Raw genomic sequence first — 109,059 nt, 5'->3', positions numbered from 1 at the left:
GTGTCTTTCATTGATTGATACGGACTGATGATCCCCCAGAGTGAAGTTGCTTGTACTAACAAAATGTGCAAGTATTGGCGCATGGTTGTTTCTCGACTCGCTCCTCTCTGAGCCTGCATAGCTCAGTTGGTAGAGCGACGGTCCCGGCTTTGACCGGAGGTCGATTCGGCGAGTCTGCGATGGCTTTTCGGTGTACTATTGATACGGAAGCCGTAATCGTTGGTCATAAAGCAACTTCCGAGGGGCTAGATCACAGATGTTATATTAAACACATATGTTTGTGTGTGTCTTTCATTGTGGAACAAGTTTGAATCATCATTTCGTGGTACACAAGTTTCAGGGCACTTATGTTTTTGCGACAAACAAAGTGCGATAAGTAAAAAAAAAACTTTTATTTTATAATTTTGGCAAAGTTTCCACAAAAACCCTAGGCCGCCTTCATATCTGAAGATTCCATCTTATCGGTTAATTACGTTTGTTTGGGTTTTTGAATTTAATTGCCGTTAGGTGGCGACAAAGGTACTGCTAAGCGACAAAATATATTTGTAAAAAACTCAAGGCGGTGTTAGGCTATTTTTACAGATAAAACCACAATACTTTTAAAAAAATCAGACTTCTTATTTGATTTTGAAACACTTACTGTCTGTTTAATTATCTGACAGTCCCTCAAAATAAACTTAAAATTTTCTAAATGTAGGGAATTAAGGCGTTAGTGAGATATTGCAAGTAAGTTAGCCCGCATTAATGTTTAAGAAGCGCAGTAAAATGGAAAAATCGATAGATATCAATATGGGAAATATCTAATCTAACCTGTTATTCAGGTTTGTTAGTGATATTGCAAGTCAATTGCCGTTAGGTGGCGACAAAGGTACTGGTAAGCGACAAAAAATATTTGTATAAATTTAACGTGGTGCTAGGCTATTTCAGAAAATTATTGTAATTTAAATTCTCGCCTGGTCGGCCTTTGCAGATTCAGACTTCATATTTTAACAGCTATTATGTGTATTATAAATATTACACGGCGCCTTTATGCCCAAAACACTCCCATATAGTAATGTAAAACATGCTATAAAACGAAGAATCTACGCGCGAAACGTGAAAAAACTTTTCGATAACATACAGTTTAAGTTGGCAAAAAATATAGTTCGACGGGCTCCCAGGACCACACTTTGCACGTGGGCCTTTCCGAGCTGAGCCAATTTAAAAATTCTATGCCACGCCAACTTTTAAAATAAAGTGCAATGAATGCATGACTATCACGCGGCACACAACTACGCGATAACACGAAACTATTCAAACGCGGCCCACTAAGAATGGCTCTGCGGCCCACAGTTTGCCGACCACTGCCTTTAAGTAAACTTAAAATTTCATAAATGTATAGAGTAAGTAGAAGTGTCGTTGAGGTTCTGCAAGTAAGATAGCCCGCACTAATGTTTTAGAAGGGCACCAAACTCGTAAAACCAATGAGAAAATTGGGTTGGACAGCCGCAAACAAACGCTCAAACAACGAGTGTGTACAGAAAATGACCCTAGTCAGCCAATATGACTAAGACAGAGCTAGTAAACAACAAGGTGTGAGCCTCATCGCTGCATAATTGCAACGCAAATAGATAAGGTGGCGAGTAGCTCAGGTGCGGACAAACATGTTTGTTGCAGATAACGTGACTTGACGAAAAAACAGCCATAAAGGAAAATGTTCATATATATTATCAAAATTTTGGAGCATAATGGTTGAAGGTTGTAGTAAGATGTAATAAGAATATCAAAGCCCATTCAGAAGTAGGTTGCATTTTGAACGTTTCGAATAATTCTCAACTTTATTCAAATAACTCTTTATTCAAAACGTTCAAAAGGGTGCCTAACTGCTGTATAGGCTTTGATACTCCTATTGCGTATAATCAAAATTGATTTTTCACAGCAATTCTTAACGCTTTCCTATGCTTTGTATTAAAATTAAGCATGTTGTGTAGTAGGGTAACTTAAGAAAAGTTTTGATGCTATTTGCGAGTTGTTGGGCTACTAATTTTGTATTGTTTTTTTTTTACCTTATTTGCTACTTTTTTACGATCGATTTTGGGTTATGTTTAGTCAGAACAATTTGAGTTGTGGACAGGGGTTGGGCATCCTGCCACCCCTGCACAAACTTGGTATATTGTTAACTTTCACAATGACAAAGCAATTGCTTTTTATGGTTTTGTTTTCACTAATTAGCAGAATGTCTCTGTGAATACAATTGAATGTTTTAGCAAGTAAACTGCAAGTACTATGAAAAACTATTCATAACTATTAAAATTGAACTTTTAAAATTGGTAAACTATTTCGATTGTATGGGCGATACCTCGTCTTTAGCAAACAAGAATAACGAAACATATAGCACGCAAATTGTTTTATATGCGGAATTACATAACCGAATATTGTAAAAAAAATGCTAGATGAAAAAAACTTTATTTCAACCCCCGAAAACACTTAAGTCAGGTCATTACTCGAAAGATTCAAGTCCGGTGAATCCATTTGAAACCAGTGACTTAAGTGCACTTACTTAAGTCATTACCACACTGTCCAGTTTGAATTAAATTTTTCCGGATCTTAATCGTGTAGCTGCGCAATGCACGTTTGAAAAGAAAACGCTGGAAACGTCTTCTACAACACATGGAAGTTATTCACTCACTGAAATGTTCCTAAATCATATTTCGCTTGCCATTCAGTTTCAATTGGAAACTGTACTAAGGGACCAGCAACCCGAAAAGCGAGACAATTAAATGTTATAACATAAGTTTATAAAGAACATTGTAGTTATTGACTCACTGTTTTCTGTTTTTTCAGTCAGTTTCTAATCATTGTGCGCTTGTTAATCAGTTTTAATTAGCAGCTGCATTAAGGGAAGAGGCCCCCGAAAAGCGATTTAATAGGGCGTTTAATTAAAAGGGCGTTTAATTCCAACAAACGACTCGATTGGTCCGAACTAAACCCAATCCTGCCGGGCCGGATTAACTGAAAAAGGCGCGAACATACAGATGACAAACTGACAAACATACAAATTCTGTTTTAGTGTTCATTATGACTTCAATTTTCAGTATGCTTTGTGTTTAAGTGTGTGCAAATCTTGAATAATGTTGGCGGTGTCATATCCGATAATGGTTTCAAAATGTCATGAGAGATGTTGGGACTATTTTGTTAAATATTTTAAATGTTACTATAGAAAGGCCTTCTACAAAACATTGAAGCTATTGAATCACTAAAGTTTTCAGTTTTTCAGTTTTTTTTAGTTTCTAATCATATTGTGCTTGTTAGTCAGTTTTAATTAGCGACTGTACTAAGGGAAGAGCCCCCCAAAAACACAATTAAATGTTATAACAGAAACTTCTTCAACAAAATATTGAAGTTATTGACTTACTAAAGTTTTCTGTTTTTTCTTGCAGTTTCCAATTATTATGCACATGTTAATCAGTTGTAATTAGCAGCTTTATTAGGGACCAGCCCCCCCCAAAAAGCGACACAATTAAAAGGGCGTTTAAATCCAGCAGCGACCCGGATTAGTCCGAAATTAAACCCGACCCCGTCGGACCGGATTAACTGAAAAAGATGCGAAACAAAACACACACACAGAGACAAACAGACAGACAAATAAATTCTGTTTTGGTGTTCATTACGACTTAAATGTTCAGTTTGCTTTGTTTTTAGGTTTGTATTTTCCACCACCTTTTGGTTTATTAGAAATTCATGTGATGTGAAACAAATCCAAGCTGAACTTTATTTTTGGCGGTGCAACGTATATTTGCTGTCATAATCCCGAAAGGGTGCGTTGCAAATGTGAGATAAAAAAAATTTGACACTATTTGATAAAAATATGGTAAATGTTATAATCGAAACATCTTCTATACAAAACATTAAAGTTGTTGAACCACTAAAGTTTTCACTTTTTCTTTTTCTTTAGTTCTTAATCATAGTGTGCTTGTTATTCAGTTTCAATTAGCAGCTGTATTAAGGGTTGAGGCCTCCGAAAAGCGACACAATTAAACTAGACCCAACCCTGCCGGGCCGGATTAACTGAAAAAGGCGCGAAAAAAAACACACAGACAGAGACAAGCAGACAGACAAACAGAACCAAATAAATTGTGTTTTGGTGTTCATTATGACTTAAATTTTCAGTCTGTTTTGTGTTTAAATTTGTATTGTACGTTATCTTCTGCTTCATTACAAATTCATGGGGTGAAAGTTCCTAATCATATTGTGCTTGTTAATCAGTTTTTTTTTGGCGACTGTACTAAGGGAAGAGTCTCCGAAAAGTGACATAATTATATGTTATAAGAACAGAAACTTCTTGCAAAAACATTGTAGTTATTAACTCACTGAAGTTTTCTGTTTTTTCTTTCAGTTTCTAATCAATATGTGCTTGGCACTCGGTTTTAATTAGCAGCTGTATTAAGGACCAGCCCCCCGAAAAGCGACACAATTAAAAGGTCGTTTTAATCCAGCAACGACCCGGATTAATCCAAACTAGATCTGATCCCGACGGACCGGATTAATCGAAATCGGCTCAAAAGCAAACAAAAGCACACACAGACAGAGACAAACAGACACAGACAAACAGACGCAGGCAGTTTTGTTTGCCGAACACCCGAAATGCCTTGCTACCGTGCAACCGCGAGGCCAGACATGGGCCTGGGCAAATAAAGCTGCGCCGATAAGTGGCGGCCTTGAGGTAAATCGACTTGGGCTCTGGAGGCTACGAGGTGCTAATTGCTTCGGCTAGCAAACACGGGCAAGTGTTTGAGTTTTACTCGCATCTAGTGTTTGCCTGATTTTAATTGCGCTACCGGATTGCTGACTGACTGACGGATTGAATGAGGCTTAAAGAGGGACTGACATGCATCAGAATGCCTAGTGTTGCGTTATATTCTCGCCAAGGGCGTTTCGGGAGGTTTTTAAGGCGAGTCCGTCCGCTTTAATTTAGTTGTATGTTGCCAGCAGCTATAGTTATGCTATAAGTATAATCGACTGTTGTTTAGTTGGGAATGGCTACATGTTTTCAAAGACGAACACAAGTTTTGCTGGATAATTTAGCTGTTTATAATTCTACGTTTTCCATCTACATTAGGATCAATGTACACCAGAAGCCATCGCAAACTAACTGAACAAATTTGTGTGTATCTTTCATAATTAGAAAATGGTTGGAATTAAGTCGTTAGTACCAAATGTAGGTTTAATTGTTTATCACGCTACATAACAGCTGCATTATTGAAAGATGTAGAGTTTGTACTTTGTAGGGTACAGCAGCTATAGTTATACTTGGTTTGATCAGCTAGTGTTCAAGAGTATGAGTAGCTATATTTTTAAAAAGGCCGACACAGGTTTTCCTCGGTAATTTAGTATAATACTAAGTTTATCAGCAATACCGGGATCATTAGTTAGAAAATAGTACACCGAAGCCAACACAAACTAATCGAACACATATCTTTCATATTTAGAAAATAGGTTGCAAATAACTTTTCCTTATCAAGCTACAAGACAGTTGTGTTATCGAAAAAAAATTGTAAGGTAGATACGTTCCCACGCGCTATACGTTTGCTATATCATTTTTTCACATAACTGCTTTAAATGCTGAAAAAACGTAGTACAGATAGGCGAAATTTGTAGATGCATGTTAGAAATACAAGGAATGAGAATCCAACGTTTGGCTCATTGTGTATACGTTCATTGGCATTTGTACTTCTGCCTAACAAGATTGACAGTTTGTGACAGTCTTGCAATGACTTAAGTCATTGACTTGAGTTAAGTGCATTTAAGTCACTGTTTTCAAATAACTTAACTTGAGTCCTTTGACAAAAATGACATGACTTGACTTAAGTCTTTTGGACAAATGACTTGATTTGGATTCAAGTAATTTTTTAAATAATTGGGATTAAACTAAGTGTTTTTCATTAAAATTGATCTCCAGTTATGCACATTAAACACTTTTATTGCTGTATATCGCGTTTGTGTTATTGTTTTAGTTAAATTGTCACTTATATTGGACGAGTTTATCAATATTAATAGCTTAACAGTTTACTTTTATGTCAATGACATAACTTGAAATTGACTTGCTTTCATAATGACTTGACTCGGACTTGACTTGTTATTTTCACAAAAGACTGGACTTGGACTTATGTTATTTTTAAAATTACTTGACTGGAACTTGAAGTCAATTCAAAATGACTTGTTTGCAACACTGGTTTGTGAAATTGTATTTTACCCGTTGTTGTCGTAAACCCAACGAGATTGACAATTTAAATCCAATGGAAAGCAAATGGAAACGACCACAAATTGAAGAACCTAAGCACTAGTTTAATTATTGCATTTACTAACTGTTTGAAGAACCTGCTTTGCTATACACTTACACCAAAAAGCATTACTTCTTAATTAAGAATTAGCACCGAATTTTCGATGCATTAAGTCTTTGCATCGTTACCATCAAACTTTTTAACACTAGAGTATTTGGGGTTGATTTTGACTCCAGTCATGTTTTTAGAAATTTTTATTATTTCAAAGAAAGTACTTCACAATGCAGATTCTGCATTACATTATTCTGTTTTTGCTGTATATTTTGTTCTGTCGTTGTATCAAGATTTCAGCAGTAGCCAAATTCGTTTCTTCACTAACGATTTCTAATTCACTTTGTTTCAACGATTTTATCGGCCATCGTAAAAAAACAACGAGAGTCGATAAACCTAAACCTAATAAAGCTTTGGTTTGTGTAGTGGGGTACAAAAAGGGTCACTACCCCCAATACACTCACCCCAGGCAGACAAATAAATACAACCTTTAGTTTAAATCAGTGAAACTAACAGACCTTTGAATATTTGAATCAAAGAAATTACTTTAATCGTATCAACACCAACTTTTTATTGGCAAATAAACGTTATACAAAACTGTTGTTGAGCGTATTTGGCCTGAATTGTTTCTACCACTTGTATGAATTGGGTAGGCCTGTATGTCTTCACAACCACGATGACATATTTTTTCTGGGATCAAAAAATACTCAAAAATTCAACTTAAAACTTTTATATGATATAGAATACTAATAGAATGGCGATCATTCAATCAACCACTATACATAATACTTTTTATAACTATACCATTTCGCTTTGGAAAGACTCAAAATGGGATGGGACAACTTTAATGTAAAGCGCTCAATATATATACAACATAATTCCAAAGAGGTTACAAGCAGGGCCGGATAAACCATTAAGCTACTAAGGCTATGGCCTTAGGCCCTGGAAAAATGCGGGCACCCAATTATTGTAGTGAAATTGTTGTAGGGCTGATGGTAATATAGATCCAGTACCAGTATAGTATAGGGTTTTTGCTTAAAAACGAATTACTAAGTCGAGTTTTCATTTATGTATTTTTATTACTTTTTGTAGGTTGATTTGCAAAATTAAGCCCTTCTATAGTAAACAGCTTTAGGCCTACAGTACCCTTAACCGGCCCTGGTTACAAGTCAAGTGCACCCGTTCCCACCCACACAATGGCCATGGCGGAAGCAACAGGCTCGTAAAAACGTAACGGCCGGGCTATACTTAGCCGAGATGCGTCGTTAAACCCGGCAGTGTTTTGTTTGTGATCGTTAAGTTTTCAAGCACACAGAACATTGGACTCCGGCCATTCAGGCTTGGACTTCTTGGCAGCTTAAAGGTTCATTTCGTGACTGTATAGGACAGGTAGCAGACTTGGACAACTAGATAATTCTAGTTTTCTAAGTTAATGAATTAGAGCAAAATGCGGCTAATTCTAATTCTAATTTAGTTTGTAAATTGCTTGTGCTCTAATTCTAATTCTAACCTAATTCGGATTTTATTCAAAATGCTAATTTGTCCAACAGCATTTAGTCTCTAAGCCAAACCAAAAAAATTGAAATAAAAACCTTGGCCGGAATGACTTGTTGTTGATTTGTACATTCTGAAAAGCACATGCTATGCTGTAAGGCATAAAAATTGTAATGTGGATCTAGTTCAAATTCCAGTTGAAATTCGTTGTTTTAAGAATTCGGTTATTCTAATTTTAATCTAATTTGAGAAAACAAGAATGATCTAAGTCTAATTTTAATGTAATTTGGAATAACTCAAATGCTCTAATTTTAGTTTTAATCTAATTTTCAAAAGCTAATAAAACTTTAGTTGTCCAAGTCTGATAGGTAGAGGAGGAATTACTGACGTAAGTTGTAGTCATCTTGGTTAATAACAAGTGTAAGTTGTTCTTCCAAAAGTCGTGTTTTTGTTTAAGAATGTAAGCCTTTTATTTGGCTATCTTTTTTCGTTAGAAGTATTGGCACTACACTTTTACGGCGAGGATATCTAACAAATTAACTATTGTTGACAATAAACTTTCCGCTTGTCCTTTATGCCATTATCAGTGTTATTGAATATCTTGAATTTATCTGGCTAGTTTTCCATGATAAACCATCACTGTCTTTATTAGCGGGAATTTTAAATGATTTGTCCGAGTCATAATGTGAAATAATTATATTGAATATTATTTTTATGCTGAATAATAGTATTATCTTATAGAAGTTATACATATTATCTAATATAATTATTTAATATAAGTTATACGAAACCTTTTAATTTAAATATGAATAGCAAAGCCAACTATTTCCTGTAAATCGAAGGAAGAAGATGTTTCGATATGTATAGTCGTTTCATCATCAGTCGATTTCTTACTGATGACGTCGATTTTCTCGCCTAATTTGAGTTTTTGCTCCAATATTACAAAACACTTAATATACTGTTAGAATATAAGATAGGTTGTAAACAAACTTATTTAAACATGTAATTTGCTATTCACACAGTATAGGTCAGAAATTGTAGTATCTATAGCTTTTGGTCGTAAGTACAGGTCAATGGCCCTTGCTATCTTGTGCTTATATCTTAAATTTAACAACCTTTGGGTGCCAGAGGTTATTTGTAAACATTGCTCGGTCAAATCGAAGGAGAAACTCGCGTTTAAACGCAATTATCGATCAAATATATCGCTTTATTACCAATTTCGGAAGCAGGCCTGTTGGGCCAGAAGATAACCATCCAAAATTTCAATGCGAAGGCTTTAGGGGATTTTGTGCAGGAAGCTCACAAGGTGTGTTAGGAAAGGTTTGTTTATAAAGGATTATAAATTTTGGCAGTTTATCGAACGTGCAGTTAAACGATCACGATGCGTTTCTATAGTGGTGTTTTAATGAAGTATTTTCTTAAAAGTGTGTGACTTTAGGTTGGCAGTTCGGTAGTCGCGCTGGTCAACAACAACGACTCCGTTTTACCAAACACAGGAGTTAAAGTAGAATATTTTTTTATCGGGGCGCATAAATATTTTTAGAGATGACTTTCATCGTTCCAGGAAGAAAATTATTCTATGGAGCATAATGGTCGGAGGTTGTAGTAAGACGTAGTAAGAATAGCAAAGCCCATACAGAAGTAGGTAACATTTTGAACATTTCGAAGAATTCTTTAGACTATGTTAAATGAATAAAAATATATATTCGAACGTTCAAAATGCTACCTATTCTTGTGTGTTGGATTTGGCATTTATTCTACTTCTAACTAAAGCCTCAAGTCAGTATCTTACGGTTTATTCGAAACGTTAAAATTGATACCTACTTCTGTATGGGCTTTAAATGCCTTCAATATTCCAATATTATTCTACTTCCCCCCTGCCCTAAGCCCAGAGGAGGAAATATGAACCCAGGTATTTGAGTCATAATACATCATCGCATTAACATTCTACAGGGGGGAATCATGGACGCCGTAAGGTAATCCAACTTGAACCAAATATGTAACTTAACTACAAGTGCTAGTCTACCTGTCTTACCTTGCGTATTTTTAACAGTCGCTCATATACTTCTAATACTCTCTCTCTTGCTTTTAGGTAAACTTTCGTGTTTAACGGATATACTTTTACTCGCCACCTTGAAATTTTAGTACTTGTGGTTATTTTGCCTTTAGACCATTTTCACCGCAGTAATAAAGTTTGTGTATCTTATTTACGGTGATAGCGCTAAATCGTTATGAAATAAATGTTAGCTTTACTTGGTAAGGATTTGACGTTCATTACTGTTGCTAAGTTGCTTCATATTTTTTTTCTTTAGAGATGAAGATGAAAGTCTTTAGCAATGCCAATTTAACTTGCAATGTAACAGATTTGATCGGTATATACCGCAGACCTTATTGGGGTATACAACTTATAAAGTATACAATAGAGTTTGCCACTTATTTTGGATCCTTCTTTACTTGTAATGAAAACAAATGTATTTTTTTTTTTGCGTTTTAGTCTTTTGGAAATTCGCTCAAACTTATCTTATTATGATGAAATGTATAATAAATCTACTCGATTCAAACCAAGCAAATTCCTGCAGATCAAACGAGATGCAATCCTCTAAAACAAAATGTTCCTGAGTTGTGGGCAAAACCAGGAATTGTTCTGTTGTAAACTTGTTTCGTAAAAGTCTACAAGAAAACGCAAATTTTGTGATGATTTGATTTAATAAATTTAGTACAAACCGCTTTAACTTCATGCGTTCAAAAAATACATTTTAGTTCACTCCAATGAAGATATGCTTAATTTTAAACTAATGTAACCATCGCTTCAAAATACATTCAAATGATTCGTAAAAAAGACAAACAGTTGCTAGTTTGATTTAAAGTTGCGAAAATCTTGAAGGAAATAGCCGAAATTTCTTGCTAATCAGAGGCAAGGCGTGCTTGAAATAAAGGGCGCAGGAGACAATCAATTTACACCCAATATATCCGTCCACAGTTAATGTAAACTATGCTACGATCAGCTGTCGAAAAGCATCTTTCACCAGAGCGCCCTGCTGTTGTTTCTTGAGGTGATTAGCCTGACTAAAACTGCCGGCAAATCACCCAAGGCAAGACGTTATTCATCAGGCAAGCTTCTAGACTGGTTAAGCCAGCGAGGATTAACTTTGAGACGGCAAGGCAAAAATGCAGCTTTTCTGAAGCTTGGTTACTGCGAAGGCGCATGTGCTAGCAGCAGTTTGACTGTTTGCGGGGAAAAAACTAAACAAAGCTTATTGAAATGGCTGTTGTTAATAAGACTGAGTAGAAGAACGTTAAGCCACAGTTTGAAATGTTGATTTCAGTCAGCAACTGCGATGTGAAACCGAGCAGTGTTGTAAGTTTAACCCTAGAACTACCGAATTAATTTTCTACGTTAATTACCAAGAGGGTCAATTGAACCTTCTGTTTAATATGACTGGGATTTTTGATTACAGCACTATTATTTTTGCATTTTTTTTTGTGAAGTGTAATCTTTATCTGTAATGGTGTTACAGTGTTTTAATTGTTTCGCCAATGTGTTACGATGGGCATAGTCAGCAAGTATTTAAAACTTTATAGAAGAGCGTTAAATTTTGAACATAGCTTTTTGTTTCACAGATATCCTGGAGCTGTTTATCTAGAATAGAAATGTTTGTGTTTTATTTCATTTTAGTTATATGAATGTTTTACTGGAATAAGATTAGTGGATTTTAGAAAAAGCTGATACAACAATTTTTAGAGTGCACAATAAGTGCTGGGAATTTTTCAACGTACAACTAAGCAGTGGTTTCTGATTTGTTTGCACAGAAATGTGTTTGCGCTTCATTGTCACGATTTTGCGATTTTTTATTTGATGTCGCAGATATTTCAGAGCTCACGTTTGCAGCAGTTTTAAGCTCGGAATTGGAAATGTGTATTTATGTGTCTGAGACTCTGTAAGCCTAGTTTTCTATGTGTAAGTAAAAAAATACAGTTTTAGAAGGCTTTGTTACGAAATAATGCGCTTAATTGAGTTGTTTGTGGTAAGTGACCTTGAATTTTGGCTTGTCTTAATCATATTAGTAATATATGTCTGGCCTGTTTTGTCCCAGACAACTATTACAAATTGGTTGACAGTTCTGACAAACATTCAATCCGCCTTGGGGAGTTGTCTATAAAACTGAACAGCAGGGCTCGAATATTGTTGTTTGGCGTTGTTTATTTTCTGTTTTGTTGTATAGCACTAATGTTCACCTATGTCCTATAGTGAGTAGAAAATGGACAATGCTGTTTTAGTGTCATTCACCGAAAATTGACAATGACTTTTTAGTGTCAGTGGTAGAATATGAAGAATACCTTTTAGTGTTTGTGATAGAAAATATGCAAAACATTTTTTGGTGTCAGTGATTAGAAATGGACAACACCTTTTCTGAGCTAAATGGTTTTACAAGGTTATTGTAACGACATGTTTTTACTGTTATAAGGCAAAGGCTTGAAAATCTGTTATTTTGATTTTTTTTAAGAAACTTTTATCAACTTGAATATATTTGAAATTTAAAAAGTTTTGCATGAGGAAATTCCTAAAGTTACGTGGCTTACCTACTTCCTTGTTGTGCTGTGGTTCGAGCAGACCTTTTTCGAAATTTTAAAACCGCAGCGTACTTCCCATACGCTACATTTTCTGAAGCAGTACTACTGTAGGACTGTTCTGATGCGTAGTAGGTACGTGGTCATTTCGGCAAAAAGATTGATATGCTATACATTAAAAAGTGTTTTTACAATTGCCTAACTAACATAAAAGCCAGAATATTTGATTTAATCAAAATGTTGTTCTGTTTTCTATAGTTTCGCCATTACCCTGACAAAGTTTGAAAACCAAAACATATGTCTATTTAGGTATCAAACTAAAATATGTCTATCTATTCTTTATTGGTTTAAAATATGTCTACGTAGTTTATCAAATCTTCTGTTTTTTCGAAAATCAAAATCTTCTGTTTTTTTTTTTAATGTCCTGATCAATGTGTTCTATTCGTGAGATGCGATTTTTCAATTGGCCGCATACTGCTATCAAATATATACGTCGCACTTTAAGAGTATATTGCTTTACGAAACGTGGTGTGTGCGAAATTTCGAGTCCTGCAGTGTGAGGCACCGTGATATGGATATTATGCGGTCAACACGTCTGTCTGGAATGTCTCCTGTGTATTCATAATAGGCTGCTTTTATTTCGGAAATCACATCTCAGTAATAATCGACCAGATTTACTTAAAACAACTCCCAAATACGTTGTTCTAGCAGAAAATAGCGGGGTTAAAATAAGTCTCCCTTTTTTTGCAGCTGTTTAAAGTGGAAATGTCAACTTAAAATAATTAGACACTGTATAATGTAAATTTCCGGCTTTAACAGCGCCTAGTCAAAACTCTTCAAAATGTCTCTTTTAATTTACCGTTGTCGCTTCCACGTTTGAGATACGTTGACAGCCAAATTATAGACGTGTGTAGTGCGAAAGGTGACTTGGCGCAAAATAACGTATCACATTGACACATACAACTTAAGTCTTAACTTTTCGGTAACATTGACGAAAATAGGTGGAAATATTGTAAATTGTGCTAGTGATTTTAGTAAAAGTTTAAATTAGATTTTCAAAAGAAGTAGGCCACTTGCTGAACAAAAACCTTAAGCAAAATAAAATGATTTATTAAAATTGGTAGGCCAGAAATTACATATCAATGAGCAATGCCTAAAATATATTTCTTTCTTTTTTGTCCAAAAGATAAGTCAACTGTAAAAATAGTTTTCGAGCAAATACTGCAAGTCTACGTATCGGCCATTATGTTGGTGATACTCATTGGCCTAAATGTGTTGAGAAAATACTCGCTACAGCAAGCCTATAAGGACGGCCACAGTGTGAAGTTGGCGCTAGAGAGCATTGTCCAGGTTTAGCATCATTTTGTCCAAAACGCCCAATTTTTAGCTATTGTAACAACTACCCTTAGACTAAAGTATGTTGCACTTGAATTCAGAAAGAAGCTCCCCAATGTCTCGTAAGGATACCATTTGAGAAAATTCATTGATGTACGGATAACAAAACTGGAATTATTTTCATTAGTTGGGCTACTTGTGACAAAAGCGCGTTTCTGCTATTGGTAGTATATTCTGTCAAGGAATTCCATCAATTGATATTGTACACGTCCGCTTGTATTTTCGAATGACCGAGCGAGTGACCGCTCGGCACCAGTACGATAGAATAGGCGTGTCGCGTGTAGCATGTCGCGTAACACACATAATAAAAGGATACGCTACCATACCATTAACATAGAAACCAAATTAGACGAATTTAGCTCAAAAACGCTGAAATTGTACAAATTTGTATGTTTAAAACTAAGCGTTGTTAAATTTGGAAGTCGTTAAATCATTAAAACTGCCAAGAAATTTCGTAGTTGCTGTTTCAATAGATAAAAGCCATATTTCTATTGTTTTACTACTTTAAAAAAATTAAAATATTTTGCAATTCGACGAATTTTGTATTAGAAAATTTGAAACGTAGCGTTTTGTAAGAATTTTGTAAAAATTTGGACGTCCGGTAGCAATTTAAATCAATAAAATGCCAGGAAAGTAGTTTTCAACATTAGGTATTGATACAGAATATAGGATTTTCGTATACAAACGGTATGTAACTAAGGTTTCACTAAATCATTATAGCACTTGAATCGTTAAAACTGCCATGAATTAGCACCACTGCCACATTAAGGCAAAACCACTGTGAAATTCGAAGAATTCCGTTCAACAACGAATTCCGTGTAAAATGCTTGTATACTTGAGTTTTGGACGCAACTTAACTCTACACTCAGTCATTACGAAAACTTCAGCGCCCGTCTCGATAATGACCTTTTAATTGGCACTTGTCCAAACCGCGTCGCGACAATTGCCGCTTGTGACGTAACAAAGAAGCTCGCGGGGGGATTACGTTTAAGGGGGTGCTTGAGTGGTTGAATTGCGCCACTTGAGACAATAGTTGAGTAGCAGCAATCGGGAAGTTTCACCAATTAATTCGGTAACTGCGAGGCTAAATTATATTGCCAGCTTGATAAACAGTAAATCGAAAAAGAATGTTTGGGCGGGAAAATATTACATTTTAGTTTCAAAAATCATTGGACCAGCAATTCAACAGGGATTTTGATGTTAAACATGATTAACATATTACGCTATTTTTGACTTTTTCTAAACATATGGTTTAGGGAAAAAGTCTATTTGAGAACAATGTGGCGAAATTATATTTCCAGCTTTTGAATAGAAACCGAAAAAGAATGTTTGGGCGGGAAAATATTACCCTATTTTTCGTTCTTCATTGGCACAGCAATTAAACAGTTTTTTATGTTAAACAAGTATAACAAACATATGAACGTTGTTTTACACTTTTTTCTAAAAATATGATTTAGGCCAAAACGTTTATTTGAGAAAAACCTGGCAAATAATTATGAAGGTAAAAGCCAAGGTCTAAAACAACATGACCTTAAAAATATGTTTCGATACGCACTTCGAGTGTTTGACCTATTTGGCTTTGGCATTTATTTTTAAGCTGTGTTACAGATCCGTGCACAGTGCATCTAAGTATGTATTATACAGCTGTACGAATAGTTACCAAAAAAATGAATAGGTGGAAAAATTTCCCCGTTATTTTGGTCTACATTCTTAATTAAATACGATTTTCAATCTTATACATAATCCGCTTTAATAAAAACAAGCTGAAAACTGGTTGTGCTAGACTTTTTTGGAAAAACATGTTGAAAAAAGGAAAGGCGTAAAAAGTCACTTTCTTTTTTTTATTTGAATGCTTTTTGTAAAAAATCAAATGAACAGTTACTTGAATTTCTGATTAACGGACTCAATCATGCACATTTCGTGCAAACACAGCACTGCCAATTTTTAGTCCAAAGGTTTTTCTAAAAATATTTATCTAGCTGCCGTATTTCCACAAAACATTGCATTTCGTGCAAGAACCTTACTTTTTCACGCTATATATTACTACGAGGTTAAAAAAGAAGACAGGCACAACAAATACCTCATCAGCATGCAAATTTTGCAAATCCCTAATTAGCTTCGTTCCGACACCACAGTCGTTGTTTTTATCCACACAACAACAGGAAATACTGTGTTTCGCTCGACCCAAACGTACCCTGTGGCTCCTTTTGTCTGTGTGTGCTCCATCTCTGGATAAACCTTCGTGTGTTCGCAGCCGTCATCATTAGGCCTTGTTTTGCCAACATTTCCACTTTTTACTGCAAACAAAAGACCCCGGTGTTGAGTTTCGGCCCCCCAGGATGAGAACCCCCACTTTCAGAACCCCTTCAGCTCTAGCTACTGTTGCCCCAACTGTAGGCTCGTGCGCAGAACAGGGGGTGCACAAATATGTTGGCTTCGGAGGCTTTTTCGACTGCAGTGTAGGTGTATGTGTTCTTTAGTGTATTTCAAAGTCTGTTTTTGTAATGTAATAAAATTTAAAACTTGGCGAAAACATGTTCACTTACGTGTTCAAAAGTATATTCTGTCAAAAGGGCCCTCACTTTGATGATCGCAGCTTCTTACCAGTTAACCTCCAATATTTTCGGCATACTATTTTGTAAAGGGCACTGTACTTAAATTGAAAGGTTTGAGAAAGACTCTACTCATTTGGATACCTATGACACCAGAAAGAATAAAACCGGAACTAAAACGTTTTTTGGCATTATATAACAGAGGTGTTTTTGCATTTCATAATAGCATAAGTAAATTTGTATTTCACCTTAACATAGGTGTTTTTGCATTTCGTAACACCTTAAGTATTTTTACATTTTATAAAATAGTGAGTATTTTTTCGCTTTATATGTCAGCTTTAAACAAAAGCTGTACCACCCTTAAACCAATCCTTGGCACGAGCAATAACATATTCCACGTAGTCAAAAGGAGCTTAGTTACACAAGCCGCAGGCAATTATGGCACGCAGGGCCGCGGAAAAACGCAAGTTTTCGGTTCGATATTCTGTGCCCTTTCGCTGTGTAGCCAACAGTGGAGCACACAGAAGCAGCAGCAACAACAACTGAATTCCGTCGCTTAATTTGATTGCCTACGTTTTTCCGGACGGTTTAACACGGGCTCGACCCTTGTGCTTGCTAAACTACTGTACGAGCTACACGCAAATGGAAAGTGGGTCTCCAGATGAACTTGCATAGGTTCACGGCTTTTTGATTTTCTTCTTTAGCAGAGCTGTTCTTGTGAAATGCCACCCATTCATTTTTTGCAAAATAAGTAAAGTACAAGTGTTCAAGCCCAACCATTTTTGAGTTTGAAGGTTATCGCGAAACTCTGCTTATTTCATTTCTACATATTAGAGAGGTTTAAGACTATAATTTGGTAAAAAAAAATAAGCAAAAACTTAAAAATCCTGTTTGCCCTCTTTCCTTGGTGCCCTAATCACGTGCTTAGTTTGCTTAATGGTTAATCCAGCCCCGGCTGTCTATACTATTCTTTGCAAGATACTTTCTACCTTTTTATTCTTTACAATCGAGCTGGATTTAAATAAAAGTGACTTACCCTAGCCTCATAAAAGTATGTTCAACAATTTTTGTGTTTGAAGGTTCTCGACGAATCCTTTTTCATTGCATTTCTACATAATATATAGAGGATTAGGAAATAAGATTTTACTTTTCAGAAAGATTTAATAAGATTTTACTTCAGAATAGAAAATAAGGAAAAATGTGTGGGTGCCCCCTTTTCTAGGTGCACTATTCACGTGCTTATTTTGCCTAATGGTTAATCCAGCCCTGGCTGTCTACCCTTGTTTTGGCTGGCCCACGCTTGAACGGAACCATGCATATCTAGCTTGAGCCTTTAAATAGGCGAATCCAATCGCGCTTTCAAGGTCGATTTAAACGGATTGTGAGATTATCGTGGAAATCTTGCGAAATCTAAACAACGGGGTTTGGAGAAAAGGTTAGCTACCGCTGTATATATTTTGAACGCTAGAAATACTTCAGGATTGTCTCGTGGCTTTTTTGATCTGTGTACCGTAACCGTTCAGTCCAAAGGCTGTGTGTTTCGGTAAAAAGGGCAATTGGATTTAGGGCTGAACAGTTAATGAATAGTTTGTAGCAGGGTATTTGTTGCGTGGTGAATTAGCGGTAAGATTGTTATTTACACTTCCAAATCGGTTTGATTTATTTAAATGCTGTTTTAAAATTACTTTTAAGATATAGTTCATTTTGAGCTCTAACAATTTGTCTAGTTTGATTTCTGCAAATTTTGCTGTTTTTGCCTTTCTTTGCCTGAATTTGCCTCTTTTTGTAATAAGATTTATATTCTAGATTGCCTTTTCAGAAGGTTTGATTTGGCGAAAAATATCTTGAACTATGTAGGTTCGTTATTGAAAAAATTTCATCTTCGAAATGATTAAATCAATCACTTACCAAATTTGCTTACAATTTTGACTCGCATAAACATTCTAAATTGGTAGACCTCGGGGAAGTGGGTAATTAAAATTAATCACACTGTTTACAGGATGTAATTTTGACAAACATATTAGGTCTTGTTATCAACAATCTGGCGTAAGTCATAACTTGTTAGTAAAAGTGGTTAATTGAAACCCTTTGTGTTGACGATTTTGTAACGTGACGTCACTGTCTCCTTCGCGGCGTCCTTCAAACACGTGTCGTTATGACGTCACAAACGATGAGCACGCGCGACACGAGGTTCAATTACCGGTCTATTACAAGTTCGATCGTTAAACAGCAGCAGCCATGATCGTGGCCCGTTGGGGCGATATATAGGGTCTTCCAAAGTCAAAGGGGTTTTCCTGTACTTAACTGCTCCTAATAACATATAGGGTTTCATTAAACTTTCAAGAAATTTTTATTATCTATGTTTTACAATTCCTTAAGGATTTTACCACTTGTTGTGCAAAAGTACTTTTCAGTCAGTTGAAAAGGTATTTCCAAAGTTAAATGGGTTTTCCTGTAGTTAAGGGTCCTAATAAACATATATGGTTTCATGGAGCGTTTCCATGAAGGCTATTTCTGTAATTTATGTTTTATAATCCAGGAATTTGCCACTTGTTTCGCAACAGTACCTTTTCACCAGTTGATCTCGTATATATATATATATATATCACCGTGACTTTTTTTGGTTATTATATGCTTGTTAATTTTAAACTGTTTAACAGGTAAAACATAAAATCATTTTATATATTGGCATTTTTACATGTTTGCTTTTCTACAGAAGCTGATGATGGCTTATAGGCGAAATATATATTTCTACTACCTAAAGTGTTTCAGCTTATATTCTTGTTATTTTAAATATTTTCTGCACTTCCTAAAACACTATAAGCTGCACAAAATTGAACTTGGCTGTTACATAAAACAGAACTTCAATAAACATATCAGTGCCTTCTTGCTCTACTCCTGTTCATAAGTACCTTAAAACTGTCTAAATTTTACGCGCTGTTTTAAATTCAAGACAGACGTTCTGGTGCAGTGGCCCGAACCTGTGCGAATCCTGGGAAATGTTTCGGAAATGTTTCATTATTTCTGCTAATTACGGCCAATTGCCGTATGCCCTGTGAGCCATAGCTGGTCGTTAATCGGCTGATGCGACCTGCGAATTTACGGTGAGGCGCCATGAATTTACCAATGGACGCTTAATTTATAGGTGACGCAATACTATGGTATGCTGAAAAGATGGCTTTTGCCATTAATTTGGCCTGACAATTACGGCGAGACCATTACTAAGCAACTGTTCTTCAAGTTTTTTAGAATCACTTGTAGTTATCTATTACTCTTTTCAGTAACAAAGTAAAACCTTTAATTAAACGTTGATCCAACCCGTGTATGGTAAAATAATTTGGAATAATATTTTTTATATATAAATTGTTTGATGTCTAACACTTATTAATTGCTTGATGTCTAACACTTATTAATTGTATTTTACAATATGTTATAAAACTAAACTTGCCAAACTTTGTTTTACCTCTTCACAGAAGGTTTTGTCACAGAATCACGTTATAAAACATCGTCGCATAAAAACTATTCTAAATATGTACTTCTTTTAAATTCTTTAAACCGACAATTTTATCTGTTTTTAATTTCTTAAACATATAAATACCTGTATTTAGTGACATTTTTACACATTGTTTCATTCTAGCGATCCGCACTATTGTGACCTCATAGCCCCACGTTTGCTGCTTTGCGATCCAGACATATAAACATGCGTTCGCGCACTCAGAAAAACACCCCGCAAAAAGGTGGGACGCCGCTAATTTGCGTGATTTTAAACGACCGCGACATTGTAAGGTCAAGTTGCTTATCGGTTCTCCCTCTTAACCCTATTCCGGACCGTTTTCCGTTTACAAACATCTAACTTAACGTAATTACGGCTGGTAAACGGGATTAGACTAGGCGGGGCCGAAGACAAAGCGGCGTCCCATTAAATCTCAAAAGTTGTCCGATTATGCTCATTCAGATCGTGATGTTATTCAGTCAAAGGCACTTGGTTGGACTCAATGGGGGGCGTCGAAAACTAAGCTTGTGTATTCGAGCATTTTTAAATCAAAACAAAATAAAAACACTTGCTCCTATTTTTTCACTCTTTCTCTCTCTCTCTCTCTCTCTCTGATTCTCTTTTCCATTGTCGCTCTCATTTTTACTTACTTTTCTTGTGTTTTCTGTCGTTCTCTTTTTTTGGTTTTTATCGCCTTTTTTCTCTTCGTATTTTTCTCGTTTTTTTCCTAATTTTTCTCTCATCTGCTTAAACCCATCACTTGGCGGCGCCTCGGATAAGAAAACAATTAAAAAGGGGGTGAAAGTCCTGCTTTGAAGGCCAAGTACGTTTCGTCGCGTATTTTCTCCAAGGACCAGCAGCGAACCGCTAATTACTCAATGACGTCATTCGGGCACGCTGGGGAACTCGAATGTGGTGTTTCGCGAGTTTTACTGCTGAGTGCAGCGTGTCGGAATCCCGTGTAGGCTAAACTGTACGTATATACAGGAGCCAGTAGTTTACTTGAAAGCAATTTGCGGTATTTTGCGAATGATGAGATCGCTCTCAAAAGCAAAACGGGTAAAAACCATGAAAACGTGCTAAAGTTTGTAGTTAAGTTGTTCTCTCGACAAATTTTAGCCGTTTTCTTTGTTAATTAGAAAATCGTTGATTTCGCCAACAGCATTGGGTTTATGTTTTGTTTCATTCTTTTAATCAGCTTTTTGGCAAGATTCCCTTTTGTTTGAATCGCGTTTTTAATCTCACTCATTCACTTTTGATGATTGTTGCTAAGCTTGCTTAATTGCAAAAATAACTATAGTTTCTGTGTTTTTTTGGGCTTTTGGGATTCAGTAAACTGTTTCGTTTTAAATTTTTCAAAAAGCGTAGAAAAAAAATTTTCTTGTCAGAAATATGTTGCAGTTTAAAAATTGCCATTTAGAATTTTTTTTTGGTTGAGTAAACAATTAACGTTAGGCAAAACTGAAATGCCGAAATAGATTTGTTGCCGATTTTGGTGTTAGTTCGTCAAGCAGTTTTAAGCCCTAGAAATGCAAATTTCTTGTTATTGAAAGCACAGTCATTAGCCACTTCTTAATAAGTTTGAAATTCGTTTTTAGTAGTCAAATCAAGCAATTTAAAGTCTTAGAAATGCAGGTATGTTGTCTTTTTAAATCGCAGACGCATTAGTCACTTCTTAACAAGCAACAATCTTCAAAGTTTGGTTGTAAATCTAAAATCGAACCGTGGCAACTTGCTCAAGAAAAAAGAACGATTCTTGCGCTGTGCAAACAAGACAGCACAGTCAGGGGTAATTGCCCTGGCTCGAACAAATTAGGCCCACCATTCAGCGGCTACGGGGCTGTGTTTGCACTCCGATGCCTTGTCCCGAGATTTGTCGGCTGGCGCGAAGAAAAAAGTAAAGTGGGCAGACGATTAGGGAGGAAATGACACCTCTGTCAGACTCTGGCGAATCGACTTCTGGCGACGGAATTTCAAACGCGCACGCGAGAGAGAAATCTCGTCCAAGTTTTTCGGGAAAAAGGCAATTAGAAGCCAACGGCGCCCGGCGATTTCTGATATAAATACGACCGCGCGTCTGATGTTGGCCTCATTACTCAGTTGGTCGCGCCGCGTTCTAAATTTTAATATACGTAAATTACGTGACCCTAATACATTAAGCTGGTTTAAAAGAGCGAAAATTCCGTTGGCGAGTGTTGAAGTGTTAAGCTTGATTCATCACGAATCGCTTTGAACGAAGTTTAGTTTGCGTTCAGAAAAAAACGCCTCATTGCATCTTATTGGATAAGGTTTATCGGTACTGATAGTTAACTTTATGTTTTTATGTCGAATTTGTATTACATTTTTTCGGCTATTCTGTCGCAGGAAAATATTCATATTTATGATGCAGCCTGGAGAGTTAATCATATGCCGTGATCTGAGAATACAAATTGTATTTAGAATTTGTAATAAAACTATATTAGAATGAATACGTTGATCGTTCCGACATATGCCATATAGTTATGATTATGCCAAGGTTGTGATATATGCCTTAGTTGTGAAATATGCCTTAGTTATATTCCATAGTTATTCACAAACTGCGCAATTGTTTTTTCCTAACTGAAAGCTCCAGTCGAGTTGTTACAGAGAAAAGAAAATTGTATCGTGGCATATTCGACAGTTTGTGATAAAATTAACAATAAATACCAAAGACCACATAAGAACGATATGTTCAGATAATGTTGTTAACTTTCAAACAGACCGCTACTACGTTTTTAACGTCAAAATGATATAAATATGCGTTATATATAAATATAAAAAAAAATTGACTAAAAGTAGGTGTCATTGTTAACATATTCCAACAAAACAATGAGCTTGGTGACGTCATTATGGCTATAGGTACCGTAAATGAAGAATGACCCTAAAAGACGGCACACAAAAGCATGTGTAATTGTTTAAACATTCCACAGAACAATACGCATTTTGCACGTCATAATGCCAACAGTTTGGTGAAAAATGTAAGGGTTCATTCAAAAGTGTAAAACGCAGTTTCAACGTTTCAACGTTTCAACAGAAGAATACGCAAGCATTAACACCGCAATGCTAAATGTGTGGAGAAAGCAAAGAATTAAATACAAAAGCATGTAGAAAAGTTACCTTTAAAATGTATATAACGAAAATACTACTTACCGGCCGCGGTTAGGTGTAAACAAAAATAAGTGTTTACATGTTTTATGGATGTTTGAATCACTTTTTAACCTCGACGATTTCTACTTTTTTCAGCTTAGCTTCTGTGTAAACTTAAAAGGCTTGTACTTAGTGAACAACAAGTTTCTGGACTCGAAATACCACCAAAAATTTCATCCTAAAGTCGGAATTAGACCGCGGCGCACATCAGGACTTTTCCACATCGTTCGACGGCAAAATGACGCCTTATTTCCCGCCGATGAAGCGGCGGCGATACCTTAGCGAACCAGCGCTGCTAGTGCTATTCTTTGTTGGACTACTGGGCGCTCGAGCGCTAGGCATGGCTGTGGACAACGGACAGTCATATATCCGCCAGCCATCGCAGTGTGTTGTCATTCCCAGTACTAACAAACTGTGCTACAATGTTGGATACAGCCGAATGATTCTCCCTAATCTTCTCCTGCACGAATCACTGGACGAAGTTCACCAACAGGCTGTGAGCTTTGTTCCTCTTAAGAAGAGCAGATGCCATCCTCATCTACAGATCTTCCTTTGCTCCCTATTCACTCCCGTGTGTCTATCGGAGGAAGAATCGATGGTTGGAGGCCCGATCCCTCCATGCAGATCCCTTTGTCTTGCTGTGAAGAAGTCCTGTCTGCCAGTAATGGAAGAATACTACTTTAGCTGGCCCGAGATGCTAAACTGCAGCAAGTTCACAGATGCAAACCCGTGTGTCATGATCAACGACTCCAACACCCCAATGACCACGTTGGCGCCGACCCCCTCAAGTAAGTGCTACCTCCTTGTACCCCTTACCCGAAAAATGCACGGTTTGACCCCCCAGTTTGATCCGCTGTTGACCCCCCAGTTTGATCCGCTGTTCGGACGGACTGTTTGTTTTTTGTTTTTTTTTAGCCTGCATTTTTTATTCTGACTTGGTTTATAGTCTGATTTGTTGAACGGAGTGCATTGTGGATTAATCTTAGTAAACTAAATGTGATTTCAATCTGTTTATGTCAACTGATTAAGTAAGGATTAAGAATTGTTTATAAATGGTCAAGTTAGCCTTGTTTGTGAATTAAATGAGTTCAAAACTTGTCTTTTTACTGATTTGAGTTGATAGACAGGCTGCATGAAGGTCCTTGTTGGGAAATTACCCACCTCAGTACCTCCTAACAAAACCACCGCATATTACATATTTGCGACCAGACCTGTGTGTTGATTGATAGATTCTATATAAGTTTTAAAGAGAGTGTACTTAATGCAGTACTTTTAAACTTGGCTTATATCCGTATATTTTATTCCTGTCATAGAAACAACATAGTTGTACGGTAACTTATAAAAAGTCTTGACTTATGTAGGTTACTACTTACAGGCTACTTGTTTGGTTTAAGCTCGGCCTGAATTGCTTCAGGGTTTTGTGTTGTTGGATTGCAGTAACGTTTTACGTTATTCATCATCCGATATGTGTGTTTATGCAAGCGCTTTGCTCGACTAGAATATTTCCGAAAAACGGAAGAAATATCCTTCGATACAAGGTTTTTTTATTTCGAAGTATATATATTTGTAATATTTTGAGCGTCTTGAACATAGCTTTTCGTACCTTCAAACTTCTATGTTGTTTAGAACATCAAATTTAGGATTAATCGTAAGTAGTAAAATTTAAGTTTTGCTAGCACCGTTTTAACAGAGCAGGTTAATTCACTTAAGGAGACATAACGAACAAAATGAGCCACTTATTTCGAGCGTTTATAAGGTCATGATTGCCTTTGCTGTTTGATGCCGCTGGCAGGTGCAACTAAAATGCCCGTATTGTTGAATAATTATATCTGCATTCGTTTGATAAGGTTGGTATATTCTCCTTTAAAATGGCGCCAGTATGTGTCATTCGGTTTTAAAAAACTGTCTAATTCTGACTTTACAGGGAACAAAAACGCCTAAATGTTTGCAATTCGTCCTTTTAATTCGGCTATTAAACCCCCGTGATATTTACAAGACGCCAAATTCGGATGTATATAATAGAAATACGTAATGTTATAGGTTAGTGCCTTAATAATAAAAAATGTCGCCAGTTTTTTACTGTTATGGGCATTAATCCGCAACCCTAAAACACCAGACGCAAATAGCGTTTATAGGAAATGAAAACCTCGTATGTGGATAAATATTTTAATTGAAAATGAACAAAGATCTATTCAAAACGTTCAAAATAATACCTACTTATGTATGGGCATTGATACTCTTACAACGCCTAACTACAACCTTCAACCAAAATACTGCATATTTTAATTAGTCTGCTGCTACTTTTAATAACCACAGACGGCGGGGTAAACATTGGAATGACAAAGCTGTCATAAACTTTTGCCCTGTAAATGTCTCGGCAAGTTTAGTGTAGATAAAAATCATGTCTGACATTTTCAAAGGGCGTAAACTATAAGTCGTATTCAGTTATGTTTTTTATTGTTTTTATATCTGCCATTCGTCACGAAATTAAATGTCAATGTCCTCTTACAGTTTTGTAATTGTTGCAGTTAAAATATTACGTGTCCATATGAATAACCTTACGATATCGGTGAAACTGAATCGGAACGGTTCAGGACGGCGCTACAGTTAAAGACGTTTTACAGGTACGCCGTGCCACAAAATGTATTTAAACTACGATTTCAGTTGAATATTTGCTTGGTTTGAATCATAACCTCAGGTTTCGGTTAAAGATGTGTGCGTTAATTTTTTTAATGTTCGTTTTTTACCAGGTCAGCGCGCTGTTTGCTAAATGTATTTAAACTAAGATTTTGACCTTGGTTTTTCCAAAGGCTTCCTTTTGGGCGTTCTGTTATGACGTCATCCATGAAAAATGACGTTATCCATGAAAATGTTCATGCGTTCAGTATGATTTTTTTTCACACCTAATTTCCAACGCCAGTGTCTGCTAAGCTACTTGAAAAACTTGGTTAAGATTCACTTGATCCCAAATGGCTGTATGTGCCTTAAAATACGATCACGATTTGCAGTTAAATATGGGGTATCACTGTTTTGTCAAGCTACTTGACTAACCTGGGTAAATTATGGTGAAATTACTACTCGTTGTTATAATGTTGTTAGGTTCACAAACTGAAGCGCATGTACTTTACGGTTTACAAACGAACTCTTGGTACTTAGTGTAACTCATCATAAACTAAACCTTTTCTCATTTTACCCTAAAAGAATATTATTTGTCAAAGATTGGGTCGTTATTCATGCTAAGAAAACTAAATGGAAGGTTGGTATTTTCTACCAAACTATATTTTACTTATATTGGCAGTAACAAGAGAATGTATAGGAGTATTGTAATGGCCTTGGCGTTGCGCCACTTGAAAGGTAGTAAAACTTACTGTGTACCTCGTAAACAGGACAAACTGCGCTAGGATAAACCTCGTTTGGAATTACCGCCCTTAGACCCCCCGAGCAATAAATCATCCATTTTGATCCTCAATAGGTTCTATGAATGTTGTTTTGGGTAGAAACGCGCCAAAATATGTAGTTCAGCCAAAACTGATTGATTTTTTTACGTTATAGTTAGGGTTCACTTCGTGTCCCGTATTGTTGGTCGCGGTCTGGTAAAACTGTAAACCGTGTGATTTATCAGTGCATCTTGAAAACAGTGGAAACTGTTGTTGGCTTCTATTTAGGGTGGAATTTGATTAACGTCAAATTGTCGATAGCAAGTCTAGAATAATGCTTGTTAAAATATAGACCACAAGATTTACAATTTTTATACCAGAGATAAAGTAAAAAGCAATTACATCGACCAGAATTGCTTTTAAACGCCTTTTCCAGGCCAATTTTTCACTAAGAGTAAAACATTGCAGCAAATATTATTTTGAGCTTTACTAAGCTTAAATTTAGCGTGACTTATGATCACTTTCATGTTTTTAATCACTTATTTTACGACCACAATTCCACATTTTACGATCCACGTGTTGTTTGCAAACTTTAATCTTTGCGGCTTTGATTTTGGCAACTCAGGCTTAACTTTAGCGCTTATTTGTTAAAACGCTTTACCCTTTTGCTCTTGGTCGTTAAACAGCTTTCTACGCTCGTAAAACGACATTCATTTACATGGGTTTAAATTCGTGTTTCGCTACCTGCGGAAGCGGAACCAAAAGAGTTTTGCCATACTCATAATGCAGTTACAAATAATGTGTATATACTGCATCATTAACAAACCTTAGGGGTCAATTGTGACTTTTAGAGGTCAATAAAAAGAATTTATCACCTTGCTAGTTGCCGGCGTTGAAGAGGTTAATAAGTTGCGCATCGTTTCAAGTAACTTTAAACTATGGTTCCTGTTAACTCTACTTTATCGCCGAGGTTTCTGCTAATCCTTATGTAGGGTGCAATATCCTTAGTAAGCGAGTATAGAGATCAAGCGTTTCTTGCGGCAAAACGTTTCCCTTTTCTCAGTAAAATTTTGCGACCACAAAGCAGCCACGTCTGGGTTTTTCGGCTGTTTAAACAAGGCGGTTTATAAGTATGATATTTGAGTTTGCACAACAACACATCGATGACTTTTCGACAGTGCCGCCAAAATACAGTATTAGATTCAAATAACTCATAATAAAAAGTGTGGTTTGTAACTCTATTGCGTTTTGATAAAACAAACACTGTTAACTATATTTAGCTAAGATTACATTTTTACTTTTTTTTACAGTATCCAAAATATTTAGGAAAAGTAATGAAAACTCGTGTTTCAATCCGCCTTACAAACATATACGTAGTCAAAAAAAATTAAAATGAAATATCACCATGCGTTATCCAGAAAAGGGTTGTTTATTGACCTAAATAAAAAAGGTGTATAAAAGATAAAAAGCCTGTTTTTAAGTGATGGTTCTTGTTGATCTTTAAACCGCCTTGTTAGTGAGTGTTCAATTGGTTTACATGTTCTACCCATTTTACCGCCACTAGACAAGCGTTATTAATCAAAACACCTCACGGTGCCCTAAAAACCAACCCAGCCCCATTCTGGGTGTGTTAGGGTCCTGGCCCTCGACAATAATCATGATTGACTGGCTAATTTATGGGCTACCCTTGTCTCCAGTTACCAGTTTTTTTCTGACGGCGTCTAGCGTTTAGCAATCCATCATAACTTGCTTCTGCATGCTTTTTGTCAAACTGGGTGGTATTCTTCTTTTTTTAGTTTGTAAGAAAATCTTTTTCTGTGAAGTGTTGCATACGGGATCGATTCTATATATAAGTTCCTAAAATTTTCCACATTTGGACTTTTTTGTTTTGATCTGCTGGGTCAGAATTTGTTAGTTTGGGGGTTAATTCTTGCTAAAGGCAATGCGCCTTAGACTAATTATAACGTGAGAAAGTACTTATCGCAATTAATTTAGGAATCTAAACTTTAGATTCCTTATTTAATGCACGTTGGCTTTCTATAGCCCATTAATTTGGGAATCTAAACTTTAGAACCGGATTCGATTCTCTATTTAACGCACCTTGGCTTCATATAGATTAAATCCAATATAACGCAGTTTAACACAAAATACAGTCGCAAAAAATCGCCTAGACAACTTTCACACAGTTTTGCAAATTGTTTCTCATTTTTGCTAATTGAATTTCTATACAGTTGTAGCACACACGAAAATCGTAGTTTCCACAGCCTAAAACGAAATTTGCTTAACCCCCTAACCCTCCTGTCGCAGTTTAAGGTATTGAAAACCATTTCATCCGTCTTACACATTCATTTGGTTTTATTTGGTTTTCTATGTGAAACTCGAAATGCTTAAATGTGTTTTTGACAATGGAGTATAATGGTTGAAGGTTGTAGTAAGACGTAGTAAGAATATCAAAGCCCATACACAAATAGGTATAGCATTTTCAACATGGTGAATATAGTAATGTTGAAAATAAATAACGAGATATTCTAAACGTTCAAAATGATACCTACTTCTATAAAAATGGACTTTGATATTTTTATTATTATTTTGAAAAATTCCCATTTTTGTCGTTTTTAACATGTTCCTCTAACCATCTCACCTCTAAGTGGCCCATTGGCATTTGAAGTGTCTTAAGTCTAATCCCACTTGTCTAGGGTGGATTTACAAGACGGATCGAGCGGTTTCGTTTCAAAAGCAGTTTCTTGTTGACTTAACATGATACGAGTCGCTTCACGCATTTCGACTCCATTTTATAACTCTTTAAACAGTTTTCAAAACAGAATGTTTCCAGTTCAAAAGCGAAAGCCATACATATATTCTGTAAAGAGCCGTTTCAATTTCAGCATAAAATGTATTTATTGTGGAAAAGCCGTCCATCTATAACCCATATAGTCCTAACTGCGAAAACCCTCGTAAATCGTCGAAATCGATTTCTTACGCAGTTTATTCTCTTTTTATGACGTAACACAGACTCCATGCGTCTTTCAAACAGATCCATTAGCGCTTGATAACTTAATTCAATCTGCACACTTTCGTTTGGCGAACGCAACGCAAACAACGTCAGGCGGCAGGGGCGTTGTCTGGCGGTTGTACGTCAAGTGGCAGGGAAGGCGCCGATGAAACGTCGCATTCTTGCCGATTTTCGTTCACCCGCGAAGAGCTCAGTCACCAGGGGACAATTTGGGGCCGGGAACCGGGGCGTTTTAGTCATGCTCACTCTAACCCGGGCGGGACCAATTAGCCGCAAACCCCGGCCGCAGAATTCCCGAATGGTGCATCACGCAAAACAACGCGATTTTTTAACCCTATCGGTGGCTTTTATTTATTTTTTTGGTCGTATTTTTTGTTTTTATTTTGGAAAAAACCTTCGTAATTTGAAACAATTTAAAAAAAAAACTTTGCAAGGTTTAATAGTCTTGTATAACCAATTGAAATAAAAAAAAAGTTCATTGAAAGTTTTAACAACTTACCAAACGTTTTGTAAGTTGTTAATCAATCTGTCCAATTAATACCTCATTGTTGTAGTATTAAGTTTAATTTCTTGGTAATTTTCAATAGATAAAATCATGAAACCTGGTCTTTGCACTTTGTCTAGTCGTACGATTGGCCATAAACGAAATCAATACTATACGAGGGACCTTGTTATACTTAGTTAGTTCAAAGCAGTGATTGTAGAAAAGCAACTTCAAGATCGTTAATTTAATTTGCCAGGCGTGTTTAAATTACAAAAGTATAAATCTGTTAGTTAAACGCTAAATCATGTAAATATAATAACAATAAAAGTGGAAAAATAACACATGATTTTAAAACAGTACTGATATTGTCACATAATAAATGTTAGGAAAACTTACGTTAAAACCCTACGTAAAAACGAAAAACAGAATTATCCGTTTAAAGCTTAAAGCAGCTTAAGAGAATCGCCCAAGCTCGTGCGACTTTTGGACAAAGCGTTTGCGTTATCTTTATAGAACTAAGGAATTGATACAAACACAGATAGGGCTTACTTGTTTTTGTCCGTTGGCTTAAATGACGCGAAGTTACTTTGCACAGGTGCGACGGTATATGTCAGAGACGTCAATTTGCTCGACTCCCTACTGAGCACTTGACTGTTGTAATTGTAAACAAAGGTCAATAAATTGAACTTTGGTATAGCAGTGGTTCCCAACTGGGGTGACATTTCTAATGCTCAAGGGTGCTGACTGGCATATAAAATGCTTAATTGATCTACCTCTTGACACAATTATATACGATTACAGTAGATTAATTCAAAAGGCATCTTCCTGCATATTGTGATGTTCTTTCAGTTCCATTTATTGTTACATTTACGGTAAATTACTTAGTGCAACATTCTTGTAGGGGTTGCGCAATTTATTAATTTGTAAGTGGTGCATTAAGCCATAAAATGTTAGGAAACACTGGTTTTGCTCACTGTTGCAGTTTGATCCGGTTAGGCGTTTTTTAAAATCAATTCAATGTGCTTTTATCGTGTCTAGTTTGTAACTAAAATTCTATTTTATTATAAAAAAAGTCACTTTTTTGCAATCCCTTTAACAATTTTGATTAAAAACAAGTTTTACCAAATTAAACCGTTTATACCCAAGCATTACGTTTCAAGCATGCATATTGACTTATAACCAACCCCGAGCAATTTTTTTAGGCCGATGTATAACGTTTATAATGGTTATTTCATTTCTGTAAACACCAGTTCTTCAATTATTTAGAGTGGGCCAAAAGTAGCCTTACAGTTATAGAAAGTAGGGTTTGGGTCTAAAAGTAAATTTATTATTTTGGGGTTTTTCTCATACACCTTGTTTTCAACACCCCCCAAAAAGAAATCCATTGGTGTCAGGTCAGGTGAGCGTGGTGGCCATTCAATGCATTCAATGCTACCTCTTCTTCCAAGCCAACGCTGTGGAATAACTGTAAGCCTACTTTTGGGCTACTCTGTATAGTTCAGAGACAGGCGTAGTTGGTTTACCTTGGCTTTATAGCGAGAAAATAAATCGTGACTTGGATGAAGTCCGTAATAACTCACCACGTCTTTATTTTGCAAACAGTCGACTTTGCCCCTTGAAATTACCCTCTCCAGGCCCCGCTAATGCCCTGTAAAGCGTCAGCTGTACGTCTTTACGCCGAATGTGCGTCAAACGAACCACGCACCAAGCTAAAGTTTCACGTTTTGAAAAGAGCAAAGCGATCGAAAACCTTAAATCCCGAAGCGCTTTGCTTATCGTTTTAGTAAATCTTCCCGAACGACTTTTGTCCCCAGATTTAATCGAACTTATTGGTTTTTCGCGTTGGAAGTGCATGACGTACAGGTTTTAATACGTCGTCGTCACAACCTCGAAGTGTTACCCTTCGAAAAATTGCATGAAGTGTAGTGGGTTGCCTTTGTTCTTGCAGCATGCCCTTTCCTGTGGTCTTGGTGTTTTACGTTTTTCCACTTTCAACACCAACTTGACTTTCTCTTTTTTTCGGTGTTTCCCTCAACAGATCCCTCCCAAGACAAAGGCCTCACTCCCAGCCGTTTCAATCACGCAAGTACGTCAAAGCCCGATCAATTTACAAGATTTTTATGATGTTTTTGGGTTTGGGGGGCTGTCCAAAAAGTAGTTGTTCAAAAGAAGTTTTTTAGCTGCTAATTATATATATTAAGCAGTTGTTCAAAACATTAGGTCTTTGTAGCTGCTAATTATATATATCAAGCAGTTGTTCAAAACATTAGGTCTTTGTAGCTGCTAATTTGATATATCAAGCAGTTGTTCAAAACATTTATTCTCTGTAGCTGCTAATTTTATATATTAAGAAGTTGTTCAAAACATTAGGTCTTTGTAGCTGCTAATTTTATATATCAAGCAGTTGTTCAAAACATTTATTCTCTGTAGCTGCTAATTCTATATATTAAGCAGTTGTTTAAAACATTAGGTCTTTGTAGCTGCTAATTTTATATATCAAGCAGTTGTTCAAAACATTTATTCTCTGTAGCTGCTAATTCTATATATTAAGCAGTTGTTTAAAAGATTAGGTCTTTGTAGCTGCTAATTCTATACTCTTTTTGGCCACGAATTCCCGAGGTTATGAATTCGAATTTTCACGTCACCAGGGCCTTTACCTAAAGCGAGATTGTCAATTTTTTTATTAAGAGGAGGCGTATTTGACAGCATATGTGAATTCCTGGGGTTGTGAGTTCAAATCCCAGTCCGTCGCTATTAAATTTGATCGGGCGAATTTTTCACACTTATGTCGTGATATGTACAAACTCTTTTTTTTTACTTTATGCTAGTATTTAACAGCTTTATTTTTGGCAATAAGAGCTTTAGTTTAAACCTATATTTGTTGTTCTGAATTTGACTAAAAAGGGGGATAATTCTATTTTATTTTCTTTAATCAATCTTAACTTTTGTTTCACTATTTAAATGAGCAACTTTATTTCGGGTGTGTACTATTCTGTATTTTCTAAAACTGCCTGTTTGTTTGTGATTTTCGGTGAACCATGTCTGTTACTGCAAATTATACATGTCTCGAAATGCGAAAACCTAATTTCTAGCCCTAAATTTAAGAACAAAGGCGCAAAATTAATAATGAATGTTAGAATTTACAGTCGTTGTAATTAGCAACCGGTGATAATTTTGTAGTGCTAATTAAGCACGTAACAATGTCTATGGTGTGTTAGGGTTCTTCCAGGTTGGAAACATGGCAAAGGCTTTTCTTTTATTAAACAATTCTGTCGTTTTGAAATAGCTAAGAGCAACTTTTTCATTAAAATGAGCTCTTGCAAAATGTTAACCATGACAGCAATTCATTATAAATCGGATTAAGAAAACAGTAAGATGCTGATTTCAGTTTATTGTGAAAACTATATGGAAGAATATTCAGTTAAAACGATAAGCTAAAATCGTTATAACTTGTGAATATGATTTTATGGATACTTAACCTATTATTTGACATGGAATTAAAACTACAATACGATTTTTTTTATTTTTTTACAAATACGAAAATAACATTTTAAAAGTATTTCTGCCATAATTTTTAGTCGCTTCGGTCAAAAAACAATATCCTGAATAAAAAACATTATCTTGTCAAAAAACAATAATATTTTGATGAAAAGATGACGGATATTTGGATTTTGGCCTGCAAAAATTGACTTTAAAAATATTTTTTTAATTCATTAAATTATCGTACAAACTGAAAATCCCTATTAAACATATCAGAATCACTCAAAGTGTTACTCAGTACAGTCAATATCCTCACAAAACGTCATTCCTCCTAACCAAGCTACAGTCGTTCTCAAAGGTTTGCCTTGGAAAAATTGATATTAATTTTTTTTTAATTTAATAATTTCTCGTGCTAATTGAAAATCCCTATTAAATATATCAGAATCACTAAAAATTGTTACTCAGTCCAGTCAATATCCTCACAAAACGTCATTCCTCCTAACCAAGCTACAGTCGTTCTCAAAGGGTTAACCTTAACCCACAAACAGCCCAACTTCTCCACAGACACAGCAGGCCGTGATACGACTTTACCAGGAGAGATGTTATCCGATAATGTACAGATTAGCTGAGCGGCGAGATCTTTATCACTAATGCTCGCCTGGCAAATCGCCTGCATTGTGTGTGGGATCCATGAGACGTTATACGACGATGTTCCTCAGTGATTATCACGAGACTTGATGTTAAGCGACAAGGCAGGATTTTGTGGACAGCCAAAGTCCTAGCTGGCGATATGCAATGAATTTTCTTATACAACTTATTTAATTATCACTTTGTCTTTGATTTGATCAATCTAACACATGTTGCTATACTACGAGAAATAGATTGTTAACACTTAAAAGACAAGTATTTGACAATAACTCCTAGTTGAGATCAATTTTTAATCACTCTGAATTTTGACTATTTCTAGTAATTACGCAACATTTTGCAAACTGTTTGTACCTATAGGAAATTGAACCTTATTGCGTTGATTTTTACAGCAATACGTGATGTGGTATTAAGTTACGCAGCAGTATAGTTGGGAAAAGTGAGCTGCTGTATAGTTTAATCGCTGTATAGCACTCGCCCCCTTGAAATGTGATTTTAAGCAGGGCTGCGGAGTCGGCTAAAAACAACCCGAGTCCGACTCCGGCCAAAAGAAATAAACCCGAGTCCGGCTCCCGAGTCCCGAGTCCGGCTCCGGCCAAATGTAAGATTTTGTCGAGTCCCGGGTCCAGCTCTGACTCTACAGCCTTTATTTTACCCATTTACGCAACTAAATTAAGGTGAATTTTCAGCAATCCACTCATGTTGGTGTCATAATTGATCCACCCGTATTACCTTGTTTAAAAACAGTCCACTATTTGCTATTACACTTTTACAACTTATATTTTGCCGCCTTAACAGTTTTAAAATTAGATACTACACATGCGCATGTCGGACTCGGGAATCTTACTCGAGTCCCAAGTCCCGAGTCCGACTCCGGCAAAACAAACCGACTCCGTCGAGTCCCGAGTCCGACTCCGACTCCGCAGCCCTGATTTACTTAAGGCTATTATAATAACGAAAGAGTGCATTGTCAGGTTTTCTATAGATTCTTGTACAGCCTTAAGTATGGCGTGGATCACGACATAGCATCACATTGACGAAACTGTAAATAAACAAAACAACTCACGGGTTTACTAGAAACCTTTTTTTTTTTTTATGAAATGTGATTTAAGTATAGTTTTTAATCTGATGTCTTTAAGTTTTAAACTCTCCTAAATTAAAAATTTTAACTGACTAACTAAAATAATGCACTTGGAAACTGAATATATTTCACAACAAGCCGACAACACTATATATAGGATTTGTTTAAACGCCTTTTGTTTTAGCAAACAGTTTAGAGAGCTCTGACTGGTTTTCGAAGTATTTCACTGAGGGTATGTGTATGCATCCACAAATACTTAACACTCAGGATTCGTAAGATAAGAATCAAAGACTTGCAAAACGGGTCGCATTTCCTTAAAGGCGATAGCTCACGATAAGGTCTCGACGTCTCGAATTTTTTGTAAGGTTTTGTCAAAGCCATGATAGGCGACGATGTCTTTAAGCTGCTTAGCGCTTTAATCGAAAGTCTGAAATTAACCTAGCGCCTGATCAACGCATTGTTAAAATTTGACTGACTAAAATTAAGTGGTGTTTTTTGTTATTTAGAAATACAGCACAACTACACATTTTTTGGCAATTACAAATTTAGGTTGAATATTTTGAATAACAAATAAATCAAGGAACCGAATCACATAAAAAGCTTTTTAAAAAGTGATTCATTTCAAAACTATTGTTTATTACCCATGGTGTAGGTCATTTGTCTAGATTTGGGTATATTGTTTATGAAAGCCATAAATTTGCACCATTGATATTAAGTCACTTATTGATAAAAGCCATTTTAATTGAAATTGGAAAAATTGTCAAATCTAAGGTTTATGAGTCGGGTGAACCCTACAAGTCATTTCAATATAGTAACTATAGGCTGATGTTCAAAATGAATAAAGAGATATTGGAAACGTTCGAAATGCTACTCCTATATGAACTTTGATATTCTTCTACATTTTTCAAGTTGTGATTTATTGCCTTTATCATAGTTCAAGTTGCAAATCAATGCTAGGCAATTAAAGAACCACTGCAAGAGTGCGTAGTTAATTGCCGAAAAAATCCCAATAAAGTTGCCAAATACGAATTTTGTTTCCCTCGTTGCCTTTCACGTTCAAAGCTACCGCTGGCGATTTACAAGCTTAAGAATAACTAATAAGTCCAGACAGACGTTCCGTCGCCCCCACCCTTGCCCATGTTTGTTGCTACGTGCTTCTAGGATATTCTGCGGTCCCCTTCGCCACTGAGATAAGACTCGTATCGCTCGCGAGCGCTCATTTGACGTCACAATGGGCCGCTTTGTCACGTCGCTGGCGTGGAGGGGTGGGGGAGGTTATCGCGATGCCCGTCTGTGAGGTCATAACCCGCGCGACGCGTTGTGTAACGTGTCTATGATCGGATTGGATATTCTAATGTTGACTTCTCTTGATTAAAGTAGTTTGTTCGACGTTTGGATTTCAGCAAAGACCTTGATAATAACATTGGTCTTAAGTTTCCAACTCAATCATTCTTCAAGACTCTCCAATTGTTTTGTAATGAGAAACCATTGTTCTCTACCGGTTTTATGACATTCCGATTTATGGTAAATATTTCTACGATCAATCTTCTTTTTGCAAGTATTGGACACAGCGTCTCCCTGTGTTTATGTATTGCCGTATTGTAATCCTGCAACCCCTCTTAAAAAACCCAGCCGTTTAAGCGCGTGTTTGTAATTATTGTCTTCCCATTAACGATCCATCAATCCTAAAATCTGTTAAACCTACGCACCGTTTGTTGTTTAGATTTCTATCTTGCCTTCCGGTATCACACTGCAAAGTTGCTAATGCCGATCTTGCGGCTGATACGTGCTTAAAAAAGATGCAACTTTTTCGGCCTAATTGCTCTTTTGCTCGCGACGCTTTAGGCATCGATTTTGAAGGCCTACGGCTGACACCAATTATATGCGCCTTATCGATGGAAAGCTATTTTTGGTTCTTTTCGGGGTTGTGCTGATTGTTGGCTTGGGTATCCCGTATGGATTGTTGTGTGGGATTTTCTCCCTTGTTTCTGTCGTTGGAAATTCGTTTTACCGTGATTTAAAAAATTACTTCAGTTTTTAGATTAATTGAGTGTTGCGAAGGTCATTTCAGTGAATACAAAAACGAACATATTTGTGAAAAGCCGGACTCGTAAGTTTCTTAGAAATCGACTTTATTTCACAACAGCGTTTCATTTATGTTGAAAGTCGTACCATTCAAAAGGATGCCAGACGCTTCTTATATTTGTTACAAGCGATCATTTGATTTACTTGTTTAATGTTCGGGAATATTATTGATATATATTTCCAAAAGAAAACGTAGCACATATTTTGAGTGTGTCCAAATGTTTTGCATCTAAACCGATTTCAGGTTGTAATATCGGCAAACATGCGTCTAATATACGCAACTGAAAGGGCTTTTCATCCTACGTTAGCAATCTACTGCAGCGTTTTACCTAGAATCATTTCCTGATGTTTTTGCCCCGACCATGTATGGGTTATTTGCGAATGTGATATAACATCTAATGTTGCTTTTCAGGCGACATATGTGCTCCCTGTGCTGCGGTCATCGACGATACAGTGCTGGACAATTACTGCGCAAGCGAGTTCGGTAAGTATCTTCATATGTTCCAGTTAACTGTTTCCTCTAGAGCAGGGGTCTTAAACGTTTTTTACCGCGGACCCCTAAAATTTTGTTTTGCTTCGCGTGGACCACTGTAGGCAAGACATTTTCAACAATGACGTCATAAATTGACGTCACAATACAAATAGACTTACAGAAATAAGCTGATGATTTAAGTAAAATGGAGTTTAAATACATTCAGTGGTAAAACGTTTTATTTTTAATTTAACTCTTTTCTTTAAAAACTTGATTACCTCTTAAATATACTCTAATTCTTCCATTTGGCCTTCATGAAACCCCTAAAATTAGTTCACGGACCCCCAAGGGGTCAATGGACCCCAGTTTAAAAACCCGTGGTTTAGGACTAGTTTTATCCTTTGCAATGCCACGATGCGTTCTGAAGTTGCGAATTCCAAATATTTATCACTCGGTCGCCTGTTACTGGCCTTGTGTGGGACAGAACTTTGGAAATTACGGTTCGCAAAACATTTTTAGGCTTTAAGTGGGGTATTTGACAAATTAAAAAATAAAAACAAATCAATATTTTATTTAAATTGTTTTTTTGTCAAATTAAAAAGCACAAAATACGAATTATCACACAATCTCGGATTTGATGCATTTTTTTGAAAGATCGGCCTGAGAGTCTTATATTCTGACTTTGTAAGCAGCTCTCCAAAAATGTTTCCGGTAAATTCAGTTGAAGCAAAGTAAATCCTGCTCCCCAATACGTTTTATGACATTATACCATCTGATAAACCTGTGCCCAATCCCCTTGCAAATTTGCCCCTCCCACACAACGCGGTTTTAAGCAGCTGGCCCCAAACCGCAGCCGGAAATCTTATTAAAACCAAAACAATTTGATGCGACTCTGATGCTTATCTTGTCCTTCTCTATGTTGCTATCCAAACAAGTACAACGGTCGTTATGTCAGTCAAAGCCCCAATCGTCAGCACGAGCGTGTAATTTATTAAGCTGACGATCAACAAACAGCTAGAACCAGCCTCAATATTGCTGCTACCTCTATTGCCAAAACAAGCACTGCTGTACAGTGCTAAACACTATACAGACTGTAGCCATTGTACGTTTCCACTGCCAAAGTGATCTGATCCAAGTGTTGTTTCTAATTATGACGTCATCGAATTCCCGCGGCCTGTGTATGACGTCACGCCGTTTATTGAAGCGGCAACAACGGCGCTATGACGTAGGTGGCGGTTAGAGAGCTCTCGAAAGCGCCATAGCTGAATTCCCGCCAGTGATTTTGCTCCGTAAGAGACTTGGCTCGGTTTGATGCGACCATTTAAAACTGCGTCGCACTTGACGAATGTTATCGTAAAACTTTTTAAGAAAATAATACGTTGGAGAAATAATAAAGGCCATACAGACGTATTAGTTTGGACGCGTTTTGTTCAGTTTTTGTGAGCTTAGTTATATTTCTACATAGTCTAAAAATGATTCGCACAAATAACGTCCGTTAACCTCTTTTTGCCAAAATTACCACCTACATTACAAGGGTTCTAAATGAAAAGTGTTTGTATCACAATATGGTAAATTTGCTGACCAAGTCTTGTTCCTGAAAAGCGTTTTTCAGTCATAAAGCAAGGACTTGCTAGTTTTAAGTTAAAACCACCTAAAACCACCAAGATAACTTCTGAATATTCTTAAGCTTTTCATATTCAGTAATTCACGTTAAACAAGGCCAAATTCAGTTGACTATACAAATTCCAGTCATACCAGTTAAAATTCGCCTTTAAAAAAGTTAAAGTTCGTAACGCTAAACACGGATCTGTTCATAATCTTCAGTGGAAAAAGAGTGGCCCAATTAAATGATAAAAGATTCATTCTTTTATTTGCACACGTTTCGTCATGTGCTTATGCCATCTTCAGTGCGGTAAAGAATGAATCTGTTATCATTTATTTGGGCCACTCTTTTCATACAAAAAAGTTAAATTTTGCTTTGAAAGATGTTAGAATTCCGGTTTAAGCCTTGTTACAAGTATTGCGTGCAAAGCAGCGATAATATCCCAGGTTTAAGCACATACAGACGAACGGATAAGGCAGGATCGGCCACCCCCAATCTGCAAACAACGTCTAACTATCCGGGGGTGTTATTAATCGTTACCGGGTGCTTTAATGTGTGCCAGAGATGACCGAGATAGCTGGCAACAGTGAGTGGAGCGAGTTGTGAGTCAGCTAGTTCCTTTTTTACAGTCTTTTGTGCGCTGCTTTTTGCGTGGGTTCAATCACCGCAGAAACGGTTTTATTGTGGGGGATATGTGCGGGTGAACACCCCTTCTGTGCGGGTGAACACCCCTTAGTACGTTGTGAGTTTATCTGTGGAATGATATATTGCCCCTACTCGTTTTTGTTCGAAGTAACCATTTTTTTAAAGAAAACAGTTTGATTAAAGATAAAACGGTTTTGCACTGAATGTATTTAGACTCCATTTCACATTTTTGTACCGAAATCAGCAGATTAATGAAGTCTATTTGTACTATGACACGTCAATTTATGTCGTCATTTTTAATTTTTTTTTGCCTACCGTGGTCCACACGAGGCAAAAAGAGAATTTAGGGGCCAGCGGTAAAAAAAAGTCTAAGAACCCCTGTGTTAACTCCTACATCCGTCCCTTGTGTTTGTCAAGCGGCTGACTCAAAGCTCGAGTCTGGCCCAAACGCTCTTGACATCTGTACCGCGATTTCCGATAGGCACGCACCTCTGACTAGTTCACACTTGAGACGCGCGAAAACAAGACGATTTGTCAAGCCGAGGTTTCGCACATCGAATTTGAGTTTACACAGTGTAATGACGGGGACTGCTGGCTACAGACTTGCACAACTAGTTAGTAGGGTTTGCCAGCTTTTCTGTTTTAACAATATCTGTATAAAGCCGAATGTACAAAAAAATCAAATTCAACAAAAATTCGATCTGGAATGACAATTAATCCAAGTCTTCAAATTGGAACTTTACAGAGGGCAATGGCGAGTGCGCAGCGTAGTTGCTGCTGACTACAGACTTTTACAACTTGTTAGTTAAGTTTATCAGCTTTCCGTTATTAACAATATCATTTAAACGCCGAATGTACAAAAAAAGCATGACATTAAACTGAAATTCGAACTGGAATTACAATTAATGGATTAAAATCCTTGTCAAGACAAGTCTTAGAATTCAACTTCCTGTTTAATAATATGTGTGCCATTTTGATTGGTTAATACGACTCCAGAAAGGCTGATCACAGAATCCACATTGTGTAAATGAACGTTACTGGTTTTCAGTAGAAAAAGAGTAGCCCAAATAAATGACAAAAGATTCATTATTTTATTAGCATGCGTTCCGGCAAGTGCTTATGCCATCGTCAGTGCGGTAAAATACTCTCTTTCCACTAAAGATTATGAACATATCCGTGTTTAGTGTTCCTACGTTTCAGGTCATTTGAACAAGTCATCTTCACAATATCTAAAAGTTTCGAAAAATTCATTTAATCACAACACAAACTACCACACAATGGGACCAACTTCGGTGTGAGCTTTGAAAATACCGTTTATACTGTCCTTGAAAACAGGTCAAGCGTATCAGTCCAGTAATCCTCTAATTGAATACACACGCAATTCCTAATAACCTGTCATTTACCCGGGTCGCCTGTTCAATAATCACTTCCCTTTTCGGTCGAAAGATTGCAGGCTTATGGGGTAGACGGCACCGACTAATCCTTAAATTGTCGGATTCGTCCGGCGAAAGTCTGCAATTTGAAACCACGACCAGACTAAGTTATATAAACTTTTAACGGATTGTGCATGGCGCGTTTAAACGATATTTTGGGATGTACCGCTGGAATCTTAGTTTTTTGCGCGCGAATTACATGAGTGTTGAACTACAAATGATTTAGTTTCAAATGTACACTCTTTATAAGACTCATTTTTACGATTTTGTTTAATGTCTTTAATTTTTTAAAATGCTTGTTGTATCTCAAAACTCATATTCATGTTTTAAATAAGGGTATAATTCGTGGTTAAAGGTTTATTGTCCAAGTCAGTTGACTATCGCAAAATAGCGGCCGTCAAAAAAGGAATAAATTGTAAAAAAATGCGATCATTAAAACCAGAATAGTGAAACAAAACAACAGTTAATATCCTTCCTTCACCGAACAAACTTAACTAAATATTATGCTTGCCGCAAATGGATATATTCACACATATTCTTAAATACAAAAGAATTACAACTCGCCAATTCAGGGTTTGATTTCGTTAACGCGAAGTTCTCACATGTAAAAACAGAAAAACATTTATATCCTCCCTTCAGAGCACAACGTAAAACATATCTTGCCTCAAAGAGATCTAATTATACCTATTTTTAGCTACACTCAACAGAAATTTAGAACGGTACAATTGTTGTTTTTCAAACTGTACAATTCAATGCACGGCCCGTTTGTGTCCTTTACGCGAAGCAGCGGCAGTCATTAGCATAGCTGTGGTCCCACATGACAAAACGGCAAAAACATTTTGGTGCGTAACGCCATCTGAGCGATTTAAGAGCCACAGTCGCTTGCTCACTTTCCTTTTAAGGCCTTTGGTCGTGCGCTCGAATACACGACATTGCGGCAAAACGTGCAGCAACTCCGCTACTTTGGCGAAAGTCGAAACGCCGATAAACCAACGGCTATGCGCTGTCAGCTGGGTTCGGGATTCGCCGACTTTTTTGCGGGAAAACAGAGCCAAAATCCCGACAATTCGCTACAAAGCTGGTGAGGTCGGGTTGCTTAAAACTTGAGTTTGATTTTTTGAATTCCTTCACGGAATTTGCGGTTTTTGTCTGCCGGCTGTGGAAGCCGCAGTGTAGACCTATCGATGGTGAATACACAGCAAGGAATTAGGCAAACTTCATAATTTATTATTATATTTTATCATGTAAAGTGTGCAAAACATTTCCTTATCACTCGAGCTCTTGCGTCTATTTTTTTTAATTCCGTCACCGCCCTTGTGGCTGGTGTGTGTCGTCTGTGTAAGATGCGCTGTAAATTCACCGGTAATGGTGTAACACAGAGCCAAAACGCGCCTAAATAGGAGACTAGTCGATTTGAACACAGAGAAAGAAACTTTAAGGTTAATAACGCAACAGTGGGAATAAACTAGTTTAGTTTATCTATACAGTAGGTGGCTATTAAAACTCTTCAAGGGCATAAACAGCAACTGTATGAATGTAATGGAGTTTAACATAATATTTCAAAAATTTTATCAGTTTTACGAGCATCCCGTATCTATAGCTGTGATTTTCAAGAGCAGCTGTACATGCCTATAAAGTCCTTGGCGGTTAGCTAATGTCAACAAAGCAACCAGCTGATCCAAATTGGATTCCGACCGTCGTGGAAATTTCGTCGTTTTCCAGCTTGGGAATCCCGTCAGTTTGATTGACAGGCGTTTATAGTTACCAAGGCTAGTCACCACACAGTTATAAAAGCAAAATAAACGTATTTAAGTTGATTTTTGTTTTAAGAAAACTACTACCACACTAAGAATGGTCCATATTTAAGAAATTAAAATCAATATGTTTATTTTGCTGTTACAATTGCCTTCTAACATTGATTGCTTACTAGCTTTTGTTTGTCAAGCGTTTATCGCAACATAGGAGTTTAGTAGAAATGTGTTGCAAATCGCAGAATTTAAAATCATTTAAATTTTTGAAATTAAAACAAATACCTCAATTAATTTACTTTTCGTTTGATATTTCCGCCGAAAAAATGCAACAAGGCAATATATTTTTTAAAGTTCTAAGACAGTTGTATTTTAGTTTTCTGACCAAGGTCCCATATTGTAATAGTTTTGTATGTTACGCTACAATTTCCTTTATTAAAAAGTATTTTACTAAACGCATAGGTGACGCAATACATGTTTATGATGTAAAATTACTTATGTCCTTAAAATCGCGCTGAGGCACAACCGGAACTGACGTTAAAGCGTTGGCTAGTTAATAGACACAGTCTCTTATTCGCTCGCTAGCTTCTACTTGTAAGTTCTTTCTTTCCTCCCGCCAACTTTACTCTTGTCAGGTCGTACACTTCCGCCTTTAGGAAATCGCGTAAACATTCAAGGCGCAAATTGGCGCCGGAGTCTTGCGTCTTAACCAGTTCCGCGGCGTTGGAATGCCGCTTGGACCGCATAAAGCGGTAATTAGACGAGCCGCGGGCGACTGGTAGGCCTGGCACGATTGTTGCCTGTCGTGGCTTGCTAGTTTGTTGCCTATTATAGTATAATTAAAGCAAGCGCTTCCCTTTGAGAGTGATTATTTTGGCGCTTTGGCGCTACCCTGCGGTAGATGGCTTGGCTCTGATTCAAATTTGTCAAGGCTTGTTGAAATTGGGCGTAGTTGGATTTTGCTGTTAAAAGACCAACATTTTAGTTAGTTTTGCGATTTAAAAATAAACTTTGATTGATTTGTCGTTTTTATGTTAGTGAAAAACAACATTTAGTCTATATTGATGCTGTTTGTTTTGGAAAAAAAACATTAGTTCGATTTTCTGCTGTTTTTACACCTAGAACAACTTTCTTTACAAATTAGGAAAAACAAGTTTATATCGGTTAATTACAACTGGATTTAAAATGCAGCGTTAGCTTTACCGAATAAAACGAGTGATGGGTTTAACCATAAAATGCGCCTTTTACAGCGAAACTATTTACACATCGTAGACGACGCCCCAAGACAAGTACCCCTGCTGAAAATAGCCTAACCCCTTAACCCCATCAATGGGTACTCAACGAAAATAGAAACTGAGGTTGAAGTGTTTTTTGGAATTTTATGGACCCACTTCTTTCTTATGGCGCCGCCCTGAGGGATAATAGGCCTTTAAAGAACCGTTTTCACCCAACTCCACACCAAACTCATCATGGGGCACTCCCGGCTAAACTAGAAACTAACGTTTTCGAGTTTTTTTAGAATTAATTTCTCTTTGGAGCCAGTTCTAGGTGTTGGAACCCCCTAAAGGGATTTCTCACCCACCTTAACCCCAAAAGGGGCACTCAGCGAAAATAGAAACTGTTGATTTGGTTTTCAAATTTGTAGACACTCTTCTTCCTGGGATAAGAGCCCCCTAACTGTGATAATTTTATAAGAGCCTTTTTCACCCACCATAGCCCCACACAATGGGCGGTGCCCCAGGATGACGGCACTTGGGGTTTAGCCCTATCAAGGAACACTTATCCTAAATAGAAACTGGGGTTTTAAGGGTTTTTTGGAATTTTATGTTCCCACGTAGTCCCGGGGCCCCTAGGAGTAAGAACCCCCTAAAGAACATTTCTCGCCCACCCTAACCCAACGCAATGGGCACTTATAGAAAATAGAAACTGTTGTTTGAGGTTTTAAGAAATTGTGGACCATTTTCTTCCTAGGTTAAGAGCCCCTAACTGTGATAATTTAATTAAAATCTTGCAAATATAAGAGCCTTTCTCACCCACCTCAACCCCACACAATGGGCGGTGCCCCAGGATACCGGTACTTGGGGTTTAAGGGTGCGAAAAACGCCCCAGTAGCACGTTAGGGTGAGTGAACCAACGGGGGTGAATCGAAACCCCAACATTGGTGCGTATTTTTAGCCCCCTGTTTTCAATGGGGCGCGACCGATCTCTCGTGTACGCCCCACTTTACGCACGTAACCCACGTCCGGTTTGGCCTCTTGGGGTAAATCGCCCCCAATTGGGGTCACACCCACGAGAGGCCTAGCCCCCTAATGTCAATTGCGCGTCGCATTTTGCGTGCCAGTTTACCCACTTTCCGGCACGAGACCGCGAACGCTAACCCCAGGCCCAACGGCGTTGAAGGGTAAGGCGGGGTACTTTACATTTTTTGGGAGCTGTTTTTGTGGAACTACTGTTGCAATTATTAATTCCAATTCGTAACGCTATAGTCACGGTAGTTCATTGTAATTTTACAGCATTTTTATACAAAGATGTAAAAGGAAGTGTCTTTGGAATTAATTAATTAATTAATACAAACAAAATATATATGTTTTTTGTAAAACCAGTGTTGTAATTCCTGTTATCAAGCTCCAATTCGTAACCCTATAGTCTCGGAAGGTTTACTGTGATTTAGAGTCTTTTCATACAAAGATCTAACCTGAAGTTTTTATTGTAGTTAATTAACAGACGCAAATTATACTTGGTAAATAAGACAGCTTCATATACCTCGACTTTTTATGTAATTCTGGTGTTGTTTAAATGACGTAATTGTTCCTACAAAACCTGAAAAAGGGAATTATTTTGGAAAAAAAATAATTTTTTTCTGCTTGTCTGCGTTAGCCTTTGACAAATTGGTTTTGATTTGTTGGATTAATGTATAGGAATTACCAAAATCGCAAAACCACTTACTCAGAATGTCAAATATGCCATTTTGCACGTGTTAAGCTCTAAAGTTGCCCATAATTTCCTGATTTCATGTCTCACGCTTTTGTACTTGCGTATGCTGGCTCAGTAATCGGTCATTACACACTTAAGTCTGCGCTGCTTCATACAAACCGCGAAAAGCAATACTCGGTACAACTTTATAATATGTGGAATTTTCCAGCCTTTGCATAACGCAAGTTGGAAAACACCTGAACATTTCTCGGCCGCAAAATGCTTCATCGTGTCGGTTTGAGTGGCTGTGTGCGATTTCGCAAGCAGTTAATTGCAAATTGCAGCGTCTGTTTACGTAGCAACTGTTGTGAGAATCAAGTGGTTTTTGTGGCACCAATGTAACCATGTTTGGAAATATTAAGATTTATTTGAGACCTACATCAATGCTAGGTGAGACGTGAATGCAGGGGTTCTCAGGCTATGTGCCTCGGCAGATTCGCAAATGTGCTAATTACTATGCTGGCATACAGGCAAGCATGTGAAACTTAAATACATACTATCCTATAGAAAACATAAAAATGATTTTTAGGTTTTAAAATGTTGTTTTATTTAAAGTGTGCCGCTAATATTTTTTATTTTTTTACCGTGCCTTAAGCTAATTTTTATTGGCCTGGTCATCTATGTATGGCTAGTTTTATAGAAGTTTCCTAGAAACTCGGGTCATTAGCATTTGAAGAACCAATGCAAAATGGATAAAAAAATAACGCTGCGTTAAATGTGCTAAAAAACGAACGAAATTTAAATAATTAAAATTTCGTCCATTCAACTTGCGCCGTATATATGTCTAGTTTATTTTCTTTGCTGAACGGAGGAAATTTCTAGTGAATTGTGAAAGGATTAATGGACGCATTTATTGGTTTGCCAATGGCTTAGTTTATTTTTTTCTATTCCTAACTTATTAAAACAAATTCTAAACTGAAAGCAAAGTTACCAATACGCAACAATCTCACAAAAAAGTGCTTTTTTTCACGCAATGACTTGAATAGCCCAAAACAAAAAAAGCCTTTTAAAATTCCAGGCGACTTTGGCGTGCCTGTAAAAAAGGTGGCTGTATATATATGTAATATATACATATGTGTACAGGTCGAAACAGTTAGTCTCCAATCAATCAAGCGCTGTCGAGCGCAAATGTCAAGTCTGTGTCTATTGACAAAGCAATAAGCGTCGTGGTAAAACAGATAGGTTTCAACTTAAAACTACTTCCCGGTGGTCTTGGGCTGTACGACTTGGTTGTGCCTTGAAATGTTGACTCAAAAATTGTTGGCAATTTTCTGTAAAAAATGGTGTCGAACGAACAAAAATCCCATTTAAGTTTACCAATTCTGCGAGTAAGCCTATATTAAAAGTTAAAAGTGTTAAATCGCAGGCCTCCCACAATGAACTGTTTTTGCTTCAAAAGTGTGTTGCGATTTGCTGGCTGAAATGCATTATTTCTGGTATGCGGCCCAAAATAAATATTTTCCCGTATGTTGTGTTTGCCATTTTAAAAACAGAATTATCAAAAGAAATGTGATTAAGTGAATCATATGGTTTTGGTTTGTTAAACATCTGGCCGAAGATGCATCTGTTACATTATAGCATTTGGACAATTTTGTTTTTAACTCTTTATTTTATTACCTCTGGCACATGTCATGTTTGTCGAAAAAGCGATTTTTTAGATGTTTTTAAACAATGTTTGGGGCCACATCAAATAGTTTTCGTTAATTGTTGCACTAATAAAAAAAATTGTTGTTTTTTAACTTGATCTAGGATGCGTGGGTCATAAAGGGTATCTTCAAAAGAAATATAGCGTAAAGCATGATTTCTGTTAAAAACTAAAAATAATATTGTTTTGATTGGAGCAGGGAAAAGTAAGGTTACTTATAAGCAACATTTATCCAAAAAACGAGAGACTAATATCAAAGCTAAATAAACTTTGGCTGATTTTTGCTAAACACAATTAGCGTTAGCCACGAACTGAAATAAATTGTTTCGCTTGCCTACATCTACCTTCAGGTGTTCAGCATCATAATGTTTTTTCATTTCTTTGTCTGTGACACCATCAGCAGATTTGGGAGCCTTTTTAGGGTTCGTCGACAAAAAGTGTTTCCCACAACGTGCACACCAACAGTGTTCTGCTTGTCAGCATAATCATCCCTCCTATTTTTCTTTTGTCCACCTTGTCTACAAAACATACACGGGGTCACAGATTCCTAGTCCGTCTGCTTTTTCTGGATTTATTTGGTTTGCGCAGCAGGTTTAGACAAACAAGTTTGACAGGCGTCAGAAAAGCGACCCAGCTTCGTTTATTGACGTTAAAAACAGTCGTTGGTTTTGAATCCGCTGAATTGTGAAATACAGTACGGTTGACTATTTTGGAAGCGAATTGCTTATGGTTATGTCAATGTAAAAAAATGAATATTCGGCGACGTGACAAATAAGAGGAATGCGACGTTTTTTGGCACTTTTCCATCAGCATATTTTTGTTCTCTTTTTTCAAGAATTTCAAGTGTCCTTGGTCAAAATGATAATACCGTTTTTTTTGTTGTGTTGTTCTGAAAATGAGATTATTGCGCATCTAATGTAATCAAACCGAATACAAATATATTTTCAAGCTTACTATAAAAGTAGGAATAAAATAGGTAAAAAGGATAAAACGTTCATTCCTCAGTAAGCAGTAATTTATACGACTTCAAACGTTAAAGTTTTTTAAGGATTTAAAGCGTTCTCTGTCAAAATGACAATACCGTTTTCTTTTCAATTGTTTTCTTCTGAAAATGAGATTAATTATGTTTCATTTATTGTACTCAAATCTCAAACCCCTCCTATACAAATAAGTTTATTTACAATAAAAGTACCAATATAATTAGTAAACCCTGATTCCCCAGGTAGGAGGATTTTACGGATTCAAACGTGTTGATTTTTTTCCGTTTCTAAACTCCCTTTGCCATTTTCCTCCAGTGATCAAAGCCATCGTGAAGAGGCTCAGCCTTTCATCCAACAAAAAGAAGAGAAAGCTGAAGTTCAAACGGAGAAAGAGTAAAGTTTTCAAGCAAGGTCCGGTGGAAGCAAAAGAGCTCCGTCGTCTCAAAGTTCAGATCCTCAGCAGCCGTGGATGCAACTGCCCGGACCTGGATCCGATCAAGACACGTAAAGGGAGGAAGAAGAATAAGAAGACATACTTCCTGGTGATGGGACGCAAGGTCGAAGGTCAACTCTTCATGACTGTGATCTATAAGTGGCCGAAGAACAGGAAGATGAAAAAGTTGGAGAAGAAATTGAACCAGAAGACTTGTGCCGGAGTGCTGGAGTAGACTTGAAGAGCGAGGGACTCCATCAGGACTCTTTACTCGTCTTATTCTTCTTTTGAATCGCTCCTGCGCCGAGAGAAGAGAGTTGCGCATAAAAACTGAAAAAAGCACGAGGGATTTTTTTTCTCTCTCTCGGTCAGCTTAAAATCCGCTTTAAAAGCGAATTTCTGCTCGTTTAATTGTTATTTTTTCGTAGATTTTTTTGCCACAAAAAATCCACTAGCGCCCACGTGCGGAAATTCAAATCTCCGAAAAAAAATTTCCACTGAAAAAATTCCGTTTATGTCATCTAAACTAGCCACTTTTTTCTAACTTTAAACGTTTTCTTTCTGTATCCTTAAAATCCCTTCTTTTATTTCGTGTGCTGTAACTAAAAATAAATCCACTTTTTTTACTGTTTTATAAGAATCCCTGTGTTCTCAACCTGCAAAACGTGCAGTTACTCCCGTACAAAAAATACTGCATTTTTTTGAATCTCTAAGAAATTCTTATAAACCTTTACAAATTTGTGGCGAATGTCCCTTTTTCGAACCCTATATCTGCGCTTCATTTGATTTCTACGTTAGTTTTTTGATGTTTTTCACCATAAGGGGTTTTCCTGTTTTTTTCGTGAATAACAATCCCAGTTATTTTATGCCTTGTTATTTCGACGGGTCTCCAGTGTAATAAAACGTCTTTGAATGGTGCATTAATTGTTTAGTTGTTCAACTCTTTGCGCGAAATTTACCAAAATAGACGTAGTACTTTGTAAATTAATCATTCAAATAAAGTACAACGTCAGTTTCAAGTTTGGTACTAATCGTACAAACAGTTTCCATTCTATGTTGTTGTTACAGTTCTACTTAGCGCAAAAGCTTTTATAAGTAGTTACTCCACATATAAATGGCCAAAAAGTAAATATTTTCAGCCATTTCAAAGACATACGCCGTATCTTAATAGTATGGGTTATAGGGGTGACTTAACGCTCCTCGCAACATCTTTTGTTTTTTAATAAACAGCACGATATCAAAACTGACACATTAGTGATTAAACAAGCCCGGTTTAAACGAATGTAGATCGTCCTACTGTCTATTTTGTGCCATATCAAATAAACAATACGTGCTGTGTTTTGCGCTTGTTACCGCATTTTGAGCCCAATCTAGTGTTTCTCGTCAACCCTTGATGTTTAAACCCCGAACCTATCAGCTTTTGCAATCCTAACCCTAGATCAAAGCTCTATTAGTCGTATTTTGCTTATAACCCCCCAAAAAACGTTTCAAATAACCCTAACACTGATGATTGAGTTATTGTAAACAGCCTACAATGCAAGCGCTAATAACAAATATTAATTTGTTGCATTACATCCCTGCAGTGCATCTAACAAATTAGACAATTGTTTTGCTTTGCTTTTTGTCAAACTGATGTTGTTGGTTTTGCGGTAGAAAGCTCTTCGCTTTTTCTGCCAGCCATTCTAGATTTCGTTCTCCTTTTGCCAACTGCTTGAAAAGCATAACAGCCGAGCAATTTTTTGTTTGTTTTTGTTATTGTCGTTTTTCTGTTGTTAGTCGTTATTGTTTGTTACTGCTGTCGCCTTTTACAGACATTTTCTATAGTATACATAGAAATTGCCGTAAATAAGCTGATTACCGTTTTTCGACCAAAAACTTGGTGCGACAAGACTAAGTTTAGTTAAATGTACGACCGCCAAAATTTGAATCCTTTTTACTTTTTGGGCAAAAACCTTTATATATATACGACTCTTAGTCGCTCGTTTTCCAGTATTTCTTTTGCGCGCATATTTTTAGTTTTTTCCGCTACTATTGCCTGTATTTTTGCTGCTGTTCGTGCTTTAAGAGAAACAAAGATAATGCTGAAATCGCTGCGCAAGAAAGCAAGGAAATGTCGGGCAGATTATTTTGCACATAAACTGGCCATACAAATGCACAAAGTTATGGGACTGGAAATGGTGGAGGGTTACGATTTGGGTTAGGGTTGAAAATATTAGGGCATTGATGTACTTTGGGGTGGAGTTTTGAGTATGGTATAAAGTTGTATAGGCCTAATTCTGATTGGTTAGGTCGTATTCCGACATTTTAAGGTCCTAGTACACAGAGAGCCATCGCAGACTAACCGAATCTAAATAAAATACAATAAACCTACTATCTGTGAACGGTATTGTTGCAAACAATGAGGAATATATACAAACGTGCATAGGCTGAAGCTGACAGCAATTCTATGGTTGTTTCTCAACTTGCTCCCCTCTGAGCCTGTATAGTGTGCAGCTCTGTTGGTAGAACGACGGTCCCGGTATGGCCGGAAGTCGTGAGTTTTAACCTCACTGTAGGCTAGTTGTTTATCTCGCCTGCCCTGCTTGTATCTTGCTCGTTCAGTCTTAATCTGTCGAAGGCTTTTGGTTGCTACAATGCATGTGAAGCGACTCTTGTGCTCCACCTAACGGATTTTGTTTTAAATGATAAATAGAAAGCTTGAACATGTGCGGACAAAGGTAGCCAAACTGCGGTTCTAAAGTTCGGGTTCTAATATAATTACGGGATCCACCCCTGATCACAACCTTTTCCTGATGAATAGATATTCGCGTAAATGTGTGAATAAAAAATCGCAAGTATAGCCTATACGAAATATGGAGAAATATGCTTAGCGCGCAACATGTATAATAATGAATCTGAGCAAAGGTATGTGCTTATTTAAGTAAGAAACAGATTGGCGTATATTTCTGCCCATGTGAAAGGGTTTATGCTGTTAACCAAGTAAAAATGTGACTCTTGGTCTCTGACTAGTTGACCGTCTTTTTTCTGTAATATTAACATGTGAATGGTGATGGCATTTCAGCAAACGGTTTCTTTAAACTACTATTTTTATTAAATTAACCTTTTCAAGGAAGAATCGCTGCCGCTGTCCGTAAACCATAACTGTAACGATACCACCTTAGTATCGGACGAGTACCCATATCAGCGAGAAAGCTGGACAATTAGTTGCTAATATGGCTGAACTTTAATTTTCATAAACATGAATACTAATATTGTTTTTAATATTTTTTATAAACGTGTTAGGCCAACACAAGGCGTGTGTGAAAATTTTAGATCTCTAACGTGAATATGAGATGCTCTTTGAAGACTTTAAAAGGCCATATGTTGAACTTGTTATGAATTTTTGATCGCATATTAAAGCATGGCACGATTGTTATTGACTAAAAGGGGTGGCTCTTTTTGAAGAGTGTGATTTGCAGTTTATATCGTGAAAAATTTAGCGGGAAAGTTCGTCTATTAGGTTTTAATATGGCTAAATATTAATATTCTTAAAATAAATTTTAGTAGTTTTCGTTGAAAGTGTAAATGCTGGATTGATAAAGCCAATACAAGGACTTTATAAAAATGTTAGCTTATTAGCTGCACAACTTTCGGAGATATTGCCCAAAATCACTCTCGGCGCGCGAAGTTCGCCCAGGTCACTTTGCACTGGGTTTCTGTTCTGGTTCCTATCCGATATTATAGATTAGAACATCCCTAATTATGATCAGCATACACGATCTGGGATAGAAAAGCAATTCGCAAAGCAGTTATCATCTCAATATATTTATATATCAACTTTATTTATTGAAAAATAAAAAGGATTAATAAAAGGATGTCTCTTGTAGACAATGACTAGGCGTTTTTACTCGTGCCTTTTTCACCGTGAAATAGAAAGTTTAGAAAGCAACATTCATTTATTTGCAAAAGCGCGAAACGAAAAACAGTCAATTACAGATTGTAGAAATATTTGCTAACTAAGGTAAAAGAATTGGCTTTGCATCCTTGTAAGAAAATATGTACATCCCTGAAAAAAATAAAACAAATGGTTAAAAGGTAAAAAAAAGTAAACAAATTTAGCCTTGTTAATAATTAATACAGCCACTTTAATTGTGCGAGAAAAATTCTTTACGGTTTTAAGTAGTTTTAATGTTACAAAATGATCCCCAAATCAAATCATATACCAGGAAAAATGCCAATTTTAAAATGTGGGGAAACTCTTAAGTTTATTTCAGCGGTGAAAGTAAGACCTAATTTGTATGCGTTTTGGTACGAAAATTATTCTACTTTCATCCCCTAGTCTATATTCAATTCAGTAATCTGTCAACACAACACGACAACGCTTCTTGAATCTTGAATGTACTGTTAGTCATATTCGCATATATGTATGATCGTTTCAGTTGTATTGTAATAGTCCCGCGCCCAATTAGTCACACTTGTAGGCAGTGATTTTAAAATGAATTCAGCTGCCCCTAGAAGTATGGGCTTTGTAGCATAGTCTATTCACGCTATCAGACTGGTTTTGATGACTTAAAATCAGGAAACAACTTTAATATGTGGCATAAACATTCTATGAGCACAGACTAGTAGAACAGCAACATCTCTTTGGTAAAAAAATATTCTACTTTTAACCCAGCATTAAACTAACTGACAAAAGTTTTGGATTTATTTGTTTTATGCCCTTCTTCTTAAAACAGCATTATATAAAGGTCAATATAGCAACAACAACTACTGTTTAAATTTCAGTCATTACTTACCCTTAAGTGGTTGCCTGAGGTCTAGCTGCAGCACTTTCCCGCCCCGCACTTACACGTCTCTGGGTTGCACTTGCACTTGCTACAATCAGAACAAGTATGGCACTTGCAAACTCCGGTAGCTGAAAGCATCAAATGTATGGGTTAATTGCTACAATTTGGCTTCCACAATTCCAACTAATAAATACGACCTTTTTTTTGTTTTATTTCTCCTAATACATCATATTTCGGTCGAAACAGAACGAATTTTGTTTTTTGGTCGAATATATGGTTTTTGGTCAAATGTAAGTGTTTTTTAGTATTTATGCTTTCAAATAATAGCGGTGGGCAAAACTAAAAGTAAAACGTTGACACGAATTCACATCCCATCGTTCATGTTTTTTTCTGGTTATGATGTGTAAAATCCTGACAGTTTAGGAAATCTACCTTCCACAGTCAAAAATAGACACTTTTTGGGTATTTTTTTAATGAAATAAAACGATAATACTGCGTTTTTTTGGCATAACTTCGAAAAAAAATCATAGTTTCCTTCTGGATTTGTCGTTTAGCTAGACAAAGAAATCGCGTATGCCACGACTATGGTATGACGTTAATTACGTCATAGGTCTCTTTTTAAAAATTCAAATTTTTTAACCTTTTACTGCAATACAGAACAACTTAATACCACAATTATGCAGAGAAAAAAAAGGGTTTAAAGGGTTCTGGTTTGCGAGTACAGTATTTCTTAAACATAACTCGTTAAATCCACTGTTGAATATATATTAAGCCTTATTTTAAACCTAAACAAGTTTAAATAACTTACTTGCGCAGTTACATGGGTCCATTGTAGAGTGTAGAATAGACTTTGTAGTTTGTAGATCAATAAATAATTTTAAACTCGTCCGCGAAATGTCGATTTCCATCAAAGCATTCACATTTATTGTTGTGATTTGCACACGGCACGCGTCAAATTAAAGGAATTGACTAGAAAAAGGCAAACGTACTTCCAACTAAATGTGAAGCACAAACCTAAACGAAACGAATTGTGCAAGAATTCACTTGATAAAATGCATAATTATGCGACAAATTTTACTAGAAAGGGTTAAACATTTTTTTCAAGGCTTTATAATCGCTTAAACCGGAATTTAAATAGTTTAAATTTCGGCTAAGATGTGGGATATTTCATTGTAAAAAAAAATAAAAAATTGTATGTATAGTTAAGTAAAGTGTGGATTTGTATTTTGTATTTCAGGCATTTTAATAGCAGTTTTAAATGATGCTTTTTTCGCGTGGAAATATCCCTTTAACTATTTACCCACGTGACCAAGGAGCGTGTGCAGCGTATTTTTGCACACGGCACTAGCCTCGACTGGGAACTGAATTGACAAACATTATCTGTTGTTACGTCACACAAGACTGGTGAACAGGTCCGGAAACTGCATAGGGCAATTGGAATATGAGTTTGACAAAAGGATTACTATTTCCGGTGACTTCATAAATTTTGCATGGAAGGGTGTTTAGCAAACCCCTGTGTTTTTTACTGCAACATTTTGTTTTTAAGCTAAAAAGCTAACAAACAAATTGGAAAATTTGTTTAAATATTTTTTTGGGGATAATAAATTTATCTCAATAACTGTTTAAAAGTGTTCGGTGGTGTATCACAAAAATATATAGTTCTATTGCATATACCTTTTTGGCGCTGGTCTAGAACCCTACCACTTTTTTCATTTGAACTAACAAAACCAGATATCAAAATTGAAATTGCACTGGAGAAATAAATATAACAATAATATTTGACCAACCTCATTACAAACTCTAACCCGCACCCTAAACCAAATAATTTGCGTTGATTTACGAGTTATTTGAACGTGGTTAGGATTCTAGACCAGCGGCCTTTTTAGGGTTTTGGCTTCGACGAAAGCTAATACATTTTAGGAGTAGAAGTAAAATTTCGTAGCGTTAACCAAATCAGGACCTAAAAAACTACAATAAACCCACTATCTGTGAACGCAATTGCTACTAGCAATTTACCTGGTATTAGTGAAGCAACTCTTGTGCAAACGGATTTATTTATTTAAAAAATCAGAGCTTGAACATGTGCGAACAAAGGTAGCCAAACTGCGGCCCTATAAAGTTCGGGTTCTAACATAACTATATGGTATCCACCCATGCTCACAACTTTTTCCCGGTAATTAGAAATTCGCCCTAATGTGTGAATACCAGAATCGGCAAAGTATAGCCTACAAAAAAAGGCGAACTATGGGTCGTACAATATAACAAATTTAGCTAAGCAAAGATATGTGTGTATGTAAGTGAGAAACAGCTTGATATTAGATGTTGAAACTAAAAAAAGAGAAGTTAAAACGTTCAGAGTGCCACCTATTTGGTATGAGCTTTGATATTCTTAAATCTTACTACATCTAAATTAAACCTCCAACCATTATCTTAAGATTTATTCGAAACGTTCAAATATTACCTATATACTTCTGTATGGGCTTTGATATTCATTCTACGTCCAACTACAACCTCCAGCCATTATTTTAGGATTGATTTGAAACGTTTAAATATTACCTATACTTCTGTTTGAGCTTTGATATGTATTCTACGTCTAAACACAACCTCCAATCATTATGCTCCAAGGTTGACATTTATTTCTGCCCATGTGTGATGTGCGGATCTGTGTGGTTAACCAACTAAAAATGTGGTTCTTGGCCTCTGACTGGTTGGCCTCCCCTCGTCTGCAATATTTCAATGTTTATGCTTTTAGTAAGGGAAAATTACTAACGACCCGCATTCAAGCGTTACGCAAAACCAGTGTTTTAAGGCTGTTTTAAATGGACTAAAATAGTCTATTATGCTTTTCCAGCGGTCTATGAGAATGCCACCTACTTCTGTAACTAACATTTTATGTAGTTGTTACGGGTTATTTTATGTAGTTGTTACGGGTTATTAAAATCACCAAACTCAAGCCGGAAAAAAAACAAACTGTAAAAAAGTCAAATAGTAAACAAAAACACCCGGTAACCACCCTTTTGCGTAAATTTCTGTAACTACGATTTTAAGAAAATATCAGGTTATTGAGCAGAAACCTTTGTGTGAATTGGTTTAGTTAGACGACTGTGAAAAGCAGGGCTGCGGAGTCGGTTAAAAACAACCCGAGTCCGGCTCCGGCCAAAAAAAACACCCGAGTCCGACTCCAGCCAAATGTAAGATTTCGTCGAGTCCCGAGTCCAGCTCTGACTCTACAGCCTGTATTTTACCATTTACGCAACTAAATAAAGGTGGATTTTCTGCAATCCACTCATATTGGTGTCATAACTGATCCACCCGCGTTACATGGTTTGAAAACATTTCACCACTTGCTATTACACTTTTACTACTTATTTTGCCGCCTTAACAGTTTTGAAATTTGATACTGCGCATGCGCACGTCGGACTCGGGACTCGGGTAGTTTTACGTGGTCTTACTCGAGTCCCGAGTCCCGAGTCCGACTCCGGCAAAACAAACCGACTCCGTCGAGTCGCGAGTCCCGAGTCCGACTCCAACTCCGCAGCACTGGTGAAAAGTAATCACAGAAGTTAAACCCGTGTGATTAGTTTTGTGCGATTCGGCTTGACAAAAGTCAACTATTATAGGAAAGCGTTTATTAGCATAATTTTTACCGCGTATCTGGAACCATATTAAGAGAAACAACTTATCCTTAGAGAGATCCGAAAAATATATGCGACTCTTATATTGGCAGCCACAAGAGTTATAATTATGGACGTCAAATACTTTCCAATTCATTTCCATTCCGATATTTTAGGTAAAAAGTTTTGCCATCCGATCGAATATTGAATTACGTCATTGCTATGCTTTACAAAACAAATAATTGATTAGAGCAGTGGTCGGCAACCGCCGGTCCGCGAGGAGTTCGTTACCGGTCCGTAGCAGGGTTGCCAAATTAAAATTTTGATTTAAAGAAAAAACATCAAATAAGCCAAAATTAAAATTAAATTTAGTTTTCTATTCAAAACACATTAACTTTCGTTTAAACATACTCCATGGTTGATGGTATGATAAAAATCTTTATTAGCATTAAGCACTCGTGAGGTTCAAAACAAACCAGTGTGCTGTGGCCATATGAGTTGCATTGCAAAATAATTCATTATTTTGATATTCAAGTAGGAAAGTTTTTGAAACAAACGTATACATTTTAATTGGTTCATTGAAAAAAAAGTTGTAATGCATTAACTTTACTGAACGTTTGTTGTTTTTTTAAGGCCGGTCCGCGGAAAAATTTTAGTTTCAAACCGGTCCGCAGGGCCAAAAAGTTTGCCGACCCCTGGATTAGAGCATTCGAAGTTTTTTTTTTAGGTCAATAGGCCAAAATTAGCTTTAGCGCTGGGAAATTTAGTTACCTCCATTTGTTAACCTACTATTATATCATAAATTTACTTCCAAGAAAAAATCGCTGCTGTTTTTCGTAAATGAAGGCCAAAATTCCTATATTAATTTTATATCGGATCGACACCGATACGATACCATCCTAGTATCGGACGAGTACCGATACTAGGTCCCCCACTTAACATTGGGTTTTGATCCGATATTCCGATATTATCGAACATTTCTAATTATGATTAGCAGCATACATTATTTGGGATAGGAAAGCAATTTGCAAAGCAGTTATCATCGGCATATAGTTATACATAAACTTTATTTATGGAACTTCAATAAAAATATAAAAGCCATAATATTTGATAAAAGCGACATTTCGCAATTTACAGACGTTTCAGCAATAACTGCCATCATCGGTGTAAAAATCAAGTGAGGATAAAAATATTATGGCTTTTATATTTTTATTAAAGTTACTAAAAAAAACCGTGTATTGTCTTCCAAAGTTTATTTATGGAAAAATAAAAGAAGATCTTATGTAGAACTAACTGGGTTTTTTTCCTCTCATATTTTGCAAATAATTTGTAAATCGTCAGGTATTTTTTACCGTGAAATAGAAAGTTTAAAAAGCAGCATTCATTTATTTGCAAAAGCGCGAAACGAAAAACAGTAAATTACAGATTGTAGAAATATTTGCTGGCAAAGGTAAAAGAATTGGATTCACATCCTTGTAAGAAAATATGTACATCCCTGAAAAAATAAAACAAAGCGTTAAAAAACTGCTATTGTATGGGAGTAAACAAATTTCGCTGTGTTTATAATAAATACGGCTATTCAATTGTTCAAGAACATTTTCTACGTTGTAAAATAGTTTTAATGTTATGAAATAATCCCCTGATTAAATCACATATAACAAGAAAAATACCATTTTTTAAATGTAGGGTAACAAGTCTATTGCAGCGGTGAAAGTATGACGTAATGATCTGGAACGTCCTATTATGACGTATCCTTCTGACGCAAACTCTCTAATTTTTATGCGTTTCGGTAAGAAAATCTTTTCAGTTTAAAATCAATTTTGAATTTATTTGTTTGCAATCATTTTTCTTGAAACATTATATAAAGGTCAGTAGAGCAGACCAGTAAAACAGCAACATTTTTTTGTTGAGAAAATTATTCTGCTTTTATCCCAGCAAACTAACTGACATAGGTTTTAAATTTGTTTGTTTTATGCCCCTCGTCTTGAAACAATAGAGGTCAGTATAGCAGCAACCACCTACTGCTTAATTCCTTTTATTACTCACCCCAGGTGTTGGCCAGAGGTCTAGCTGCAGCACTTTCCCGCCCCACACGCACACGTTTGTGGGTTGCACTTGCATTTGCTGCAATCCGAACACGTGTTGCACTTGCACTCTCCGCCAGCTGAAAGCATTAAATGTAAAGGTTAATGGCTACAATTCCAACAAATAAATATGACTTTTTTGTGTTATTTCCCTTAATACGCCAAGTTTCGTCGTAAAAGAAGGAATATTTGCTCTTAGTCGAAATAATAGTATTTATTTTTTTAAATAATTGTACACATACCCGTTTGATTGGCAAAACTGTTTTTTATTTTTTTTAAATATTTCTATTTTACGCTGGGTTTGTAATTTAGCTAGACAAGGTAGATTACGTACTTCACGACCAAGTAATGACGTCATAGGTCTCTTTTGGGAAAATAAAGATTTTTTAAATTTTAAACCGTTTTACAGTAATACAGAACTCCACAGCTATGCATAGGAAACACAAAAGGGTTCGCATTTCCGGTTATCTTAAACTTAACTCGTTAAATTTACTGTTGAATATTTATTACGCCTTTTTTTAGACCTAAATAGTTCAATATAAACAGTAACAAAAAAAACTCACCTGCGCAGTTACAGGGATCCATTGTAGAGTGTAGAGTAGACTTTGTAGAGTTCTTAAAACAATTTTAAATTCGTCCGCGAAATGTCGATTTCCATCAAAACATTCAGTTTTATTCTTGCGTTTTGCACACGGCACGCGTCAAATTAAAGGAATTCGCTGGAAAAAGGCAAAACGTGCTTTCAACAAAATGTGAAGCAGATGCCCAAACAAAACGAAATGTGCTAGAATTTTTTATTCCCAACATGCAGAAGCATGTGACAAATTTTACTAGAAATGATTAAAAGCTTACTTAAGGCTTTAAAATTGACTAAACCGCATTTTAATTAGTTTAAATTTTGACTAAAATGTAAGACATTTCATTGTAAAAAAATAACTAAAATATTCTATGCATAGTTAAGTAAAGTGAAGATTTGTATTTTGTATTTCATGCATTTTAACAGCATTTTTAAATGATGCTGTTTTGTGTGTAATTATCCCTTTAACTGTTTATCCATGTGGCCCAGGAGCGTGTGCAACGTATTTTTGCACACGGCACTAGCCTCGACTGCGGAACTGAATTGGCAAACATTAACTGTTGTTTCGTCACAGAAGTCTGTGAATGGCACCAGACTAGTCACTCTGTGCCGTGTGAATGGGTTATTTTACTGGAATGAGAAAGACCGCAAAAAGTTACGACTTTACTTGGTGCTGTGTCTTGGATGACGAAAGGGGGCGGGTCCAGGGGGTGTGGCACCAGGCAACGCCTTCACTCTTACTAAGTAAATAGACATTTTAGTGGCTACAAGCTTCGCACAAGCACCTATACACCTTTACTATGCCTTGGTCTGTTTGTAGGATGTTTGGTTATTCTAAAGGTCCTATGAATACTTATTGCACGTTTTACTGTATGAATCATAAACTATAATGTTCAATTTACGCTATATTAGACTACTAGACGAAATACCCGGCGTTGCCCAGTTTAAATAGAATATTTATCAGTTATTCTTACTGATTAAAAATTAATTACATCTACAATGACCACCATAATGTACGAAGTCTAACTGAATTTTATCTGGTTAAACAAAATTAAGCAATCCATCATACTGTGGCTCATTACGTTGTAACATGTTAAACTGATAGCCTCATGTTATAGCCCATAATTATGGAAGCTAAGTTAAATAATCAGCATACAACCCAAAAATAATGCCACGGATAGCGTGAGATATTCGTAAGTGGCATAAATAATGCAAACATATTTTTTTAAATGTCATAACAAATATGCTTATGACTAAACGTTTCTACTGCGTGTCACTAAATAAAAATATTAAATCAGGTCATATCGTGTGTATAAAATCGGTTAGCTTATGCTTCCCCACAATTAGAGTAACACTCACAGCCTGTGTGAAAGCGGCATTAATGTGAAAGCGGAATGGCGTGTTTAATTATGTGACTTATCTGTGTTGCTCTAAAGATCTAATTCTATGTCTCCGTAATTTCCCAGTACTTTTTTCATTTGGTTAAGTTAAAACAATCTAATGATAGAAAATTAACGTATAACCTAAAAAGCAGTTTTGTGTTTGAAATAGGTCACTTAAGGAAAGTCGCGAACGCGCTGTGACCATTTCAGTTTTCGTTTACCATTTAATTACTAATTCACGTGCTACCATTATATAAGCTTGCTGAAGTCGCATGATATAGCCGTTGGTTTAAAAAAAACATGGGGTATTTAACATCAAACCAAATTGCAACGTAAAGTCGTAACAGCAATTGTTCAAATTGCGTGAAATTCAAGCAAATAATTCATCACGGTAAATACCCTACTGCATCCAACGAAAAAAAATCCCGTTTAAAAAATAATTTTTTTTAGTATTTAAACCGCTGCAATAAACGCGATATTTTGTTAACTTAGTCCAAATGTTGAGTAGTTTAAACTCGGTTAGGGTTGTTGTGTTATGTTTTTGAATGGTAGCCTACGACTAAACAATCGACTATATCACACAACACTTGTCTAAGCATGTCATACATCTTTAAAGTAACGAAAACCCTTGACATTTGTCAATGGACAATAACTCACAAAACTTCAGATGTAGCAGCAATTTGTTTAGACTTTCTTGATAGCGTGATATTTAAGCAAATACGTAATCCCGGTGCTAAACTGCGTCAAACGTAAAAAACAAATGTATTGAAAAAAACAAATGCTTTACGCGTCTGATTAAAGGAAATGACTTGAAAAAGGCAAATCGTACTTCCACCTAAATGTGAAGCATAAACCTAAACAAAACGAAAATTGCTAGAATTTTTACTTCCCAAAAGGCAGAAGTAAGCGACAAATTTTACTAGAAAGGGTTAAAAGCTTTCTTAAGGTTTTAATATTGACTAAATTTTTGACTAAAATGTAGGATATTTCGTTGTAAAAAAATGACTAAAATATTCTATGCATAGTTAAGTAAAGGGTAGATTTGTATTTTGTATTTCAGGCATTTTAACAGCATTTTTAAATGATGCATTTTTCGTGTGGATCCATCCCTTTAACTGTTTACCCACGTGACCACGGAGCGTGTGCAGCGTATTTTTGCACACGGCACTAGCCTCGACTGCGGAACTGAATTGGCAAACATTAACTGTTGTTGCGTCACAGAAGCCTGTGAATGGCACTAGACTAGTCACTCTGTGCCGTGTGAATGGGTTATTTTGCCAGAATGCGACAGACCGCAAAAAGTTACGACTCTTTCTAGGGCCGTGTCCGGGGTTACGAAAGGGGGCAGGTCCAGAGGGTGTGGCACCAGGAAACGCTTCCACTCTTACTCTTACTCAGTAAATACAAATTTTAGTAACTACGAGCTTCACACAAGCAGCTATTCACTTTTACTATGCTTTTGTCTTTTTGTAGAATTTGGTTATTCCGAAGGTCCTATGAATGCTATTGCATGTTTCACTGTATGAACCATAAACTATAACGTTCAATTTATGCTAAATTAAACTGTACATTATGCTAAATTAGACTGTACTTTGGTTTTTAATTTTGTTATGTGCTTAAAGCGCCAGGTATCCTTTTACATAACTCTTTCCAATTTAAACCAAACAATCAATTTTTTGGACTGAATTTCAGTTGCATACATATATATATAAACTGTTGCCACCAGGCATAATAGCAACAAATCAAAAACAGCTTCTCTGGTAGCAGTAATAGTTAGTTACAAGCTGCATAGTTGCGCAAGAGTTCTCGATAGAAAACAGGTCTATTTAATATTTATTGTTTAATGGCTTCACGTAATGACGTCACATTGTGACGTTATCTCTCAAAATTCCCCCCTCAAACAAAATCCTTGATCCGTTCCTTGTCACACACTGTTGGCGGTGGATTGACTAACACGTTAACCCCTTGAATGTTTACTTGCTTGCTGTACGTTGTACAATGGCAAAACTGAAAATGTAAACGCTTATGCGTGCTTTATGAATTGTTATTCTACTTCATAAATATACAAAATAAAATGAAATTTCATATCCTTGACACTTCATTTGACTTTTGCACCTTCTCTAAATTTATTTGGAAAATTAATCGCTATCCATTTTCGTCTCGTGCTGAATATTGCGAAATATCTGAACTAGGAATTATGCTACGCCCCTATGTCTTTACTATTGACTTAAGGACACGAAGTGCGAGCAACCAACGTAGACATTATTTTATGTCTAATTAAATACCAGAATTTTCGTCAGTTCGTTTTTAACTGAATTTAGGGGGGCTACCAAAACAACTAGCCTGTGGTGGGGTTCGAACTCACGACCTTCCGGTTTTACCGGGACGGTCGCTCTACCAACTGAGCTGCTTGTATCATAGCATACCCTGGAGTTATCTCTGATTAACAGTGGTTGCGCTTGTTATACTAAAATGCGTTAAGTCTACATAGTTTAAATTTAACGGCCACAAAGACCTTTCTGAGTTTGGTTTTGGTCCGTGACTAGAAATTGCCAACCCCTGCTATAGTAAATAAACACTTCACTCGTCGGTAAATCATAAATATATAAATTTATTCAATATATCTGAATTAGTTACATTCGAATCGTCAGTTTTGCAGACGAATGCGTCCAAAAAGCAACAGGCACCGAAAAGTGGAGATAAGTAAAGAGCAGAAAAATATGGGTTATTGAAATAGTTCGTAAGGTTTCTATGTGGCTAAAGGCTGCTGTGAGTCTATCCGGAGCCTTCTTCTTCTTTCGGCATGAACTTGTCCATGTCTGGGATGTCGTCCAAAGTGTTGCAGTTGGCTTCCATGCAGCAGAAGTGGCAAATGTGTACCTGACACAGATTGGTTAGTTACAATACTTATACAAGAAATTTGGAGCCAGTGTTAGATGGCTTTACTTGACTGCTTCGGATATAGTCCGCTCACAGCCCGTTGTTAAAGAGTTGTGCCAGCGCTGTGATAGGATTTTAGACCAGCGCCATATTATGGTAAACTGGTTAAAAACAATAGCCAACAGAAACTAAGCTCTAAAAGATTGAGAAAATTTTCATTTACCAAAAATAGTGAAAACATTTTAATTTTTTGTTCATTTTTTTCAAAACAATTCAAATAATTGTTATGGTAATACCGTGATTGTCAACACACTTTTACCCAATTAAAGTCTCTTAATATACTGAAATGTTAGCTAGCGACAGGCTAAAGACATAACTAGCAGCTACAGGATATTACAACTTAAGAGCAGTGGGTAAACCAGTGGTTCTCAACCGGGGTGCCGCGGCGCCCTGGTGTGCCATTTCTAATGCTCAAGGTTGCCGATAATTATTTTAGATATTTTTAAGAATTGGATTTTTGGTCAATTGGTAAGCTTCTTGATACAACTATTTGTGTACGATTAGAGACCATTATATCAAATGACAATTTCCTGTTTTTAAGTAGATGTTGTTGTTACAGTTCCATTTATAGTGAAATTTTAATAAAATACTCAACGAAAATTCCAGTCGGGGTGCCGATAATCTATTTATTATTTTCGAAGGGTGCCGTAAGCCATAAAAGGTTGAGAACCACTGGGATAAACCAATCAAACAGCCACTTCTAAGTAGTCAGTTATTAATAGCTTGAAAATCTCTTTAGTTTATCAAAAATGAATCTGTTTTTGAGCTGAACTCACCGAGTTCATGTAGGAAGTTTTGCCGTAGCAGATATCCATGTTGTTCTTCTGGTTGTTCATGCAGGCCTCTTGTTCCTTACAACGCTTTACAATCATCGTTAATGGTCCGTTGCGAGCGATCTTAGTCTGGCATGAGTTCTGTAAAAAAAAAGTATAGTTGTTTTTTATAACATTGCAGTTTGAACGAAAATTACAATAATGACGTTAGCTTTATCTCAGTGTAGTTTCCTGTTATTCAATCCTAACTTTTGATCTCCGAACTTTCGAAAATGAAAACCGTGTTTGTAATTTATTTAAATTAATTTCTTTTTTTGTTAAGTTACAAAAGTTTTGTTAAACAAGTTAAGGATCGATGGAAACATGTTTTTCTTTACTGTTAAGTTTTACTCTCAATGAAAAACAAACTAACAGTTTAGTCCAAAAAATTAGTGAAAAAATCTTAAATGTTCAATTTAAATTTAGTGAAAAATCTTACATGCGTTAGATGGCGCTAGTAAGTTGTTAAAAATTTTGCCGCATATTAACGCGTTGCGACATTATGACATTTGACTTATATATCTTCTTGTTGTAAAACACGGCATCCTGACAAAAACTAATTTAGATTTTAGAAACTTCAGCGGCGAATTATAAAAGGTACATTAACCACAATTTAAAGACATTTGTCAAATTCAGTACAAGTATGTATTTTGGTGTTGCAAGTACCAAGGTTTTACCCTTTGGAAAAGCGTCTTTCAACCATTGTTTTAGTGGTTAAAAATAATTTCTACAGTTTATTAACTACATTTATTTTCCTTTTGTAACCGATTAATGTCTTATATTTTCACGCGGTGTAAAATCCAAAGTTTTATTCCTAACTTTAATTGGGTTTATACGCTACCTATGCCCTTGAAATTGGCATTTTGAGCTACCGGTAATAACTTCCCATATGTATTGGTAAAGTGGCTTTTATTCCAATTATTTCCCGGCCATTTCCTTTTGCCAACTAAACCTTACCTGTGGTGACCTTACGAGTAATTGCACTTCCTATTTAATTTGTACTTTGTAGCGTCCAAAATACATACCTCAGGTCTACTTCTACCAACCTCGCCCTTCTAATTGCCAGGTTTGGCAAACCGACGCCGGTTTTAAATGACGTTTATCACACACGAAGTGCTGAATTGGATTAGCGGCTCAATTTTCACACCACAGTTGTAAGGTATTAGGAGGTTTGAAGTCGGAAAAATGTTAGCTGCTTCATGTGTGATAAACGTCATTTAAAACCGACGTTGAGACGAATATGTTAGCAGCATATTGATAGTCTGATTTTCAAGACTTAATATAGTTTTAACCAACTGATTTGTCATGAGCGACAATTTTCAAATTAGACTTTATTAGAACGAAATTTATTGACTCATTATACGTGAAAGTTCGTAATTTTTTAATATATAATTAATTAATTTGGTACCAAGTATTTTAAAATGTTATTGCTATCGGCCAAGACCATTTAAAAAACCTGAATTGCATTTGGTAAATTTTAGTTCCAACTTTGCGAAAGTTTGTAAACTTTTGTGCTATATACCCTTTGTTATTTTTGCAAATAGGCAAAATGCCAATTTTACTAAAAGAGCCATTGATAGCCTATTTTATCGGGTAAAATAAGATTTTCAAAAAATTTATAACCAATGGGGTATTTCTAAACGTAGTTTTTCAAAACATTAAAACACTTAAAATTCTCTTCAAATACGACTGGAAATTGTAAAGACCATTTATTAATATGCGTATATGTAAATATACCTAGATAGAAGCACTTGCCCTTTAAACGTTTAAACAACTCTGTATATATCATAGCAATCTATGTTGAAAATAAAGAGTTATTTGAAACGTTCAAAATGCTACCTACTTCCGTATGGGATTTTATATTCTTATTACGTCTTACTACAACCTCCAACCATTATGCTCCAAACTCAGAATATATGTGCTTTAACTACAATCATGTCAAAACAGAACGGCGCTAAACATAAACTGTTATTTGGACTGAAAAAATAATGCCTTCTGCTCCTATAAATTAGTGTCTGCAGATAGCAACGTTTGTTTTTCAAACACCAAGTGTAAATTAACTAACCTCTCCAGGATTGCAAAGCTCAGTGGTGAAGTTTCCCATTCCGTTCACGCTGTAACCAGTGATGCATTGCATCGCTTCGGTAGCTTCAGCGTCCACATCTGAAAAAGCAGGAAAACCGTTTATTAAGTGTTTGGCTGTTTTAGGCTTTTAATATAGAGGAAGCGGTTTCAATTATGATCACCACAAAAATAAAATATATAAATCGCTGGTAAAAACGTGGGTAATAAAACTTATGTTCGTCTAAATATAATAATTTTCTTTAATGTAAATAGCCATCTAAATTAGGCACGACTAACGTTTATTAAGTAAATGGCTGTTTTAGGCTTTGTTTACGGGAGAACGTTTTATTTTTATCACCACACAAAAAACATCTCTCTGATAAAAAAGTGGATTTAGAGCTTTCTATGAATTATATGAAACAAATTAATGATTCAAATCAAGCAAGTACACAACTAAAAAAAGAATTGGTGTAAACGTAAAACTTAGATGTATTACATTTGAGAATAACGTTCGGGATAAACAACTGTAGACAATGTATAGGCTACATTTCGCGAGAAAGTGTTTATTCTCTTCTTTTCTGAGTTGATTTGTGCAAAACTGCGACCGCAAGCAAGTTGTTTAAAAATAGGTTTTTCAATACACATTTAGTATTTACCTTGGGCTCTTACAGCTGCTACGATACAAAGAAATCCAATTGCGCAGATGACTTTCATGTTGATTGATCTGTTCGCAAAAAACAAACGTCATGAGCATACTTTCGCGAAACCCCACATATATTGCTACTAAATGTAAACCATTTTTTGTCCGGAATATTTTTTAATTTGTGACCTATGTATGTAGGATAAACGCTTTGAATGTTTGCGCGCAAAATAATGAAACAAGTAAATAAATACATTTTATTTATTGTGCCCTCCAGAACGTTTTAAATTTATGGTTCTCTTTATAAAGCTCCAGCGGAGACTTATAATTTCAAATTAGATTATTCTACAATATTACTGAGATTACCCAAACGAATAATTAAGTATGAGTTAATTTTTCAGTAAAAAGGATATATTTTGTGCCGATGTGCAATCGTAAAAATCAACCGTTAATATTAAGGGTCACCAATAAAACCAGCTTTAGGCACATCAGTTAAGGTACTTAACTGTTACTACGTCTAACTTTTACTACGTCTAACTAAAGCCTCCAAACTTTATGCTCCAAAAATACCTTTAATAATGATGGTTTCGTTTAGAACCAAGGCATGGCCTTTTAAGCCACTGCCATATAATGTAATACTAAATTAACGTTAAAACGGAAAACAACGTACCTTTTCGTTTTCGGTTTCCGAAGTTCAAGACTTGCTTGCTGCTTTTCTGATGCTCTGAAGATTTGAATGTGACTTTGAGTTCGACGTTGGCGCCTTATATACGCTCGCACCGGGCCACAAACCTGTCCGGGCACTTTTACGCGCCTCTGAGGCCCAAGGCCGGCCAAAAAACAGGCCGCAAAATAGTGCGGCCCACTTGACCACTTTTCGTAGGCCAAGCCCTTCTTCTCCGGTCAATTAAGGAAAAATGCAGTTTAAATCGAGAATACTAGCTTGACTGTGCTTTACCAGGGTTATAAACTGTGGTGTTCGACTGAAATATAGTTTTCTTGAAAATTAAAGGTAATATACTTGAACAAAACACCCGTAGTCGGTTTCTTAGCGTTTCTAATTTAATATTTTTCTAATTTAATTAACCACATTGTCCTAGTGTACTTGGCGGCGTTAAACTAATTTGCCTTCGTTATTTTTCGACAAAACAAGTTGCATTAACGTTAACGTATTTAACTTAATAGGCGTAACTTGGGGAGTTTTTAGGGAGGTTAGCTTTTTTAAGTTTACAGTAATATCATATGTTATATTTAAACTCTGAATGCAGTTTCCAGCCTTCGAATTGTTTACATCACATTATTACTCAAGTACAAATTGTAGGATCAGTGTAGAATAGTTTATTCATTATTGATTACAGATTTTAATTTTATAATTTTAAAGGGCTTAATTAATACCCATTAAGTTCTTTTCCAAAATAGATAAGTAAAAAAAATGTTCAGAAGCTGAGCTAAAGAAGAGAGCCGGCCAAATTTGACAAGAGGCCCACTAAACTTGGCCATGCCTGTTCAGGTGCCTACCACGTGTTTGCGAGTGACCTTGAACCAGCTGGAGGGCGAATGATGTCACGTGAACACGTGTAATTGGTCGGGATTGGTCGGCTTAATTCGTCGCTACGTATCGATAATGGCGGCGGATTAATGCGGCCTGTCAATTTTTTTTCTTGTCAATTTCTGATCTAAGTTGCCCACTTTGCGTTTCAGGCATTTCAGGTCTTTTAAAAGGCTCTTTCAAAAAAAGTTTGGAATATTTTCTGATCCACGGTTTCCATGTAACCTTTGCCTTTATGACAAGCAGGTTATGAAAAAAAATACAATCGCTTTTCCAACCTTTTTAAAATGCGAAAACATTTCGTAAAATGTTGTCTCGTCTGGCAGTTGTGCTATATAGCTCTTTGTTTTATTTTTTTGTTGTTTGTTTGTTTGTTTTGTTTGTGTTGTATACGGGGGAGAAAATGTTTGTCTTTGACGATGGTTTGTTTCCAGAACCAACGGACGTCACACAAACAGCCAAATTTGAAATAGTTAAATGAAGAAAAATATATAAGTAAAGCATTTTTTTGAAAATTGGAGCATATTTGGTAATATATACACCTATATCACTAATACAATTTTGTAACTATTATTAAAAACCATCAACGTTGTTTTACAAATTGATTTTTTTTAAATATGCCAAAACACTGTTTTATTGCTATTTTTTTAATTTTCCCACAAAAACTTGTGGTAAAAAAAAACTGCCTATCGGCATTTTAGCGACGAAGACAAATCGAGATGGGAAATCCGGCGCTACCTTTACAACAACACGGCCGCTGCATTCGTTTGTTTTGTTTGCATCCAGCCACGTTGCTGTTTACGTTTGAAATACAAACGCACGGCGACCGGCCGGGGTCACTCGAGGTCAAGCGAACATGTGAGCGTCACGCCGTCGACGCGTGATCGGCGAAATTGGCTGGCTGGATGATTAAGGTTTAAAGTTGGGCCTTTTTTAAAGACCGCTTTACGAAATTGTAGGCTCAATCTTTTGCAACTCCAACTGCCATAGCCATGTACCCTTTTTTAGCGTTTTTTCACGTTTGTTGATGTTAAAACAGACTCACAATATCTCTGTTATAACTTTTTTCCATGTGATTAGAATCTAAAAATTGTGTTTTGTGCGAATTTTAAAATTCTCATGGTTAGAGACGCGACCATATTTTTTGTGTAATTAACGCTTTCTTGTGTTTGTCTAAAAGCGTCCTGATTTTAGATTTATACCGTTTTTCTTGGGGAAGTGCTGCAAAGTTGCAAAACGCAAGGTTAAGTTGGGAGTAATAAACTTACCGAAAAATGAGTCCCCAAATTAAAAAAAAATGGCTTAAAATTGGCACTGGAATTTGTTAAAAGTGCTGGTTAATGTTTCAAACAGAAAAACAGTGTAAATAACCCAGTTGTTACCACTTTGAGTTAAAAATACCACATAGACTTACCTCAAATCGGCCCTACATCTGCTATAGTTGTAGTCACGCTAACGTAAAAAACGTTTGGAAAAAAATGTGGTATAATATAAGGAAAAATCCGTTAAAAAGCCTAAAAAGCAGTAAAAATTTGTCATGGTGTGTTACAATTTAACGGCCTGGGGATTTAAAAAGCTATACGCAGTTTAAAGAAAATAATCGAAAACTTTGTGTGAAACCGATTGTAAATAAAAGTTAACGGCGTGCCAGAATTTGAGCTTATTAGAAGTTGTGCATGGTAACTAACAAAGAGTCTAAACAGTGTGTTTTAGACACGGGCATATTTGTTTTTAGTGGGCAAGTTATAATTGCTCTAAAACAAAGCGAACGGTAAAGAAATGAGGTAATATTGATGTGTGGAATCGATTGACGAAATATAGAAAATCGTTCCAAAATTGTAACCATCTACTGTTGTAAGCTGACCATATTAACAGGTTGGTAACAAAAATCGTGTTGAAAATATTAAATTGGTTATAAGAAAATAGGGGGAAACGTTTATTAAAAGGGTTTAGAATCCACGTTCTCATTTTTTACCTGTTACAAAATGGCTATTTAATCAAAAAGGTTTTCATCCATATAGTCTAGCCCTAGTTGTATAAAAAAAAACTAGTTAAGCAAAAAAAAACTAGTTAGGTCACGTTTCACAGGTAGAAGCAATCATCCAAAGCGAGTCATCTTATAATTGCAAATCAACCCGTTTAAACGGTCAACTAGCTGCGCGGCTGTTTTCCCAGAAAGGCGATAAATATTTGATGTTAAGCTCTAAGTGGCCTAAACGTTACAGTTTAATTGCGTATTTGTCGTTCGCTTTATTTTATCACAAAATTAGGGGCCACTTATCCAACTCTAATCGCTACAAAGGGTGTAAGAGAAATCATTTAGATAGCACCAAAATAGGTCAGGAAGTTATGGGTCACTAACAATGGTTAGAGCAGGTGTTCTTAAACTTTTTTTACCGCGGACTACAAAAATTTATTTTGGCTCTGCGTGGACAACGATAGACAAGAAATTTTCAGAGATGACGTCAGAAATTGACGCCACAATACAAATAAACTTCATAAATCTGTTGATGTCGGTCCAAATGGGAAAGTGAAGTGCAAATACAGTTAGTGCAAAACCGTTTAAATTTTAACTAAACTGTTTTCTTTGAAAAATTAATGACTTTTTAAATATTCACTAATATTTCAATTAGGCCTTCATGGACCCCCTAAAACTAATTCACGGAACCCAAGGGGTCCATGGACCCCAATTTAAAAACCCCTGGGTTAGAGAGTAATTGTACTTGGGTAATTGAAGCTGTTCGCGTTCTTGTTTCTGCTAAATTATTTTTAAGATTCACGTTATACAGATTTTCGCTTTGTGACTTAGTGTGTGTTTGTCAGTGTGTACAAAAATGTAAAAACATGTAGCTTTAACGTTTGACTGTAAAAGATTTTTTCATGCAAAAATCAAAACTGCACAAACGCCACAGATTAAGTAAAAATGAGATGTACCGACATGTAAACTAAAGCTTAAAGTCGGTTTGCCTACTGACAAAAAGTAATGTTGAAAGGTCAACTTACGCTTTGGGATAAAATGTTCTAAAATTTAAATTACAATTAATTACGAGTGTGTAGCAGCGATATAACACGCGTGGGATCACTTAGCGGCTATATAGGCGATCATTTTGCCCCATAAATATTGCAGAAAGCAGTATGTAGCGGTAATTATCAAACAATCTTGGTTTCCATTTAAACCTTGCCTTCGTGCTTTTGCTTGTAAATATAACATTAATAGAGTTATAAGAAGAACAAAAGCTGAACAACTGAGGCTGGAAAGTTTAAAGAACATGTTAGATTACAACACATTCAAAATAATGTCATGACCTGATCACCTTATAGTTGCTCGTAATAAAAAATCCCACGAGAATTCACGAGACGTGCCCAGAAAATAATAACTGCTTCGTTTATCTTCCTATTGAAATCATACAGGCCATAAAAACAATATTTTCGAGATATTTATCATGAGCTATTTATAAACCGTTCATTGTTACAAGACAACTTTTAAGCATTTCAATTCAAAAAAACTTTAAAAAATTGATTGACAGGTTTTCTCGGTAATACGTCATGACCCTACCTTATTTCATGTCAGAATTCAGTGCTTTTCCGAAAAATGGAAGTTAGTCATAGCACTCTGGTTATCGGCGGAAAATCCACAGTATATAGTGTCCACGTGTTGGATGCGTGATCAGTTGGTGCTTACAAAGGTTTACGTCACTGCACTTAAACTGAATATTTGGGATAAGGGTTTAATATGATAAGCGCCGTAAATTCCCTGTATATCTTTACATTTACATCTTTCTCTTAACACATTTGAAATTAATTTATATTTTTAAATATGGAATAAAGTTATAGCGAAAACATAATGCTATACCTTATTTAACCAAGAATAAAATTTTTAACAGTGTCTTATGCTTCTTAAATAATTGGATGATCTCTTACGTTCCCTAAACGCTAGGAATAGACAAGTACAACAGGTTCTTTAACCCTTACATACGGAAATCACCAATCGGGCATTGATGGTAAAACTCCCCTGACCAACAAACCACACGCATCCGACGTGAAATGCGCTAGTAGAATCCAGGGGAAACGTTAAAAACCGAAAAACGAATGAAACGTTTCCACTATTAGTTTGGTTTTGATAAGATAGTAAAATGAATAAAAGTGTCATATGCTTGTCAAACAATTAGATAAACGCAAAACCACTCGAAGTTTATATCTTTGTACGTTCTCCAAACGTTAGGAAGTAGACAAGTACAACATGTCCTTCAACCCTTAATACCTAAACATACGTGAAATCACCAATCGGTAATTGATGGTAAAACCCTTCACCAGCAAACCGCATACATCCGACGTGAAAGCGGGTATTAGAACCCAAAATGGTAAACGTTAAAAATCGAAAAACGAATCATACGTTCCCACTCTGCAACATTAGTTCTATCTTTGTACGTTCCCTAAACGTTGGGAATATACAAGTCAAACAGGTTCTTAAACCCTGGGAATGATTCAATCGGGCGTTGCTTGTAAAATCCCCCTCACCAACAAACCACACGCATCCTACGTGAAAGGCGCTATTACAACCAAAAATCAACCTCAAGGCCTTTACGTTAACATTATAGTTGGCCAAACCGCATTGGCCAAAGTCAGACATAGAAGAGGCGGAACCTAGTAATCAATTTCTGCTTAGGTTAGTCCATGCGTAGGATGTGGCTGGCATATGTGGTGTATTAGCACACCCTGCCAAAAATACGCTAAATCTGACTTTTAAGATGGTATATACCGACCGGAATTTGAAAGCCACTCACTTGACACACCTTGCTTTAAGAGCCGGTGTCGGTTGGAAGTAGAGGTGCCAGCTGGGCGAGGAGTTGACCTCTGATCAACTTGTTCTCGCCGTCTGTGGTTTGAGATTGAACCGACGTAACGTTATGTCGCCACATCTAACGTTACAGAGGATTAGGGAGCGGTTGGTTAATGTGCGTTGTTCCAATTCAGAACACATCTCTGCCTTAATCGATAATTTAGTAAATTTCGTTCTTTTTATTAATGAATATCAATCGATTATAATAATGCATGTTTACTGATCACAAACTATTTGTGGAATATATTTGAAGAAATAAATGTAATACTATAGCATTCATTTCTGCCTTTATAAATTACTTATTATAACTAAAAATAGATTTTCAGTTTCCCTAAGGTATATTAGGATAACCGTTACCTGTTCGATCAATACAAGATAAGTTAAACAAACTTGTAATCTCATAAATTAATAAAATCTAAATTCAACTTACTAATTTTAACAATTTATGATAGCGATACAGAGTAAACGGTATAAGATAGAAATGTTTACTATTTCCTGATAAAAATAAACCAGCCGACTTGTTGGCTTATCATTAGTATTAAACAATGTCTAAAATCCGTCCAATACGATTCCAAGTTTGAGATAATTCACTTATCAATCTTCTTTTTCCTATTTAATAAGCACCCATTGGAAAAATTGTAAGCTAAGTTTCCATTTTATTTCTAACTGGACAAAGTAAAACCGCATACTGAGGTTTTGCTTCAGTTTGCTTTTCCTATTTACCCAATGTAATCGAATCTTTACGGAAACGTTATGAGTTTTACCCCTTTTCATTTAAAGTTAATTTTTAGTTTTAATGTTTCAATGAAATACTTCAACGCTATATCCTTTGCTCCATTATTGGATTTAACAATCTTATGTATCGCAATTAAAGTTTGCCTCCTTTCAGAATAGGACAGAATTGCTTATGTCTACATATAACTTCTGTAAATCTAATGTAACTTTCCATTGAGAAATTTAGCATTTCCGTAAATATATTAGCAGAAAATAACTGCTGCCAAACATACCCTGCAGCTCTTATTACTTGTTTTATCCTTACAAGATCAAAATGCCGTGATTTTTGAGCATTGCCTGTAAAGTCGTAATCTTGCGAAAACCATAACCTCTCCAATGTATGACATTATAAATTAGAAGTTGATTCTCTGTCATTTTTTTTTAATATCATATTCACCATACAACGTTCAACAATGAAAAACGACATTAAACAAGACAGAAAAGAAACCATGAAATTAACTGCAAAAAATGTAATTTTTTCTGGTCTTAATAAACATGTTTAAATTTCACCAAAACATCACTGTTTGTCCGAAAAAGAAGGGCAAAAGTTTATAAAGAGTTTGGTCGTATTGGTTTTACAATCGTGTCCATTTTAATTGTGGTATGATTTAGGATTCTTCCGGTGTCTCTGGCGCCTCTGGTGTTTCATCTTCAACCTCCTGTTCAGGAATTTCGGTCAAAGTGTTGCAGTCTTCGGTCATACAGCAGAAGTGGCAAACTTGCACCTAGAATGAAAACAATAGATTAGTGAGGTTACAGAGAGACACTGTACGTTATATTAGAGCAGAAGTGGCAAAGTTGTATCTATTGGAAAACCGTAAATTAGTGAGATTGTAGAAAATTGTCACAACAAATGCGCTCACATAGCACTAAAATTTTGGCAAACAAAATCTTCCTTTAATAACTTTACACTTCGTAAGGTGAAAAATCGGTAGTAAATTTTCATAAGTTTAAATATGCAAGCCGCTAAGTATACAATATTTATTTATTCAAAACATTTTTTTTATAAAATTGACTTGATTATAATTTTAGTTCAACAACTTGGAGCGATATGCCACCAATTGTAATTAATGTTGTCCGATATTTCGCACTTTGTTCCAACACCGATTCTCCGTATTTTGGACAAAAAGTGCCGTGATGCGACAGATACAGGATTTTCGAGGCAAAACGATTTTTATCTAAATTTCCAGCCAAAATTGTCATTGATCTTACGTTTTTCTCGAGAGCTGCGTCGCTGTAGCAATCCACTGCGTTGTTGGCCATGTTGTTCTCACAAGCATCCTTAGCTTTGCACATCTTCGTCACAATACGAAGGACTCCGTTCATTTCAATTCTTGTCTGGCAAGAGTCCTGAATAACGTAGACCATTTGGTTAAGTTTTATAAAACAGTTCGACTTACTTGTACTAACTGGGTCCTGTCAATAATCTCTCTAGTCTCGCATGAATAATTAAGAAGATGGTGGCATGACCTGATGCTACAAGGAAATGTTCTGATAAAAAAAACGAAATTTTGTTTACCGGAACGCCGTTTCAGACTTTTTCGGCGTAGTTCAACCACTGGATACATGGATATTACAATAATGCAGGTCTATAAAATAACTTACAAGTAATTAAACACAGATGCTTACCTGGCCAGCTTGGCATCCCATTGAAAGCATTTCTCCAGTTCCATTTGTAGTCTTGCCAACACTGCATCTAAATGTGGCGACATCTTCGGTTGTGGGAGCGACTGTTGTTGTAACTTCAACTTCTTCCACAATTTCATCTAGAAAACGTTCAAGAAACAAAAAAGTTGAGATATTTGTAAAAAAAATGAAAGACAAGGTGCTATGTGTTATCCTATTCTGGTGAATAAAACAACTTATACAACTTTTAAAGTTTGAGAACTCTGGTGTTTTACAAACTCGTGAGTTAGCCTCGACTCTTAGAGTTTAGACTATGGTTTCAATAGTCGTTTTAACATTTTTTTTGGGCCACCCATTGTAAACTTATCAATATTGTTTGTTTTTAAAAAAATATTATACCTGGTAGAAAAAACTTAAAAGTCTTTTTTTTTATTTTGCTTTTTTTATTTGGCTTACATTTGTTCTGACCTTGGTGTTATGACACATCTTTCTGTGAAATATTATGCGATTATTATCATCACTCACCTTGGGCAATGACTGCTCCAGCAAATAGAATAAAGGCAGCAAAGATGAATGAAGCGTTCATTTTGATCGTTGAAAGTTGGCGGCTGAAAAAACACATTTTTAGCACGTTAAGTTTGAGCTCGTTTACAAAAATAGTCAAACTTACACGTTTGGTTTTCTTCTACTACAAGATTAAAGAACATTCAAATCTGGTTTCACTTATTAGCAGCTTATTTTAGGCATGTATTTATTACACGTTAACCGAAAATTGAAAATAACTTCCATTATAACTTAGTCAAACAGTACTAAACACTAACCTGATAATGCAGACGCCAAAGTTATATTTACCGTTACAGTAAGAAGTACGCTAAGTTTACATATAGGCCTACTCATTATACACTTACCGAAAGTCGTTTTAAAAAAGGTTGAAGGACTGTAGTTAACCGTTGAATGCTGATTCCCAGTTGAACTGTGATCTTATAAGCAGCAAACCGCCACTTATATAGCAAAATACACGTCAAAAAAACGCCAGGGCAGGTCAGTAGAACAGTCAAACCGGTTCAACTATTAACAACGTTCACTCAATATCGACATTCACTGCCCGGCAGCTAATTATAGCCGCGAATTTATCAGGTTACGCTGCGTGCGAAAATTTGAGACACGTCGCCTAAAATTGCGTCCGCCATCATCGGGGTTACGTCGGTTCAACGGCGCTCGGGTTACCTCAGGTCACTGGATTTTAAGCTATTGGTGCTTTGTGGATTTGTAATTAGGGATGTCTGACAATATCGGTGTTAGAATATCGGTTCTCGTCCGATACTATAGTGTGGAATCGCTTCTGATGCGATCTAAATCAGTGGTTCTCAAACTTTTTCTAAAAAATTACGCAACGGTCCCCAAGCAATTTTTTCAATTGCTCGCGGTCCCCTTAAAAATACACACAAATAAACATAACATAACACGTTTGGATGGGACGGGTGCACTTACAGTCTTAGGTAGGCTTGTTGATGCCGTATTTAGTATTGTAACGCTAACAAAATCTGTTTATTTGAGTGAAGCAATCACGATAAGTTTTAAAACCGCGACCGTACAACCCACAACGGCAGCACAGCAAGCTGTAGAAACATAATTCTTATTAGCACAACGCAACGTTATGACGTCACAATTCCCAATTTAGCTCAAAGCATGCAATCACGTGAATGAACAACTAATCGTAGCATTTAATGACGAGCGCAAACACGTCGGAATTAAAATGTTCTCCTTCAGGAGATCTAGTTGATTTTTGTTAGGTGCTTCGCGGTCCCAGAAAATTGTCTCGCGGACCCCAAATGGACCGCGGACCCCAGTTTGAGAACCACTGATCTAAATCATTTTGTGAATATCACACCCATATGTTTTGATATTAAATGTAGAGTTTTCCACCTTTAAAGACAAATTTAAATAAATATTACATTTAAAATAGAAGATAAAAGGCTTTCTAGCTTAAAAGTAAATTTCTACCTAATATCCTGAAAGTCTTTACCATTGCATTTTTTTCAAAGCTTATTTGAACATAGTAATGACGTCATTAGTCATCGTATAACATAACCGACACGTTGTTTCCAAAATATCGGCTATCGGTATCGGAATGATGTACCAGGTATCGGTCATCCCTACTTGTGATATTTAAAGGGAATTTTCTAGTTGGTGTTGCGCTAAACTTAAGTTATTACTTGACAATTATACCTTTTGGAAAATGTTTTTAAAATATTGATCACAGGAATCAGCAAACTTTAATCTAAACCAGTGGTCATTGTCAAACTGTGTGTCGCGGTACTCGTGCCTCGATAGAAATGTTGAGAGTGCTTCGAAACTTTTGGAAATTGAAACTGTTCTTTTGGGGAATTGAAAACTGAAAAATACGCACTACCCATCCACCAAAGCTCGAGGCATGTCGAAAATCTGGCCTTACCTCACTACATATTTTTTTACCTCATTAATAGGTAGACACAATTTTTTTGCGCAAATCTATTTTATTTCTGGATTTTACTTGTCAAATATAGTTTGGACTCCCTTTATTTACAAGTATGCAAACTTCGTGTAATTTAGTTTAGTTAATTCAGATTTTTTTCGGTTTAGGCAAATCAACTATTAACAACGTTCACTCAATATCGACATTCACTGGCAAATCTATAAAGTTTTTGCAAGTTGGACATTTTACCGTGCATAGCACCTCCACAACGTCTACAACTGGATAAACGCTTCTTTGGACATTGCTATTTGTACCAAATTTCTGTGCAGCCTTATAGATGTGGAGTCAATGGCCTTAAAAGTTTATTCCCTAGATTACCTTGAAAAGTAATATTTTATCTCGCAATGTGGTAATTGTTTTTGTGTCGAGTGCGTCAAGTCTCTTTCTAAGGTGAAATGCCAATTTAGATCAATAAAATGAATCATTTTGATTGTATAAATCTTATTAGGAAATTTGCACACGGGTTTGCTCCAGAACATTTTTTTTAATTAATGACATATTACGTCACGGTATGACGTAACAAATTAAATGTCAATCAAATAATAGTATTGAAGTTGATAGCATGTTGTGTTCGACTCACGAAAGGATACTCAATTAACATTAAGATGTTAGGTTCCATCAATCTGAGTGTCAGAAAGTGGCGAAAGCAAGCCGGTACGACGCTCCGCTATTTTTTTACTAGTTAGTCCTGTTTGCAATAGGCCAATAGGCCATCCTGTCATCTCCTTGGATTGAATTTCAACTAGGATTTGACGAACACCGTGTATAGCATACGCAGTGCTGAAACTATAATAATGTTTTACCAAGACGCGTGAAAATTTTCTGAAATATTGTAACAAAGTTACGTCTATCAATGTCCGATAATATCGAATCGATTCGATACCCGGTATTTTAGACTTTCTGTTATGACGTAACTTTGTGATATCATCTGTAAAAAAATTTCATGCGTTCCAGGAAGATATTTTTCGTCGTTCCGACAAGAAAATTATTCTATCTATACCCCTTGTCTAATACCCCTGATTGAGATCCTTTCTGCTAAACACAATAGTTTTTGTGCCGTTTTCATCAAAAATGAATTACTTTCCCAGCATCCATTAAATTCGATTATTGGACACGATATTTTTAGTAATTTTAGTGAATTTACGTAGTAAGAATATCAAAGATTTAGAGCTAGGTATCATTTCGAACGTTTCGAATGTCTCTTAGTTCACTTTAACATGTTGACGTTTACAAAAGAAACCAAACTTCTGTATGGATTTAATATTCTCACTACCTCTTACTACAACCTCCAACCATTACGCACCTTTACTGAAATTAATAATTGGAGTTGTTCTCAAATAGTCGATGTTGCTCGATTTACTACGATTTAACTTTGACTTTTTACAAAATATAAATAAAATTTGTGTGAGAATCAAAATCGTTTGCCTATAAAGTCTTAGACCTTATGCTTTATCTAACCCAGAATTCGAATTTATAATAGCAGTTGATTTTTTTTATATTTTATTTCTTCTATATCATGTTCAACATACAAATTGCAACATGACACAAGCAAAAAGCAAAAGCGCACAACAAAAAAGCTGCTAAAGCAAAGCTAACAGTGCAATTAACTCTTGATTTAAAAAAGTGTGTTTAACATCGAAGTTGCTCTGTTTATCCGACATGAAAATTGAATTAAAACCCTCAAGTTTTTTAATTGTGTTAACATCTAGGACGCTTCCGGTGTCTCTGGCGCCTCTGGTGTTTCTTCTTCAACCTCCTGTTCAGGAATTTCGGTCAAAGTGTTGCAGTCGTCGGTCATACAGCAGAAGTGGCAAACTTGCACCTAGGGAAACAATAGATTAGTAAGGTTATAGAGAGACATTTATATATTCTACTTGAGTGGCTGACAAACTTGCACCTATAGGAAAACAATAAATTAACCAGGTTGTAGAAAGACGTCACACCTACTATTATTTAGAGTTAGACAGTTGAAATAGTTGGGCAAATACAATTAGGTAAAGGCTCGAGAGGTACGATAAAACCCTTCGAACTCCGCATTTATTCCAAAGAGTTGGTTAATAAAAATGCTAGATGGCGGTAAAAACTGTTTTAAACGCTTAGTAATCAAAATATTTGTTATAACATTGGACAATCATTCAAAATTATCTTTCTTTATCTAACCAGGGTGAAAAAATAAGCGCTGGCGTTAGAATAACTAGTTAAACTGCCTAATAATCTGCATACATTAAATGAACTAAAACGATTTCACATTATTTCGCCTTGTTAAGTGGGATTTGTCAGAAAACGACATGTAAATTGCGTTAATTGAGTGGCCTAGAGTTACAAAGTCAGTTGATTTCTTGTGTTAAGATTAAAATGCTACTCTTTTGCCAACATTCGTCAAAAAAATTATTAGTGGATCTTACGTTTTTCTCGAGAGCTGCGTCGCTGTAGCAATCCACTGCGTTGTTGGCCATGTTGTTCTCACAAGCATCCTTAGCTTTGCACATCTTCGTCACAATACGAAGGACTCCGTTCATTTCAATTCTTGTCTGGCAAGAGTCCTGAAAAAACGTAGACCATTTGGTTAAGTTTTTATAAAACTAATGAATTTTGTTTTCTTAACTGAAGTGGAGTTCAATTCTTTAGTTGTGCAATGTGCATTCATTCTTAAAACGACTAAAGTATTTTCCTTTCCTTGTTGCATGATTCTTGTAAGGATGAAACTAATTACCCCATTTTAAAATTATATTTTGTTTTTATTGCGCAAATTAAAAACAAATATAAAACCTAAAATGATTATAATAAAAAAAAAGCTATACTAAACATATGCTTTGAATTCGTAAAATGTCGGTGATTTATTTTAATCGAACTTTTTAAATTTGGGAGGATACGATTTTGTATTTCTTAATTCAAACGATTAAACCTTAAAGAACAACAGGCGCATTTAGCAATTTTCCCTACCGACTACAAGGATTCAAAATAATTTAAAAAATACAGAAAAACGTAACATTATAGCTTAAAGTTTTTTTTAATATTGAATCAAAAATAAAAGTTGCTTTCATGAATATTTAGCATAACATCGAAAGTTTTAAAAATAACTAAAAAAAAAGAAATGCAGTATTTTTCTATAACCTAGATTCTAACCACAAATAATACAATTAGTGAAAGAGCGGTTTAATTCTAATGGTTGTGTTTTGCGGGTGTAGCTATAAAAATGCCAATCGTCACATTAAAAAATACTAGAAATACAAGAAATATGTATTGCCAAAACAAGTTATAAGAAACCCGCGGTAGAAAGTCAAACTCATGCGCAAACCTCTGAAAAGCTACAATCTAGTCCGAAACTTATCAGACCACAGTTCGCCCAAAGGTCTCGTTTCAGACCTTACCTGTTTACTTTCACCACTGCATACATGGATATTAGAATAATACAGGTCTATAAAATAACTTCCAAAGAATAAAGCACAATTGCTTACCTGGCCAGCTTGGCATCCCATTGAGAGCATTTCTCCGGTTCCGTTTGTTGTCTTTCCAACAGTGCATCTAAACGTGGCAACATCTTCGGTTGTGGGAGCGACTGTTGTTGCAACTTCAACTTCTTCCACAATCCCCTCTGAAAAACATTTAAGAAATAAAAAAGTTGAGATATTTGTGAAAAAAAATGAAAGGCAAGGTGCTCTGTGTTATCCTATTCTGGTAAATAAAGCAACTTATAAAACTTTGTACGTTTGACTAGGGCTCTAGTGTTATTTAAACTCGTGAGTTAGCCTCGACTCTTAGAGTTTAGACTTGTTTCAATAGTCGTTTAAACATTTTTTTTGGCCACCCATTGTAAACTTATCAATAATTGTTTGTTTTTAAATAAAATATTCTACCTGGTAGAAAAAGCTTATAAAATCCCATATATATGTTTTTAAACCCGGTTGGGGCAGATAGCTTATGCTGCTTGGTAATGATTTAAACTAAAAAAGCCGACTATTTTTTAAGGCTTTTGTATAGTTAATTTTTTTTTTATTTTGCTTTTTTTAATTTGGCTTACATTTGTTCTGACCTTGGGGTTATGACACATCTTTCTGTGAAATATTATGCGATTATTATCATCATTTACCTTGGGCAATGACTGCTCCAGCAAATAGAATAAAGGCAGCAAAGATGAATGAAGCGTTCATTTTAATCGTTGAAAGTTGGCGGCTGAAAAAACACACTTTTAGCACGTTAAGTTTGAGCTTGTTTACTCAAATAGTCAAACTTACAATTTTGGTTTTCTTCTACTACAAGATTAAAGAACATTTCAATCTGGTTTCACTTATTAGCAGCTTATTTTAGGCATGTATTTATTACACGTTAACCGAAAATTGAAAATAACTTCCATTATAACTTAGTCAAACAGTACTAAACACTAACCTGATAATGCAGACGCCAAAGTTATATTTACCGTTACAGTAAGAAGTACGCTAAGTTTACATATAGGCCTACTCATTATACACTTACCGAAAGTCGTTTTAAAAAAGGTTAAAGTACTGTAGTTAACCGTTGAATGCTGATTCCCAGTTGAACTGTGATCTTATAAGCAGCAAACCGCCACTTATATAGCAAAATACACGTCAAAAAAACGCCAGGGCAGGTCAGTAGAACAGTCAAAGCGGTTGAACGATTGACAACGTTCACTCAATATCGACATTCACTGCCCGGCAGCTAATTATAGGCGCGAATTTATCAGGTTACGCTGCGTGCGAAAATTTGAGACACGTCGCCTAAAATTGCGTCCACCATCATCGGGGTTACGTCGGGTCAACGGCGCTCGGGTTACCTCGGGTCATTACCGTTCTCTTTTTTTGCTTTTCTTTTTTCTTTCTCGCCTCTTAGTTTCCCTTTTTCTCGCTTTCCTTCTCTCTTTCTACTCTCTCTCTTCCTCTCTTTCTCTTTCTTCTCTCTCTCTCTCTCTCTCTCTCTTTCTCTTTAGACAAGTTTCTGCTTGGAACTAAAATTGTGCCAAGCTGTTGCATCGTTTCGAAATGCATTTTTTAAATGCTGTTCCCTTTTTGTGATAACACTACCAAAATGGGACGAAAACAATTTAGAAAATCTAGCGTTATCAGGTGACAACAAAGTTGTTCCATTTTTACTTTAGGAAAAAAAGAGATCAAAATGTTTAAAGTGACGAGTGGGTTAAATATTTAGTAGTGTCATTTTATAACTGACTGTGTGGCCATTTCATTTGACTTTTCCGTATTTTATGCATTTCTATTTACATACATGTTTTAAACTTTGGGCAGCAAAAGAAGCTGGCAACTATGTTGGTCGTTTCGCACTACTCCCCTCTGAGTATGTTTAGCTCAGATGGTATAACGCCTTTTTTAATTGGTGGTTATTTTATGAGACTTTTATTTTTTGTGATTACGGATTTCATAGATCCTTTGCTTAAACGGCAATCTGGTCCTCTATAACTTGACAGGACACATATAACTCGAAACATGCATTTTTTTTTGTGTGGGGATTTTTGTGGGTCGTAATCAACTAAGATAAATAAATTGATTCATACGCGCCATAAACTCAATATTCGGTCAAAATATTTGTTTTTATTTTGACAAATTAATGCCGTTTTTAAATATGAATTTTAAGCCAAACAAGTAAATTGGCATCCTCTGTATCATATAAATGATACAAGCACGTATCGAACGCCTTCTTAAGTAGCTTTGGGATGTAATATCAAGCTTCAATACAGATCCATACATACGGCTAAATGTCGTTTTTTTCTAACAATTCTTAAAACTACAATTAAAAAAAAATAGGTTAACGCGGTAAAATAGTTGTTATTATTACGGAACGTTAAACGTACAACATAACGTGTTGTATCGAGAAACCGAGTGTCTTCATAAATACTCTAATAAACTACATATTGTAAAACTAATTGCACACTGCTGAAAGTTTCTTATTTGAACTAGTTGCCCAGCCCTATTTAAAAACGCCTAAAGGATTTAAAGGGCGCTAATAGCTGCTGCGCATATGTGTTAAACAGCCGCCAAAGGTCCCGGTTTAATTTCACCGCTAATGAATGTAATTCTGTCTGTCAGGTCGGGCAATTTATCAAGTTACAAGGTCGGATGGATTTTCGGCAGACCAAGTGTCCGCTTAATTTGCTGTTATCAAACCGGTTTTAGGACATTTGACGTTATCCAGTTTAAAATTTCAGTCGGATTTTACTAAACAGAAAACGACAGAGTAAATATTTCTTACCTTATTCAAAGGGAATGTATTTGGAGGTCAAGTTCAGTTTTAACCATAGTTTATCTTAAAATATAACATGAAAACAAACTATGAAAAAGAATCCTTTATTTGCCTAAATCAAAATGTTGACCGCGCTATATGCTATAGCTATAGTGATAAATTTAAACCAGGGAGTCGAACCGTAACCGAACCTGAACCGGTTTTTATAAGATTTTAAGGAGCCAAACCGGAACTGAACCGAATAATTTGAAAGTACCTCAACCTAAACTGGACCCGAACCTGTAAGCAAAAGCGGTTCGCTCCAGCATGACGTCACAACTTCTATTTTACCGAGTCAAGTTACGCAATGTTCGAAATTTTATGAATAAATTATGAATATTGAATAAAAAAATCGTTCATTTTTTATTTTTTAGATATTTCAATATTGAGTTGCTGTTTTTTTAATAAGTCACGGAACTTAGATTAAATGACTTACAATTCAAAGATTATTCAATTCACTACATTTATCGAGCCACATTTTGAGATTTAACGCAAATTATATTGTATCTGAACCGGAACTTTATGAACCGGTTTCGAAATAGCGATGGTCGAACCGGAGCTGAACCGGAACTTTTAAATTACTCCGAACCGAAACCGGAACTGAACCGGATACCGAAAAAATCCTTGAACCCGAACCGAACCTGAACCGGAAAAGTCAAACGGTTCGACTCCCTGATTTAAACAAATCGTTATTTAAACAAAATGAGTTAAAACACTAATTTCTTCCTTATCTAAAAAAAAACAATATTTGAAATAATGTATAATGTAACAATCCATACATCTACCTTGTATTAGCCGGCAGCGAAATATCAATAATAAAGAAAGGAACCGTACGTGGAAGAATTGAATTGCTTGTACTAACAGATTGAGCAAGCATTGGCTTATGGTTGCTTCTCGCCTCGCTCCTCTCTGAGCCTGCATAGCTCAGTTGGTAGAGCGACGGCCCCGGCTTGACCGGAGGTCGTGAGTTCGAACCTCACTGCAGGCTAGTTGTTTTTCTAGTCTGCCCTGCTTGCATCATTGATCGACAGATTCGGTGTAGAGTCTGCAATGGCTTTCGGTGTACTAATGATATGTAAGCCGTAATCGTTGGTCAAAAAGCAGCTTCAAAAGGGCTAGATTTCAGTTGTAAACACACATGTGTGTTCATGTTTCATTGCATATGATATGGTACTGTGAATCCCCTTCAATTGAAGTTGCTTGTACTAACAGATTGAGCAAGCATTGGCTTATGGTTGCTTCTCGCCTCGCTCCTCTCTGAGCCTGCATAGCTCAGTTGGTAGAGCGACGGCCCCGGCTTGACCGGAGGTCGTGAGTTCGAACTTAACTGCAGGTTGGCTTTTTTTTCTAGCCTGCCCTGCTTGCATCATAGATCACCAGATTCAGTGAGTCTGCAATGGCTTTTCGGTGTACTAATGATACTTAATCCTTTATCGTTGGTCAAAAAGCAACTTCAGAAGGGCTAGATCTCAGTTGTTAACACACATATGTGTTTGCATGTTTCATTGAATACGTGGGTAGATTCAGGATTTCCTCTTGGGTATATTTGGACATAACGTCACATGATTGCGTCATGACTTGACGTCATAAAACAAGGGACCGTTAAAAACCTACAGCAAACCTGATAAATGTCATGCAAGGTCATTTCGATACAACTTTCGTGTTAACATGACTTCAGAAATTTCCTCGTAAAATGCTTCTTCAACCTTATTTTCCTTATTTTTCAATGAGACGCAACTTTTACCAGAAAACCTTCTCAATATGTATGGTATGATGTATTCTTAAACTTGATCTTACGCCCAAAGAGCCATGTACCATTATGGATATTAGACCTGGGAACATTTTTCGTCGGTGGTTGTCTCTTAAAACGTGATGTGACCGACGTGCATCTAATCGTCTTTGTCCGATCTATGTCAGGAGCAACACACCTTTTTAAAATTGCCCGGCTAACTAAAAGGAATGACTATCGCGGGCCGCATGTAAAATTTGGTGTTGAACTTTATTAACTTGATTATCGTTACACAACAGAAATTTAAATAATTCCGAAACAAAACTGTAGTAAGCAATACATTGTCGTTTAGTTTCATCAAAGTTTAGTTTGAAATTGCACCCGGCTAATTTTAACTGTACTTTATCTTTATTAAAGAAGTACGTCGTGGACGAAGAATAGAACTGACTCTGAGGGCCGGATCTGACAAGGGCTTGTTTATTGCTTATTATTTGCAAGTTGAGTGACCCAACATACAAATACAGAAGTGAAACAGAGTATATAACAGAGTGTTGCTCATCCAGCAGTTATAATCAATCGACGTTTGGACTTGCTATACAATTGATTTAAATAATACTGCTGGATGAGCAGCACTCGGTTATATATTATGCCTAGCAGCAATAGCGTATTTCATGAAATAGAATAAGTTCGACTCATAAACGTGCGAATTAGCACTTTTAATTGCCTTAAGTTGTGCGGTTGATTAAATTAGTGGGATAACATCTAGGTTTATATTTATGTCGAAAAAACTTTGTTAAAGACGTATGAAACAACGGCGATTTAAAACAATAGACAGTTGCAACGTAAAATGTAAACTCGATTTTTATAAGTATTTACAAAAAAAATAAAAACGTAACAAAAATTTGACACAAATATAAATCATATACAAAATAGCGGTAACACGAGTAGTTTTGGATTTCTGGACAATCTATTCGTAGTAGTTTGATATTTATCTTGTAAAATCTATCTAACGAATTACTTATGTTTCCATCAGTTGATAAACATACAAATAGCGTTTTAAATGTTCGATATGTATAACTTTCTTGCTTTACTGAAATACAAATAGTAATTACAAAATACCGCGATTTTCACTATTTTTGTATCGAACGAGGAACAAGCAAAAAACGTCGCAACACAATTATTCCTTGTTAGTTCATTCAACTAATTGTACAAGTCGTTATGGATTTAACATGTAACAAGTAGAAATATATTTTAAAGAGGCGGTAAAAATACGTTGTAACTCTTCGAAAAATGAGTATAATCAACGTACTAAAGCGACAGTAAGTATTTTACTTCATTAAGCAACTACATTGTTATGACATTTAAATAATACATTTAAATTTCACTCGAGAGCCCTCTATACATTTACATGAGTTCGTAAATGGAACGAGTATCAGTCAGGTAAAAACAATATTTTTTTAAATTGTTTTGCTTTTGTTGAGCAACGAAAGGAATGTGTAGGAGGTTGCAATACAGTTGGGTTTTTTGGAGTACGACTACAAAACATGCACAAAACATTCAGTGTACATGTAGTTTACCCATGAGCTAATAAATATTAAAATAACATTTGACATGTCGAGTACCAAATTAAGTTAATTGAACTATCTATATTCAATATATTAACTTCACAGATCAGTCATGGCACGAGTAAAGTTACAACTTTTGACTAACCAAGTCAAATTTGAGGTTGGGATACAAGAAAATTTAGTTCAAGTAAAGCGTATCTGTCATGTAAAATAGTAAATGTAGGAGTAATTTCTTCTCTGTCCATTCATATTGATAAACAGCGTTTGAGAAGAGCAGGGCTGAAATGCCGAATGTGCTGTGTTATATATAGAGGAGATAGTTTTATCATATCACGAGGCAAGGGTGAATGAAATCTGGGTAAAGGCGAGTAACTTTTGCTTCAACCGAGTACCGAGTACAAATAGCGTCTGAGTAGTCGTGATGCGAGTACTCTGTATTCCAGTAGCGAGTAGTTATTTAAAGTCTCTCAGCAGTCTTCGTACGTGTTGTTTTCCACCGTGTCCCGAATCCAACGCTCGTACAGCGCCACTGGAGCGTAAATTCCAACGTGATGACGTAAGCCGCACTCCTCGAACCCAAATGACGTCACGCCAGCCAGGTACCACTGGCCACTTGGCCGACGGCAGGACAACGGACCGCCCGAGTCTCCCTAGAAAAACCAAGGGGTTATTTTCGTTGAAACGATTACTGCTGCCAACAATTTCTTGGTGATGTTTGTCAGAGAAATAAGGGTATTATTATTATATTTATTAATAACCATGATGCTGAGATTGAAGCAATAATGCTATTTAAAAGATCCTTACATTAGAATCATGATGCTGTAATCAAACTATGGTATTAATTAAAATATAAATGGAGGTTAAACAGGCTAAGTTGAACTTTGATAAAGCACCAATCAAATTATAGAGCAGTGGTTTTTAAAATGAGCCACTAAGCTCCCTTCGGGAGGAATTTTTAATTTGAGAAGGAAATTTGCCAAGAAGAAATTGGAGAAAAAATAAATAAAACAAAGAAGTTGTTTAATCGGTTATATGCAATAACAATCTTGTTTAACTTTAATGATTGGTGTTCTTAAGAGCCTATTAGGAACATAATAATATAACTTTGGAACACAATACACGTTTTTTTTAGTCACTTCAATAAAAACATGAAAGCCATAATATTTGATAAAAGCGACATTTCGCAATTTACAGACGTTTCAGCAATAACTCATGCCATTATCAGTGTAAAAATCAAGTGAAGATAAAAGCGATAAAACGTAAAAAAGAAAGGAAAAAAGGACAAAAAATAGCAGAGAAAAAGGTGTATGGGTCAGTGCGTCGCGCTAGGTATCAAAAATATATAAAGGTGCCGAGGTTGTATCTATATTAAGTTCTGGTTTGTGATGTTGGATCATCAGCGACTCCAGCAAAGCTTTTTTGCGTTTCAGTCTCACATTTGTTGGACCGAAAACAGCATCGACCCAATCTTTAAAATTTAATTACGCCTTCTTTAAAATTTTCATGGTGACCCTGCTTAAAGCGAAAAAAAAATATTTTTTCAGGAGTTCGTGTTAAAAACAGTTTAAGGACCCCTGGTTCACACCCTAAGAACCCATAGTTATTTTGCGAACGTCTTACAACACTGAGGACATCAAGCCATGGTAATTACCGGACACAAAATGGGGTATAATAAAAAAAAACAGTTGTCTTTGTTAAGATAACACTGAAATATTTTGCCTTTCTACTTAATACTTTGATTTTCTTACTGGACACCAGTCGACCACATTGTTGGAGTCGGGAAAACAAATGCATCGCAATACGCTTTACACAGTTGTCTTTAAAAACTTGAGATAACACTATAGTTTTTTTTTATTTACTGCATCTACTTACTGGACACGAGTCGACCACTTCATTGGTATCAGGGTCACCAGCACACATGTGACTTCCAACCTTCAGTTCCCTCTTGTACTTTGCTCCAAGTCCTCTGCATCTCGTGAAGTTAACGATCGGTATCGATCCCTCCTGAAGAACATCTGCCCTGTTTTCTTCCAGTATCTCCTCGCCATCCTTGGGAGGTGGACCTAAAAGTCGTTTGTGTTTGGTTTTAAGTCGAATCTAAATTCCAGAAGTTAGGCGTTCGAATCTCATCCCTTTCTTAAGAAGAGATGCTTTAAAGCTAACCTTTGCCATTATTTTCTTAGCCTTGCTTCTTTAAATTTCCGAATGTTAGTGTTTAAATTTTAATCTTTACGACTTTTATAGCTATATTTAAACCCATGCTAATTGTGGATATGGTGAATAAAATAGGCTGGGAAACCGTTCGGTTAATATCACGTTGTAATGGTTTAGCTATATATAACCAAAAGGTTTTACATATACTGTAGGGTAAAAAAAATCAATTCTCTTTCTGTTGTGCTTTCTACTAGTTTCAATATAGTAAAATGAAAAAAAAAAGTTTAGCATACCATATATGCTATAAACGTTAATTTAACTTACCCAAATGTCCCCAACCAGTGATAAAGCACTTTTTGCCTGGTGCAGGTTGAACAGTTTGTGGAAGACAGATGGGTCGAATGGCAGAAGAAATAGTAAGCGGTTTGTCCAGTTTTAGAAGGGCGATGTCGCCTGAAAACAAAAGAAAGTAACATTGTCCCTAACTGTATGTATAATAATGATGTAAACCCTTTTCTTTTATTGCTTTCAACAACAAAACGTAACATGTTTAGACGATTCTGTTCATGGTTGTATAAATGAATGCGTATTTGCGAATAAACCGTTGTTGTGCATAAAACACCAAAACGCCTAGCTATGGAATTGCTTAAATAGATCACTGCAAAGTCTATGCTTATCTCATCCAGGTACTACGCTTAGTTTACCTACGGGCATATCAGGTCCAGGGTCTTATAGTACTTGGATAGGTATATGTTTTTATATATTTGTCAGTAAAATTAACTTTTAAACAGTATACAAAGCACGGTTGATACAAGGCTCTAATTTCAAATTCGTTCTTGATTACCCATTATGGCAATGTCTATGATTTGGATGCCACATGAACGACTGATAAATAGAACCTGGACTTTAGTAACAGATAACGTACTCTAGTTTAGGCAACTAATAAAAAACACAAAGCCTTTTTGTGGTCAGTAATAACTTATACTATGTCTTCTGTTTAATGAAAACAACTTAATGTGGATTGAGGTATATGGACCGAGATAATGATATGAATTAGGAAAATACTTGTTCTTAAATTTCGTCTTTTCAGTCACTCACATAATCTCCTCGTTAAATCCAATTTGATTACTGGATTGTGATTGCGACCTTTTTAAATGTTTTACTGACACTCATTTTTCAGCAATTATAGGATTTTTAGCAAAGGTCACCAATAGGAAATGGTCAATATGCTTTATATTTTCCTTTTAAAGAGAATTATATATGGCTTACCTATCGTCACGTTTTTGAAGTCATAGTCGCCATGAACGAAAGCTCTCCTCGCAAAATATCGCTTCCCACCCCCGGACAACTTCTGCATCCCAAACACTAGGCTCCAGTACCATCCCGGATCCCTCTCGTTGATAAAGTGAACCCTGTTGAAAAAACGACAAGCGATGTTAACCAAAACCTGCTTTCAAAAATTTTTGCAGTCATTTAAAAACATTAATTTAAGTCAAATCGCTACCAGTGTTATATAGATTTAAGGTCTTGAGTTAATTCACAGTCATTACAACAGTAGCATTTGTAAGCACATGCAATACTGTCAGCAAATATGGAATTATGCTTCCCTGATGCAATGTCCAGCGGTGACAAAGACTTAAGTCCAAGTCAAGTAATTTGTCTGAAATAATTAAATCAAGTCAAATTATTTGACCGAACTAGTTAAGTCCAATTTAGGTCATTTATCTAAAAATAATTAAGTCAAATCAAGTAATTCGACCGAAAGGCTCAAGTTAAGTCAATTAATTGAAACACTTAAGTGCACTTGAGTCAACACTTGTATTTGTAGCTCATGCACACCAAGCAAATATGGAATTACGTTTCCCTGATGCAATGTCCAGCGGTTACTGCCCACTGCGCTGCGATGAGTGTTGCTCCACACTTGTGCTCCCAACGACAGAATCTACATCCTCGGTTCTGCCAACTTCCCTGCCAAGGCCACCGCCGTATCACCGAGTCCTGAGAAAAATTAAAGACTATGTTTAAGGCTTAAATCGAATCTCTAACTACTAATGTACCGCTATAACTTAACAAGTGAAAATTGCAAAATATAGTAAAATACTGGATTTATGAATGATATATCCCCGCAAAAGATACAAACATTCCTACCAAGGTAACCGCCATATATTACTGAGTCCTTAAAAAATAAAAGACTCTTTTTAAGGCTTAAATCAAACATCGTATATTCAACTACTATAGTGTACCTCTATAACTTAACAAGTAACATTTAAAAATACAATAGTAAAGTACTGGATTGAATGAGCTTTTTATCTCGAAAATATGTGCTAACATTTTAACAAAGGCAATCGCCGAACCATCGAGTCCTGAAAATTATATACTCGATTAAAACAAGGGTCACCAAACTACGGCACGTTTTAGTTTTTTGTTGATTTTAAACTTACAAAAACTTCAGCAAAGTGAATTAGATCGCAAAAGCTTTGCTGAAATACTCACGCTTACAAAAGGTTCGTCAAGGATTGAGAAAGAGTGGCTTTTAAAAACAAGTCTGGTTCACGTTAGAACTTGAAGAAAACTATTAAACCCAACCTACCCTTCCACCGAATATCCGTAAGATGGCGCTGCGTTGAGGCATCGCGCCAGATGACGTCATATTCGCATTGTTGACGCCGCATTGGAAGGCGTCGAACACCGATGACGTATCGTTGCATTCGCGCACGAAACACTCGATGCGCTCGCGTTGTGGTCCGTCGCAACCTGGAAGTACGTTACACACTTTAACTGGGTGTTGCAGTATGTTGCGTTACGTACGTTGAACGGGAGTTACGGATGTTTTTTCCATGCTCCAACTCTTTACATGCTCCAACAGAAATCCTAGATCCGCTTAAAAGGTAAAATTCATAGTTAAAAACATGAGTAAAAACAGTTTTTACTCATGTTTTTAACTATGCGTTTTACTTGTTAATATACGCGTCAGCGGAGTAGTGATCGATTGGCTAAAACCTGCCGCCGATGGTTTTGGATTTTATGAAGATACACCCTATTGATGATAAGAGGTAATTACGGTATGTGATGTCCGTGATTGCACGTGTTTAAATAGCTTTGATTAATGCAAAATAAAAATAGGTGAATAACATTTCTTTGTCTTTTGATTTTGCGATTTCAATGTCTTCCTATTGTTTTAGGCGGTCAAAGTCCTGGAAATTGTACTCTCTTGCAATAGCGGAAAAGTGAACGGTGAGCGCTTTTAATAGCATATTAAAAAAAAAAAACTGACAAATGTGCTTTGTACAATTTCGACGAATTTATTGTTCAGAAAAGCAGGCAAGTTAGTTTTTACCATCACATCTGCATATTTCTTCGTTGCATAGATTTCAAATTCTCAAGTTAAAAATAACTGCCTTACATGTTCCGTCATTGGAGCACCGGCATCTCCGTGACCTTTCCTTGACCCCGCCCCCACCGCAACTTTTGCTGCAGCAACCGAAGCGTGACCACGAAGTCCAGAACGGACAGGACTGGAATAGAAAAGCCGAAATAACTTGCATGTCAAAAAAACATACGAACTACCTGTCACACGTCGGACTAACAAAATGCTTCAAATCAGTATTGGGGTGACAATAAACAGTTTAAATGAAAGTGAAAAACAGCGAAAGCAAGTTACTGCAAGTTTTACTGGATAGGGTCCTGCTGTTATAGCCAGGGCTGCTGAGTCGAAGTCGGGACTCGAGACTCTCGAGTAAGAGTACATAAAACTACCCGAGTCCGACGTGCGCATGAGTAGCAGGGCTGCGGAGTCGGACTCGGGACTCGGGATTGGAGTAAGACCTTGTAAAACTACCCGAGACCCGAGTACGACATGCGCATGCGCAGTATCGAATTTTAAAACTGACATGGCCGCCAAATTGAAATTTTAAAGGTGAAATATTATATGGCGGAATGTTTTGCAACCATGTATTGTGAGTGAATGAATTATACGATACCCCTATAAGTGGATTGCTGAACATCCACGTTATTTTAGTTAGGTGAATGTGTGAAATACAGGCTGTAGAGTCACGAACGGACTCGGGACTCGGGAGTCGGACTCGGGTTTATTTTTTTGGCCGGAGTAGGACTCGGGAGTCGGACTCGGATTATTTTTAACCGACTCCGCAGCCCTGATGAATATTACCAAATTTCGAAACTGATAAGGCGAAAAACCGTACATTATAAAGGTGGAATAGAACATATGGTTGAATAATCTACAATCAGGCATTGTGAGTGGATGGTTTACAGGACACTCCTTTAAGTGGGTTGTTGTAAATTTAGCCTATTTCAATTACGTAAATTGATTAAATATAGGCTACAGAGTTGCAGCCAGACACGGGACTCAAAGAAATCTCACATTTTGGCCGGAGGAGTTGGACTCGGGTTGTTTCTAACCGACTCCACAGCCCTGGTTATACAAGTTGGGACTCATTGCAACCATTAAGTGTTTAAAAGTCAATTGCCACCCCTCAATAAATTATCGTTACTCGACGTACTTGATATCGTTATTTGACTTAGTTAATAACTGGAGAAACTAACATTCTCTATTCTTTTGACACAACGTTTAGAATATACTAAATCAGCACAAACTTTCATTTCTCTTTACAAAACTAAAAAACGTTAAGAGACAAGAAATCAACTTGCCATAAAGTTGCAACTCCTCGTGTCGATATTCCTTCCTTTACAAACTCCCCGCGCACAACTTCGAGTACGCATCTTCGTTCCAGAACCGCATGTGCGAGTACACTTGCTGTACTCAGTCCACTGGTTCCACATGTAACACGTCTGCGAGTAATTTAGGTTAACATTTTACCAGTAAAAAATAGTTCTTGTACACATAGCCCACACCAGTGCTTCTTAATGTTTTTTCGGTTTTGTTCACCCCTAGAATCTATCTCGAGATTTCATTCACCCTTGACCCATGATATGATAAAACTGTCTCGTCTATATATATATCTTTTTGCATAAAGCTACAAGAAAACACAGTCAGCATTTTTTTTCACTTGTACACTCAGTGCAAACCAACTTTACTATTATAATAAGCAAAAAAAAAACAACCAAAAATAACAGCAGTTTAGTAGTCGATTTACTACAGAGATCATCCATTTCTGGCGGTTCACCCTTATTCATTCCTTTTAGTTGGTTCACCCCTGCAAAAATTGTATTCAACCTGGGGTGAACCATTCAGCTGATTATGAAACACTGGCCTACACAACCAGGTATTTACTAAGATTCAGCAATTAATGCGGGGAAAACACATATTTTGCGGCGTCATGTTTTGGAATTTTGATTTTATTAACACAAAAAAATATTGTTTGGTCAAATTTTTTAGTACTAAGGCGAATATTTACAGGGCATTCGGCAATAAATCTCGAAGGTTAGTTCCGCAAAATCCACATGTAACACGTCTGCGAGTAGTTTAGCTTTTATTATATTCGAATAACGTTCCCATGTAGGTGAGGCACAGAAGCATTTCAACCGGAAACACCAATTCTGCTTCACATGCCCAAACATATATTTATTAAGATTCAGAGTTAAGGTTTTAATATATTTGAAGCATTGCATGTGAAAAACGGTCTAAACCAAAAAGTAGCAACCTGGCATAAAACAGTTCAAGTCAAGTCATTTAGTCCAAAAGACTCAAGTCAAGCCAAGTGATTTGTTCGACAGACTTAAGTCAAGTCAAGTAATTTTGTCCAAAAGACTTAAGTCTAAGTCAAGTCAAGTCATTTTGCCTAAAAGATAAGGTCAAATCAATCTATTTAAACACAGTGACTTAAGTGCTTTTACTTAAGCCCTTACAACACTAAAAAAACGTAAAGAAAAAATGGTTTTAGTTGTTTTGCAATGAAGTAAACTAATAACCAAGTGGGTTCTTGAAAATGTTGTTTCTAAAGCCTTTTTATACTCACGTCTTTTGTTCCGTTGCATGTTCCTTTTTCTCTACTCTCCCCCGGACATTCATAGAAGGGGGTGAACAGGCCCCTGGAACTGGTGCAGTCCCGGTACCGGTTCCTGACCCCCGCCAGACGTCCACAGGACCGGGTACAGCTTGTCCACTGGCCCCAGTTGGTCCAACAGGCTAAATCGCAGTCCCGGTGTTCCAAGGACTGACCGCTGCAGGGCGGTAGAGATGCTACAACACAAGATGTTGTTTTAATCGTTTAACTGTGAATTGGTGTAACTTTGGAGCATAATGGTTGAAGGCTGTAGTAAGACGTAATAAGAATATCAAAGCCCATACATAAGTAGGTATCATTTTGGACGTTTCGAATAAATCTTTATTTATTTTCAACGAAACGTTCAAAATGATACCTACTTCTGTATGGGCTTTGATATTCTTTATATGATGTAACTTTGGTTTGCTGAATGTAAACGTAAAACAATATAAAAATCAAAACCTTCTTCTATGCGTTGGTTGTTTAAGGTTTTAGTAAGACGTAGTACGAACACCAAAGCCCATACAGAAGTAGATAGCACTTTGACCGTTTAAGTTTTAAATTAGAGATCGACGATATCATTTTTTGTGCCGATAAGCGATAATCAGCAATCAACAATCGACAAGCACCTACGATCACCAGCGCACGACCTCGCTCTCGTCTGCACACCAGCGCCGCAAGTGGTTGAACACCAGCTCCATTCGCTCCAGTCGCTCCACGACCGCTCGCCGCACGTTGGCGCTACCGAGCAGGGAGACGTACCGGTTATTACGTCATCGTTTTGACAAAATAGCGAGCTGGAATCTGAATTAAAGTAACTAATTTTAGCTTTTAGATGTCGTGCAATCATAAAATAATTACACAAAACACAACTTGAAGCCTATATATTTTAATCATTATCCAAAAATTGTATATTTTGTGTTTTATTTCAACTTTGGATAAATTTCAATTGCCACATTTAATCAAACTAGAAAGACAATTCTAAGACTGAACCCTTCAATTATTTAAATTCCTGATTTCGAGTAGAAAGTATAAACTAGCAGCTGAATCTGAATGAAAGAAACTAAGTTTATAACCATTGGATTTCGTACAACCATAACAATAATTGCGATATCCAAGAAAATAATGTATTTTCTATTTTATTTAAAGCTGGCATAAAGTACAACTACCACAATAATTCAAACTGAAAACGATTGTAAAACTAAACACTACAATTATTTAAATCATGAATTCCAAGGATTTATTGTACATTAACCTCTAAAAGCCAAAACATTTTTAGTTGTTTTATAAAAAAAAAAACAGACGGAAAAAGCATAACAACAACTTTCTTTCATAAGCCCGACTAGATAAAACCCGTTTTTCAAAGCTCTCTCTAATAAAAAGGTATATTTTATGTAATTTTTTTAAAGAACCTACCAATAAGATCCTGTTCTTCTGTTGGGTCTGCTAGGGATGAATTGTGTTCATTGTCCACCCCAGAATTGTAACTACAACATGAATGCAAAAATATTTCAAAGTGCTCTTCTGGCAAATGTTTTTTTTTTCCGACGTTTCGACGTCCTATACAGGTCGTCTTCATCAGGGTAAATAACACTGAATGCGACTAGTACAGTGCATGATAAATAAAGGAAAAAAAGAAAAAAAATTTCTACCCTGATGAAGACGACCTGTATAGGACGTCGAAACGTCGGAATAAAAAGTTACATTTGCCAGAAGAGCTCTACAAACTTGATATTGTGCCTGGCAGCAATATCTTATATAAACTGCTGTATATTCATTGTATTTATATAGGACTTGTATTTTCGGTTTGTATTTGCTTTCTTAAGTTCACAAAATATTGAGCTGAGGTCGTCAATTTCCCGAAGGTAATATCGTCTGGGACATGCAAGATATTCAAACTTCATATTTTGTCAGATAATTTAAAACTCTGTTACCTGAAGAAAGTCATATTTTATTTTAAACATATTAAAATAAACGTGGTTAAACTTTATGAAGACACCCAGAACGTCCTAAGTGCAAACAACGGTGCCAAATTAGTCTGATTACCAAACATGCTAGACAGTCAATCAAAGTCGAAGGATATAATATTTTTAACCCTAGCCCGATTGAAGTGTGTAAAAATTTAAAACAAAAATACTATATTAATTTTTTTAAATACTATATTAAGATATTCAATGTATCTTCTCAAATATTCTTCGCGCTTCGTTCAGAAAAACCTCTATGTAAACATACACGGCTGACAATTTAGAAAACCGAGTTTTAGAAACTTAAATCCAATGAAAGAAACTTACTGTTGATTGAAGCAAAGGCGTGACCTTGACCGTGACCCTCCCGTTCCGCATGGAATGGAACAAGTAGACCATGATGACCACGGGAGGCAGGAGAGTTCAGTGAAGCATGATCGTTCCTCTCGGTAATGACCAGAACAGCTTCTGTTAAAAATAACTCGTTTCAAATTGCTCGTATTTGAAAAATATGGATTTCGGGTTTGGTGACAGCTTTGTCTTGGGGCTAACCTAACCATTTGGTTTTAAAGAAAAAAAGAAAAGAACTGCACTTGTTTATATGGACTTTTCACGGGAAAATAAGCCTATATGTTCCATAGACTTCTTAGCGCATTATGAAGGAAAAGTTTGCACAAGTCCTTAGTAAGCTTTTTGAACAAGGTTTTGACACAAACTCCCCTCCCCAGAACATGTAATAACAGCAAAATACAGTCTGCAAACACTAAAGAGAAACATGTCTGCCAAATACTGGTGTACGCAAAGACGATATCAACGTCCCGATAACCTTTTCCAGGCCCATCGATAACGCTATCGCCACATTTGAGACCGACTGCATCGGTCTAACCTAACGCATTGAAAGTTTATTTTACGAGAACTTTGAATCCGACTTACCTGTCAGAGCATTTGCGTTTGCGCGACTGAATTCCCTTTCCGCATCCGGATGAGCAGCGAGTCCAGGGTTGCCACGAATCCCAACTAAAAATATGAATAACATTTTTATCGTTTAAGACGTAAAAGAATATCAAAGCCCATACAAGAGTAGGTATCATTTTGAACGTTTCGAATAAATCTTTATTTATTTTCAACAAACAGTTATTCGAAACCTTCAAAATGATACCTATACTTCAGTATGGGCTTTGATATTCTTATTACGTCTTACTACAACCTCCAACCATTATGGTCGATTTTAGTATTGTTCATAGTAATGGATGCCGTAAGCTTCTGTTTGCTCATGGGTTGTAAAATATAAACAACAGGCACAAAAAATGTTTTAAAGCAGTGGTTCCTAAAATTTTTCCTTGCTGCACCCCTGTTAAAACCAAATGATTTTCGCACCTCCTTATAGAATGGTTTAAATCCCAAAACCGTTGAAGTTCCATTTTTGTACGAGTAACTGTTAACACAGTAACACAATACAAAAATGTGAGTTAGTTTTACATTTAACTGGACAAAGAATTGAATTCCAGTAATACATCCTGTTTGATTCAACATCCTCGCACCCCCTTGGAACAGTTCTCTATAATTTTATTAAAACAGTTTTCAAAAAATTGACATTTCACTACCGCACTAAAAGGCAACTATGATCAAATCAAACAATTTTATAGCTGTTTTAAAAGCAGGGATTTTGTTTACATTTAAACGTTGCACATGGCCACGCGCGTAGAGGTCAGGGCGAAGGTCAAGTCCGGGACACGTTCGATTACAAACAATAGTTAATAGCTACGTCACAATATAAGCCGAATTTCTAAACAAATGTTGGCAAGTTAAAATTTTCATTTAAAAACTATAGTAAAATATACGGAATAAAATATTTTTTGTAAGAAGCTTATGTTTCACCTAAACGGGGTATAGTTAATTCCTAGATTCAAATAGATTGATTTAGTAATTTATTTGTATTTTGCTTAGATCAATATTAATAAGTCAATAGACTGACGTATTTGTATCCTGTATTGCACTAGAATGCAACCGGGATAGCTGTGGCTTTTTTCAGCAACTTGTGTGTACATCGAAATCTTTCTACCATGTTGGCTAAAATGCCTCAGGTGTGCATAAAACCCTGATGTCAAATTTGATGCAGTTGTATGTCATTTTCATTTAAATGGGCAGACAAAGCGGTGTCGTTTGGTGTCTCAGTTGTATAAGTATAGAAACCTATGGTAGGTTTACAGAATGCCCTTGTTTTGGCACATTTTACCTTGTTTGTTGTGGTACATATTCGATCCCACTACCTTCAACGCACAATTCTCCACATCGTCTTACTTCTGCCAAACCTGCGAATACAAGTTTGGAAATAAAATGTGTCCGTAAACGCACCTTGACGAAATAGAATTGTTAAAGCAATCACAACGATAAGCATCTCACATAACATATTTGATTTAAGAAAGTAAATTTATCTAAAAATTTCTAAATTTGAAACTTAAGGTATCTTAACACCTTAAATTCAAGTAATTGTGGCTTTCGGTACATGTCTCGATAAGTTTGTTAAATTGACTTCAGTAGGAAAATATTTTCAACTTTTATAACTGATGATAATACAACGGCGAATCTAAACGTCCTTATTAAGAGGATGTCGATTTATTAGACCTATTTGTCCTTTGAATCTATATCAAGTTCAAGTGGCTGTACAACGTGTACCTAATAATTGGGATTGATCGGAATTTAACTGTTGTACACGAAAAGTAAACAACCTAAAGAGCTGGAAGGCATCATAACATGGCCCACATAAACCCATCGGTTTATTATGTAGCTAATAAAGGTTTAGTAGGTTACTAATACTAGATTAGAGTAAAGCTTACTCTCAAGACAGAGTCCATTTTCTTTCAGACACTTCCTTCTTCTTCGCTGTTTGCCCGATGATCCACAAACCGTTGTGCTACAAGGACTCCAGTCTGTCCAGTCAGTTAAAAGTTCCTGTAAACAAAAAATATACAAATGACCGAAACAGTGTTTTTCAATCTATTAGTATGAAAATATTCGTGAAGAAAACGTGAATGATTTTAATTAGCTCAAAAAACTAGCAATTACGACATGCGTTTTAAACAACAATAAACAACACAAGAATAATGTATAGTTTGCTTTTAAAAACAATGTAAATTTAACCACCAAAATATAACATTTTTGTTATTAAACATCAAAATAGCAACTCAAAGACGTAAGAAAAACTTCCACAAAAACACCTTTCAATTCTAAACCAATCGTTTCACCTACAAAAACAAACTTTAAGTCCAGCAAGCCGAATCCAAATTTTCTAAATTCAGTAACTTTTGGCCCAGATTTTCCAAAACAAGACATTGTGTTGCAAAACAGAACGCCTCAACCGAGATTTGCAAAACAGCAATCGTAAAACAGTGACGTCATTTGGTGAGTCACCACCCGCTCTGTATATTTTGACAGCTCACCGCAAAGTTAGGAGGCAAAGGCCAGATTTAACGCCGACAAATAAGAATTATTTTCGTACATTTAGGCAGTGTTGTAATGACTTAAATCAATGACTTGACTTAAGTGCACGTAAGTCAAACCATCACGAAATATATAGACCGGCCAGTCTTAGTGTGGTAGTAAAATTATTTTTTATAAATCCTGCATAAATATGTATATTTTTCCATTAAAATAGTAGGATGAGATAGGACGAGATGTAGTAGGTTGTCTTGGTCTTGGCCTTTGAGTTCTTTTTTTTTTTTTTTATACAGCGGCGCCATTGTTGTGGATTCCGAAATCCGAAAAGTAAGCGTGCGGGAAAGAAAACGCCTTGAACTTGGGCTAAATAGTTTTTGCTAAAATTTGGTCAGTTTCCACCCAATATCTGCTTGTAAAACAGTTTGCTTGCTATATGTTACGTTTTTTGTTTTTTTGGTGACCAAGTGGGATAAGTTGACCAATTTTACAACTCATTTTGATGCGAATGACTTTACTCGCAATGAAAATGACTTGGAGTTGACCTCGACTGGCAGTTTTTCGCAAATTAGGTCTACTTGACTTGGTGGTGAGTTGATCTGTAAATGACTTGCTTACAACATTGGTCGTCAAGCTGAGAACACAATTCCCAGCAGAGCAAGGAGGGGAAAGTATGGCTACGTGGATACAAACGTTAGACACTTGGTTCTAATCTAGAAGGACATTGCGATACTTTGCCGTAGAAAAACTGGTTGCAGATACAGCAAACTTAGCAGCTGCTGAGTTTAAAAATATTCGCCAAGTAGCAAAGAATAAACAGCTGAAATATTTAACGTTCTGATGATTTCGTAAAAACTTTGAATAAATGCTACTGTGGCATTGTCGGATGCTAGTTCGTTCCGTACGTTTACGACTTAAGTCGAAAGACGCTCGTTTAACCAACAGTATAAAATTAAAGCAGTTTTCGCATTTAACATAGGCAAAAAATACAGTTTTGGAGGGTCATGGTCATAAATTCAGTCAGCGACTAAACCAAATCAAGCGGCCACACAATTTTGGGTCGCAACCCAGGGGTTAAGAAAAACAATAGCCTACGTGATCACGGTAGAGACCCCGTCAGGTAAGTATGAGTTGTGACGATTTTCTCACGCTTGTTATCTGAACCACATGCCCTTGACCTTTACGAGTTTAGCGAACAGGTTTTGGGCGTTTCGTCGTCTACTGATTTCAATCTACAGCGGTGTGTTTGTGAGACCACCGCCGACGAAAGGTCACCTGTCGTAAGCTAAACGCCTTTACCTTTCGTTGTTCGGCCAGGAAACGATAAGATAGTTCGTCGACTCTGTATAGAATTCTCGACAAGCTTTCGCGCAACCGTGCTTCATCAGGTCAAAGTAGAAATAAAAACAACTAAATTGCAAGAAGTAGAACTGAAACCCCGAACATCGCGACTCTGCAGCCCTGATTTTCCTTTTTATAACTTGTACGGTTTCATGTTATGGTCTTAAAGCAAAATTTTTTGGACATGTGCGCTGTTATCAATTACCAACAGTTGAAAAATAAGCTGAAACGGCCCACAACTTTTCTTAGGTACGCCCTACCGGTTCAACAATAGTTTTTTTACACCAGGCCACCCGCCATTTTCTTAAATGTATTTAAACTATAGGATTTCAGTCAACTTACTGCTTCAAAAAAGCAAACTTGATCAAAAGTTATGTATACGATGTTTTTATTTTGATAAACCTTGAATATATTTGAATATGTCTCGCATTGACGACAAAATGTAAAAAACACAAAAAACGATGCTGTTTGTTTAATGGTGAAAATAACGGCCCAAACAGACGTTAAAAGCGACATGCTTTATTTTCAAACGTTCCGGCAATTTCTAATGCCATCATCAGTGATATAAAGGAATTAGAAATTGCCGAAATGTTTGAAAATAAAGCATGTCGCTTTTACGTCTATTTGGGCCATTATTTTTACTATTAAACTTATGAACAGATTCCCTATATAGTGTTCCGATGTTATTTGTATTTTACGGTAAGACAAGTATTTCTAGTTTAAATAAAAAAAGAATTTTACTCTGCATTTAAAAAAATAAAACTCTGCATTTAATTTCATTTTAGTAAAAAATCGACATGTTCGTTTAAACTGCGAATTCAGACTATTTTAAAAATTAAACAAAATGACTTTGATTAATACTCATAAAATACTTTTAAAAAGGCTTGTAAAAATTTCTCGGTGAAATTTGTTTTTTTGATCAAGAAAAAACCTGGAAAGATTGGAAATTTCCGTGTGGCTTTGCAAGAACTCTGTAAACCACCAACGGTTTTAAATTCTATGAAAGATACTTAGTGTGATTTTGGCCAGCGTTGACACGGCTTACAGTCTATAGGATTAAAACGATTTTCTGTTGTGTTGGTTGCAATTACTGTCGCATTTCTTCGCCAGAAACACGAACGATTTGCCTTAAAACTTAAAAATCCGCGTTTTGGCCAACAAATCCTATTACAGACTTCAACCAAAATACCTTTAAGACCGACTCGAACCCAGCTGAACGTTGCTGAACCATATAAGAGAAAATTTAGATTTAAAAATACTTTATTACTCATTCGAAGACGGATTACGAGAATTCCGTTAGCATGTAAACCGAGCAGAGCCGGGTAAATAAAGCTGCATTTATTGCACGCAAATGGATTAGCATTGCAGCACGCGGTTGCAAGGCATCAGCTGCAATTGCGAGCGAAAATGTCACGTTTGTGTTCTTTCTATAAATCCTTTAATGGACTATTGTCGTGGTGTAAATATTATACGTGTACAAAGTCAACGAGAGAAAGTGAAAAATTTATTAACTGTACGGTTTTCTTTACCCTTATTACCAAATCCCCCCATTTCATATTACATTATTTTATTTGAGATCAAGGAATTTTCACAAAAATGATAAACCATCAATCGCGCGAAAAAAAGAATAGTCTGCGTCCTTTTGCAAATCATTAATGGACTATTGTCGTGGTGTGAAGATTACACGTGTAAACGTATTGACAATGCGATGACGTTAAAAAACGCAGGAAAAAAAGGAAATTGTACTAAGTTTTTCTTGTTTTAAAATATCTTGAACAAACTGCAACAAAGCGTGGAACTACAGCAGTTGTGTTTAACGACTAAATGGAAAAATAAACAATATTTTGTGTATATTAAAATCTGTAAGGAACATTTTTTTCCTTTTCTTTATTAACAAATCGCTGTCATTTTATATTACATATATTTTTTGAGATCTAGCGGCTAAAACTATATCTTTGGCTACCATCATTTAAAATCATCATTTGAACTCGAGAAACGTTGATTGCCTTCCTTTTTAGTTTGGTCAATTGGCCTTTATTACAACGCCCCCGCTATAGCACCCGCTGATTGCTGATTGTTGAATGAGTGCTACTTGCCAGTAAAGTTCCCTGTTTAAACGTATTTGACATCCAGTGCTTGGGAACTATAGTATTTCATTTATACGAGTTGCGACAAAGTTTGTTTCAGCCCAATAAGCGACATACCGTAACACTTTCCACGTCTACTCAGGGGTTAATGAAAACTTGAAATCGAAAATGTTTCGATTATAACATTTATCCCATAGTTGCTTACTTAACTAATTGGCATAACATAGCTTATGCCATTATATTCTATAGCACGATTCTGTTTAATGGTGTAAAATTATTCTTTAGTTTTGAGAATAAGTATAGGGTAAAGCAACTAAACTGAAAACACCTTACTGACGCTCTTTGCAAGACGAGCGATTTGAAAAGTATTTTTCTGTACACTGCAAATACGAGAATCGTAGATCTAGAAATCAACCACAACCAACCAGGTGAGGAACTTTAAGCTATCTTTATATTTGTCACAAATTTAATTATTGTAACCCTTTGAAGCATAACTAATGTGTTAGGCTGCAGGAACTGCCGTCTGGGTCGGCTACCCGTCGCCACGGTTTCCCCTCAGGAATAGGACATTGTGTGAATTTCGCAGCCTCGGTTTTCTCGGCGCTGCGTGATATCTTTGTGTCGATTTCGTTTGCTATTGCGTGGTGTCGTTTTGGTATTATTCGTCGGGTGGATACCGAGAGAATCGGACGCATTTTGAGCACAGTTTGCAATCTCGTGGGTTAGAGACAAGCTGTAGCCTTATGCGAGCACTAGGTGTGCATGGTTATTTGCCGTACTGATTATCGTTCTGTCCAATAAACGTCTTGCTCGAGAAAGTAAAGTCATTCCTATCCTTAGCAGCTACATTGGGGATCGTGTCCCGATCTAGTCTGCGACAATATTCGACCTTGTTCATTACGAAAACTTTGCTTTCCGTGTTGTAACACTTGTTGGTAGGTTTCAAGTGTTAATTTGCGCGTAGTAAACGCCTATTTAGTCATGTGGGAGTAAATTATAACAGCCTATTTGCCGGGAAAAATGTGAGTAAAAAGTTTAACACCTTTTGCGTAATGAATCATTAATAAGAGGATAAAGAGTTGTGGCATGAATTAGTTTAGCGTTTGTGTGTGCGTTATTGTTCCTAGATTTTATTTCTTATCTTATCACATTTTCGGTTTCTGTTAGCAATCTTTAATTAGTTATATTTGGCCCTGACACTATTTTTTCCTCGTTGTGGTGGGTTGTGAAACCGAGGAAAATGAGTTTTGGGTAGCGTAAAAAACATTCCGACCTTACACAATTTGCTTTTTTGCTCCTTTTCATACGTTGCCCGCTTTTGATGTTTTACGGATACGCCTTCTTTTGTTTTATTTACGTTTCTTCTGTATTTAATACAGTTTAAAGATACTTCTTGTAGCGCTTGGCATCCGACAGGCCGTTAAGTAGGGATCCTGCAATTTGGTTTAACAAAGATTGGTAAAGTGTATTTCAGGAATCGAGCCAAAAAACTTGGCATTTGAACGCTCGTGTGTGTGTTTGCGTGCGTGCGTGCGTACGTGCGTGTGCGTGAGTTACAATTACACTTGGCTTATCATTAATTTTGATATGTGTAACGCTTTTGTCCAACTAAAGAAGCTTGTCCAGACAACAATTATAATCGCATGTGTATAAACGCTTCAGTATTTCAAATATTATTTGACTTAGTTCAGTAATTAACTTGAGCTAAACATTTCAAGAAATAATTTAGGTGTTGGTCGTTTTTTTAGTGTTTTAAGCCCTAATTGTTTTATTTACGTTTCGTTCGAATTTACAACAGTTTAAAGACACTCCGTGTAGCGCTTGGCACCCGACAGGCTGTTAAGTAGGGTTCCTGTAAATTGCTTTAAAAGAGTGTTATAGAGCAGTGTTTCTTAATCAGGTAAATGGTTCACCCCAGGGTGAATAATTTTTTGCAGGGTGAACCAACCAAAAGGGTTGAACAAGGGTGAACCGTCAGAATGGATGATAGCTTGCGAGCAGGGCGGATATTCCGGGTGTGCTGTTATATATATAGACGAGATAGTTTTATCATATCATGAGACAAGGGTGAATGAAATGTGGGGATAGATGCTAGGGCTGAACTGAAAAAGTTTAAGAAGCACTGTGTTAGAGTATTTCAGGTATCGAGCCACAAACTTGGCATTTGGCCGCGCGCGCGCGTGTGTGTGTGGGTGTGTGTGTGTGCGGACGTTTCTACGAATTGAGGCGACGTGTCCTTTCTCGGTAAAGGTCGCTCTAGGTCGTCGATTTTCGCCGAATATCGCGCCGTGAAAGCTTTTGCTTGTTCCGCTTTGTTGACTTGTTTTGTAACGTTACAAACAAACGTCGCCGCCTTTGTAAACATTGTCTCGATTTTGGACGCGATGAAGCTGAAATACCGAACAGCTGAGAAACCTGTACACCAACTGCTTATCGGCACACTATACACGGTTCTGTAATGTAGCTCGATAATATCTGAAAGGCGAAAGTTTTTCAAGATGTTCTTGATTTCCTCGATAATGTTGGCTTTACAGAATTGTAAGTGCGTTGAAAAATAACATTGAGCAACATTGAACCATGCAGCACAATAACAAACACAATATGGGGAAGCTTGCTACTGGCATTTGCTAACACAGACTTGCTTATGTGTATAAACTCATATATACAACACAAGCTGTATATTCCTAGGCTTATAAACGTTGCGGCAAGCCTTTAAGAAACTCTGTTACGCTTTACCGATAAAAGACCAACACTAAATTCGAAATATACAGACCCGTAATGCGTTGTTTCTTTACCTTTGTTGTACGGCTACCCGAATATTATGCGCAAGGTGCGATGTAGTCGGGTGTTCCGCAGAATGTACATGCCTTGTTTTCTTCCGAGGTTCGCTCGCGGCAATGAAGCAAAAAAGAATACCACAGTAGCATTATTGAATTCAAATTCAATTATCTGAGCCATGTCTATGTAAAGCTTTCGCAATGTTCTCAAATTTTGAAGCAATCTTGCTCAGAACCAATCTCAATAAATCTAACCAATTGGTCGACTGCGGTCGGCGACCAACCAAATAAGCAGCGACAGAATTTTGGGTGGCGACCTATGGGTTGGAAAACACTGCCGCGACACATCTAATTTGAAATCGAATCAATATTTTTTTTTGTGAAATGTTTCAAATTAAACAAGAAAATCACCTTGCCAAATTTTTAGATTTCATTTGAAAATATTTTTGGTAAAAATTGTCTCAATTTCTATCGCAAACCAGTTTTGAGGTTTAAACAGGTTTTGCTGAAGAAAAATTAATTGAATTCCTAATAGT

At 36.3% G+C, this 109,059-nt stretch overlaps 3 protein-coding genes, 2 long non-coding RNA genes and 1 other non-coding gene across 7 annotated transcripts; 2 read left to right on the top strand and 4 right to left on the bottom strand.

The window, feature by feature from the left end:
* Positions 1-23,079: 23,079 nt before the first annotated feature.
* On the top strand, positions 23,080-50,143 carry LOC146146304 (secreted frizzled-related protein 5-like). Of its 2 annotated transcripts, XM_083389574.1 has the most exons (4): positions 23,080-23,767; positions 31,892-31,939; positions 37,557-37,628; positions 48,959-50,143. In XM_083389574.1, exons 1-4 carry the CDS (start codon positions 23,218-23,220, stop codon positions 49,309-49,311), a joined length of 1,023 nt encoding a protein of 340 aa, XP_083245700.1. In that variant the 5' UTR covers positions 23,080-23,217; the 3' UTR covers positions 49,312-50,143. The 2 variants fall into 2 exon arrangements, with proteins under 2 accessions (XP_083245700.1, XP_083245701.1); XM_083389575.1 differs by lacking the exon at positions 31,892-31,939.
* Positions 50,144-58,817: 8,674 nt separating this feature from the next.
* On the bottom strand, positions 58,818-60,249 carry LOC146146303 (uncharacterized). The gene is made up of 3 exons (XR_014498715.1): positions 60,104-60,249; positions 59,503-59,620; positions 58,818-58,951 (listed from the first exon to the last, which is right to left on the bottom strand). It is a non-coding gene; the product is annotated as an uncharacterized LOC146146303 (long non-coding RNA).
* A 4,005-nt stretch (positions 60,250-64,254) lies between these two features.
* Positions 64,255-68,672, bottom strand: LOC146146302 (uncharacterized). Its single transcript, XM_083390401.1, has 5 exons — positions 68,626-68,672; positions 67,972-68,039; positions 67,317-67,414; positions 65,216-65,353; positions 64,255-64,379 (listed from the first exon to the last, which is right to left on the bottom strand). The coding sequence occupies exons 2-5, from the start codon at positions 68,027-68,029 to the stop codon at positions 64,275-64,277; spliced, it is 399 nt and encodes a 132-aa protein (XP_083246527.1). The 5' UTR covers positions 68,030-68,039; positions 68,626-68,672; the 3' UTR covers positions 64,255-64,274.
* Positions 68,673-86,421: 17,749 nt separating this feature from the next.
* On the top strand, positions 86,422-86,496 carry Trnaa-ggc (transfer RNA alanine (anticodon GGC)). Its single transcript has one exon. It is a non-coding gene; the product is annotated as a tRNA-Ala (tRNA).
* A 2,591-nt stretch (positions 86,497-89,087) lies between these two features.
* On the bottom strand, positions 89,088-97,620 carry LOC146146300 (serine protease 33-like). Its single transcript, XM_083390711.1, has 9 exons — positions 97,559-97,620; positions 96,990-97,116; positions 94,360-94,471; positions 93,547-93,710; positions 92,815-92,954; positions 92,226-92,368; positions 91,281-91,409; positions 90,675-90,865; positions 89,088-89,452 (listed from the first exon to the last, which is right to left on the bottom strand). The coding sequence occupies exons 1-9, from the start codon at positions 97,618-97,620 to the stop codon at positions 89,270-89,272; spliced, it is 1,251 nt and encodes a 416-aa protein (XP_083246837.1). The 3' UTR covers positions 89,088-89,269.
* Positions 97,621-98,335: 715 nt separating this feature from the next.
* Positions 98,336-101,835, bottom strand: LOC146146299 (uncharacterized). The gene is made up of 5 exons (XR_014498709.1): positions 101,721-101,835; positions 101,120-101,195; positions 99,817-99,900; positions 99,211-99,351; positions 98,336-98,406 (listed from the first exon to the last, which is right to left on the bottom strand). It is a non-coding gene; the product is annotated as an uncharacterized LOC146146299 (long non-coding RNA).
* Positions 101,836-109,059: the final 7,224 nt, after the last annotated feature.

Source organism: Ascidiella aspersa, chromosome 5 (assembly GCF_963924565.1).
Source record: "Ascidiella aspersa chromosome 5, kaAscAspe10.2, whole genome shotgun sequence".
NCBI lineage: Eukaryota > Metazoa > Chordata > Ascidiacea > Phlebobranchia > Ascidiidae > Ascidiella > Ascidiella aspersa.
This window is presented reverse-complemented; position numbering and strand designations above follow the sequence as displayed.

Excerpts from the sequence above, each read along its gene's own strand:
- LOC146146304 (XM_083389574.1), top strand. The coding sequence starts at position 23,218 with ATGACGCCTTATTTCCCGCCGATGAAGCGGCGGCGATACCTTAGCGAA. Across the intron at positions 31,940-37,556 it reads CAGCCGTTTCAATCACGCAA|GCGACATATGTGCTCCCTGT; the intron begins GTACGTCAAAGC and ends GTTGCTTTTCAG. Across the intron at positions 37,629-48,958 it reads TTACTGCGCAAGCGAGTTCG|TGATCAAAGCCATCGTGAAG; the intron begins GTAAGTATCTTC and ends ATTTTCCTCCAG.
- LOC146146302 (XM_083390401.1), bottom strand. The coding sequence starts at position 68,029 with ATGAAAGTCATCTGCGCAATTGGATTTCTTTGTATCGTAGCAGCTGTA. Across the intron at positions 67,415-67,971 it reads AGCAGCTGTAAGAGCCCAAG|ATGTGGACGCTGAAGCTACC; the intron begins GTAAATACTAAA and ends CTGCTTTTTCAG. Across the intron at positions 64,380-65,215 it reads AAACTTCCTACATGAACTCG|GTACACATTTGCCACTTCTG; the intron begins GTGAGTTCAGCT and ends AATCTGTGTCAG.
- LOC146146300 (XM_083390711.1), bottom strand. The coding sequence starts at position 97,620 with ATGGAGCTGGTGTTCAACCACTTGCGGCGCTGGTGTGCAGACGAGAGC. Across the intron at positions 94,472-96,989 it reads CTGGCGGGGGTCAGGAACCG|TCCTGTCCGTTCTGGACTTC; the intron begins GTACCGGGACTG and ends TTTCTATTCCAG. Across the intron at positions 90,866-91,280 it reads CACTGGTTGGGGACATTTGG|GTCCACCTCCCAAGGATGGC; the intron begins GTAAGTTAAATT and ends AACGACTTTTAG.